The sequence below is a fragment of the Eumetopias jubatus genome, unplaced genomic scaffold, assembly GCF_037043125.1.
Source record: "Eumetopias jubatus isolate StellerSeaLion01/CBP00866 unplaced genomic scaffold, mEumJub1_p1.0 scaffold_15, whole genome shotgun sequence".
In the NCBI taxonomy this organism is placed as follows: Eukaryota; Metazoa; Chordata; class Mammalia; order Carnivora; family Otariidae; genus Eumetopias; species Eumetopias jubatus.
In genome coordinates this window covers 24,689,205-24,803,648 of record NW_028274821.1, presented here as the reverse complement: position 1 = coordinate 24,803,648, position 114,444 = coordinate 24,689,205, and the positions used below count along the sequence as shown (strand labels likewise).

Genomic DNA, 114,444 nt, shown 5'->3' with positions numbered 1-114,444 from the left:
TACAGTACATTCTTACAATAAGCTAGAGAAAATACTATTAAAATCATGAAGAAAAAATACATTTACAGAACTGTACTATATTGAAAAAATCCACATATATGTGGACCCATGCAGTTCAAACTGTGTTAAGGGTCAACTATACTTATCCTTACTTGGATATTTTAAGAGACATCTCAAAATTATTTTATCACCCCTCCAATTTATCCTCTCTCCACAATACGAATATCCATCCACATGCTTATGTTGTCATTGATCTTTGCCTCTCATCATGCCATCTCTTAGCAAGTGCTGTCAAGTTTTCTTCCAAATCTATCTCAAATGTACCCGTATCTCTCCAGCCTCATTGCCCACACCCTGTTTCCAGTCATCATCATCTCTGTTGGACTAGTGCAGAAGCCTCCTAATTGGTCTTCCTGCTTCTATTCATATGCCCACGCTATTCATTCACATACAACCAGGTCAACTTTTCAAAACTGTAGATCAGACTATGTCATTCCTTTGTCTAAAACCCCTCATTGCCTTTGCAATGCACAGAAAATAAAATTCAAACCGACCTCTGTGGCATACAAGACCCTGTATGCATGAGAAGGCTATATGCTTCAATAATAAAGTGATACAAACTGGTTACATTGCAGTTCAGAAAAACATGCTATCTTAGAAATATGAAAGTTGAGTGGCTTAACTGCACAGGGAGAGTCAAGCCACAAATATAGTAACTCTCATTAAGAGCCAGTAGTGCATCCAGTTAGCCTAAAATAGAGGGCCCTATAGTCCTCTTCTGGGCAGCTTGAATTAAGAAGGCCACATACCTTAGTATGTGTTAAATATGCTATAACTCAGTAGATAAACTGTTCCTCCCTGACTTCCTCAGAGGCATCTCCCCCACCCCAAGATGATGGAACAATTACTCTTTTTCAGCACTTCCCACCATCAGGGTACTGTGTCTGCCTGGAATGGCAAGAATTTCTCTTCTCTTTATCCTTGGCTAGAGAGCTTCATCTAGACTCCCCTCTGAGAAGACAGAAGGCAGCATTATTTCCTATGGATAATTTATACTCTCTATGAAATGGATCACTAGAAGAATAAAAGGGAACCTGCTTTCATGGGTGGAAGCAGGATATTATTTGTTTTTAATTAAAGGGTGATTTATACAAAGTCACCCAGTGACCAAATCATGGGGCCAGGAACTAGAATTCTGAATGCAGTTGCATTCCACTATAACTATTTCTCAAACTGGTCTGCAAATCATCTGCATTAAACTTACCTGGTGGTATTTGTTAAAAACATGTAATTTTGGTCTTCACTCCGGCTATGGGGAATCAATATTTCTGGAGGCAGGCCTGGGTATCTAAAATTCTAACAAACTCCCCCAGGAAAAGCTTACACATGTTAAAATTTGATAACCACCACATTACCTTTGCATTTTCTGATATACATATTAGAGTAGTCATTTCTATTGACAACTTTCAAAATACTTCCCAAGTATTTTAAGTTCACAAAACTTTAATTTCACCTGAAAATTCACTTTGATTTCTTTGTCTGTAAAATGAAAATTTTCTTAGGTGATATCTGAAATCCTTTTAAGATCTAAAGGTAAATGTGCAATTGCTAGATTGTAGGGTAGCTCTATTTTTAACTTTTTGAGGAACCTCCATACTGTTTTCCAGAGTGGCTGCACCAGCTTACATTCCCATCGACAGTGTAAGAGGGTTCCCCTTTCTCCGCATCCTCGCCAACATCTGTTGTTTCCTGTGTTGTTAATTTGAGCTATTCTGACAGATGTGTGGTGATATCTCATTGTAGTTTTGACTTGCATTTCCCTGATGCTGAGTGATGTTGAGCATCTTTTCATGTATCTGCAGGCCATCTGTCTGTTGTCTTTGGAAAAATGTCTATTCAGGTCCTCTGCCCGTTTTTTAATCAGATTGGTTTTTTTTTTTTTTTTTGGTGTTGGGTTGTAGGAGTTTTTTTATGTATATATTTTGTCTGTTAACTCCTTATTGGATATATCATTTGCAGTTATCTTCTCCCACTCAGTAGGTTATCTTTTTGTTTTGTTGATGGTTTCTTCCACTGTGCAGAAGCTTTTTATTTTGGTGTAGTCACAATTTTTGCTTTTGTTTCCCTTGCCTTAGAAGACATATCTAGAAAAATATTGCTATAGCTAGTGTCAGAGAAATTGCTGCCTATGTTCACTTCTAGGATTTTTATGGTTTTAAGTTTCACATTTAGGTCATTAATACATTTTGAGTTTATTTTTGTGTATGGTGTTAGAAAGGGGTCCAGTTTCATTCTTTCACATATAGCTGTCCAGTTTTCCTAGCACCATTTATTGAAAGAATTGTCTTTTCCCCATTGTATATTGTTGCCTCCTTTGTCATATATTAATTGGCCATATAAATGTGAGTTTATTTCTGTGTCTCTATCCTGTTCCACTGATTTATATGTCTATTTTTGTGCCAGTGCCATACTGTTTTGATTACACACAGCTTTGTAGTATATCTTGAAATCTAGAATTGTGATACCCCCAGCTTTGTTCTTCTTTCTCAGGATTGCTTTGGCTATTCAAAGTCTTCTGTGGTTCCACACAAATTTTAGTATTATTTGTTCTGGTTTTGCAAAAAAATGCTGTTGGTATTTTGATAGGAATTGCATTGAATCTGTAGATTGCTTTGGGTAATGGACATTTTGACAATATTAATTCTTCCAATCGATGAACATGGACTATCTTTCCATTTTTTTGTGTGTCATCTTCAATTTATTTCATAAGTGTTTTATAATTCTCGGAGAACAGGTCTTTTACCTTTTTGATTAAGTTTAATCCTAGGTATTTCATTCTTTTTGGTGCAATTATAAATGGTTTTGGTATTTTTTAAAATTTCTCTTTCTGCAACTTCCTTGTTAGTGTATAGAAACTACTAATTTCTTTTTGTATCTTGCCACTTTACTGAACTGGTTTATTACTTCTAGTAGTTTTTTTGGTGGAATCTTTAGGATTTTCTATGTATAGTATCATGTCATCTGCGAACAGTGACAGTTTAACTTCTTACCAATATGGATGTATTTTATTTCTTTTTCTTATTTGCTTGCTGTGGCTAGAACTTCTAGTACTATGTCGAATAAAAGTGGTAAGAGTGGACATCCTTGTTTTGTTCCTGACATTAGAAGGAAAGCTCTTAGTTTTTCATCATTGAGGATGATATTAACTGTGAGTTTTCATATATGGCCTTTATTATGTTGAGGTATATTCTCTATAGTCCCATTTTGTTGAGTTTTTTTTTATCATAAATGGATGTTGAATCTTGTCAAATGCTTTTGTGGCAACTACTGAGATGATCGTGATTTTATTGATTGATTTGTGTATATGGAACCATCCTTGCATCCCAGGAATAAATCCCATCCGATTGTGGTGAATGATCTTTTTAATGTATTGTTGTATGTAATTTGCTAAAGTAATTTTCCTGAATAAAGCAAGCCAAATATGAAAGATTACATATTGATTTAATTTATATGAAACTCTAAAAAAGACTATCTATAATGACAATCAACACATGAATAGTTTCCTGGGGCCATGGTCAGGGGGTAAGGATTAATTGGGAAAGGGCTCAGGGAGTTTTCCAGGGTGATGGTAATGTCCTATATCTTGGTTGTGGTAGTGGTTACACAGGTGTACACATATTGAGATTCACAGAACCATGCACTTAAAATTGAGTGTGTTTTATAGTGTGTAAATGATATCTCAAAAAAGTAGATTTAAAAATTCCTGCTGTATATGTTCCATTTAAAAAAAAATCTAGACAGGCAAAGAGAACAACTAAAATTCATCTTTAGCCAAACATACACACACACACACACACAAATTGTGTTTTATTCCTATATATCTCATTAAATAATTTTAAATAAAAAATTTAAGAGATATCATTTAAGATAACATAAAAATATATAACACTAATCCAAAAAAAGGTGTGCAAGACTGCTAAAAAGAAAAGTATAAAAGCTTATTGGAAGGCAATAAAGATCTGAATAAATACATGTATCTATGTTCTTGGAGTCGAAGTTCTATATTTTAAAGATCTTAATTATCTCCAAATGGATTTATAGACTTAACCTCAGTTATTCTCAACAGAATATTTGTTTTGTTTTGTGGTACTTGGCTGGCTGAAGGAAAGGGCCAAGGAAAACCAAGACATCCTTGAAGATAAAACATTATTTGAGGATTTGTTCTACCAGCTACCAAGAATTTTTATAACATCACAGTAACTCTGACTGTGAAATTGCCTCAGAAATAGACAGATTGAATAAAGAGCTTAGAGTACAGCTGTATCAGTACTTGGTTTCTGAGAATGGTCCTGCAGATCATTTCCTACAGGACAGGACTGTCTTTTCAATATATGGTCCTGGAACAATTGGACAAAAAACTTTTACCTCACGGGTGCACGGGTGGTTTAGTCGTTTAAGCTTCTGATTTGATGTTAGCTCAGGTCATAATCTCAGGGTCGTGCGATTGAGCCCTGTGTTAGGCTCCATGCTCAGCAGGGAGTCTGCTTGAGATTCTCTTCCTCTCCCTCTGCCCCTCTCTGCCCTCTAAAATAATAAATAAATAAATCTTTAAAAAAACCCTCTATCTCATACCATACACAGGAATACATTAATTATGGATAGATTGAAGAGCTATATGTGAATGGCAAAACCCTAAACTTTTAGGATGTAACTGTAGTGGCTTGAATAAGATGTTCATCTGGAACTTCAGAATGTGACCCTTCGGTATAAAGAGTCTTTGCAGATGTAATTAAATAAGGATCATGAGATGAGATTATCCCGAATTAAGGTGGACCCTAAATCCAACCGTGAGTGTCTGTATATGAGAAAGAAAAGACGCACAGGAGAAGCACAAGGGAGAAGGCCATGTGGACATGAGGCAGAGACTGGAGTTCTCCAACTATAAGCCAAAAGATGCCAAGAGTTGCTGACAGCAAGCAGAGCACCTGCTGGGATAGAAGCATGAAACAGATTCTCTTTTCAGAGCCTCCAGAAGGAACCAACGCTACCACCATGTTAATTTCAGACTTCTGGCCTCCGGAACTGTGGGAAAATGAATTTCTATTATTTAAAGCCTCCCAGCTTGTGGTAATTTGTTATGGCAGCCCTAGGAACTAATATAATAACATAGGAGAATATTTTCATGACCTCAGGGTCTGAAAAAGTATAAAAATGCTAGTCATAAAGGAAAAGATTAACTATCTTAAAAGTACCTCTTTTCATGAACAGGTACTATGAAGACTAAAAAAGCAAGCAACAGAGTGGGGAAAGCTATTTGCAATATATATATCCAACAAAAGACCAGAATTCCAAAATAGGCAAAAGGCTTGAATAGGCACTTTGCAGAAGAGGAAATCCAAATGGCCAGTAAACATATAAAAAGGTGATCAGCTTTATTAATAAGGGAAATAAAAATTGAAGTGACAATTATGTACCCAGCAGATTGTTAAAACCAAAGAAAAATATAGGCAAAAGAATATCAGGCTCTTTACATAAAGAGAAATCCAAATGACCAATAAAAATATGAAAATGTGTCCAACTGAATTTAAATTCCAACCACAAAGAGAAACCATTCATTCCACTACCAAAATGGTAGAAGCGTAAAGGTCTGATAATACCAATGGTTGGTGAAATTTGGGGTCAACTGAGGTTCTCATACAGAGCTGGTAGGAATGTAAATTGTCGTGACCACTTTGGAAAATGTTTTGGCATTATTTGGCAAAGCTAAAGACTCACAGACCCCATAACCCAACAGTTCCACCCATAAGGATATATACCTTGGAGAACCTGATGTTTTATATGTATAAGGATATTGACAATAGCATTGTTTGTAATAGGAAAATATGGGGGGGAAGTCCATCTCAGATAGGTTAACAAGCCCCATATGATGGGTGGATCATACAAATGTAATACTAAGTGAAAGAAGGAAGACAGAAAAAAAAACAAATAGTACGAGTTTGTGCAAAGGAAATTTGAAAGGCAAAATTAACTTCATTGCATATTATTTTAGGTGATAAAAACACAAAATCAAATAAATGATTATCCTGAAAGTCATTTTATTATCTCTAGTTGATGGGAGAGGATTATGATAGGAAGCCACATAGTTAATGGGGTCTTCTGGGGTGCTGAGAATATTCTATTTACTAATCTTGGATATAATTATATTTCTATATAAATATGTTTAAAATGTATATATGTATATATATAATGCACTTTCTATATGTACTATTATGTATCAGAAAATTAATTAGTAAAAAAGGGACACTGTTTGCAAATACCTCGTTTTAATACTCTCCACAAGGCAGTTCATGGTATGTTAGAAAATGAAAAGGATCCTAGATCCCAGCCCGTTAAATAAAAACAACTATTTAAATCCTTCTAGGAAGAAACCAGGCTTCTCTCTCTCTCTCTGATTTATAAATATGATTGGGGCTCTTGAAGATTCTAAATGTCCATTGCTCATTTTTGTGATTTAAAAAAATATTACCAGGGAATTTTTGAACACCACATAAGTTTTAAAAGTGCCCTTTAAAAAGCATACATGACTAAAATGGGAATACTGTATGTTGAGGAGTAATCTGTGACTTAAGATCACAGTCATGTGTTGGCCATGACTTGCACCGGCTCCTAAGAGTTGATTGTGCAAATCTCTTCCTAATCCGAAATCAGTGATATTCCAATCACACTGATAGTTTGAAATTGGCCAAGGTGGGAATATTTACAGCATGGATATTGGCAACTGATAAATGCTACAAATCAGCACCTGCACCTCCACCCAGAACTTTAGCAGCAGGCCTCTACTTAAAGACTACGCTTTCTGAATATAAACTTTCTTCATTAACTTTCTTTTCTTTAGAGAAGCCCTAATATGTTTGGAAAACAACTCTATCAAGACAGTCTAGTGCCTCCTGAGCCTTAAACAAGAAAGCAGCTCAAACAAGAGAACTTAACTGAATTAAAACTCAGAAAATAAGCAATCAAAGGGTGGAAAATAAAATAGAACAAACAGAACATGACATGCATTGGACCAAGCCCCTGCCACTTTCTGATAGCGTTGCTAATAGGAAAAAGAAAAATCATTGAAATAACACCCCCTTCTTCAGTTTTGTTTGCTCATCAGTTGATTCCTACCTCCAACTGCTCACCCAGGAGAGAATAAATCCATCCTCTGATCCTTGGATGTGAAATCATGGAGGCAGTTTCCCTATTTCGAATATCAGACTATTTGGGGCTAATGTCTTCAGTATTTAATATAAAGTTTTTCTCTTTGTCCTGGCTCCCTCGAGCTATTTAATAAAGGTTCCTACAGTTTTATTGCTCTTATATTAATCAGGGACTCAGAAGTATTACTTATCCAGTCTTTCGACTAAATGGAAAACTCTCTAACTTTTCTGAAGTGAGATGCAGATGACTGTGGGATGAGGTACCCTTCAGCGGGCAAGTGAGTGTCTGTCTAATAAGAATTCAGAAAACTCAGACGATGTGTCTTGGCTGTGTTGATGGTGTACCTGACGGTAGTCATTTAGCTGAGCATTGCCTTAGTCTCTGCAAAGTCTTAGGTTTTAAATGCTGATGATATGATTCAGAAGGGTTTGGATTTATCCTCTGGAGCCCTTTGGAATAAACGCAGTGTTGAAGAATAACGTGATAAAATAGATTTAATAGTCCAACTCCAAAGGACAAAAACACTTTTACATGTCAGTGATGCCTATGTTTCCTTCCCTTTTACTGGATTGCGATCTCTTTCTTTTCTCATGTGTGCTTAGCACTAATAGATCTAGTTTCCACTTTGAAGAGGAGCTACCCCTTTTGAAATATTTGTTTTTCCCCCAGTGGCCAGCAGCTCCCAAAGCACATTCGCCCTCCCTGCTTGCTTGCTTCTCTTTCTGTTTCTCTCCCTTGCTCTTATACTAGCTCTCACAACAGCGAATTTAAAGGTACAACATTCTAAAAACAACAGCTAGTTGTTATGTAAGTTATTTTAGAGTCTAAAGTCCTACAAAAATAGGTCTAGACCCAATCTACCTATCCTGTAAGTTTTCATTTAATTATCAAATTCAGCCTGTATTTACATAAAGATGTAATTACACTTAAGCTCCCTTTAAGATGCATTCTTCATACTTCAAAAAAAAATTCAGGATAGATATTACACAGGTACTAGGGTACAAATCAGCGTCTTTGGAAGTTGAAAAGCAGTATTTGCACTGAAAATTTTTAGCTGTGTTTTCTCCACTGAGTTCTTTTTAAAGATTGTGTTTATTTATTTGAGAGAGGGAGACAGAAAGAGCATGAGCAGTGGGGAGGTGCAGAGAGAGAGGGAGACGCAGACTCCTCGCTGATCAGGGAGCAGGCTCCATCCCAGGCCATGACCTGAGCCAAAGGCAGGTGCTTCACCTTAAGACTGAGCCACCCAGATGCCTCTCTCCAATGAATTTTAAAGTGAGCTGTGTATTGGAGATTAGTTACCAGGCCCAGCCACTGCATGAATCCTCTGTAACATCTGTAATACTTTCAGTTGGTATTTCCTTTTACATGAACATCACAAGTCAATTTGGTTGATTGTTAAGGACCTCTAATTATTAAAGGCTCTTCCTTTAGGTTGTACCCAGTCTACCTCCTTATCATTCCCACTCATTGGTCCTCACTCTGTGCTCAGGAACCACAAGACTACTCATCACCTATTTGAAAACAACTTCCATGTTCACACTGAGACTTCTCGTCCAGGTTGGACTTTCTCAGCTTATTCAAGGTAGTGTAGTAGAGTGGTTAGAAGCACAGGCTCAGATTTGGCTTATATCCTGGACCAGACAGCGCTGATCCTCTGTCTACAGCTACCGCTGTAAGGAATGAAGTCCTTTGTCTCTGACTTGGGACCCTTGTGTCTTCTGTGCACAGGTGCCCACAAAACGGCAGCACACTGACTTGTCAGCTTGCAAGTTGGCCAGGAGAAGCTAATACTAGATCTCCCTCAGCTTCACCCCATCGTGACAACTAGTACTAAGTTTTGCCCTCTTTCAGAAAGCAGTGACAGAGATGTGCAGTACATTAAACATGAAAGGGAAATTCACTACTGCTATGGGCAGAAACCCGGCAAATTTTTAGAACTTTGGCTGATTGGCTTGGGAGATGAGGGAGTGGGTGCATAATACTTCTTAAGAATGGCACCAGCTGGGGTGCTGACTAGTTCAGTTGAAAGAGCAGATGACGCTTGATCTTGGGGTTGTGAGTTGGAGCCCTGTGTTGGGCATAGAGATTACTAAGTAAATAAATAAACTTAAAAAAAAAGAAGAAGAAGAATGGCAACTGCTAAGCTGTCTTTCCCTTAAGTCTATCATGCTAATCTTAGATCCACCCAGACATGACAGTAAAGGGTCTCAGAGGTTTTGTTGTTGTTGATTTGTGTGTGTTTGTTTACAAGGCATCCGAACTGTTAGAAGGAGCTTTGCCACTCTCAGCTTCTTCTGAGGCCGACCAATTCTTGTGGGAAAGAATTTAGCTGTGTTTTCTCCGCCCCACATTGGGTTTATGATGCTGATGAGGTAACCCACTGAAGATTGAGAAACAGACCCAAAGAAATATAGATAAATTCTTACAGTCTGCCCTTGCATCATAGAAAACTTTCCCCTAGTATTGATGTTGAATTTAAGAGATGTTATTTTTTAAATTTTTTATTGTTATGTTAATCACCATATATTACATCATTTGTTTTGGTGTAGTGTTCCATGATTCATTGTTTGTTCATAACACCCAGTGCTCCATGCAGAATGTGCCCTCTTTAATACCCATCACCAGGCTAACCCATCCCCCTACGCTCCTCCCCTCTAGAACCCTCAGTTTGTTTTTCAGAGTCCATCATCTCTCCTGGTTCGTCGCCCCCTCTGACTTACTCCCCTTCATTCTTCCTCTCCTGCTATCTTCTTCTTTTTCTTTTTTCTTAAAATATGTTGCGTTATTTGTTTCAGAAGTACAGATCTGTGATTCAACACTCTTGCACAATTCACAGCGCTCACCGTAGCACATACCCTCCCCAATGTCTATCACCCAGCCACCCCATCCCTCCGAACCCCAACCACTCCAGTAACACTCAGTTTGTTCCTGAGATTAAGAATTCCTCATATCAGTGAGGTCATATGATACATGTCTTTCTCAGATTGACTTATTTCACTAAGCATAACACCCTCCAGTTCCATCCAAGTCATTGCAAATGGCAAGATCTCATTCCTTTTGATGGCTACATAATATTCCATTGTGTATATATACCACTTCTTCTACATCCATTCATCTGTCGATGGACATCTTGGCTCTTTCCACAGTTTGGCTATTGTGGACACTGCTGCTATAAACATTGGGGTGCACATACCCCTTCGGGTCCCTACATTTGTATCTTTGGGGTAAATACCCAGTAGTGCAATTGCTGGATCGAATGGTAGCTCTAATTTCAACTGTTTGAGGAACCTCCATACTGTTTTCCAGAGGGGTTGCACCAGCTTGTATTCCCACCAACAGTGTAGGAGGGTTCCCCTTTCTCCACATCCCCGCCAACATCTGTCGTTCCCTGACTTGTTAATTTTAGCCATTCCGACTGGTGTGAGGTGGTATCTCATTGAGGTTTTGATTTGGATTTCCCTGATGCCGAGCGATGTTGAGCACGTTTTCATGTGCCTGTTGGCCATTTGGATGTCTTCTTTGGAAAAATGTCTGTTCATGTCTTCTGCCCATTTCTTGATTGGATTATTTGTTCTTTGCGTGTTGAGTTTGATAAGTTCTTTATAGATTTTGGATACTAGCCCTTTATCTGATATGTCATTTGGAAATATTTTCTCCCATTCTGTCGGTTGTCTTTTGGTTTTGTGGACTGTTTCTTTTGTGTGCAAAAGCTTTTTATCTTGATGAAATCCCAATAGTTCATTTTTGCCCTGGCTTCCCGTGCCTTTGGTGATGTTTCTAGGAAGAAGTTGCTGCGGCTGAGGTCGAAGAGGTTGCTACCTGTGTCCTCCTTTAGGATTTTGATGGACTCCTGTCTCACGTTTAGGTCTTTCAACCATTTGGAGTCTATTTTTGTGTGTGCTGTAAGGAAATGGTCCAGTTTCATTCTTCTGCATGTGGCTGTCCAATTTTCCCAACACCATTTGTTGAAGAGACTGTCTTTTTCCCATTGGACATTCTTTCCTGCTTTGTCAAAGATAAGTTGACCATAGAGTTGAGGGTCCATTTCTGGGCTCTCGATTCTGTTCCATTGATCTATGTGTCTGTTTTTGTGCCAGTACCATACTGTCTTGATGATGACAGCTTTGTAACGGATCTGGAAGTCCGGAATTGTGGTGCCGCCAGCTTTGCTTTTCTTTTTCAATATTCCTCTGGCTATTCGGGGTCTCTTCTGTTTCCATACAAATTTTAGGATTATTTGTTCCATTTCTTTGAAAAAAGTGGATGGTATTTTGATGGGGATTGCATTGAATGTGTAGATTGCTCTAGGTAGCATTGACATCTTCACAATGTTGGTTCTCCCAATCCATGAGCATGGAACGTTTTTCCATTTCTTTGTGTCTTCTTCAGTTTCTTTCATGAGTATTTTATAGTTTTCTGAGTACAGATCCTTTGCCTCTTTGGTTAAATTTATTCCTAGGTATCTTATGGTTTTGGGTGCAATTGTGAATGGGATCGACTCCTTGATTTGTCTCTCTTCTGTCTTGTTGTTGGTGTATAGGAATGCCACTGATTTCTGTGCATTGATTTTATAGCCTGCTACTTGACTGAATTTCTGTATGAGTTCTAGCAGTTTTGGGGTGGAGTCTTTTGGGTTTTCCACATAAAGTATCATATCATCTGCAAAGAGTGAGAGTTTGACTTCCTCTTTGCCGATTTGGATGCCTTTGATTTCTTTTTGTTGTCTGATTGCTGTGGCTAGGACTTCCAATACTATGTTGAATAGCAGTGGTGAGAGTGGACATCCCTGCCGCGTTCCTGACCTTAGGGGAAAAGCTCTCAGCTTTTCCCCATTGAGAATGATATTCGCTATAGGTTTTTCGTAGATGGCTTTTATGATATTGAGGTATGTACCCTCTATCCCTATACTCTGAAGAGTTTTGATCAAGAAAGGATGCTGTACTTTGTCAAATGCTTTTTCTGCATCTATTGAGAGGATCATATGATTCTTGTTCTTTCTTTCGTTAATGTATTGTATCACGTTGATTGATTTGCGGATGTTGAACCAGCCTTGCAGCCCAGGGATAAATCCCACTTGGTCGTGGTGAATAATCCTTTTAATGTACTGTTGGATCCTATTGGCTAGTATTTTGGGGAGGATTTTTGCATCCATGTTCATCAAGGATATTGGTCTGTAATTCTCCTTTTTGATGGGATCTTTGTCTGGTTTTGGGATCAAGGTAATGGTGGCCTCATAAAATGAGTTTGGAAGTTTTCCTTCCATTTCTATTTTTTGGAACAGTTTCAGGAGAATAGGTATTAATTCTTCTTTAAATGTCTGATAGGATTCCCCTGGGAAGCCATCTGGCCCTGGGCTTTTGTTTCCTGGGAGATTTTGGATGACTGCTTCAATTTCCTTAGTGGTTATAGGTCTGTTCAGGTTTTCTATTTCTTCCTGGTTCAGTTTTGGTAGTTGATACATCTCTAGGAATGCAGCCATTTCTTCCAGGTTATCTAATTTGCTGGCATAGAGTTGCTCAGAATATGTTCTTAGAATTGTTTGTATTTCTTTGGTGTTGGTTGTGATCTCTCCTCTTTCATTCATGATTTTGTTGATTTGGGTCATTTCTCTTTTCTTTTTGATCAGTCTGGCCAGGGGTTTATCAATCTTGTTAATTCTTTCAAAGAACCAGCTCCTAGTTTCGTTGATCTGTTCTACTGTTCTTTTGGTTTCTAGTTCATTGATTTCTGCTCTGATCTTTATTATTTCTCTTCTCCTGCTGGGTTTAGGCTTCATTTGCTGTTCTTTCTCCAGCTCCTTTAGGTGTAGGGTTAGATTGTGTATTTGAGACCTTTCTTCTTTCTTGAGAAAGGCTTGTATTGGTATATACTTTCCTCTCAGGACTGCCTTTGCTGTATCCCAAAGATTTTGGACAGTTGTGTTTTCATTTTCATTGGTTTTCATGAATTTTTTTAATTCTTCTTTAATTTCCTGGTTGACCCATTCATTCTTTAGTAGGATGCTCTTTAGCCTCCATGTATTTGAGTTCTTTCCGACTTTCCTCTTGTGATTGAGTTCTAGTTTCAAAGCACTGTGGTCTGAAAATATGCAGGGAATGATCCCAGTCTTTTGGTACCGGTTGAGACCTGATTTGTGACCTAGGATGTGATCATTTCTGGAGAATGTTCCATGGGCACTCGAGAAGAATGTGTATTCCTTTGCTTTGGGATGGAACGTTCTGAATATGTCTGTGAAGTCCATTTGGTCTAGTGTGTCATTTAAAGTCTTTATTTCCTTGTTGATCTTTTGCTTAGAGGATCTGTCCATTTCAGTCAGAGGGGTGTTAAAGTCCCCCACTATTATTGTATTGTTGTCAATGTGTTTCTTTGCTTTTGTTATTAATTGCCTTATATAATTGGCTGCTCCCATATTCGGGGCATAGATATTTACAATTGTTAGATCTTCTTGTTGGATAGACCCTTTAAGTAGGATATAGTGTCCTTCCTCATCTCTTATTACAGTCTTTGTTTTGAAATCTAGTTTGTCTGATATAAGGATTGCCACCCCAGCTTTCTTTTGGTGTCCATTAGCATGGTAAATGGTTTTCCAACCCCTCACTTTCAATCTGGGGGTGTCTTTGGGTCTAAAACGAGTCTCTTGCAGACAGCATATGGATGGGTCTTGTTTTTTAATCCAATCTGATAGCCTGTGTCTTTTGATTGGGGCATTTAGCCCATTTACATTCAGGGTAACTATTGAAAGGTATGAATTTAGTGCCATTGTATTGCCTGTAATGTGACTGTTACTGTATGTTGTCTGTGTTCCTTTCTGATCTATGCTGCTTTTAGGCTCTCTCTTTGCTTAGAGGACCCCTTTCAATATTTCTTGGAGGGCTGGTTTCGTGTTTGCAAATTCCTTTAGTTTTTGTTTGTTCTGGAAGATTTTATCTCTCCTTCTATTTTCAATGATAGCCTAGCTGGATATAGTATTCTTGGCTGCATATTTTTCTCGTTTAGTGCTCTGAAGATATCTTGCCTGTCCTATCTGGCCTGCCAGGTCTCTGTGGATAGGTCTGTTGCCAATCTAATATTTTTACCATTGTAGGTTACATATCTCTTCTCCCGAGCTGCTTTCAGGATTTTCTCTTTGTCTCTGAGACTCATAAGTTTTACTATTAGATGTCGGGGTGTTGACCTATTATTATTGATTTTGAGAGGAGTTCTCTGTGCCTCCTGGATTTTGATGCCTGTTTCCTTCCTCACATTAGGGAAGTTCTCTGCTATTATTTGCTCCAATATACCTTCTGCCCCTCTCTCTCTTTCTTCTTCTTCTGGGATCCCAGTTATTCTAATGTTGTTTCGTCTTATCGTATCACTTATCTCTCGAATTCTGCCCTCGTGATCCTGTGGTTGTTTCTCCCTCTTTTTCTCAGCCTCTTTATTTTCCATCATTTGGTCTTCTATATCACTGATTCTCTCTTCTGCCTCATTTATCCTCGCAGTTAGTGTCCCCATTTTTGATTGCACCTCATCAATAGCCTTTTTGATTTCGACCTGGTTAGATTTTAGTTCTTTTATTTCTCCAGAAAGGGTTTCTCTAATAACTTCCACGCTTTTTTCAAGCCCAGCTAGTATCTTTAAAGTCATGATTCTGAACTCTAGGTCCGACATCGTACTAATGTCCGTATTGAGTAGGTCCCTGGCTGACGGTACTACCTATTGTTCTTTTTGCTGAGGTGATTTTTTTCGTCTTGTCATTTTGTCCAGAGGAGAATAGATATATGAGAGAACAAAATGCTAACAGGTTAACAACGTCCCCAGCAAATATACTGTACACAAATCAGAAAAGACCTGAAACCAGGAAAAAAGAAAGGGAAAGAAAGAGAAAAGAAATAGAAAAAAAATGAAAAAAAAAGGATAAAAACAAAAACAGAGCAATACAAAAAAAGCAGAATGTGATCAAATATGATCAGGCTAGTGCATAGATCAGTGCCACACACTAGATTTTGGGCGTATTTTGGTCTGTTAGAAAAAAGTGTCTCCTAAGATTTTAAAGGAAGAAAGACATATATGTACAAAATAAGGGTTGATACAATGAAGGGATAGAAGATGACTGTAAAGATGAAAATTATAAAAGATTTTATAAAAGGACTTGATAAGAAGTTGTTTGAAAAAAGAAAGAAGATTTAAAAAAATAAAAAGAAAAAAGGGAGAAAATGTGATCAGGCAGGAGACTAGAACAGAGCCATACACTAGTGATTTAGGGTATATTTTCATCTGTTAGAAGAAACTATCTCAAAATTTTAAAGAAAGAACAACTTATATATATATGCCAAAAATAAGGGTAACTAATATGAAGGGATAAAATATGACTGTAAAAATGAAAAATAAAAAATGTTTTTTCTTTTTAAAAAAGATTGATAAGATGTTGGTTGAAAAAGGGAAAAAAGAAAAAAAAACAGTTAAGAAAAATTAACTTTGATGAACTAATGAATCATGGTAAAAAAAAGCCATGAATTCTATGTGCAGTATTCCCCTAGCGCTGGAGTTCTCCCATTCTCCTTGATCGGTAAACTTGGTCTTGGCTTGCTGGCTGTTCCGGCTGATCTTCTGGGGGAGGGGCCTGTTGCTGTGGTTTCCAAATGTCTTTGCCGGAGGCTGAATTGCCCCGCCCTTGTCGGTCCGGGCTAAGCAAGCTGCTCGGGTTTGATCTCAGGAGCTTTTGTTCCCTGCAAGCTCTCCGTACAGCCTTGGAGGAGCAGGGCAAAAATGGTGGCCTCCCAATCTCCACCCGGAGGAGCTGAGAACTCGGGGCCCCGCTCCTCAGTGCGCCCCCAGAGAAAAGCAGTCACTCCCTTGTCCCCGGTCTCCGGCCGCACTCCGTGCTCACCCGGCCTGTGACCGAGCGTTGCTATCTGTGGCACCCGACCCCGTGTGGAGTCTCCAAACCCAGCAGATCCCTGCAGTGCGTTCCCGCGCCGCTCCTCCCCGGGAAGGAAGGGGAGTCTTCCTGGATCTGCCGCCTGTTGGGTCCCTGCTGTAGGAGCAGTGGCCCGACTGGGCCACGGATCACAGTTTATGGCAACCCCAAGCTGAGAGCCCGCGCCTCGGCTCCGTCTCTGTAGTCGGCTTCCCCGCTCCGATACCTGGGAGTTCTGGCGCACTCAGGCTCCCCCGGTCTTTCTGTGACCCCAAGGGTCCTGAGACCATACTGTCCCGGGAGGATTCCACCCCCTGCTTAGCCACTGCAGTGACGTCCCTCAGCGGAGCCAACTTCTAACAGTTCCGATTTTGTGCTCCGCGACTCTTTTACTTTCCAGAAGGGGCCGGCGGAGGCCCCTCCCCCGCCATCTATCCTCCCGAATATCTCCTCGGATTCACTTCTCCGCACGTCCTACCTTCCAGGAAGTGGTCGCTTCTCTGTTCAGATAGTTGTTGCTACTCTCCTCTTTGATCTCCTGTTGAGTTCGTAGGTGTTCAGAATGGTTTGATCCCTATTCAGCTGAATTCCTGAGACCAGACGAAATCTAGGTCTCCTACTCCTCCGCCATCTTGCTCAGCCCCCCTCAAGAGATGTTATTTTGATAACGGGCAGCAGATGCCTCAGATTAAGGAGGACTTCTCAGAAAAGGCCATCCGCCTTTTCTTCTGAAAAGAAGGGCACAAACCCCAGCCACAGCTGGGAAAGGTGGCTGTGGCCTGCCACAGTTCCTGAAGCTGGAATCGGGTGAGCGAATGATGACTCTGCTGCTTAAGACAGGGCTTTGGCTGCATGGATAACACTGGAAATCTGTTTGGTTAAGCTGCAGTCAACCACTGCACCACTTCCAACAAAGTCCAGGCGCTTCGCTTCCAGCGCGCAGTCATCCTCCTTCATGCCTCTTGGTCCCTCCCTCTTCCTCTGTCAGCCTTTGCTGCTTTAATGAAAAGATGATTAGGGGAGGGCCAAGGATGCCCTGTCACTGAGGGGAATCAAAGGTCTATGCACCTGGCAAGTATGCTGGGCAACTTTGGTAAGGAGAGGAGCTCACCCCTGTATGGCTGTGCTGGATACACATGCCCAAGTCACCGTTCTAACCCTTACATGGGGACCCGGCACCTGGATTCAGCTAACAGGATTTGGGCAGGCTTCATGGGGGGGGGGGGAGACTATCATGACCCTGTAGGTGGGGCCCTCCAGCCAGTTCAAAGTGTTATTGTTATTTTTACATCTGAATGTCTATGAGGAATTGTTGTGTTAGGTACTTGTGTTTCCTCTCCTGAAAGTGCCAGATGAGATTCTCCTGATTGCGGAGAGCTAGTATGTAGGGAAATGCTAGTACCTTTGAGGCGCCACAGTTTGAGCTACAAATCTGTGGGACTGATGATCTTGCCGATCGGAGCCTCCTCTTGTCAGAGGTGCCAGTTTGGGGTTTTGGGACCCAGCTACTGTGTACACCCCTTTTGAAGAGCAGCTATTGGCTTGCTGCTGCGCTCTTGTTGCAACTGAAGGCCTGACGGGTAAAGGGCTTGCAACTCACAGCATGAGACTCCTATTTTAGGGTGGGTCAACTTGGACTGAATAGACTGTCCAAGTGAGAAGGGCTCAATAAGCCTCGCTTGTCAAATGGAAATGGTATATCCAGGAATACTCCTGGCCCCAGGGGCATTTTATACAAACAACTGGGAGCTATCCTCCCGGAGAAGCTTTATCCTCGCCTTTTCCTTCCTCTGACTTTTCTGCCAGAAGCAAAATCCCTGGCTTAATGGAGCTCTCGATTCAGTTTCCCCTAAATGCCTGGGTTTGATTCACTGATGGTTTGGCTACATGGAAGCCTGGTAGGTTTCAGAACTGTAACAGCTGTTCAAGCTCAGTGTCATCATGTAGAACTTTTGGTTCTCAGTGGGCAGAATTCAAGGCCACTCTCTTTATCTCTGCCCAATAATGCTCTTGTTATATTTGTGTTGACTCTTCGGCTGTTGCCAACGGTCTGGCTCTTTGGTCTGAACTTGGAAAACTACAGACTGGCAGATGGAAAACATCTCTCTTCTTTGGCGACATGAATTATGGAAACAAATCACAGCTGTGGAGCCAACCACGTGGGTCTCTCATGAAGATGTCCCTGGAAGGGGCCATTCTGAGGAGACCGACTAGAGTCCAGCTGCTGACGGAGCTCTGTGCTGCCCTGACCATCACCACTGCCATCTGTGTCTGTCACTGTGCTGGACACAGTCCACACCAACCATAGAGTGGTCACAGAGTACAGGAATTGATGTGTCTCATGCAAAGAGAAACTACCCTACCACTGCCTGCCAGACTTGGACTCCTGACCAAAGGTGACACATTTGTTTCACAGCAAACAAGGCCACCCTGCATGACTTATGGCCACCACCTACTCCTGGTTTACATTAGACTTTTGATCCACTCTCAGGGCTATTGGCGGTGCCTCCCTGCTGTTGACACTGTTTTAGCTTTGGTGTTACTGCTCCAGTCCAATTGACTGACTCTAGTCACACCATGTGGCCCTTTTGAAGTTAATCTGTGTCACGTGTTAGGCTTTCTGGACCATTTGCAGTCCTACAATGGTGTACTTTTTATTGCAAAAGCCACTCAACAATGGGCTAATGGCAAATGTACTTAATAGACTTCTCATGTTTTCTGCTACCCACAGGCATCTGGTAGTGTTGAGTGTTGGGACAGTTCACTTCAGAAATCAACTCAAAAAGATCTCTTACTCAATATCCCTCACCTCCTCCTAGTTCATATACTTTAATTGGGATATTTTGGTCACTGGATGTAGCCATCCCCAGAAAGGAATCATCCCCTCTTAGCCACTTCCTGGATTATGATAAGGACAAATGGGTGGGGTGGGGAGTTTACACCCCTACTTTGAAAATCCAGCAATCTACCCAGGACATTCCTGGGCATGTTGCTTCTTTCTTTCCCCTAATGGCAACTGCAGCCTGGCCTGCTTGGTACTCCCTCTTGGTGGCAGCACAGTCAGAAGGGGGCCTAAGGGACTTAAACTTAATTCTAGGTCAGCTACTTGGATTTTTCTGCTGGACTGACATGGGCCTAGTGCATAAGGATAATAACTACGTAGCAGAGCACAGTCTTTCTGAGTTCCCTTATAAAGGCCCATGAGGGCCTACGTGGAGGACATAATGGGTCTCCATAAGTTTTAGAAAAATGTCCTCAACTCTTTTGCATCTTACCCTCTGGACACAAGGTGTAAGTGGGAGATGGTTGGGGAAAAGGTGAAAGGGAAAACACACTGGGGTTTGGTGGTAGAAGTAAGCAATCCCAACACCAGGGAAAGGAATGTCTTGGACCTTCCTTGGAGGCACAGGAGAGGGAGAGACAATAATCCTCCATACTTCCAAACTACCCCTGGACCTTTCTTCATAAAGGAAAGCACTCAGGTGAGGTTCCCCTGAACTAACATTAAATTTAACTGACTGTTAAATTGACTGGGGTCTGCTGTACCCCACCAGATAGCTCTGACCACAACTGATCCCCATTTTCCATAGATTTAATAAGAGGCCGATTGAAAATGGCAGGGGATGGCCCAGTTCTTGCACCTTTCATGCAAAACATCTGTCAACACCTCTGGATATCTTTCCCACTCCCATTCCTGGAGCCTTCACTAGTCCCGTGGACTGGATGAATGCCACCTGGACAAACAGGACAGTTTTGACTAGACTCCATAAATAAGGACTAGGCTCAATTCCAACAGATTGAGGAACCCAAAGGCCTACCAACCAGCTGAGAAGCCACAGTGAAGACACTGTCAACCCGTGCCCCCCAACTGATGTAGATCACACTTGGGGGGGTTCCAAGAATTACAAACAACATTTGCTTTCCAGTTGTACCATGTGAGCTCCCAGGACTGTGCTTCTTTTTTTTTTTTCAATTTTTTATTGTTATGTTAATCACCATACATTACATCATTAGTTTTTGATGTAGTGTTCCATGATTCATTGTTTGTGCATAACACCCAGTGCTCCACGCAGAACGTGCCCTCTTTAATACCCATCACCAGGCTAACCCATCCCCCCACCCCCTCCCCTCTAGAACCCTCAGTTTGTTTTTCAGAGTCCATCGTCTCTCATGGTTTGTCTCCCCCTCCGACTTACTCCCCTTCATTCTTCCCCTCCTGCTATCTTCTTCTTTTTCTTTTTTCTTAACATATATTGCATTATTTGTTTCAGAAGTACAGATCTGTGATTCAATAGTCTTGCACAATTCACACCGCTCACCATAGCACATACCCTACCCAATGTCTATCACCCAGCCACCCCATCCCTCCCACCCCCCACCACTCCAGCAACCCTCAGTTTGTTTCCTGAGATTAAGAATTCCTCATATCAGTAAGGTCATATGATACATGTCTTTCTCTGATTGACTTATTTCACTCAGCATAACACCCTCCAGTTCCATCCACATCGTTGCAAATGTCAAGATCTCAATCCTTTTGATGGCTGCATAATATTCCATTGTGTATATATGCCACATCTTCTTTAGCCATTCATCTGCAGGACTGGGCTTCTTATGTGGAAGTCTGGAGTTACCTTGCTTCCTCTTGAAAACAACAGTGGCTTGCACCTTGGGGGTGGTCATAAGAGAGCTTCAAGTGTTTAAGAAAATACCATTAGTAGGGGTGCCTAGGTGGCTCAGTCGTTAAGCATCTGCCTTCGGCTCAGGTCATGATCCCAGGATCCTGGGATCCAGCCCCACATCAGGCCCCCTGATTGGTGGGAAGCCTGATTCTCCCTCTCCCGCTCCCCCTGCTTGTGTTCCCTCTCTTGCTGTGTCTCTCTCTAAAATCTTAAAAAAAAAAAAAGAGGAAAATATCATTAGTAGATCCCAGAGCCCTCAGATAAGAGGGAGAACTCTCCAAAATGATGCTGCCCTTGATAACTTGGAGGAGTTTCTCTGAGGGATAACTTGCTTACTGTTTATATACAACCCATGTGCAGTTATTCGTATGATGAGAACCACCCAATTAGAAGCAGTGAAACAAAATTTATCCTGACTTTAGCTGAAGAGATCAATGTATCACACTGGCCTTGGAAGGCATTCAAATAAGCTTCAACTCACTGCTCAGGGTTGTTATCATTGATATAATTGCCCTAGATTTCCTCCTTGCGGGCCACGGCAAAGGACGTACAATTACTAATGCATCCTGCTGTACCTAGATTAATACCTTGGGCCAAGGGGAAAAGTCAATACAGAAAAATCTTTAGGAGCCTGCCAAAGTAGACCTTCTTGGTTTGTGGGATTCGTTCAGCTGATTGGGTCTGAACCCCTGAGGAGTACAATTACTAATACTAACAGTTGGCCTCTTCCTGCTACTTAGAATCCTGTTGATATTAGCTATATGAAAGAAATTGAATGGATTTTGCCCCAGCCTCTGGTGGGCAGTTTAATCAGAATGATGAACAGAGTGACATACTAATGGGAAAGTTTGCCAGAAGCCAACAAAGTGTAGAAACAATGGGTAGATATTCCTGGGAGACAATTCTTCATGGGTCTCTCCTAATTCTGCACATCTTGGGAATATAGGCGCTGACTGCCTGGGGTGGGCAGAATAATGGCTCTCCCAGGACGTCCACATCCTGGTCCACAGAACCTGTGATTCTGTCACTTAAAATAAAAAAGGGATTCTGCAGCTGTGATTAAGGGTCCTGAGATAGGGAGATTATCCTGGATTATATGGGAGGGCCCAATGTCCTCACAAGGGTCCTTATAAGTGTGTGTGGGGGGGGTACAGTAGGTCAGAGATTGACAATGGAAGCAGAGGTTGGAATGACTTGGCCCCAAGCCAAGGAATGTGGGCAGTCTCTACAGGCTGAAAAAGGCAAGGAACAGATTCTCCTCTAGAGGCTCCAGAAGGAACACAGCCTCTGATTTTCGCCCTTTAAGATCCATTTTGAAGGGGACGGGGGTGGGAGGGTGGGGAATGGGGTAATTGGATGAAGGGCATTAAGGATGGCGCTTGATGTAATGAGAAGTGGGTGTTATATGCAACTGATGAATCACTAAATTCTACCCTGAAATTAATAATACACAATATGTTAACTAACTTGAATTTAAATAAAACAACAACAAAAAATGAAAACAAAAAGGTATAAACTTTCAGGTATAAGATAAATAAGCTCTGGGGATGTAATACAGCATCATCACTATAGTTAACAATATTATATTGAATATTTGAAGGTTACTAAGGGAGTATATCTTAAAAGTTCGAATCACAAAGAAAAAATGTAACTGTGAGATGATGGATGTTAATCTTATTGTGGTATCATTTTGCAATATATGCATATATCAAATCGTGTTGCACACCTTAAAATTTATACAATGTTATATGTCAGTTATATCTCAATAAAACTGGGGAGAAAAAGAAAAAGAAAGATCCACTTTGGACTTCTGACCACCAGAATTGTAAAATAATAAATCTCTGTTGTTTTTAGCCACTGAATTTGTGGTTATTTGTCACAGCTGCAATAGAAAACTAATACACTGCCTTTATTCTGGACTCCTTTTTCAAGGATATTTGTATAGTGAACAGTCTTTAAGGATATCATATCTCCCCCCAGAGCAAAGGGCTGCAGGTTTACTGCCCACTTAAAAGATCCAAGTTCCCCCTGCTTGGGGTTCCTCTCTTAGAATGCAACCCACTGCATGCACAAGTGTCATTGGCCCTCTCTGCATCATTCTGTGGAAGTTAGGGCTTGGGGAACTGGGGCAAGAAAATGCTCATACACTGCCTACTGCTATTGCTGTTAGTAAGAGTACTTTGTTTCTGACCTAGGAGTCTTGTATCTTCTGCCAGCAGTCACAAAACTGTTAGTTTGTAATAGGGAAAAAATCTCAGACTGTTCACAATTCTTGATAGATTATAGAACAACTCAGATAACCCACAGTGTTGTTCTTTGGTGAGAGCTCATGAAAATTTTCTAGGCGTCATAACCAAAGCTTAGTTATAGAAGGATAAGATGGCACCAAGAGGAGACAGTTTCGAGGATGGAGACATTACCCCGAGGCAGAAGAACCTCTGTAGGACGCTATTGCTGTTATCTAGGCCAGAGTTAATAAGGATGTGACCTAGACTGGTGGCAGAAGAATAGTTTTAGATAATAGAAGCTATGTTACAAGCGATGAATTGTTAAGTAAATTGTTCTATTATGATGGAGGATCAGAGAAAAAAATTGATTCCGTAGGTGGCTGTTCAAGGTAGGTGTTAGAGAGGAGGCAGCAATAATGGGCACAGTGTGGGGGAAAGGGATGTAATGAATTGAAGGAATGACCAGAGGTGAGGAGAAAATAATGTTATGTACAAGTGCTTCTACAGATGGTGATAAATATGTATGACCGCAGTGGAGTCTATCTATAGGTTAATGGGAATGAAACTTGAAAGCCAGACTAGGAGTTAGTAGAAGGCCTTGAATTTCTAGTTAAAAAGCTTGGGCTTTATTTTCCAGGCAGCACGGAACTTCTGATGGATTTTGAATAGGGGAGTAATACCACTTATTTGACATGACATGTGTACTACCTTGTGTTGAAGTTATGTAAATTCTCGGACACAGCATTAAAATGTGCTCAATAAATTCGTGTTGGTTGAATTAATTGCCTCATTTTGTCAAGGAAGAATTCTTCTACCATGTGAACAATAACCTTTTGTCATTGTAGTTGAAGTTTGGGTATCTGGCTCACATTGGCTTGTGAGAACTGACTGGTAAAATTTCAGGAATCTTGTGAGCAAGTTGACGTCAAATTGGTAGCTTGAGATTGGCAATTCTGCAAATATTTACATCAAGGAAATTGGCAAACGCTATAAATCAAAGCTTGTTTTCTGAAGACTTGGTCATTAAACATTTACCAGCTTGTCACTGCTATCTCCCTCACTTCTCCTACTCCCCATCCAACCAGCCTCTAGGTTTTCTGAGGACATGGACTGAGTCTTATTTGTCTTGTATTCTCAACATAGTACTTGGACATTGGTCATGCTCAATGGATGTTTGTAGAATGAATGAAATATATGCTCCTGTAATTTTTCTCCAACTGACCATTTAATGAAAAAATCATTTAGAAGAAAATGCCTCAAGTAGACATGTAGACCCTGGGGTTCCAATCAGATCCTAGGCCTGTTTTTTAAGTGGTTTTGGAACACAGCCACTAATTCATAGACTACTATGTCTACTGGTTGTCTATGAATTGCTTTGTGCTGCAAGGGCAGAGCTGATTATTTGAGATAGAGGATGTATGCCCTGCAAAGCCTAACATATTTACCATCTAGTCTTCACTGGAAATTTGTTGATCCTTAACTAGACCCCCACTACCAATGGTTCCTTAAAAGGTAGGATTATTTCTAAAAAGTGGCATATATACTATATATTCTTAGAGATAAATTGTTATTATTCCATAAACTGTGCACATACATTTTTTTAAAAGAAATTAGACACAGGTAATTACAGAGCAATTTCATAAGAACAGGGTTAGAGACAATGACTGGTTGTCTGATGGTGTAATTTTCTACCTTGAGAAGTAGTGATTTACCTCACATCTAAACACATGCAAGTAGTCACCCTTTAGCAGTGTGCATCCTTCAGCAGAGAGCCTTGTGTAATCTCTTCACCTTATTGAGCAATGCTGCCAGAAATCTAGCTGATGTCAAATGATGTCTATATTGCAATTTATTCTTTCAAACTCTTAACACCCAGATTCCCAAGGGGTTCTGCTAAAAAGTGGTCTTCATGGGACTGTATTTTTTGCCACAACAGAGCTGGATTGTTTAAAAACAGAAATACAGAATGTGTCTTTGCATATTTGAGTCATAGTGGGCTGTCAGTTTCCATTTGCGCAATACTATTTAATAAAGTTAATGTCCTGAGTTCTATATTCCTTGCAAGTCATCTTTAAAGGCAAATGATGACGTCATTTCAAATTCAGGATTGTCAGGGGAAAAATAATTAAGTAACTTATTTCTTATTTGTACCCATACTGTACTGAAAATGATTTTTGAACAACTACTGAAGTCTGAACTGCAGCAATAAATTAATTTGATAGACTATAAAATGAACACCTCAGCTACATTAACTGCCCCAGGAGGGTGGGCTGTCCTTGGGCACCCTGTTTCTGCTCCACATATTTTGAGGGCCAGTGTTCAGAGAACTCAGGGCGCTTGCGCAGGGCTGTCAGAGCGGAAGGAGAGGCCACGGTCAACAGAGGTGGCCTGATCGCCAGACCAAACCGGGCTGGCCCGAGGGCGGGACACCGTGGCCATGGAGCAATGACTCCGCGGGATTGCGCAGGGTGGCTGCGGCCCATTTTCCTTTCGTTATGATGAACTTGTTCCCCCATTAACTTAGCTTCCAACTCCCGCGCACCGAGCAGTAAGATCAAGCATTTAAAATCCTACAAGTAGGCAAATGGAAGGATGTTAAAACGATAGCACAACTCGCCAGCATTTTCACAGCCCTCCCGTCGAGGTCCTGGTTGCGCGCAGAAGCCACGCGAGGAGGGCCTGACTGCACGGAGGGCCTGAGCACCGCCAACGCGGGGTCTGCAGGGGGCGGGGGACGCGACCCGGACAACCAGCGCGCAGGCGCATTCGCGGCTGCAGCGCCCAGTGGTCGAGCCCCCTTTCTAGTAATTTCGCTAGCCGTGAGGTCATCACAGCGCGCCGTTATAGCGCCTCCCAGAACCCCCTAATTTATTTTTTGGTTGGGGGATGAAATGAACTGATCTCTCCCACCCCGTTTTGCTTTTAGTCCTCCACTCTGGCTGTGCCTACCCTCCGAGGAATGGAGCGGGACAGGGAAAGAAAGGCAGCCGGAGGTGGCAGCGGGGCCGGCCGGGGATGACTCGGCGACGCCGCCAGCCGAGTTACCCGGCGTGCCCTGCGCGGCGCCGGCCGAGAGACGTGGGGGGAGGGGCGGGGAGGAGGAAGAGCGGCGGCGGCTGCGGATGTCGCTGCGACCGAGCGGCGTCTGAACACACGGCGGCTGCCGAACGCCCGACGCGGGCCTGCGCCGGAGCCCACACCGAGCTCCGCGGCCCCTCGCCTGCCAGGGCGGCCTTGCACCCGCTGTCACTGAGGCGGCGTGCCCCGCATTCTCCGCTGCCCGGGCCGGCCGGCTCTGCCGTCTGCTGGCTCCCCCTCGCTCGCCCGCTCCCTCCTGCGCGCCTGAGTCACCGCCGCCGCCGCCATGGCCGAGAGTGGTGAAAGCGGCGGCCCTCCGAGCTCCCAGGACAGCGCCGCCGCGGCCGAGGGTGCCGGCGCCCCCGCGGCCGCTGCCTCTGCGGAGCCCAAGATCATGAAAGTCACCGTGAAGACCCCGAAGGAGAAGGAGGAGTTCGCTGTGCCCGAGAATAGCTCCGTCCAGCAGGTGAGGGCCGCCCTGGCCTCGGGCCCGGGGTGGGGGTGGCGGCAGGACCTCCGCCCGCGGCAGGAGGAGACGGTTTTGGAAGGGTCTGGGAGGGGATCGTCCCCCGAGGTGCCCTGGGCACTTCTCGCGGGTCTCTTCTCGAGTTAGATCACACCCAAGTTCCTGGGTGTGCTCCTTGGGACACCGCAGAGGCTCCTGACGGGGCCCCGCGGCCTGTTTGTGGGACGCGCCGACGCCGCTTCCCTCCGCGCCCTCCTCCTGCTCCCGCGTCGGCCGACCACCAGCCTCCTCCCCCAGCTCCCCGCCCCTCGCCGCCTCCCTCCGGCTGCTCACAAAGGAAAGGGACCACCGCCGCGCTCCGGGCGGGGTGGGCTGGGGCGAGGGTTCGCTATAGCCTCCTCTGCGGTTTTGTCTCATGAATTAAAAAAAAAGGGGGGGGAGGTGGTGCTCATTTTTTTACCTGCCTGCGGATTAAGGTAGATTTTGGGGCGAGGAGCACGTGTACATTTAGTTTTGCGTTTTGATTGCTGAAATTTGTCCAACCTTCCAGTCTTCAAGAAAAAATTAACCATGACGTAGAAATTGTTTTCAGCCACATGTTAATACTACTAGGCTTAAGGAGAAAGGTGGATGACTTTCATTGATGACTTGCTCTTTTCTTTTCAGTATATTTATCTCTCATCCCTTCCTTAGGTGCCAGTCATTGGGAAGGTTTTTGTTTGATTTTAGAGGGATGGTAGCCACGTTTTGCAGATTGCAATCGAATAAAAGAAAACAAAATTGGAATTAATGGAGAATATTACCAAATGATTTACTACTTAAAATCTCTTCAGGTATAGAAGCTTGGCTGTTAAGAATCTTGAGGAATTCAACAAATTTGCTTTAGCTTATTGTTAAATGTACATCCCAGGATATTTTTCATAATTGTTGAATTGATCTCTCACGATCTAAAATAATGCGAAGTCTATGAGGAAACAGTTCCTGAGACGTACCTGTGAGTTTCCTCAGGAACAGTACATGGAGTATTGATTTATATAGTTCTGAAAGGTGGTGTGTTTTGTGAAGCATTAAATAGTGTACCATCAAGTGAGAAACTTTTACCACTTACTGAATCACCTTTTGGTGGGGGGGGGGTGTCCTCAATTAAATAAAAATTTCCTTTAACATTTTTATGTTTTCCAACATACAGGAAAGTTGAAAGAATGGTACAGTGAATATTCACATGTGCATCACCTACAATTGACATTTTGCTGTATTTGCTCTATCACACAACTAATCACGTATTGGTTCCTTTTGTTTTTTGGAGGCATTTCAGAGTAAGTTGCAAATACCATTAAATGTTTTTCACAAATACATGCACCTGTATGATCCAAAAGCTTTATCAAGATGTAGAACTTTATAGTTGACTAGAAAGTTCCCTCTTGGCCTTTCCTAGTTCGTTCAGTCCCACTCCCCTCCATCCACCATTGATATGATTTTTTTTCACCATCAGTTTTGCCTGTTCTAGAACTTCACATAAGTGGGGTTATATAGTATGTTCTCTCTTCGGTAAGGTTTTTTTCACTCAGCATAATGTTTTTGAGATTCTTTCTTGTGTATACCAGTAATTTCTTCTTATTGCTGTGTTTTCCAGTGTATGACTATGCCATAATAAATGCACTCTCCTGTTGAGGGCCACCTGGTCTTCTTGCAGTTGGTTGCTATGAACCCTTTTGTACAAATTTTTTTTGTTGGACAGATGTGTTTCTCCTGTTAAATACTTGGAAGTGGAATGACTGGATGATAGGATAGCTGTAGGCTTAGTTTTATAAGAAACTATGTTTTTAAAGAGTTCTAATGTCCTACAGTTCCACCAAAGGTGCTTGGGAGTTCCTGTTGCTCCATATCCCTGCTAGCATTTGATAGTGTCAGTCTTTTTCATTTTAGCTCTTCTAGTGTGTGTGTAGCCATATTAGCTTTTGAAGCCCTTGGGTCTTCTTTCTAGGATTCCTAGTTCAGGTCTCTACTTTCCTACCTGCTTTTCAGCACTTTATTGTAAAAGATTAGGAAGAAAGAGTCAATATTTTATAAATAGAAAAATTCACTTAAGTCATTTTATGGTGTTCTGTGAGGGTTTGTTTTTACTTTTTGTGATGGTGACGTTAGAATTTTAAAGTCTGTGGAAGTTTTAATCTTACTCTTCTGTAACCAAAGTAAATTGGTTAAATTAAAGCTTTTCCAAAGCAGCTTATTCTGATGGCAGTTGAATTTTTATTCTGAAAAGTGCTTTCTATTGAAGCAGAAAACATGATTTAAAAAACATGTAACACTGCACCAAGAACCTGAGAACTATCTGTGGGGTCTGTTAAGGGAAACATACATGAAAAATGTGTGAGTACAAGAAAAGCAGTTTTCAGATGATTTGTAAATTCTACTTGAAGCACAAGAAAGTATGTCATTTTGTAACGTAAATTTTTCTTAAAGGGTTTGATAGATTTAAACTATTTGTTACCAAGTAAAATTTGTCATTAAAATATATTTAATGACATTAAGATTTCATGTTCTGTAAAAATGCTTAGTAAAAAATTGGAAAGTATTTGGTCCTGAAAATTTTTATCTAATTTTAGAGATAAAGAGGGTATGGTAGGCAAAAGACTTAGAAAAAGAAAATATTGAAGGCTTAGGCTTTCTATCAGGCAAGTTCCATATTCTACAGTTTAGAATCTCTTTCAGTAAATGTTTCTGTATAATGTAAATTCTCTTATATACTGAAACAGTATTTATATGAACAAATTATATTAAACTTTCTGGGTCAGTTCTAAAATATGTTGTAAGGTGTTAACTAATTTATTTTATCCTCAGGTTCTGTTTGAGTGTATATAACTAATAGGCAGAAACAGGATACCTTAATACAGTTGGTATTAGTGTTACTTCTTTGGGGTTGATAATAATAACACTTTTTTTGAAGTTAAAGTGAAATTTACTTTTCATTGAGCAGTCAATTGAGTAATGTTTAAATTTCTAGTTAAGGGTAGTTAGAATATAAACTTAACCATGTGTGTTTCGAGGTGGTTTTGTAAATAGGGGTTTTCGTAATATAAGTAAGTACATTAAAAAAATAGATAAGTTGTGTGTATTGGCACAGGGTCCCTGTGTAGGAGACTTTTTTTTCCTATTAATTATTCATTATCTACTATGGGAAACAGTTTGAGGACTTCCAAGTGTCAACAAGGGAGATGAAATCCAAAGTGGGGTGGGGGTGTAGTGTGTCAGTCACTCATTAAAATTAGTGCAGAGAATGGAAGGGAGCTTTCAGGTAACATCTAACTAGCTTGTTCTGGGATTTTATAGCTCTCTAGGTTATAGTGTAAAATTTGGATTACAGTTACCTGAAATATTCAGGCAACATATAATCTAATTTTAGAAAACATTTTCATTACTTGAAACTTTTAGAAAAGTATTAATATACTTAGACCTAACATGAATACTGTATTGCATAGATTTGAGCCTTTTCTTGCTAAGGGAAATTGCTGTGTGTCAGGATCATTAACACAAACACCATTTAACATTATATTTTAGGATAGATCTAGAAAAGCACTGTCCACTTTGGTACTACCGGCCACATCTGAACTATTGAATACTTAAAATGTGGTTGGATTGATTTTTTTTTTTTTAAGATTTTATTTATTTGACAGAGATACAGCAAGAGAGGGAACACAAGCGGGGGGAGTGGGAGAGGGAGAAGCTGACTCCCCGCTGAGCAGGGAGCCCGAGGTGGGGCTCGATCCCAGGACCGTGGGATCATGACCTGAGCGAAAGGCAGATGCCTAATGACTGAGCCACCCAGGAGCCCCGGTTGGATTGATTTGAAATGTGCTGAAAGTGTAAAGATTTTGAAAACCTGTGACTGGGTTCTTTCACTTAGTGTAATGTTTTCAAGGTTCATCTGTGTTGTTGTAGTATGGATCAGTTCTTTTTATTGCTGAATAATATCCCATTGAATGGATGTATTTCTCATTTTATTTCTCTATTCATCAGCTATTAATCCTTTGGATCGTTTCTTTTTGACCAGTCTGAATAATGTCTCTGTGAATAACTCAAAAATTTTTGTGTGGACATAGGCTTTGGTATTTCTTTTGAGTGTGTACCTGTAAGTGGAAATGTTGGGTCATGTGGTAGCTCTGTGTTTAACTTTTTGAGGAACTGCCAAACTATTTTCCAAAGTGACTGCACCATTTTATATTCCCACTAGCAGTGCAAGAGGATTCCAATTACTCTGCATTCCCCGGAACACTTGTTATTGTCTGTCTTTGATTATTGCCATCCTAGGTACTGTGAAGTGCATCTCATTGTGATTACATGACTCAGTGTGGTCGGTGGGGGGGGGGTCCCCAAACCCCTTCTAGGAGGACCGTGAGATCAAAACTATTTTCACAATAATTCTGTTGTGTTTTTCACTCTAATTCTTTCAAAAATCAACAGCACACTTGGACGTTGTAAGATGTGGGATATCGCAACAGATGTGAAAATCCAGCTGTCTTCTACTAGACTAAAGTGATTTGCAAAAGTTTAAAACAATGCTACTCTTCACACTGGGGAAATATAGTTACTTTTCATAAGAATGTTATTTATATTAATGTATGAGTTTATTGTTACTTTTAAATGAATTTTTTAAAGATGCCTCAGTTTTAATTTTTAATATAGCAAACATCGGTAGATATAAATATGTTCATAAGCAAAAACTCGGGCTTCAAATTTGTAAGAGTGGTGTCCTAAGACCAAAAATTGCACAAGTATTTAATAGATTAAATAGGTACTTCTTAGATTGAGGATTGATTCCATTAAGTTGCCATTGTCTCTTGCCTGAAAACTGTAGGAGCTTGCTGGTGAGTCTCCCCACCTCACTGCCCCCCGCAACATTCATTCCTACAGCAATCTCTGAAAAATGTTAATCAGATCATGTTATCCTCTACTTATAATAGCTCCCCACAGATCTTAGATTTACTTAGTGCTTACAGCTCCTGCCTGCCTCTCCATTCTGATGTGTTCTTTCCTCCTCGGTCACTTACTCTTGCCATATTGACTTTTTAGTTCCTTGACCTGTTGTTACATTGTTTTTTCCTGCCTCAGACTTCTTTGCAATTTGTTCTTGCTACCTGGAATGGCTCCTACTCTGCCTGTTCCCACCCATACCGTAAATCTCAGTGAAAAGGTCACTTTCTCAGAAAAGTATCCCTGATTGTCTAGACTAGGTTGGGATTCCCTGTTGTATTTTCTCACAGCATTCTGTTTTTTGGTCATAATTCATCACAATTTAAATTCAGTGTTTGGTTATTTGATTAATGCTTATTTCTTCTGCTAGAGACGATCTCTGTCACCTTTGTGTTACTAAAGCATAGCACACAGTATGGGTTCAGTAAATATTTGTTTACAGGTGAATCTAAACCATTATGCACAATAATATGTATTTAATAATAACTGCCAGTTATTAAACCTTCATTGGGTGCAGGATATACATAATCTCATGGCTTCCTGCCCTTCTCACAGCTTGTCTTAAATTGCTCTCCCCTTAGGTTATTATTCTCCACAGCTCTTGAGTGCTTCAGATGTTCACTTTTGTTTCTGGTTGCTAGAACATAATTCTCCTAGAACAGCCATTCTTAGCTGGTCGTCTTCGTTTGAACCACAGAACACAGAATGACTGTTGAATGACTATCCATTTTTCTCAAAGACAGTTCACGACTACTATAATTTTATTTTTTATTTTTTTAAGATTTTATATATTTGAGAGAAGGAGCATGCATGTGAGTGGGGAGAGGGGACAGAAGTGGGGGGGAGAGGAAAGGGGAGACAATCTCAAGCAGACTCCACGCTGAGCACAGAGCCTGTGGCAGGGCTGGATCTCAGGACCCCGAGATCAGGACCTGAGCCGTCATCAAGAGTGGGATGCTTAACTGACTGAGCCACCCAGGTGCCCTGACAGCTAATGAAATGCATTGGAAGGAAGTATATACAGTCGGTGGTGTGTTGGTAAATGTTTGTCAACCACTTCTTCAGGAAAAACAGCACTGATTTGTAGTGTTTGCTTATTTTCATGGTGTACACTTACCATGCCAGATATTAAGCTACCAATATTAAACTGGCTGACAGAATTCCTGAAAATTTAGCAGTCTTAGCTGGTAGGAGTCATTGATTACAGTGCCTTAACGCAGGGGTCAGCCAGTGATAGTGGGCTGAATCCACCATGTCCATTCACTTACATTATTATCTATGACTGCTTTCAGAATAGCCATATGGCCCAGAGAACTGAAAATACTTACTCTTCAGCCCTTTACAGAAAGTTTGGTGACTTCTGCCTTAGGGCATTAGAGCTTACTGTTCTGGATCTTGTCACATGGGTGCTCAAAACCCTTCTCACTGGAAAATTTTATCGTGGCTTAAATACAGTGCTATATAGTAGAAATTTAATGCAAGCCGTACGTAATTTAAATTTTCTCATATTCACTTAAAAGTGAAAATTTTTAATGGTAAAATACACATAAAATTTACCGTCTTAACCATTCTTAAGGGTACAGTTCAGTGGCATTAAATACATTTGCATTGTTGTGCAACCATTACCACCATCCATCTCTAGATTTCTTTTCATCTTGCAAAACTGAGGTACTGTACCTATTAAACAATAACCCCATTCCCCTCCCACCAGCCCCTGGCAACAAGCATTCTACTTTCTCTCTCTGAATTTGACTAATCTGTGTATCTCATAAAAGTGGAATCATAAGTATTTGTCCTTTTATGACTGATTTCACTTAATATAATGTCCTCATGTTTCATCCATGTTGTAGCAGATGTCAGAATTTTCTTCCTTTTTAAGGCTGAATAATACTCTATTGTATGTATTTGCCACATTTTGTTTATCCATTCATCGGATGATGGACACTGCATTGTTCTACCTTTTGGGTATTGTAATTTTAATAGTATGTTTTATTGAACCCAGGATGTCCTAAATGTTATTTCAACATGTAAATAGACATAAAAAGTTGAGATATATTTCCTTTTTTTAAAATACGAAGTCTTCAAAATCTGGAGTGTATTTTATACTTACAACACATCTCAACTTGGACTAACCATGTGTGGCTACAGACTCTGAATTACATAGCACAGTTAATAGAGTCTTCATGTCTTGCTCCTTACTTATCTCTCCTCTATTCACTGCATTTCAGCCATTTGTATGTCTTCTTTTCCCTTAGATATCACTCACTAGCTTTCCCTTCCTGGGCCTTTGCAAATGCTGCTAATGACAGTAACAGAATAGCTAGTACTTATTCTAGACTTATCAAGGTGTAATACATTATTTTTTTAAGTTTCACAGCTTTATGATGAAAGCATTATTAACCCCCCTTTTTTTTTAATGAAGACACAGAGGCATCTGGGTGGCTCACTCAGTTAAGCGACTGACTCTTGGTTTCAGCTCAGCCAGTGATCTCAGGGTCATGAGATCAAGCCCTGCATAGGGCTCTGTGCCTAGTGTAGAGTCTGCTTGGGAGACTCCCTCTCTCTCTCAAATAAACAAATAAATCTTTTAAAAAAAGAAAAAAATTTAAAAAAGTGAAGAAACAGACTTAGGTTAACAATGTGATCAAATTCAGATACCCATTAAATAGTGGAGCCTAGGTTCAAATCGAGTGACTAACTTTGGAGCCCACATCTAACCACTACTCCAGGCTGCCTTGACTTTTCTCTGGCTGGGTTTTTCAGCCTTAAAGTTTGTTTATATTTTTTAAAGTTTTTATTTAAATTCCAGTTAGCATATAGTACAATATTTTAGGTGTACAGTATAGTGATTAAAGTTTATTTAAATGTTTATCAGAGTTTGCGCTCACCAGTCTAAATGAGTTCAACAATTCTAATTTGTGATACCATTTTGTGATTATATGTACTTTATCTTTCCCATCCCATATTGAATTTGCAAGACTGTTTTGCTTACCTCCTAATCCCATGGTGCTTGGCACCTATTGTGTAATGCAGGTATTTATTGAGTGAGCAAATAGTGTTTTAAAGATTTATTTGCAATATTTTGTACTTATTTGGGGGATATTTTTAACTGTGATTTACTTAGAAAAATGTGATGTTTGTTTTTAGTTTAATTGTTTAATGGCATTATTTCTGTTGTTTTTCTGTAAGAGCAGCTTCCACTGTTTAAAAAAAATTTTCATTAAATTAGGAGTGGAATTTATTTAGAGACTAAAGTTGATATCTTCTGTAAATCTGTTTGATGCAAAAAGTTTTGGGTTAGCATTCCACTCATTATAAGTATGATAAAGTGTATATATGTGTGCTTGTACTTTGCAAAATATTTTCATTACCCCAGAAGATCTGAACTCTGGTCTTTACAGGTAAACTTACGCCATCATGAGGTAGTTTGATTTCTTACTGATACAACCTGGACTGCTTGGTTTATTTATTACTGGTTAAGCGGCTGCTTTAGATTTCTAGGGTTGAGACTTGGGTATAATCATTTTTGGTAAAAAAATTTTTATAGCCTTTAAAACTCTTCTGGTGATTCTGTTCAGAAAAGTATTTATCTGTATACCCATATGTAATTTTCTGTTTATTCTTGTTAAGCAGATGGATCATTACGCTTTGCTTTACTCTCTTTTCACTTGTTTGTTTGTGATCTTTCCATATTGACATATGTGGAACTGACTTACTCCACTATTATTTATTTATTATTCATAAAAGTTTTGTTAGGATTTTGAGAAAGGGGGAAGTGTGTATTGGCATATTAATTTAAGTATGTTGAAATGTGGTTTGCATTTTGGAGAGAACATGAACATTGGAATTAGAGACATCTTTGAGAAAGGTGCTTTACTTCTTTGAGCCTCACTGGCAGCATTTTTAACATGTGATACAATACTTGATTCACTAGATTGTATGGAGGATTTCATGAGATAATATGTATGTAAGTACTTGGCTCAGGGTTTGTATGCTGTACTCGTATTGGTTTCTTTCCTCCTGCACCCTTTTAATTGCCAGTGAATTGAGTCTTAATTTTTTTGTAGTAGAAGGAAGCTTGGATAGTATCCTAGCATGTGAATAATTAAACATTTAGTTGGTTATTCTTTGTCAGATTTAGATCGTAGAAAGTCTTTTTCAAAATAGTACATTTAATGGCTAATGCAGTATAACATTTATGGCTGAGTGTTCAATTTTATATTTATAAGAAGGTGCCCTTTTCCCATATAACTGCTCATGTCTCTAGTTATGTCTTATACTCTACATCTTTGTGTTAGATTTATGCGGTGTTTTTTAATGAGGGTACTAATTAAGTTTACTTGGACAGCAGGTATTTGGAGAGTGATAACTGGATGAAGTTATGCTATTACATAGGATGATGTACTGAGTATGGATTTTTTTCAAGATTAGCAATATTGAATGAGGAACTGATTAAAAGACTTGTGACTTAAAATACTAAAATAGCAAATGTTTGAATGTAGTATATTATTCAGACAACTATTTAGAAAATTCTTGCTAAGTGCTATTAATATGAGGTTCTGCAAGGAATACAATTAATATGTATGTTTTAATATTCAGAGCTTTTTTTAAAAAAGTTGCAAAATTTATTTTTTTCTGAGGATAGTAAGAGCAGAGACAGCTAAAGGCAGGTTTGGATTGTGGGTTAGTTGTAAAGGGTGACAGTATTTCTTTTAGCTGACTTAAAAGTCAGATTAACTTAATTTTATTTATTTATTATTTTAGGTTAACTTAATTTTAAAAAGTGGTTATATTTCAAAGTTTATCTTCACATAATTTGGGTAGAATATTTGAGTGTTTGCATGAGTGTGAGTATTCTGCCCCCAGGTACTTTACATACTTCTCTTAATTCTCCCATCAGCCCTGCAGAATAAATATTATCTCCATTTTACTGATGAGGGAACCTAGGGTCAGAGATCCTTAGGTAACATCCTCAAGGTCACAACTGGAAAGTGGCAAAACCAAGATTTGAATTCAGGTCTAAATGTTTCAGAAACATTCTTTTTTTCTTACCATTTTGTTCCGTCTCCTCACTCCACTTGTATGTGTGTCTCTTTATTCCCCCAGTCAGTCAAGCACAGGAAATAAGTGAAGTGGGCCCTGAACAGCTGAGATTGGTGTCATAACATTTGAAATACTAGATCACACGTTTTCATGTCAGGAGAGCATTTCAAAGTATCTCAGCATTCTATTTTATGGCTTTCTAATTCTTGATTACTTATTTGCCTCTTCCTCCTGATTAAAAATAGCAAATTTAGGGGGAAGGGGGGATATGCTGTCAAGGTACGAACTCACAGTCTGGCAAAAAAGCAGATACAGGACACCTCGAGAGTCTGGAACAGTAAGTATAGTTGTATTGCAGAACAGCAGTTGATATGTGCAACAGTAACCCAGCATTTAAAAAAAGTTACATTATATTCAGTAGAACAGAAAATAATTTTGGTGATCACACAGGGGTAAACTTTTTTTTTTTTAAAGATTTTATTTATTTATTTGAGAGAGAGAAACAGCATGAGAGGGGAGAAGGTCAGAGGGAGAAGCAGGCTCCCTGCTGAGCCGGGAGCCCGATGTGGGGACTCGATCCCAAGACTCCGGGATCACGACCCGAGCCGAAGGCAGTCGCCCAACCAACTGAGCCACCCAGGGGTAAACTTAAATTAGCTGGAGAATCTGTTGATGTGAAACACCTGACTTTGGATGATGTTGAAAGAAGTGGCTAGTGACGGTTGTTTTATACATGCTGGGTTGATTTCAAATTATTTGAAGTATGTTAGAATTTTGATTCTTCTGGTTATTGGGAAAATGTCTAGTACTTCTAAGTTTTCAACTGTTTGGCTTGTTGGTTATTACTGTAGGTTGTCAGTGCAAGAGCAGAGTAGGAAACATACATTTATAGGAAACATGGATCGTTAGAGGCCCATTCTAGCATATATTTTTCATTTTTGAGTTATTGGTGGCCACATGGGCCTCAGGACAAAAATAAGAGTATCTATTTGGATAGTCCAGAAATAAGTAAAGGAAATTACAAAAATCTTGCTCTTATGGTTAAGATTCTTCCCTAGATAGATGGAAACATTTTATATAATTTGTTGCATAAGTTTTATGTTTCTGAGGAGAAATAGTATCTGTAGACTGCCTCTGTGTTAAACAGCTTTGACAGTTTTCAAGATTGCTAATTGTTCTTTTTTGTTGTTGTTAATACTACTTAGCCTCTAATTTTTTCTTGTGTTCAAAAAAAGTGTAGTAAATAAAACAGACATCAGACATGGAAGTAAAGTTCAGATGTTAGAAAATTTTGATATTTTGAAACCACTACAAGCTGAAACGATTTTCCTCTACCTAAATAGTGCAGAATAGGAGTTTAAGGAAATCTGAAATATGCAGAGTTTTGGCATTCCATAAAAGCATAACATTGGTGGGTACTAAATGAGAAAAATATGCAGCCAAGAATATTTTATCCACCTAGACTGTCATTGAAAATAAGGAGTAAATAAAAGCTTCCTGAACAAACAGAAACTAAAAGAATTTGTCACCACCAAACCAGCCCTACGAGAAATATTGAAAGGGGTCCTCTAAGCACAGAGAGAGCCCAAAAGTTACATAGACCAGAAAGGAACAGAGACAGTATACTGTAACAGTCACCTTACAGGCAATACAATGGCATTAAATTCATATTCAATAGTTACCCTGATTGTAAATGGGCTGAATGCCCCAATCAAAAGACACAGGGCATCAGATTGGATAAAAAAAGCAAGACCTATCGATATGCTGTCTGCAAGACACTCATTTTAGACCCAAAGACACCCCCAGATTGAAAGGGAGGGGGTGGAAAACCATGTATCATGCTAATGGACATCAAAAGAAAGGTGGGGTGGCAATCCTTATATCAGACAAATTAGATTTTAAACCAAAGACTGTAATAAGAGATGAGGAAGGGGGACACCTGGGGGCTCAGTTGTTAAGGGTCTGCCTTTGGCTCAGGTCATGATCCCAGGGTCCTGGGATCAAGCCCCGCATCCGGCTCCCTGCTCGCCTGCTTCTCCCTCTCTCACTCCCTCTGCTTGTGTTCCCTCTCTCGCTATGTCTCTCTCTGTCAAATAAATAAAATCTTAAAGAGAGATGAGGAAGGACACTGTATCATAAAGGGTGTATCCAATAAGAAGATCTAACAGTTGTAAATATTTATGCCCCTAACATGGGAGCAGACAATTATATAAGCCAATTAATAACAAAATCAAAGAAACACATCGACAATAATACAATAATAGTAGGGGACTTTAACACCCCCCTCACTGAAATGGACAGATCATCTAAACAAAAGATCAACAAGGAAATAAGGGCTTTAAATGACACACTGGACCAGATGGACTTAACAGATATATTCAGAACATTCCACCCCAAAGCAACAGCATACACATTCTTCTCTAGTGCACATGGAACATTCTCCAGAATAGATCACATCCTGGGTCACAAATTAGGTCTCAACCAATACCAAAAGATTGGGATCATTCCCAGCATATTTTCGGACCACAATGCTTTGAAACTTGAACTCAATCACAAGAGGAAAGTTGGAAAGAACTCAAATACACAGAGGCTAAAGAGCATCCTACTAAGGAATGAATGGGTCAACTGGGAAATTAAACAAGAATTTAAAAAATTCATGGAAACAAAAACACAACTGTTCAAAACCTTTGGGATGCAGCAGAGGTGGTCCTAAGAGGGAAGTATATAGCAATACAAGCCTTTCTCAAGAAACAAGAAAGGTCTCAAGTACACCACCTAACCCTACACCTAAAGGACCTGGAGAAAGAACAGCAAATAAAGCCTAAACCGGGCAGGAGAAGAGGAATAATAAAGATCAGAGCAGAAATCAGTAAAATAGAAACCAAAAGAACAGATCAGTGAAACTAGGAGCTGGTTCTTGGAAAGAATTAACAAGATTGATAAACCCCTGGCCAGACTTAACAAAAAAGAGAAATGACCCAAATAAATAAAATCATGAATGAAAGAGGAGAGATCACAACCAACACCAAAGAAATACAAACAATTATAAGAACATATTATGAGCAACTTATGCCAACAAATTAGACAATCTGGAAGAAATGGATGCATTCCTAGAGATGTATAAACTACCGAAAGTGAACCAGGAAGAAATAGAAAACCTAAAGAGACCCATAATGAGCAAGGAAATTGAAGGCAGTAATCAAAAATCTCCCAACAAACAAGAGCCCAGGGCCAGAAGGCTTCCCAGGGGAATTCTACCAAACAAAGAAGAATTAGTAACTATTCTTCTGAAGCTGTTCCAAAAAATAGAAGTGGGAGGAAAACTTCCAAACTCATTTTATGAGGTCAGCATTACCTTGATCTCAAAACCAGACAAAGACCCCACCAAAAAGGAGAATTACAGACCAATATTCCTGATGAACATGGATGCAAAAATTCTCACCAAAATACTAGCCAATAGGATCCAACAGTACATTAAAAGGATTATTCAACAGGACCAAGTGGGATTTATTCCTGGGCTGCAAGGTTGGTTCAACATCCGCAAAGGAATCAATGTGATATACTACATTGAAAGAGGACAAGAACCATATGATCCTCTCAATAGATGCAGGAAAAAACGTGATAAAGTACAACATCCGTTTTTGGTTAAAACTCTTCACAGTGTAGGGTTAGAGGGTACATACCTCAATGTTATAAAAGCCATCTATGGAAAACGCACAGCAAGTATCCATTCTCCATGGGGAAAAACTGAGAACTTTTCCCCTAAGGTCAGGAACACGGCAGGGATGTCCATGTCCACTATCACCACTGCTGTTCAGCATAGTACTAGAAGTCATAGCCTCAGCAATCAGACAACAAACAGAAATAAAAGGCATCTGAATTGGCAGAGAAGTTAAACTTTAACTCTTTGCAGATGACATGATACTTTATGTGGAAAACCCAAAAGACTCTGCTCCCAAAACTGCTAGAACTCTTACAGGAATTCAATAAAGTGGCAGGATATAAAATCAGTGCACAGAAATCAGTTGCATTTCTGTATACCAGCAATGAGACAGAAGAAAGAAATTGAGTCAATCCCATTTACAGTTGCACCCCAAACCATAAGATACCTAGGAATAAATCTAACCAAAGAGGCAAAGGATCTATACTCAGAAAACTATAGAACACTCATGAAAGAAATTGAGGGAAGACACAAAGAAATGGAAAAACATTCCATGGTCATGGATTGGAAGAACAAATATTGTTAAAACGTCTATGTTAGGGGCACCTGGGTGGCTCAGTTGGTTAAGCGATTGCCTTCTGCTCAGGTCATGATCCTGGGGTCCTGGGATCGAGTCCCATGTCGGGCTCCCCCTGCTCTGCGGGGAGCCTGCTACTCCCTCTTCCTCTGCCTGTGCTCACTTACTCTGTCTCTCTCTGTCAAATGTTAAAAAAAATGTCTGTGAGAAGATGTGGTATATATACACAATGGAATATTATGCAGCCATCAAAAGGAATGAGATCTTGCCATTTGCAACGACGTGGATGGAACTGGAGGGTGTTATGCTGAGTGAAATAAGTCAATCAGAGAAAGACATGTATCATATGACCTTGCTGATATGAGGAATTTTTAACCTCAGGAAACAAACTGAGGGTTGCTGGAGTGGTGGGGGGTGGGAGGGATGGGGTGGCTGGGTGACAGACATTGGGGAGGGTATGTGCTATGGTGAGCGTTGTGAATTGTGCAAGACTGTTGAATCACAGACCTGTACCTCTGAAACAAATAATGCAGTATATGTTAAGGAAAAGAAAAAGAAGAAGATAGCAGGAGGGGAAGAATGAAGGGGAATAAGTCAGAGGGGGAGACGAACCATGAGAGACGATGGACTCTGAAAAACAAACTGAGGTTTCTAGAGGGGAGGGGGGTGGGGGGATGGGTTAGCCTGGTGATGGGTATTAAGGAGGGCACGTTCTGCGTGGAGCACTGGGTGTTATGCACAAACAATGAATCATGGAACACTACAAAGAACTAATGATGTAATCTATGGTGATTAACATAACAATAAAAAATTTAAAAAATGTCTCCGCTACCTAGAGCAATCTACATATTTAATGCAATCCCTGTCAAAATACCATCAACTTTTTTCAAAGAAATGGAACAAATAATCCTAAAATTTGTATGGAACCGGAAAAGACCCCGAATAGCCAGAGGAATATTGAAAAAGAAAAGCAAAGCTGGTGGCATCACAATTCCAGACTTCAAGCTCTATTACAAAGGTGCCACCATCAAGACAGTATGGTACTGGCACAAAAACAGACACATAGATCAGTGGAACAGAATAGCAAGCCCAGACATGGACCCTCAACTCTATGGTCAACTAATCTTTGACAAAGCAGGAAAGAATATCCGATGGAAAAAAGACAGTCTTTTCAACGAATGGTGCTGCAAAAATTGGACAGCCACATGCAGAAGAATGAAACCGGACCGTTTCTGTACACCACACACAAAAATAGACTCAAAATGGATGAAAGACCTAAATGGGAGACAGGAATCATCAGACTCCTAAAGGAGAGCACAGGCAGCAATCTCTTTGACCTCAGCCGCAGCAACTTCTTCCTAGAAACATCACCAAAGGCAGGAAGCAAGGGCAAAAATGAACTGTTGGGACTTAAAGATAAAAAGCTTTTGCACAGCAAAGGAAATAGTCAACAAAACCAAAAAACAACCAACAGGATGGGAGAAGATATTTGCAAATGACATATCAGATAAAGGGCTAGTATCCAAAATCTACAAAGAACTTATCAGACTCAACACCCAGGGAACAAATGATCCAATCAAGAAATGGGCAGAAGACATGAACAGAATTTTCTGCAAAGACGACATCCAAGTGGCCAACAGACACATGAAAAAGTGCTCAACATCGCTCAGCATCAGGGAAATCCAAATCAAAACCTCAATGAGATACCACCTCACACCCGTCAGAATGGCTAAAATTAACAAGTCAGGAAACGACAGATGTTGAGGATGTGGAGAAAGGGGAACCCTCCTACACTGTTGGTGGGAATGCAAGCTGGTGCAACCACTCTGGAAAACAGTATGGAGGTTCCTCAAAAAGTTGAAAATAGAGTTACCCTACAACCGAGCAATTGCACTACTGGGTATTTACCCCAAAGATACAAGTCTAGTAATCCAAAGGGGCACCTGCACCTCCACAATAGCCAAACTCTGAGAAGAGCCCAGATGTCCACGGACAGATGAATGGATCAAGAAGATGTGGTATATATACGCAGTGGAATATTATGCAGCCATCAAAAAACGAAATCTTGCCATTTGCAATGACATGGTGGAATTAGAGGGTATTATGCTAAGCGAAATAAGTCAGTCAGAGAAAGACAATTATCATATGATCTCACTGATATGTGGAATTTGAGAAACAAGGCAGAGGATCATAGGGGAAGAGAGGAAAAAGTGAAACAAGATGAAACCAGAGAGGGAGACAAACAATAACAGACTCTTAATCTCAGGAAACAAACTGAAGTTTGCTGGAGTGGAGGTGGGTGGGAGAGATGGGGTGGCTGGGTGATGGACATTGGGGAGGGTATGTGTTGTGGTGAGCACTGTGTATTGTTTAAGACTGATGAATCACAGACCTGTACCCCTGAAACAAGCAATACATTAAAAATCACAACATTGTTTACATTGATCATATTTGGATCATACTTTTCTAAAATACAGCATATTTGGAAAAGCATCATATCTGTTTGATATGGTACGATTAAAAGTAAGGTTTATGGAGTAGCAGGCAGCTGAATTGAGTAGTTAATCCTTTGTTTTTTGCTAGTTTGTTCCAGGCTTTGGATAATTAAACAGAATACTCATGTTAGTCTTCTACAGGATTACATTAGTCTTCTGTTTGGGAGTGGTTCTAATATCTAAATGTTTTGAGATTGCTTGAAATTTAAAATTTATTTTTAGTAAGGACTGAGTTAAAATTGGCCATCAGATGATACAGTTTTCCTCTCTCTAGTACAAGAGCTATAGCTGAAGTCTATCACCGTCTCTAACATAATGCTCTCCAACTTGTCTGTGAGTTCATACTTGAATTGCTTTAGGTGCCCCTGAGAACCAAGAGTTCCACCCTTGTCATCACCTCCTCCTCCCAAAGGTAACCACTATTTTCGCTTTGACACTATGGATTTTGCCCCTCTTTTCTTGAACTTTATATAAATGAAATCACAGATTATCTTCATTTGTGATTGGCTTTTGCTCTGCATTGAGAGATCCATGATGACATGTGGCTATAGTTCATTTGTTATCGTCATGTGTAATGTCATATTAAGTAAATATACCACAATTTCTTCTACAGTTAAAGAACAGTTGGGGAAAAAAAAAAAGAACAGTTGGGTTGTTTAAAGTTTTTGGCTAATAACAAAGAATTCTGGCTTGAACTCCCTTGAACATGTCTTTTGGTGTACCTATGGATACGTAATTTGTTAGATAAAATCCCGTAAGTGGAATTGTTGGGTCAGTAGAGTAAGCATCAATTCAGCTTCTGCCTCAAAATACTTTTCCAGGGGTGCCTGGGTGGCTCGGTTGGTTAAGTGACTGCCTTTGGCTCAGGTCATGATCCTGGAGTCCCAGGACGAGTCCTGCATTGGGCTCCCTGCTCAGCAGGGAGTCTGCTTCTCCCTCTGGCCTTCACCCTTCTCATGCTCTCTCTCTCTCATTCTCTCTCTCAAAATAAATAAAATCTTTAAAAATATATTTTTCTAGAATATACCAACCTATACTTCTATCTGTAATGTACGTGGATTCTGGTTGCTCCACATCTTCTAGAACACTCTGTACTAGTCTTTTAAGTTGAACCATTCTGTCAGTGTATCACTGGTTTTAATTGGAAGTTACCTGTTTGATAATTAGGAAAAGCAGCACTTTTCGTTTGTGTTAGCCATTTAACTTAATTTTGTGAAGGTCTTATTTTAGTCTCTTGACCATTTTTTATTTGGGTTTTGTTTTTGATATTTGTACATGTCCTGTGTAAAATCTGGATTCAGGCTCTCTTGGTTGTTGGTATTTTAGATGTTTTCTCTCTGTTGCTTACCTCTGTTAATGATAGTTCAATTTATTGTGCCTTTTTTGTTTAAAGATTTTATTTGAGAGAGCACGTGGGAGCATGCCTGTGAGCACTAGGGGGGAGGGGCATAGGAAAAGGGACAAGCAGACTCCCCGCTGAACAGGGAGCCCAATTGGGGCATGATCCCAGGACCCCGAGATCATGACCTGATGGAAGGTAGATGCTTAACCAACTGTGCCACCCAGGCGCCCCTGTTGTGCCTTTTTTTTTAAATGGTTGCATCTTTTTGTGTTCCGCTTAGGATATCATTTCCAGTTGTATAGAATTTTATTGATTTTCTTTTTGGTACTGTTTAATTTGCATGTGGTCATAGTTCATGCTTGGTAGGATTTTCACTTGAAATATGTTGCCGTGCTTAATGGCACAGCATATGGTCTAATTTTATAAATGTACTTTAACAGGAATGTTTATTCTGCAGTTTTCTATACTTTCCAATTAGGACATTTGTTAATTATGTTCAAGTCTTGTGTGTGTGTGTGTGTGTGTGTGTGTGTGTGTGTATTCCTTTTCTTTCTTTTTCTTTTTTTTTTTTTTTTGGCCTGTTTCAGGTACTGAGTTAAATAAGCTAAAATCTTACTGTACTTTTGGATTTGTCTGTTTTTTGTTGTGGTTATGTTTAGTTTTTGTTTTATGTATTTTGAAGCTGTTTTATTATGTATGTATAATTTTAAAGTTTTATCTTGTGAATTTAACACTTTAAAACGTTTAAATGTTCTAGTTGCTTTTGTATTAAAGTCTATTTTGTTGACTAGAATAGCCTCACTCACTTGTTTGGTCCCACCCATTCTTTTTATTTTCAACCTTTCTTTTTCTTTACAGTTTAGGAATATCATTTTTAAGCAGCATGAAGTTGAGTTTTTAAATCCAGTCTAGTTGTCTTTGTCTTTTTAACATACAGTCTGTTATGTAATTGCTGCTAAATTTGGTTTACGTTTACCATTATACTATTTGATTTTTAAAATTTTTCCTGTTTATTCTGTACTGCCTTTTCTGTTCTAGATTATTTTGTATTATTTCATTTATCCCCTTTATTAGGTTGGTAGATGTATGCTGTTTTTACTATTCTTTTAGTAGTTATTCTAGAGATTACCATATACATCTTAATTTATAAAATGTCTAAATTAATAAGTACTTGTACTTCTTCCCAGTTAGTTCAAGGACCTTAGAACAGTTGAATTCCCATGTACCTGCCTCTGGACTAGACTTTCTTTCATATATCACAAGGCATTATTTTTAATGCTATTTTATACAATCAGTTTTCATTTTGATTTACCCATGTATATATCCTTTCCATTTTTTATTCCTTAATTTAGGGTCATTTTCTTCTGAGGAACACATTAACATTTCCTATAGTCTGTATATGCCAGGTAACAAAATCTGTTTTTGTATGTCTGGAAATGTTTTCATGTTGAGGGATTTTTTACTGTATGTAAAATTTTATGCCTTTAAATTTTTTTGTAATTTTTTTATTATGGGTAATTTCAATTACACAGGGAGTAGATATAATAAGTTAAACTGTCAGGAATCCTGTACCGAGTTTTGACAGCTAATCTTAAAGCCAGTCTTGTTTCAGGTATACTTTCCCTTAAGGTGCCTCCCTCTTCCTCATTATTTTTTAAAAAGATTTTATTTATTTATTTAAGAGCAGGGGAGTGGGTGAGGGGACAGGAGAGAGAGCGCAAACAGGGGGAGGAGCAGAGGGAAAGGGAAAAGCAGGCTCCATGTGGGGCTTGGTCCCAGGACCCTGGGATCATGACCTGAACTGAAGGCACACGTCTAACCAACTGAGCCACCCGGGTGCCCCACCCGTCCTTCCTCATCATTTTGATAATCTCTCATGCATTATATCATTTCAGTTTCATCCCTTAGTACTTCAGCGTGTATCTCTAAAAAAATAAGGACGTGTTTTTTTTTTTTTAGTGTTCCATGATTCATTGTTTGTGCATAACACCCAGTGCTCCACACAGAACGTGTCCTCTTTAATACTCATCACCAGGCTAACCCATCCCCCCACCCACTCCCCTCTAGAACCCCCAGTCCATTTCTCAGAGTCCATCGTTTCTCATGGTTCGTCTCCCCCTCCTATTTACCCCCCTTCATTCTTCCCCTCCTGCTGTCTTCTTCTTTTTTTTTTTTCTTAACATATATTGCATTATTTGGTTCAGAGGTACAGATCTGTGATTCAACAGTCCTGCACAATTTACAGCACTCACCATAGTACATACCCTCCCCAATGTCTATCACCCAGCCACCCCATCTCTCCCACCCCACCCCCACTCCAGCAACCCTCAGTTTGTTTCCTGAGATTAAGAATTCCTCATATCAGTGAGGTCATATGATACATGTCTTTCTCTGATTGACTTATTTCACTCAGCATAACACCCTCCAGTTCCATCCATGTCGTTGCAAATGGCAAGATCTCATTCCTTTTGATGGCTGCATAATATTCCATTGTGTATATATACCACAACTCCTTTATCCATTCATCTGTCGATGGACATCTTGGCTCTTTCCACAGTTTGGCTATTGTGGACCTTGCTGCTATAAACATTGGGGTGCACGTACCCCTTCGGATCCCTACATTTGTATCTTTGGGGTAAATACCCAGTAGTGCAATTGCTGGATCGTATGGTAGCTCTAAAAAATAAGGACCTTTTTAAAAAGCAATACAGTATCCTGCCTTTGCAGTGAATAATTCCTTAATTTCATCAGTTGAAAATTTCCCTGTTATCTCAAAATGATTTTTTAGCATAATGATAGTATGAATTTATTTTATCTTTTTGTTTTCAAAAAAGACTTGTATTTTTTTTTTTAGAGCAGTTTTAGATTCACAGCAAATTGAGTGGTGAGTACAGGGTTCCCATACCCCCTGCTCCACATCCCTCCCACCCCATAGTAGTACATTTGTTATAATTGACGGACATCATCACCTAAAGTCCATAATTTAAGATTCACTCTTTTTCACTTTTTTAAAGTTTTTTTTAAATTTATTGGAGAGACAGCACGAGTGGGGGGAGGGGCAGAGGGAGAGGGACAAGCAGACTCTCTGCCCACCCTGGGATCATGACCTGAGACAAAGTCAGATGCCCAACCGACTGAGCCACCCAAGTCCCCCCCCCACCCATAGTTTAAGACACACTCTTGATGTTTTTACATTCTTTGGGTTTTGACTTAAATTTAATGACATGTACCTGCCTATTCATCAGCCTTTCCTAATCCCTAGCAACCACTGATCCTCATAGTTTTGCCTTTTCCAGAATGTCATATAGGTCATATAGTTGTAATTATAAAATATGTGGACTCTTCAGATTGGCTTCTCTGACTTAGTAATAATATATATTTAAGGTTCCTTGATGTGTTTTCATGGTTTTATTTATGTATGTGTATACACACATGCACACGGTTTTATATACATATATGAGTAGTATTCCATTGTCTGGATGTTCCACAGTTTATTCATTCATCTACTAAAGAATATCTTGGTAGCTTCTGAGTCTTGACAGTAATGAATAAAACTGCTATAAACATCTGTGTGCAGGTTTTTGTGTGGACATAAGTTTGCAACTTTTATCATTTGTTAATACTACTTAGCTCCTGATTTTCTCCTTTTGTGTGGACATAAGTTTTTAACTTCTTTGGGTAAATACCAAGGAGTGTGATTGCTGGATCAAATGGTAAGAGCTTTATAAAAAACTGCCAAAATGTCTTCCAAAGTATACCAAATGGTACCTCATCAGCAATGAATGAGAGTTCCTGTTCTACATCCTTTCTGGCATCTAGTGTTATTTTTGGATTTGGACATCTTTAAGAGTATATAGTGTGATCTCCTAGTTTTATTTTTCAGTTCTCTAATGATACAGGACGTGGAGAATCTTTTCATGTGCTTGTTTGCATTTTGTATTGTAATTTTTGGTGAGGTGTCTGTTAAAGTCTTTTGCCCATTTTTTAAAAAATTTTATTTTATTATTATGTTAATCACCATACACTACATCATTAGTTTTTGATGCAGTGTTCCATGATGCATTGTTTGTCTATAACACCCAGTGCTCCATGCGGAATGTTCCCTCTTTAATACCCATCACCACATTTTTAAAATCAGGTTGTTTAATTGGTTATTGTTGGGTTTTAGTTCTTTGTGTGTGTGTGTATGTATATATATATTTTAAGTTTTTTTATTTATTTGACAGAGAGAGAGACAGCGAGAGAGGGAACACAAGCAGAGGGAGTGGGAGAGGGAGAAGCAGGCTTCCTGCAGGGCGGGGAGCCTGATGCAGGGCTTGATCCCAGGACCCTGAGATCGTGACCTGAGCCGAAGGCAGACGCTTAACGACTGAGCCACCCAGGCGCCCCTCGTCTATATATATATTTTTAAATATATTATTTATTTGAGAGCAAGAGAGAGGGCATGAGCAGAGGGAAGGGGCAGAGGGCGAGGGAGAAACAGACTCCCCTCTGAGCAGGGAGCCTGACGTGGGGCCTCGATCCTAAGACCTGGAGATCCTGACCTGAGCCGAAGGCAGATGCTTAACCAACTGAGCCACCGAGGTGCCCCAGTCCTTTGTATATTTTGGATAATAGTCCTTTATCACACATGTCTTTTGCAAATATTTTCACTCAGTCTGGCTTCTCATTTGCTTAAAAAGATTAATTTTTGAAGTGGAATGTAGATAAGGCATTGCAAATGACCAGTAGGTTTCTTTTTTTCTTTTGTTTTTCTTTTCCAGTATCTGTGCCTTTATTTCTTTTCCTGCCTTGTCGCATTGACTGGGATTTTGAGTACCATGTTGAGTAGAGTGGGGTGGTGGTGGTGTATTGGGGGTAATATCTTTGCTTTGTTCCTGTTATTAGTGGGAAAGCATTCACCATTAAGTATGATGTTAACTGCACATATATCCTTGATGCACTTTATCAGGTCTAAGTAGTTCCCTTTTATTCCTAATTTGCTGAGACTTTCATCATGAATGAATGTTGTCACATGCTTTTTTACTATTGACTCATAAGATTGTATGGTTTTTCTTCCTTTGTGTGTTGATATAAAATTACATTAATTTTCAAATGTTGGCTTAGTCTCTTGTTTCTCTGTATAGTGCTGGATTTGATTTCCTGGTATTTTTATGGAGGATTTCTACATCTGTGTTCCTGAGGGATATTGGTCTGTAGTTTTCTTCTACTTTGTTTTCTTGCTTTGGTTATCAGGGTAGTATTGGCCTCATGAAACGAGTTGAGAATTGTTCCCACTTGTATTTTCAAAAGAGATTGAATGAGTTCTGATAGCTAGACTCAAGAAATTGACTCATTTCATCAAAGTTGTCACATATATATGTGTGGAGTATCCCTCATCCTTTTACTGTTCATGAAGTCTATAGTCTTTCCTCCCTTGTTCCTGACATTGTTAATATATGTCTTGCTGTTTTTTCTTGTTCAGTCTAGCTAGAGGTTTATCAATTTTACTGATGTTTGAAAAGATTTTCTCTTTATTTTGTTGATTTTTGCTTTTTTTAATACTAATTCCTTGTTTGGGTTTCGTTTGCTCCTCGAGTTTCTAAAGGTTAAAACAGATTGTGATCTTTCTTCTTAGATATAAGCCTTCAATACTATAAATTTCCCTAGGCATTGCTTTAGCCGAATCTCACAAATTTTGACATATTGTAGCTTCATTTTCATTTAGTTGGAAATACTTTCTAATTTATACTCAAGACTTCCTTTTTGATCCATGAATTATTTAAAAGTATTTGTTTAACTTGGAGATTTTCCTGATACCTTCTCTTACTGATTTTTAGTATAATTCCAAATTGTCAGGGAATATATTTATATGATTTCTGTTATTTTAAGTTTCCAAGGTTTTTCTCTTCTCCAATTTATGGTTTGTCTTGGTGATGGCTCCATGTGTACTTAAAAAGTTTCAATTTCAGGGCACCTGGGTGGCTCAGTTGGTTAAGCATCTGACTCTTGATCTCAGCTCAGGTCTTGATTTCAGGGTCATGAGTTGAAGCCCTGCCTTGGGCTCCATGCTGGGCATGGAGCTACTTAAAAAAAGTTTCACTTTCATCTACAGGTCCTTCTCTACTTTTTTCCTCCTTAGCAACTTGTTTGTTCAGGACACTGAGTGTGTGTGTGTGTGTGTGTGTGTGTGTGTGTGTGTATGCGGTTGTATTCTTTTGATGACCTTTAATATGTTCCTTTATCATCTTCATTTTTGGGGAATATTTGTTATACTTAGAGCAGGCAGTGGTCCTTAAATTTTAGTGTGCATCAGGATTACCTGGGAGGCTTGTTAAACCATAGATTACTAGGCCGCATCCCTGGGGTTTCTGATTTGGCTGGTCTGGGGTGGGGATTGAGAATTTGCATTTACCAAGTTAACCTAGTAATGGTGAGTGCTGCTCATCTGGGGACAGTACTTTAAGAAGTACAGGTCTAGGGCAGTTTTGCAACCTTGTCATTATTGACACTTTGAATTGGATAGTTCTTTGTTGTTGGGACTATCCTGTGCATTGTAGGAGGTATAGCAGCATGTCTGGTCTCTACCCACCAGATGACAGTGGTTGTGACAAGCAGAAATGTCTTCAGACTTTGCCAGATGCTTCCTGGGGTGGATAGAGGGAGGCACCCATCCCCGTTGGGTATCACTGTTCTAGGGTGCCTGGGAAAAACTCTTACATCCATATCTTTAAGTATTTTTCTTTTAGGATGGTTAGATTCTCCTTGGAGACACATTTATAATATTACAGTCTTCCTGCCTGATGGTGAAGGCCCCCTGCCAGTGTTCTGTTTGATAGATGTGGGGTGAAGGGGTAAGGGATCAGCATCTAGTATGTCTGTGTTTTCTTAATTTTCTTCATTTTAGTATTATACTCTTGCTTTCATTGTGCCTTGTGTGTTTAGTCGAGACTCTCTGTTCCCTTTCTTTCTTTTTTTTTTTTTAAGATTTTTTAATTTATGTATTTGACAGAGAGAGACACAGTGAGAGAGGAAACACAAGCAGGGGAAGTGGAAGAGGGAGAAGCAGGCTTCCTGAGGAGCAGGGATCCCAGTGTGGGGCTCAATCCCAGGACCCTGGGATCATGACCTCAGCTGAAGGCAGACGCCTAATGGCTGAGCCACCCAGGTGCCCCTCTGTGTTCCTTTTCAAGAGAAGAAAAAATTCTCTAGTCTTTTGTCGGGTTTGAGGAGGGGCAACTGCTTAGTGTGAAGTGAGGATATGTCTGTTTCTGAGACTTTGAAGTAGTCCTCTTTGTTTTAGACCTTAAGCATCTCTCATCTCATGACCCCCTGCCCTCAGCCTTACAGTATTGCGTCTTCTGGGAACTCTGCAGATTCTGGGGATTTAATTAGCGATTAGCTTTCTGCATTGAGAGTTTAGGATTCGGTTCTCTTGGGTCTGCTAAATCAATTGATCAGGTGTCCATGTGATGTCCAGCTTTAAAATTTTGTTCCAGTTGAGATTAAAAGGTCTCAGTTTGTTCTGTCATCTCTTTTTGCTAATCCTATCCCCGAAAGAGATTTGTATCTGGAATATATAAAGAATTTTTGAGGGGTGCCTGGCTGGCTCAGAAGAGCACACAACTCTTGATCTTGAGGTTTTAGTCAAGCCCCACCTTGGGTGTAGAGATTACTTAAATAAATGAAACTTAAAGAATTGTTGTAACTCAATAATAAAAAGACAAACCAATATAAAACAGGGTGAAGAATCTGAATAAATAGTTCTCCAAAGAAGATATACAAATAAGCACATGAACAGATATTCAGTGTCATTAACTATCAGGGGAATGCAAATCAAAACCACTAGAATGTTATAATTAAAAAGTTGGACAATAAATATTGGTGAGGATATGGAGAGATTGGAACCCTTACGTACTGCTGGTGCGAATGTACAATGGTACAGCCGCTTAGAATAACACTTTGGTGATTCCTCAAGTGGTTAAATGAAGAGATACATATGACCCAGTAATTCTACATCTAGATACATACCAAAGAGAAATGAAAACCTATGTCCATACCAAAACTTGTATATGAATATTTATGGCAACATAATTTATAAGAGCCCAAAGGTGGAAACAACACAGATGTCCATCAGTTGATGAATGGCTAAACAAAATGTTGTATATCCTTGCAATAGAATAGTTTTTGGCGATAAAAAGTAAGGAAGTACTGATACATGCTACAACATGGGTGAACCATTATGCTAAATAAAAGAAGCCAGTTACAAAGACCACATATTATATAATTGCATTTATGTGAAATGTCAAGCATAGGGAAATCTGTAGAGATAGAAGGTAGATTAGTGGTTTCTTAAGGGTTGCAGTGATGGGGGAATAGGGAGGTAATAGCTAAAGGGTGTTAGTTTCTTTTAGAGAAGAAAGAGAAGAAAATTTCTAAAATTGACTTGTGATTGCACATATCTGTGAATATACTGAAAACCATTGAACTGTACACCTTAAATGGGCAAATTATATGTGAGTTGTACTTCCATAAAGCATTGAAAAATCCTTTACTATTTTAGTAGGGATTTAACAGGATATAAGAGTAGATGTATTTCTTTGGCATTTTACCTTCAGATCTTAAAATACGCTAAAATGCGATATAATTACAGGTTAGACAAATCATGGGATATTAAGGATTCTGAAAATGTTTTCTTTAAGGTTAGGAAAACACATTTAGATTTAAATTAATCTCATTTTACATATGAAACAGATTATAGTTTATCTGGGTGGATTGGTCCTTGATGTTAGACTTAGATTTGAGTCCTAACCGGGGAGTTTGTTAGCATGTCATGGAGAGGGACATATTGAACCTATCTTTGTTTCTGTATCTGAAATAGGATTGAAACCCATCTACCTCAGAGTTATTGAGGATTAAAAGAGCTGGCATTGTATTAGCTCCAATTTATTGAACACCATCAATGTGTTTGATATTTGCATTTTACATACATGTCATTCAGTCCTTAGAAAGCCATGTGTTCTGGGGCACCTGGGTGGCTCAGTCAGTTAAGCGTCTGCCTTTGGCTCAGGTCATGATATCAGGGTTGTGGGATAGAGTCCCGAGTTGGGCTCTCTGCTCAGCAGGGAGTCTGCTTCTCCCTCTGCCTCTCCCCTGATCGTTCTTGCTTGCTTTCTTTCTTTCTCAAATAAAATCTTTTAAAAAAAAGAAAACAGAAAAATAGAAAACCATGTATTCTGCTGCTCATTACATTGTTACTCTTTCTGGTAGCTACCAAAGGGAGAAATGACATGTCAGTAATAGGAGAATGGTTAAATTATTGATTGGCCTCTCTTTATAGGGTATTATCAAATGGTGTTTTACAAAGATTTTGTAGTTATTTGGAAATTGTTATCTTAGATAAAAAGGTTATATATATTTTTAGATGAAGGAGAGCTCAGGTGGAAAAGCTCCAAAATATTTACTGTAGCATTATTTTGCATTATCGTTTTTTTTTTTGTTTTTAAGATTTTATTTATTTATTTGACAGAAAGAGACACAGCCAGAGAGGGAACACAAGCAGGGGGAGTGGGAGAGTGAGAAGCAGACTTCCCCCCGAGCAGGGAGCCCAATGCGGGGCTCGATCCCAGGACCCTGGGATCTTGACCCAAGCCAAAGGCAGACGATTAATGACTCATATTTTGCATTGTCTTTATGATTAAAAAACAACAAACAGTTGCTTACACTGAGTGTTGTAACTTGATTATGGAAAATTTCATTCATACGCAAAGGTAGAGTGTGATGAACTTTCATGCACTTCTCATTTTCAACAATGATTGACATATAGTCTGTCTTGTTTTATTTATATCCCTCTACACTTCCCCTTCCCTGCTTTCTGCAAGATTTTATAAAATCTCAGGTATTACTTAATGTGTCTTCCTACTTATTTTGACAACCAAACATATCCCCTTTCTATTTCCAAAACATTCCCTTGGTGATAGCGCCTTCATCTTTTGAGACCCATTTCTGTAGGGCATTAGGAGTGGTTTAAGATGCGATACTTTTCTTAATTTGGACTGATTCTCTGAGGTAGTCTGTTAACATAGATTCCTTGGCCTACTCTGAGATTTCCTGATTTGGAGGGTGGGATAGGCCTAAGCATACAGGTGCTTGTGAAAGAAAACACTGATCTAACATGGAATAAATAAGGTTTTTTTAATAGTATGAAGATCTTTTCTCTGTGTTTGCATGTTATTCTTGTCCCTGGAAAGCCTTTCTTCAGGTTTTCTTGGCTACTTCCTAATCTGCCGTAGTTTTCATTGGAAAGCTTTCTTTAATTGCCCTTGTGCTTCCTCTGTACTTTGTGGTTTACCTAACTCTTTCATTGCTGTCCTTCAAGGAAAGATTTTTGCTCTGTATCTCTGCATGTGGACAATAGTGTGTGTGTGTGTGTGTGTGTGTGTGTGTGTGTGTGTGTGTGTGTGTGTAGATAGTACTTCTTGTTAATGAATGTTGAATGAAAACCGTGGGGAAGAAAGTAAGTATAATAGGCCAAGAATATGAGGTTGGCTGTATATGTATTCAACTAGAACGGAGCAGGACTGGAGATGGAAAGCTGAGGCATAGATTATTGTAAACATGGTAGCAGCTATGTATGGCTTGAACTATTGTTAGCACCATTGATACAAAAAGAACAAGGATATTGGGAAGAAATGAGTTGTCAGGCCTTAGCAGAAAGTTGAATATATAGGACATGTGTACTTACAATACAACCTTAGTGTTGGAGATGAGTGAAATGTTAATACTCATTTCACACTATGATTAAGATACTGACACAGAAAAGATGTTTCTTTATATTGTTTGAATTGTAATATCTGTAGTAGGGGCCTTTTTGAAGTACTAGTAGAAACTAGACTAGATGGTGTTATGCAAACACCTGTAATAATTATTTTATTTTTATGTTACTTAGTTCAAGGAAGAAATTTCTAAACGTTTCAAATCACATACTGACCAACTTGTGTTGATATTTGCTGGAAAAATTTTAAAAGATCAAGATACTTTGAGTCAGCATGGAATTCATGATGGACTTACTGTTCACCTTGTCATCAAAACACAAAACAGGTATGTTTTTAGAAGACCTAGAACTTTAAACTGTGAATAAATGTTTATACAGTTAACCCTTGAATAATGCAAGTGTTCGGGGCACCAATCCCCATGTAGTCAAAAATCTGAGTATACCTTTTGACTCCCCCAAAACTGAACTACTCTAGCCTGCTGTTGAGTGGAAGCCTTGCTGGTAATGTAAACAGTTGATTAATACATATTTTGTATGTTATACATATTATATACTGTTTTCATACTATAAGCTAGAGAAAAATGTTATTAAGAAAATCATAGGAGGGTGCCTGGGTGGCTCAGTTGGTTAAGCGACTGCCTTCAGCTCAGGTCATGATCCCGGAGTTCCAGGATCGAGTGGCGCATCGGGCTCCCGGCTCAGCGGGGAGTCTGCTTCTCCCTCTGACACTCACCCCTCTCATACTTTCTCTCTCTCTCTCTCAAATAAATAAAATCTTTAAAAAAAAAAAGAAATCATAAGGAAAATACATTTATAGTACTGTCCTATCTTTATTGAAAAAAAAAACTCCAAGTATAATTGGACCTCTGTAGTTCAAACCTTTGTTCTAGAGTCAACTGTATTTCTTTAAAAAAAAAAAAAAAACAGTCTTGGGGCGCCTGGGTGGCTCAGTTGGTTAAGTGTCTGCCTTCTGCTCAGGTCATGATCTCAGGGTTGTGGGATTGAGCCCCACGTTGGGCTTCCTTGCTTAGTGGGGAGTCTGCTTCTCCCTCTCCCTTTGCCCCTACCCCTGCTTGTGCTCACATGTGTGCGCACACTCTCTCTCAAATAAATAAATAAAATCTTTAAAAAAAATAGCAAAAAATAACCAGTCTTGGCTTTACATGGCTTTCTCTGCCATTAATATGTAAATAGATTAAAATTCATTTATTTGTTGTTGATAACAAGTTAAAAAAACGAATGATTCAGTAATGCTGATGCTTACACATTTGATATTTTAGGGAATTCATCAGTATCGAGTCATATTTCTAAATTAAGTCAATTCTAAATTATTTGCATTATAGAATAAGCAAATTAGTATGTTTTTAGCGATGTTTTTTGTTTTAGGGAGATTTTTGGACAAGATCAAAGGTGACTCATCTCCTTGACAAACCACAAATGAGTAGCCATTTTTCATTATCAATTTTTTTAAGGTTTTATTTATTAGAGAGCATGAGCGAGCACAAGTGGGGTGGGGCAGAGGTAGAGGGAGAAGCAGGCTCCCCGCTGAGCAGGGAGCCAGGTGCAGGGCTCTATCCCAGAACCCTGGGATCATGACCTGAGCCGAAGGCAGATGCTTAACCGGCTGAGCCACTCAGGTGCCCTTCATTATCAGTTTTTAAGAGACACCTTCATATTGTGTATCACTAATAAAAAATACTGCCGAACTGTTATGTTTTCTTTTCACTTGAAATTTTTATTCTATATTTAGTGAAAGAGCTCCTTTAGACTCATTTTTGGATATAACTCTAATGCATGCATACAAAGAAAATATACATGAAATAAATTGGTTAAAGTCTTCCTAACACTACTTCATATTGAGTGATTCTTTTGAATCACGTTTTGACGTCGTCATAAGTATTCATGTTTTTGCATATGTGATGAAACTCTACTGTTGAGAGGTTGTGGTGCAGCATTTCATAAAAGAGTGCTACGATATTTTCTCCAGGAGTTTCTTCCAAGCCACTGACACCCATTCTGCAAAGTTTTATGCTGGTTTTCCCCCAACAGCAAGTAGTTGTTTCCCTGACAAAAAATTCATTCCTTCTGTTCTGTTCTTACGCTTTTCTGTATACATAGTAACTTTATTAGTACCAATTAATGGTGAAATTTTCCTGAAGACTTTTTTTTTTAATTTTATTTATTTATTTGAGAGAGAGCGGGCATAAGCAGGGGGAACGGCGGAGGGAGAGGCAGAAGCAGACTCCCCACTGAGCAGAAAGCCTGATGTGGGGCTCAATCCCAGGACCCCAGGATCATGACCTGAGCCGAAGACAGATATTTAACTGACTGAGTCACCCAGGTGCCCCTCCTGAAGACATTTTATGTGCTATTAAATAACACAGCATGTCTGGTATAATCACTTAGTTGAAGTCCTACAGAATACCTCTGCATAGGCATGACAATTGGTGCCTGGTTGTCAGCAATTGTAAGACAGATCTTGATTTCAGAAATGTTAATAATGAAAAAATGTACATCTTAGAATCAATGAAAGAAGCAGTGAGATTCAGAGCTCTTAACTGGTATCAGATGGAAGGGGTTTCCAATAACGTATCTCTGTTTTTTTTACCTAAAGATAATATTAAGTAATTAAAACAATACAAGTTATTACTGGTATTGATTTCTCAGTTTGCTTTTGGTGATCTCTTTTTATATTTTACTTTTAACAATTTCAAGAGGCTGAGTAGAACTGCCCCCAATCCTCAAGAACTTAGAAGGGAGTAGATAAAAAAATTGCTTATATAGTCAAGCTTTGTGGGTGTGACTAGTCATTGATTTCTCTTCTCTGGGGTGACCCATCTCCATATCTTACATATTATGCTTGAAAGTAGTGAAATATTTATGTACCTATACTGGAGGTGGGGAGCAGTTGAAGTATAGTTTAACTTGTATAGGGTTTTGCTGTGCTTCTTCATATTTATGTTCTTAATGCTTAGTTATCTCAGGGTATTTACCTTATGACAATTTGAATTGGTCTGAAAACTTACACTTTTATTTCTGAGAATTCTGGAATTTCAGAGGTTCTTTTAAAAATAATTAGCTCCACTGTTTATACCAGGATTTGGTTATTTTTCCTAGGCCTCAGGATCATTCAGCTCAGCAAACAAATACCAGTGGGAGCAACGTTACCACATCCACAGCTCCTAGTACTAACTCCACATCTGGTTCTGCCACTAGCAACCCTTTTGGTTTAGGTAAGTGTCTTTAATTATTTTACAGGGATAGGAAAAAAACTCCTTTTCACCCAGGGTGGTTTTGGATAAAATGATAGAATTAAACATTAAGTCACTTCCACAACAATAACAATTATTATGTTTGTAGCTTACTTCTTCAATTGTAGGTGTTAAGGAAGTATTTGGGAATACAGATGTGCTTGGTTAGCTTACATTTACATTTAATAAGTGATAAATTAGCGGCACTTTTTTTTTTTTAAATAATCAAAGAGATGTAGCATATGTGTACCTGATCTGACTTACCACATCATTGAATCTGAGGAAGATTAGCTAATTGTTGATCATAAGCTAAGCTAACCTCCTGAATATAATTTTCTGATTTGTAAAACGAAGGACTTTAGGGCCTAGGGGCAAGTCCATTGGCTAAGGAGCTCCTGCATCAGCCCAAACCACTTTTCTTATATCAGTTTTATAGTGAGGTTCTGTGGAAGGTTTTGTTGAGGAAAAAGAGTATTCTGAAACTAACAGACACTTCAATTAGAAAGCTAAATGGTTTGGTGCTTCTTTCAGTTCTTAAGTTGTATAGTAGTACCTTGAAAAGACATTTAAAAAAAATATGTATAGTTTGCACATCAAGGATCATATCTTATATCTTCCCTTTCTTCCAGAAAAAGTTTTTTAGTAATTTAGTTCCACTGTGCCAGCTATGTTGGAAACCTTTTAGGGTATGGCAGGGATTCACATTTCCTTTTTTTTTTTTTTTTTTTTTTTTTAGTTTTTACATTTTTGCTGCTCTTGTTTTCTAGAATGATCTTAGGGTAAATGTATCTCTTTTGGTAAATTTTAGATGGCAGAATTATTGACATGAACAATCTGGAGAGATTAGGATGAAATGATTTAATGTTCAGAGTCATGAAAGGTATTGTTGAAGTAAATCTCTTCCCTCTTCCTTCATTTTATAGGCAATTCTCTTCTCTCATTTTATAGGCAAAGAAATTGAAGCCCAGAAAAGCTTTTAGTTAATTTGTCTGAGGCCACACATCTCCCCCATTTCCTTCCATTTCCAGTCTCATTCCTATCCCCTCCTGTCTCAGTTGCTTTTCTTCATCATTTATTCCATTTACCCTATATAGTTAGCTTTTCTTTTTTGGTGCCTCTTTTCATGAAGACCCAGCCCATGTATAAAAGCTACAGAATCGCACCATCACCCTTTCCTTTGCTTCTCTTCTTAGCTGTCTTTGGAAGAGGCATTTTCCTTTTTCTGTCTGTATTTCCCTTTCACTAAGTTTGCTGTGCTCTGTTGTTTTCCCCCATCACTTCATTGAAAATTCATTTGGTAAGGTCACTATTGACCTCTTGGCTTGCCAAATTTAGTGGACACGTTTTTGTTTTTGTTTTTGTTTTTTTTAAAGATTTTATTTATTTATTTGAAAGAGAGAGAGGGCACGTGAGAGGGGGGAGGGCCAGAGGGAGAAGCAGGCTCCCCACTGAGCAGGGAGCCCGATGTGGGACTCGATCCCGGGACTCCAGGATCATGACCTGAGCCAAAGGCAGTCGCCCAACCAACTGAGCCACCCAGGCGCCCACGTTTTTGTTTTAATTCAGTTTCTCTCAGTGCTTACCAGTCTGTCCTTGAAATTTTCTTCCTGTTAACTCCTGTTACTGTTTTTCCCTGGTTAATTTTCTGGCTTTTTCTTTCTGTCTCATTTATGGGTTTCTTTTCTTTTGATTGGTATTGTTCCCCAGAGTACTGCCTTGTCTTTCTTCTTGTTATGACATTATCTTCCTCCTGTATCTTGGTGATTCTCAAATCTGTTCCTCAGCCCATAGCACTTGTGAACTCTGTGTCTTTATTCAGCTCTCCTCTTTGATATTACTTGATGTTCTCTAGTACTTTAGCCTGTGTGTGTCTCCTCAGAAAGCAAAGGAAAACAAATGCAGAAACTCTTACCTTGCCCCTCAAACTACTGCCTCTTCCCCACTAATTCTCTCCATACCTCTTCTCTATCCCATCCCTTGCAAATATTCCCTGTTGTTACTTCCTTGATGCAGTTCCTTGACTTTTTAAAAAATCTGTAATGTTTACTCTGAGTCATTCTACACTTACTAGAATAAGAACATCTGAAGTGACTGTTGTGCTTAAAATCTATCAAGACTTTAAGATTTAGCTTTTGCCTATCTCTCCATTCTCATTTCTTAACACAGCTCAGCAGTTTTATTAGGTTATTTATCTTTTGGTAATAGATAACCTCAAACTCAGTAGCTTCTTACCACAAAGCTTAATTTCTTGCTCCAGAGCTTTCCTTCATTCTGCAGTGAAGCCCCCATCTACATGGTCAGTCCTCAGGGACTCAGGCTAATGGAATCCTGCCATCTTGTAGCTACATCACTTGGGACATGGCAGAAGAGATAGCTAAGAGTCTCAAGCTGGACATTCTGTACTTTGGCCAGAAGTGATGCATTTTTTGCAGTCCTTTGGTCGTAACTGGTCACATGGGTCTGTCCAACTGCAAAAGAAATAAAAGACTGCACATGGAATGTTTGGTGAGCACTGCTGTCTGCCATTCTAGTCAGACTGAATTTTTTGTGATTTCAGGAACACATCAGTAGTCATATTTATCTCTATGCTTTTTGTATATAATGTTTGTTGTGCTTAGTATTAAATCTTTCTTCCAATCCTTCCCATTTCTTGCCATCCTATTCATTCCCTGTATTCATTAAGTGTCATCTTAGGAAAGTTGCCATCCCACTTAGGTACTATATCACCATAGTATCATATGACTATTTCTGTTAAAGTACTTACTCTGTATTTGTTTTCCTTGTCTGCCTTCCCACTACATTGAGTTCTGTATGTTGTACTTGTTTCTTATCATGTTATTCCCTATGTGGGTAGCATAGTCCTTGGCCTATTAGAAAGTGCTCAGTAAATAAAACAAATACAAAAACTCTTCTCTTGCCCCTTAAACTACAACTTCTTCCCTGCTAAATCTCTTTCCATACCTCTTCTCTATGCAGTTATTCCCTCTTGTTACTTGAATGAATGCATTTGGTTGGTTACGTAATTTTGACAGTTAACATTTTATGATAATCACTCAGTCATCTTGGATCTGTTAGGTTTTTCCATGACTTAATTCCTCTAAAGAGACATCTGTTTCCATTGTATGTCCTGGCCTTTTCTCTCCTTGATGAGCAGCAGCTCTGTTCTAACTAGAGTTCATAGGTGAATTCTACTAGCTCGTCTGGAAAAAGATTTTAGAAGTATAATCCAGTTCATATTTTTCATCTTTTCTTTGAGAGGGCATGTTCTAGGTTATCTCTTTGACACCAACCAACCCTCCAACACCATCTGGGTGTCTTTTAGTTCAGTTCTGACAGTACCTACCTTGAGTTAGTGTCCGATCCCATAGTTTAAAAGTGTGTCATTCAGTCCCCCAAGACTGCCTCTCCTTCAGATACCAGTCTAGGTACTAGAGCCTGTGTTTTGACCTGCAGGCTATAAATTGGGGGGGTCCCACAGTTCCCCTCCTCATTTGATAATTTGCTAGAACAACTCACAAAATTCAGGAAAACACTACTTATGTTTACCAGTTTATTAGAAATAAACAAATGGAAGAGAAGCATAGGGCAAGAAATGGGGGTGTAGGAGAGTGCAGAGTTCCCATGCCCTAGAAGTGTTCACCAACAGGAAAGTTTTCTGAATCTCATTGCTCAAGAGTTTTTACAGAGCTCAATCTCTAATCTAGCTCTTTTCCCTTCCCTTCCTGGAGGTTGGTGGGTGGGACTAGAAGTACCAACTCTTGTCACTTGGTCTTTTTGGTGATCACCCATCCAGAAGCTATCTAGGTGCCCCACACTAAGAAAGTAATTGGCATAAATGAAGTGTGATCTAAAGGGGCTTGTAATGTAGAACAGAAGACACTCCCTTTACTCGGGAAATTCTAAGGCTTTTAGGAGCTCTGTGCCCGGAATCTGGGACAAAGACCAAAAATATATTGTATTATATCACACGTAGGAAATACATATTTAAAGTATATATTTTTAAAGATTTTATTTATGTATTTGTCAGCACAAGCAGGGGGAGTGGCAGGCAGAGGGAGAGGGAGAAGCAGACTCCCTGCTGAGCAAAGAGCCCCATGTGGGACTCGATTCCAGGACCCTGGGATCATGACCTGAGCCAAAGGCAGACATTTAACCAACTGAGCCACACAGCAAATACATATTTTAGTTTGTTTTATTATTTAAAATTAAATAACAAAGTGAGTGGATTTTTGGCTAGTATTAATTACAGAAATCAAACATGTATTTTTAAAAGTAATAGGAATTCTGTGTGCTTTAAAATGGTTTCCTAGGGCGCCTGGGTGGCTCAGCTGGTTAAGCATCTGTTTTTGGCTCAGGTCATGATCCCAGGGTCCTAAGATCGAGTCCCACATCGGGCTCCCTGTTCAGTGGGAAGCCTGCTTCTCCCTCTCCCTCTACCCCTCCCACCCCCACCCCCAACCCCTTGCTCGCTCTCAAATAAAATCTTTAAAAACAAGTGGTTTTCCATAATGGGACTATTGAGTCAGTATTTTTGCATTTTCATATTTTAGCACAGTCATATTAATGATAAAATTTCTGACTTTTATTTATGTGTCTTTTTCCCTTTATCTTAGGTGGCCTTGGAGGGCTTGCAGGTCTGAGTAGCTTGGGTTTGAATACTACTAACTTCTCTGAACTACAAAGCCAGATGCAGCGGCAACTTATGTCCAATCCTGAAATGATGGTCCAGATTATGGAGAATCCCTTTGTCCAGAGCATGCTCTCAAATCCTGACCTGATGAGGCAGTTAATTATGGCCAATCCACAAATGCAGCAGTTGATTCAGAGAAATCCAGAAATTAGTCATATGCTGAATAATCCAGATATTATGAGACAAGTATGTGGAAAGTTCTTTCAGCTCACTTAGCTAAAGAATTATATACTTAGTTCTTAATTTTTTATGCTTAAGGAGCTTGCCTTTTGTAGATGGCTAAGCTACAAAAAGAAATCCTGGTATTCGTTTAAGAAAATTCAACAACACACTAATTTGGACTATTTGAAATTTGAATTTTCTGCTATATTTTAAAGATCACTGTAAACAGTTATTTTGCAGATTTAAGAAACAAAAAGAATCCGATTCAGGAGATGGGCATTCATTCACAACAGAGTGCTTCTTTCTTGGTGTTATTTGAATGTTAGATTGAGGTGACGACATCCAGCAGGAATTATTGGAAATAAGTTTCTGATTTAATTTTTGAAGACTGCTAATTCATAGTTAGAAAACTTGTAAACAAATCAGCTCTGCTGGTTAGTAGCTAAATTAATTCATGTGTATTTCAGTGCCTTTTTATATGGATATCTTTTTCGTAGACATTGGAACTTGCCAGGAATCCGGCAATGATGCAGGAAATGATGAGAAACCAGGACCGAGCCTTGAGCAACCTAGAAAGCATCCCAGGGGGATACAATGCTTTACGGCGCATGTACACAGATATTCAGGAACCAATGCTGAGTGCTGCACAAGAACAGGTGATAATGCAGGCCCCTAAGGCGTAGGCCAAAGGGCAGCTCCTGTTTTAACAAATATGTGTGTGATTGAAGGGTACCTTTATATGGGGAGTACAGTTTTCATTCAAAAAAGAGTTTCATATCTGTAATTTAAAACAAAAGCTTATTCTTTATGATTTTTGTGTCTTTTATTACAGTTTGGTGGTAATCCATTTGCTTCCCTAGTGAGCAATACATCCTCAGGTGAAGGTAGTCAACCTTCCCGTACAGAAAATAGAGATCCATTACCCAATCCATGGGCTCCACAGGCTTCCCAGAGTTCATCGGCTTCCAGTGGGACCACCAGTGCTGTGGGGGGCACTGCTGGTAGTGCTGCCAGTGGCACTTCTGGGCAGAGTTCATCTGCGCCAAATTTGGGGCCTGGATTAGGAGGTAGGCTCATAACAGCTCACACTGTTTTTCTTTGTTATCCTCACTTATTGGAATAATGAAAACATTTTTTATACTGTTATTCTTTATGCTTTGTGTGTGTGTGTGTGTGTGAAGTAACTTTTATGAATTATCTTTTCGTGTTGCAAGTTTTTCAATGGAATTTTTAAATATGTAGTGATTAGTATTAATCACTTGTGTGCATTATAGTGGAAAGGGTTACTGATGAGATGACCACCCACTTCTCCCAAAACTATCTTATGGATGGTTTTGGGAGAAGTGGGTGGTCGTCTTGTTTCAACAGTAGGAAAACAAGTGCAGAGAGAATACAGTTATCTGTGGACTCCCTACTGGAGCATGTGTTTTCTTGGCTTTAGTCTAGTTTCTATGGTAGATTGGTGGATTCTCACACTCCAGTCCTAAAACCAGGGCTAAATGGGCTGGATCAGAGCACCTGCCTGCTTTGTTACAAGTCCGATTCCCGGGTCCTAACCTCAGACCTCATGGATTGGAATCATCTACAGCGGCTTTAAGATCTGTGGATAAAGCTGCTGGAGATTCTGATATGTGAACAGGTTAGGAATTTACTTTTGATCATTTCTCCATAGACTACACTCAATAAATGGAAGTCCTTTTGTCAGCTATTCAGATGATAAGCATTAGGTCTAAAATCTGTAGCTAGAGTGATGATTTTAGTTCTAGTGCTTGGCATGGAAATGAGAAGAGATGAAAGCATGGGGCCACTTCCCTCAGGTGAGGAGGACCTGGATATGCTTTCAGAGATGGCTGGTGTTTGGCAGAGGGAGTGGAAAGGTGAGGTGCTGGATGAGGAATTTTTCAAAAGGTCATTACTGAGAGAAGTCATAATGGAGAGTCATTGGTGGTCAGTGTAGTAGATATTCTTTATAGACCGTAGTGGGTATCATGAAGTTTTTGAGTATAATAAAGAGTTGTTAAAAACTGAAGTATTGGCCATTTTTGAAAACTGAACTATATTTGACATAGTGTTAGTTATTCATGATCACCGGAGTAAGTGGTGATCATTTGGGAATGATCTAAGTCTAGTTCACATTGAAGTAATGCCATTTTTAAATCAGGAAAAAAATTACCCCGTTCTGTTACTTAAGCTATGTTAAACTGTGTTTTTTGATTCTTAAACTATGTTTTGAGAGAGATACTTTATTCACATTACAAAGATCTTAGAGCAGACAGAGCTAAGATTTAATCAGATTTCCTAACTGATAGGTGAATTGCTTTTTTTTTTTTTTTTTAAGATTTTTATTTGAGAGAGAAAGAGAGCATGGGGGGGGGGACAAGGGAGAAGCAGACTCCCCGCTGAGCAGGGAGCTAAAGCGGGACTCAATCCCGGGATTCCAGGATCATGACCTGAGCTGTAACCAACTGAGCCACCCAGGCACCCATGAATTGCTTTTTTTAACTATAGCATGGTTATCTGCAGTAACAGCTTTTGTCAAAAAATCAGTTTTGTGACTTTTTATTCAGATTTTTTATTTAATGGCTTGATACTTTAAGATTTCATGTTATTGTTTCCATCAAAGGAAAACAAAAAACAGCAAAAGGAAATGGATTCTGCTGGCCTAACAATTTGGGTTTTTTTTTTTTAAGATTTTTTTTTTTTTTATTTTGGCCTAACAATTTGTTAGCATAGTGTACATTATTGTGATTTTTTACTCAACTCTTTGCAGTTACATACACACATATATACACACGTACCTGTAAAGATAAAACTCTTGACTCTTCTTTTGCCCTGTAAGCACTTACTCTAGAGGGTGAGGAAATCTTAGAGCAGGAGTCGGCAAATTTCTCCTGCAAGGGGCCAGGTAATACTTTAGGCCTTGCATATCAAGAGCAAAGTGAGAATATTATGAGAGAAAACACATTACGATAAGTAAAAATTGAGTGTAATACTTTTTCATATGTACCTACTAATGATAGGAATGGAATTCTTTTTTAGGGATGACATTTGCTAATTGATGTTCACAGTGTTTCCTGTTGTCAAAATCAAATTGCATGTTCATCTGTTAGTGTGATGTGTAATGAGATTTTACTTAAATATGTACTTATTCCAAAAGTATATGATTTTAATAGCATAGTCGTCATTTGGAAGCATTTATAGGATTCTGTTAGATTCTTCTTTGCTTTTTACGTGTCATTGCCGATTAATCACTTCCAATTGAAGGTTAGGTGGTAGGACCTCAGTTACACAGTTAAATGAATTTTGAAATGTGGAGATTTTCTTTGCACTTGTATTGAGGCCCAAAAAATGCTGCTGAACAGTAGTATGATCTAAAAAAAAAATCTATAAATTTGTGGGAATGGAGATCTCATTTTAACTTTTGACAGCAAGAGAATGTATAAAGCACCTTGACGTCGTTTAAACAGTTTCTGCTGTTGTCAAAATCACTTTACCACAGTATGAGTTTCACATGTGTGCATGCCGTTTGCCTTATAATTATGGGTAGAATTCATTGGGAAACATTACCAAGTCTCTAGCAAAAGATAATTTCCAGAGTCATTTGGTGTTTGGTAATGGTGGTTAAGTGGTTCAGAATTTCAGTCTTAGCCTTTAGCTAAAAAAAATTTTGAAGTAAAACTTTACCTCTTACAAAACAAAAACTTTATCTCTGGTAAGCCATCAAACTGCTGCTGTGTGGTTGGACAAGTCAGGATATTTCTGGCAAAAATTCACGGAATTGAGTATCACGAAGTTCACAAGAGTGAAATGGTGTTCACCATTGATACTCCTACTGGTTGACTAACATGACAGTTCAAAATATTTTCCGGAGTACCTGCTGATGAATAAGACAATGAATAACCATAGTTTTTAAATACCTTATTTTTTTAATAAGCTTTCTGTATTTAATCCTTTTAGTCCTCCACATATGTTTTCATCATCATCAGATATGCACATCTTAGCTGATTCTATTTCAGTGGTTGCATTGAATTAATATTTTCTCGATTTTGAAAGTAGTTTTTTGCTTGTAGTTCTTTGCAGACTGTTTATAAAAGCTAATTTTTCAGTCACTTTAAATTTGGCATTGACTTCTCAAACAACTGAGCTGTAACATCTGTCAACTCATTAAAAACAAAGGAATACCACTCAATAATTTGCATTGTTTTTTAATTGAATATTGATGCTGTGAGCCCAATGTCCTTAACTTTTGAGAAATTGTTCTCCTTGGAAGACTAATGGATTTAAATGAGTTTATTTTCTCTGGACACATTTATATTTGGCTGCTGCAATCAAGATTTCATTAAGCATGCCAATTAATCACTACTAGTATACTTACTGCTTTCCTTTTTGGCTAACAAATAAGCCACTTGCCAACTTAACTGGTTATAGGCTTATTTTCATTTTTTATTTCTGTAAAGAAATCTATGATGAGATGGCTACATTTTAAATTTTGTATTTTCCTGACTGTTGCTTACCTCTGAGTTGGGAATACTGTACTGTGATGAGTGCTTAGTCTAGCAATGTTGAAGTATATCATATTCCTTCAGCATCATTGCATAAAAATACAGTGCTTTACCATCTCATTTGATAAAATAATCCATGCTCCATTGTGCCTTAAAAGCACAATATTTGTAGTCCAACTTTCTTTTTCTTCTTGTTCTTATGTGATTGGTATGTATTGGTAGTTAAAAAATAACAACATGCTACAGCAATAGTGTGGTGCACTGAGCCACAGTAGGAGAGGGCCGTTCACAAGCCTCTGTCAGACTACTTGGTCTTGGTTGTACACAAGCAGCCATAGACTGTGAACGCCTTAGCAGGACTGTGTTCCAAGAAAAATGTTATTTAGGGACACTGAAGTTTGAATTGCATATAGTTTTTACTTTTCACAAAATATTTTTGTTTCTTTAGCCATTTGAAAATGTAAAACCATTTTCAGTTTGTGGGTTGTATAGAAACAGGTCATGGGCCATATTTGCTCTGCAGGCTGTTTGTCAACACTTTTGTTAGAATATTCTTAGACTCCAGGATGTCGAAAATAACCTAATTGAAACAACTTGAGAAAATAGGGGAAAAAAAATGATTACCAAAAAACCCCCAGCAAAATTAAAATAAACTAGAAAAATAAATGGGAAGTGTCAGTGTTTTTAAGCCTGATCAGATTACACTGGATGGAATGAGAGCAGATGGGAAATGAAAAAAATGATGAGTTAAGTTTGCGTATGAGTTTGAGAATATTTGAGGTTGAGTATATCTAGTCATCAAGTGAAAATCTGGTTATGTGTTGAGCAAATTAGCTTTTAAAGAAAGTTAAATTTGCATAAATTTAGCTATAGCTCTTAGCAAAAAAAATAATAAAAATAAGTAACAAGCACTTTTTGTGCATTAACTAATTGTCACAACCTGCCCTGTGCAGTAGATACTCTGTTCCATTTGACAGATGGGGAAACTGGAAGTATGAAGAAGCCAAATAACTTGCCCAGGGTTACGTAGTTAGATTAAATTTGAACCCAAGTAATCCGGCTCTGGTCACTGTTCTTAGTCTGTGCTCTGAAATGTTAAATGTGCCTGCTATTTTGCTGAGTGAGTGTCAGTACTGAGTTAAAATGGGATGGAGGCTGTATCTGTGGCTTCCTGGATATGAGAGGGCTTACTTTCTTTTAAGTATGAGCATATCAAATGCTGGACGTGATTCTTCTAATTAAGCAGTCCTAGAGGAAATGTTGGCTTACTCTCTATATGGGATTTTCAGTAGTAATTTCGACTATATCTAATTTTTGCTTCTTAAATTGACTTTAGAACCTAGCCTTTCCATGAGATTTGATTTTACTATAAATGTAACCAGAATGTTTAATATCATAAACCCTCCTTTACAGGTATATGTTGAGTGTGTAGTTTTGGAGATCTTAGTTTTAAAATTCTTTCTTGGTTCAATTGGTTAATAAAATGTATGCTCATCTGCATTTCCTAATTACACATGGTATATATTGTATTTTAAAGCTTTCACTTTTATGTGTCTTTTTCTTGATACAATGTCTTTTTTTTTTTTTAACAAACTTTCAGCTAGTATGTTCAACACACCAGGAATGCAGAGCTTGTTGCAACAAATAACTGAAAACCCACAACTTATGCAAAACATGTTGTCTGCCCCCTACATGAGAAGCATGATGCAGTCCCTAAGTCAGAACCCTGACCTTGCTGCACAGGTGAGTTTGTAATTGTATTAAAAAGGACTGTGCAGTATGAATTGAAATAGCCTAATCAAATAATTGTGATTTAGGCACATTTGGGTTGTGTTGTGTTACCTACTAGGTAAACTGCATCTCCAATATTTTGGACATTACATTTCTTTGCAGTAAACTAATTCTTCATATATAATTAAAACAGTTTCACCTCTGCTATTTATTGGCTAGAAGGAAGTGTAGGTTTACTTTGTGTCTACATATGTTGATTTAGAAGATGAATACAAAGTTTTGGATTACTCTCCATTTGGAAGATATATTCTTTAGTGAAATGTAAATCTTGAAAGTGATTAAGTGCAGTGTTAATACGTTTCTTGGAATACTTGTATTTATTAGGTCACATAGATTTTGAGTAATGGTCATGTTTAAAATAGCCTGAAATCATTTATTAAAGGCAGAGGGAGATTTGTGGGAACAGTATTCTCATTTTTTCCATTATAGATCCCCCCAAAGATAGTATAATGGTATTTTATTAATTTATTCATTTTCTAACTTGATTTGAAGAGACCATAACTAAGGGAATTAGTGGATCTCAACCCGGGCTGAACATTTAGGATCCCTTTGGGAACTTTAAAGTTAAAAAAAAATCTCTCCAGCCTGAGAGATTTTGGTGTAAGTACATTACATTTCCCCCTCTCCCTGAAGTTCCCTGGGCAATTCTGATGTGCCCCTAGGTTAAGAACAACTGGGCTTGAAAAACCTTGGAGACTATTAAATAACCTTGATCATGTGTAGTTTATATTTGCTGGGTATTAAAAATGTCTTCTATAAAGTGTTAGGGATTATAAATATTTTCCTTTATTTTTTATTATTATTTTTTAAAGATTTTATTTATTTATTTGACACAGATTGACAACCAGAGAGGGGAACACAAGCAGGGGGAGCGGGAGAGGGAGAAGCAGGCTCCTGACCGAGCAGGGAGCCCGATGCTGGGCTTGATCCCAGGACCCCTGCTTAATGGGGGAGGGGGATGAAGGCAGACGCTTAATGACTGAGCCACCCAGGCACTTCTGTTTTCCTTTATAGTGTATTCTCATTTCCAAAATTCTAAAAGCTTTTAAAGTTAATCACTTTTCTTTCTTCATTATGTCAAACGAAATGGTTTTTATTTTCTAAAGTCTGGAACCATATTGATTCACGTATATAGCGTATATCTTTGCATTATAATCCTCAGCAATAACTTCTGCCCTCTTGATATTTGTGGAATTGGAAACAAAACAAGTTTTTAGGTGAATTTTTGTATACTCTTGTTTTAGTCATATAAAATTATCTGAGTTATTAGTATTAAATGCTCATCTTATTGTGATCATAGCACTTTTGTTTAAAATGTGGAAAATATGTTGTGATGGTATTTGTATGTTTTTGAATGTCTATTTGATTAATTAGCACTGAATGTGCATCTCATTTAAAAATTTTGACTTTAATAAGCACATTCCCAGCCATTTAATTAGAACAACAACACTGTGAAGTGACTTGAGCACTTTGATACATTGTTTTTTCACTCTAAAGCAAAATGTTAACAAAGAGGGCTAGATATGGATGTCTTTTGTTGTAGACAGTTTAGAAATGTTTACAGTGTACTCTGGTTATCAGAAAATTAAAGTTTTTTAGTTTATTCTGATTTTGATTTTTAGATATTCAAAAAGGTCTTAACATATAAAATGTATTGTTGTATAGTCAGGTAAGTTAGGAAAAATATCTTAAACGAGATAATGCTTTTCTGAGAAAGAATGAATCAGTTTAAGATGCCATGCTGTCTCAAATGACATGAGTCCTGAAAGATAAATGTGATAACTTTATTATCTGTTCATAATAAAAAGTATTTTACTGGAGCCAATAAAGAAGCGTGTTTATCTCAAGTTCGTATTTTATTTACTGTGAATTTTATTGGTCACTTTGAAACAAATACTGTATATCCATAAAACACTGACTTCCTCCTACTTCTGTTATTTTGTTGAAATTAACTAAATAATCCACTTTGTAACCATAGACAAAGGGAAAGTGGAATTCTCTCTACTTCTAGTGTGTACATATAATTAATTGCTCTCAAATGTGGTTAACTACTTGAGGGCAAGGATCATTTCACTTTACCCTCCAGACTTTGGACGGGTAAATAGGTGATCAGTAAATCATTATCAGTTGACTTTTCACTCCTTCTGGGGAAAGTGATAAAACTCTCTTTTCAAAGCTATGAGAATAGTTTCTGGTTATGCTGATCGTGTATCGTAATCTTATTTTCAGATTTTAACGTTAATATTGACCTTGACTTTAATTCTTAACACCTGTGTGAACGTTAGGAGGCATGCCAGTTTCCTCATCTCTGGTGGTAGTGAGGTGAAATCCAGAGGCTAATCTTGGTGTTCTCAAACGGATTTACATCTTTCAGGTCTTAACACATTTTAATACTTGCCCCGGAGATCTGTTGGTGCTAGTCCTGGGCCGTTTTCACCTAAGCAGCTCCATTTCTCTGGCAGGGTGGTTGCTGTTCTGCGGTGTTATTTTTCTGGACCTAATACTAGCTGTTTTGCAGTAGGCAGGTAGATAGATATAGTGGTTCCAGATCTGGATTTTTCTCTGTGCTTGCCACTTGTGTGTTGAGGAGTCTGAGCAAGCCATGTATCGTTTCATGTATTGATGCTTATGTTTATTCTGTCAGTGTAGCAGCAAATGTATCCCCCTGAATGCCAGTTACCCCCATTTTTTTTTCAAGAGCAAATACTCATCTTTGCTCAAGGAAAATCCTAAGAAAATGATTGTTTTTACTTTTTAGGATATTGCATGTCATTATCATAATCATCATTCTCATTGAGAGAGAAGATGCCTCTTTTTTTTTTTTTTTTTTTTTTCCCCCTGGAGATCCTTCTTGTGGACAGTATCTTCCCTTCTCCTTTTTTATTCATGTTCTACCTTCCTCCCTGTAAGTGCCAGGTTAGGCACTTGGGGGAAGATAGACTATTAAACAAGGTACATTACTTGTTTCAGATATTTCCAGTTAAAATTGTTTGAACACTTGCCCCATAGATGATGCTGAATAACCCCCTATTTGCTGGAAATCCTCAGCTTCAAGAACAAATGAGACAACAGCTCCCAACTTTCCTCCAACAAGTGAGTAAGAAAAGATGCTAGCTACCTTCGGTAATGATTTGCTTGAAAAAGTTTGATGATAAACATTTTCCGTGCTCTTCTCTGGCTGATAGCAAACCATAGAAGTTAGTTTGATAATGCTGTCAATTTGCAGAGAATTCAGCTTGATCTTAACTGAGCCCCATTTCACTGCTGACCTTTTGCTTATATTTCTTAAACATAAGTTCTCAGGAAGAGGACCATTTTGTTTTTGCTTTTGAGGATTTAGGATTTTGAATGCTTCGTTAATACCATAAACCATTTCCTTTCACTTTACTAACTTTGAAGTGCATCATTGTGTCATGTTATGCTTTATGGTTTAACTAATCTCGAGTAATAGGAAGGAGCTACCCTGTTGTGTTTTATAGGTTTGGTTTCTTTGTAATGTCTTAATTCCTACAAATTAATGGAATGTCTCTTTTTTGAGGGGTAGATCTCATTTCCTCAGACTCGGAATTAGCATGATTAAAATTGACAGTGTTGTCCTACAAGAAAGGTTTTATTATTAAAAAAAAAAACAACTTGAGATTGGAATGGTATTTTACTATTTAAAAAGACAAGAGAAGTCAGTCTTGGTGTTTTGAAACTGGTAGTTCTAGGGCTTTTAAATATTATACAAAAGATTCTTGGGCTTGTAAACCATTATCCAAGGTTAGGTATTGTCCTTGACCTCTTGTAATGAAGTTAATGTCAGCCTATCTTTTTTGGTCAGTCAGATGCTGTATATTTGGAAGTAGTGAAGCTGAATTCAGGAGACACATATTAACTTCAAATTTGGAACTACTCTTTTAGAGTGTATCTTACTGGTCAAATTGTTTAATCAGTAACAGATAACGGTCGGGAGGAATATGTGGCTTTTACCATATGTTGACCACGTTACATAAATTGTGCAGTTGGAAGTTGTCTCTTAGAAATAACACTTCTATCTTCTGTTGGAGAACGGGAACAGTTGTGGCTTCCACAGTAGCTCTTGATTGTCTTTCATTATGAAAAATGGCTTTCATGATGGACTTGGGAGGAGGTCAGTTAACGGTTTGCACACTAGGTTTGCTGTTGAGGAGGAGGTGCTTGTGTTTATCTGGGGAAAGAAATTCTGGATTACCAGTGTCTGGGAGTAAGGTTTTAGATTTTCTCCAGAAACATAGCAAAGAAACATTTAAATTTTACTTTCACTGATTTTAATTCCCTTGTTAACCACCTATTTTCTTTCTTCCTTAGATGCAGAATCCTGATACATTATCGGCAATGTCAAATCCTAGAGCAATGCAGGCCTTGTTACAGATTCAGCAGGGTTTACAGACATTAGCAACGGAAGCCCCCGGCCTCATCCCAGGGTAGGCTTATTTGAGGATGACTATGAAAGTGCATATTGGTTACTTCTCTCTTAAATATCATTCTGCCTATTTTTTGTTGAGATTGTTTTCAAGACTGAGTTTTCAAAATTAGAAATGTTCATTTTAAGAAGATAACTGCTAACACTGTGTTAAATTGTAACTGATTTACCATCAGGGGCCTGGTCTGGCCTCCTATTGCAGTAGCTTAGGTTTATTACCAATTCATGCTTTCCTAGGTTTACTCCTGGCCTGGGGGCATTAGGAAGCACTGGAGGCTCTTCAGGAGGCAACGGTTCTAACTCTGCACCTAGTGACAACCCAAGTCCCACGACAGGAACCACTGAACCGGGACACCAGCAGTTTATCCAACAAATGCTGCAGGCTCTTGCTGGAGTAAATCCTCAGGTAAAGATTCTTTTCTGCTCACATTTGGTATTCCTTGTTGGAAATTTAGAAATTTCCACAAACAACCAAAAAAAGAAAGAAAAGAAGAAGGCAGTCCTTCAGGGTTTAGAGTATAATGAAAAGCAAAATCTTATAAAACAGGCATTACAAAAATTACTGACTTTGGTGTACTATTAGACACTGAAGGAAACAGTTGTAGGGAAGAAATACTACAACTTTGCCTTATTTGGAAGTTGCCATTTAAAATGCGTTTTTTAGAGTCCCTCTTTGGAAATTACTTGAAATACGTTGTATTTTATAAAAGTTTGTCAAGGAGGAATAGAAACTTAAATATCCCAAATACCTCCTGAACAACTATAACTACAGTTCTATCTAGTCCTTGTATTTTGACTTAAAGAAAAAATCCTATCTCTCCCTGCCCACTAATACTTCCTGTGGTAACTTGTGTTACATATATAAACCTCACAAATATGGCTTAAAAATGTGGACTTCTAATAATGTTCTTACATCTGGAAACATTTATTAGCTTTACTAAGAATCTGCCCCTGTAATTCTGCATGGCAGAAAATAGAGCATGCTTTCTGATTTTAAGCCTTATTAAATGTAATAAACGGGCAGGGTTTTATCCTATACAAGTATTTGTAGTCCCAAATCTAACATAGCTTCTGGATCAGTATAATAGTCATGGAATTAATAAGAAAAAAAGATTTTAGGTATTGGACAGAATTGTTACATAAGTTGAGCAATCTATAGACCTCCTTATCAGATTGGGCAGGATTGATTGATCATTTATGTATTTTTGTCTTAACTTCATTTCTGAAGAAAGACTTGATGCAGCTGAATTGTCAGGAGTATATTCTCTGGGCCTGGAACTGGAACTCTCCTGAAGACTTGACTGGCCAGTGCAGAAATTGAATGCACATTCTTTTTTTTTTTTTTTTTAACATTGATTTATTTATGAGAGAGAGCGAGCATGAGTGGGGGAGGTCAGAGGGAGAAGCAGACTCCCTGCTCAGCAGGGAGCCCGATACAGGACTCAGTCCTGGGACTCCAGGATCATGACCTGAGCTGAAGGCAGTCGCTTAACCAACTGAGCCAGCCAGGTACCCCTGAATGCACATTCTAAGCCTCATTCGAACTTTAGAATTTTGTACATGAGGACACTGGCTTTTATATTTACCCAATTGGTCGATAACTACAAAATAAATCATTAGTTCTGAACTATTTGCATATATACTTTTAAGTTCTGCATTTTCATCAGCTTCTTAATGTATCTAATGTAACGGATGAGGTTTATTACGTGATTTTTTTCCAAAGATTTTATTTATTTATTTTTGAGAGAGAGAGTGCGTGTGCAAGTGGGGCGGCAGGCAGAGGTAGATGGGGAGAGAGAATTTCAAGCAGACTCCCTGATGCAACGCTGGGCTTGATCTCATGACCCTGAGATTGTGACCTGAGCCGAAATCAAGAGTCGGACGTTTAACTGACTGAATCACCCAGGGATCACCCCAAAAGCGATTTTTTTTTTTAAAGCAGAGTTTTGTGTTGTTTGACAGGGTTAAGTATAAATTAGATTATTTAAAAACAAAATTAAGTGCTAATGGACTTTCAAATATGTTGACTATGTTTCAAGAGAGGCCAGTGCTTTTATAGCTTGTAGACCAGCACATATTTGTAAAAGAGCATTTAAAACTTTTTAGAGGTTATCCAGGTGTGACACAGACTGATTATCCTTAGAGTTTTGGTTAGTGTTTTTTTTTTTCTTTCTTTAACAGCTACAGAATCCAGAAGTCAGATTTCAGCAACAACTGGAACAGCTCAGTGCAATGGGATTTTTGAACCGTGAAGCAAACTTGCAAGCGCTAATAGCAACAGGAGGTGATATCAATGCCGCTATTGAAAGGTTACTGGGCTCCCAGCCATCATAGCAGCATTTCTGTATCTTGAAAAAATGTAATTTATTTTTGATAACGGCTCTTAAATCTTTAAAATACCCGCTTTATTTCATTTTGACTCTTGGAATTCTGTGCTGTTATAAACAAACCCAGTATGATGCATTTTAAGGTGGAGTGCAGTAAGATGTGTGGGTTTCTCTGTGTGTTTTTTTTTTTTTTTTTTTTTTTTTTTTTTTTTTTAACAGTGGGAATCAATGCTTTTTCATTTAAGGCTACTGCATGCATCAAACACTTCTGCATTTATTGTAATTTTTAAAAAAATATCACCTTTTATAGTTGGGTGAACAGATTTTTGTCCTGCATCTGTCCAGTTTATTTGCTTTTTAAACATTAGCCTATGGTAGTAATTTATGTAGAATAAAAGCATTAAAAAGAAGCGAATCATTTGCGCTCTATAATTTGTGGTACAGTACTGCTTATTGTGACTTTGGCATGTATTTTTGCAAACAAAATGCTGTAAGATTTATACTACTGACGGTTTTTGCTTTATTCGTATACAATGTAGTATGCACAGTTGGGATTGCATTTCTAGAAAAAACTGCAATAGATTGAGCAAAGCACCTGTAACCAAAAAAGTGAAGATAAGGAAATATTTTAAAGCTGAGTATTTCCTAATTGTGTAGAATCTTACAGCATCTTTGATAAACATCTCTCAGCAAAAGTGCCGGTTAGTCAGGTTTGTTGAAAATATAGTAGAAAACTGATTCTGGTTATCTCTTAAGGACATTTAATTGTACAGACAACATAATGTAACATTGTCTCAACATTCACAGATTGACTGTAACTTACCTTCATCTTTGTGCAGACTGAAGGAGCACTGTAGTATAACCCAAAAGTGCATTTGCCTAGGACTTTTCAGCTTCTCCCATAGGTAGTTCAACAGGCATTACAATTTGTAATTGAAATGTTGCTTTCACTGAAAGTGTCTTGATGTTTCAGTTATTTTTAATTGCCATATAAAAATAGAACTATCTTTTGGGTTTATCAGTTTTCTCATGCACAGGCAATACATGAATTTAAAATGATTTGTGAGCCACTTGTTTCTGAAGTGTTTTGGTAGTTCTATTAAATAGTTAAATATTGTGCTTTTCAGAGCCTCAGAGAAGGGGAACTGGGGGCGGGGGGTGGGGATCTCTCCTGGATTGGGCCAGCCTAAATAATACTGGCAACCAAGATTCTGTTAGGATTTCTGTGCATATAGTGTAGTAAAGAGGTATCATTCAGGGGTGAAAAACAAAGAGCCGTTTTAACAATGTTGAGTACATTTGGCTGTTCTGCAGCCTTTTTCTTCCCTCCCCAAAGAAGTTCTGTTTGCCTAACTCTCAAACTGTTGGGGTATGGTACATTCCTTTAGGACCAATTAAAACATAACTTTGGGGTCAGTATAACTTTGGGGTCAGTAATATATTTGGCTGACTCTGGTTCAGTATTCTCTTAGGTCGTTATATTCTCTCATGTACAGTTACAGGAAATTAAAATGTTAAAGTAACCTATAATGAGTTCAGACCAATAAAATCAAGGGAAATACAAGTTGAATTCCATTACTTCTGTAAGTTGCTTGCTATTAAAAAAGGTCAAGAGGCCAGGTTGCCCATCAGCCCATGCACTGTTCTGACACTTTCCCCAGGAGGAAAACATGAATGATGGTCAAGGTGGAGGCATGACTAGAGGAGGTTGTTAAGGATGATATCCATGTGTCTTTGCTCTCTCTGCCTTATGCCTCAGTCTGGTTCAAAAACTTTTGTACTGGCGAATGGTAATGGTGGTATACAGTGTGGGATAGTGTCATAACCAATTTGACAGTTTATTAATCACAAAATAACAATAAATCTCTAGCTTTTACACTTGGTTTGTCTTGCCTCTTTTGTAGAAAGAAAAGGATGTTTTCAGTTTACTTTCTCTCATCATGTCCTTTGAAGACCACTGGAGTTGATTTACCCCAGATTTTATCACAATTCAGATCATTCTTCATCAGTTTTTAAGTTTCCCCAGTTAAAATCTGTGTATTCACTGTTATCGTGTATTAAAAAGATAACCAACTGGCATGTCAGCTGACCTGAGCTCTGCTTGCTGTTTTTGGTACCTAACTTGTTATTTGACTTTGAGTAAAGACATCATGATTTCTTGTAACAAGGCTGCCGAGGCCTCTTTCAGCACACTAGATTGGGTGGCCTCTTGAGTACCTACCAGCTTCTGTAGTGGTACTGTTTTGTTGTTGTTGTTGTTTGGCTCTAGTATGTTTATCTTAAATCTAAATATCTTTTTAGGAGTTCAAAATACTTAAAATTCTCAAAGGCATTAAAAAGGCATTTAAAATATTATAGGCTTAAATTGTCCTCATGTTGGGTTATTTATTGCAAATTGAATCAAGAATGGAGTGGTGAAAATAACATTTCAGGATTTTATTTCCCAAGTGGAAGATTTGTGATAACTAAACAGTGTGTAGTGAATATTGAGCACGATCTTATTAAAAATGACAGCTGGCCTCTGGGCATGTTCAGAATTGGAGTTGCAGACTTGGTTTAATGAAAGGAGTCTTTCGTTTGAGGACACATTACTATGTTAGTTTAGTAGGCAAAGTACAGCAAAATGAGGTGGGTAAAAATGTCACTAACATTAGTAATAGAAGTTAAGCTTGGCTGCATGTCTGTGTGCTTGTGCAAAACAAGAAAAGATTGTGTGGTTAAGGCAGGGAAATACTGCGTACTCTACTTTCTCTCTTAGAGATTGACATTAAACATGTTAACCAAGAAGCCCTGCATTAAAGAAATCTGTTAAAGGTGTCTCATCCAACATGTTCCACCATCCTTTTCACCAGACTGTTCCTCAGGGTAATGCTGTATGAACACACCTTGGGAAGATTGCCCTCAGCAAGCCTCCACTTGTCTGGTAGTGCACATGGTCCTCTTGTCTCTGTAATTTCATCTGTCGTCCTTGGTTTACAGAAGGCCGACCATTCCTTCTGGGCTCAGTTCTGAAGTCTTCCTAAACTTCGCTGAGCAGTGTAATTTGCTCTGAACTCCTTAGCCTTTACTGTCAGCTGCTGCATCTGTCCCTCTCAGTCACCTTACAGCTCTGGGTTTGGGGTTTGTTTGTTTTAATGTTTTGGTTTTTTTTTTTTTCCCTGCCCTGAAATTTTCTTGGTATTTTTTTAAGTAACATTAAATATTCTTGATTTCTTTGTATCGTTCCTCTAATGGACCACAGGCAGCCATTGCCTCAGAAAGTTAATACTTATTGAACATCTGTTAAGTATAGGGTTCTTTTCTAGTTGTTCAAAGTATAACAGGAAATAAAACATGTCCATATGGGGTTTACATAGTAGAATGTAGGGAGACAATAGTAAACAAAACAGACACATAGCCTGGTTAGGTAGTAACAGAGGGCTTTGGTGAAAAATTAAGCAGAGTAAGGAGGCTAGTTCAGGAAGAAGGTGTTTCTTATTTTATGTAGGCTAGTCCAAGAAGTACTCGTTGAAACGGGGACATTATTTAAATAGAGACTTGAAGATTATCTGTGAGGGTGAATAACTTTCCAGGAAGAGAGACAACTATTGAAAAAGCTCAGTAGTGGGAGTGCTCTGAGTGCTTATAGAACACAGGAAGTTCACTGTGACTGAGCAAGGTGAGCTAGGGAGAAAGTGGTATAGGGAATATGATTGGAGAGATGGGGGCAGGGGAGTGGCCTCAGATATGGAGGACTTAATTACCCCAGTTTTTGTGTCCCATCCCCAGAGTTTCTAATTTACTAGGTTTGGAGGAGAATTTGCATTTCTAAAAAGTTCCTAGGTGAGAACCACTGGACTAGGGGAACCAAGGTGGAAGCACGGAAACTGTTAGGAGGTAATAATTTTAGTGAGGGGTCATATGGGCTTGGGCTTAGTAGCAGTGGAGGTATTAAGTAGTAGTCAGATTTGGGATATATTTTGAGAGCAGAGCCAGTAGGATTTACTGATGGATAAAACTGAGGTTAAGAGCAAGAGAGGTGTCAAACAGGGTGACAAGGTACAGACATATATGGGGCAGAGTATAAATCAGAATTTTAGTTTTGACGTATTAAGTAGGATATACTTGATAGGACATGTAAGTGGATATAACGAGAAGGCAGTTGGAGAGGGTTCAAGCTATAGCCAGTGCATATGGTGTATATACAGCAGCTGCCAAGTGTATATATCTGGTATTGAAAGCCAAAGAACTAGGCCAGTGGTTCTCAGCCAGAAGCCATTCCCCCCCCCCCCCCCCGCCAGGGGCTGTTGGCAATGTCTAGAGACACATTCTTTTTTAAGATATTATTTACTCATTTGAGAGAGAGAGAGCACAAGCAGGAGTAGCAGAGGGAGAGGGAGAAGCAGACTACCTACTGAACTAAGAGCCTGACGCGGGGCTCCATCCCAGGACCTGGAGAGCATGACCCAAGCCGAAGGCAGACGCCCTAATGTCTGAGCCACCTAGGCACCCATGGAGACACATTCTTGACATCATGATTGGGGCTGCTATGGGCATTTAGTGAGTAGAGGTCAAGGATGCTACTAAACATTCTGAGAAGCACAGGACAGCTCCCACAACAAAGATTTATCTGCTCCAGAATGTTACAGTGCTATGGTTGAGAAATCGTTGATAAACACACTTTGTGAGAATTGAGGCCTGGTTTGCTCTAACTTCACATTCAGGGAGAGGAGAGGAAACCAACGAAGTAGACTGGAGAGGCCCTGAGAGCAAGCAAGGCACTTTTTTACAAGGAGAAAGATGGTAAATGAACTGTTAAATGCTCTTACTTTGTATACCCATCATGGTTTGAATATTAATCTCCGTATCCGTTAAGGGAGCTACCCCCCTCATAACTGTGATAGAGGTTTTATAGAGTGATGAGGGTAAAATTCTGGTGAGAGCGGACTGTAGATACCAGGAGACACAGAGTTTTGAAGCAAAGAGAATCAGAGAAATGGGGGCTAAATAAGGAGATGGGAGTGGTGGTGTAGAGGAAGTTTTACCTTTTGTATTTTTTTAAGATGGGAAGTACTACAACATATTTGTCTTCTAATGTGGGTGATTGTGTGCACGTGCACAGGGGAAGGGGGAGCTGATTTAGGAAGAGAATATGGGAAATTGTTTTCTACCAAAAAGTAAAAAGAGAAAAGAGTTACTAGCTTTTGATCCCCGGAATAGATTTTATAAATTAAATAAACAAGCACGTACCCCTCTGTTACACAGGCTGAAGTGTGAGGGAAAGGGTTCTTGGTCTCTCCAGCCATTTTCCTCAGAGCTGCCTTTCCTTGCCTGCAGGAGGAGTATTACCTTCCCAGCCCATCTGAAATATTTTTTATAGGCAACCGTTCAGAAATGGAGCAAAAGCACCCCCCTCCCCCCATTCTTGCTTTGGTGAGATTGAGGAGAATGAGGTTGAGGTTTCTTTCAGAACTGGACAGTGATGAAGCACATGGCTCAGACCATGATTCCAATTTGAACATGTTAACATTTGTTGTATTTCAGACCCCCTGTTGTAATGTAACCTGCCCCAGATCACAGCACCAGTGTGTCGTGCTTGCCCCACTCTATGCTTAAAACAGCTAGGCACATACTAGAGCTCCCAGTATAGTTTTTCCTCAAAAGACCAGAGCTGAAATACTTGCTTTGTGTTGAAGCTAGATTTTTTTTTTTTGTAAGCTGTTTAGACACATTATCTGCTCCAAGAGAGGGAAGGGAATTTCCACTGTGCTGTGTTATCTGATGCTTCATAACAAGCTATCCTGCAGTATTGGCAGGGCTTGGTGAATACTGCTGGAGGACTTGACTGGGTCTGGAGTATTTACTTCCGAGAGAACTTACTCACATGGCTCTGGAATTGCTACATGCACCTGGGAGTGTGGTTGGGGTTTCAGTTCCTCTGCAACATGGGCCTTTCCACAGGGCTGTTTGTGCTTCTTTACAACATGGTGGGTAGGTTTCAAGATCATGGAACATGACACATGAAAGCTGTCATTTTTTTAAACATCTGGGCCCCAAATTGGTCCAGTGTCATTTCTCCCATATTTTAATGGTCATTCTTAGCTTGGCCAGATTTAAGGGTCATAGGCCCCACTTCTTGATGGGTAGAATGTCAGATAATTTGTAATTATCTTAATCTACCATACACTTACAATCTCAGGAGGGGAAAAATGTTAGAGGAGCATATTTTTCTTCTCCAATGTTTATTCTTTTCCCAGGAAGAAGTAGTAACTTACCTACTTGTAGAATACTGTGGAAGGAACTGTGTACACTTGCCTGAGTCTCTCTTCTAGTCTGGATGTCCTAGCATATAGTAATAAGGTTAGTGAGATAGGCTCTGCTTTGTGGGGAGGGCCTGTGGATTGTTTTTTTTTTGTTGTTTTTTGTAAAAATTGTGGTAATGTAGACAATAAAATGTTACAGTTTTAAAGTGTATAGTTCTCTGGTATTAAGTACATTCAGTATTGTGCAACCGTCACAATCATCTAGAACTTCATCACCCCAAAAGGAAACCCTGTAGCCATTAAGCAGTCACTTAGCATTTCCCCCATAACCCTGGCAACCACTAGTCTGCTTTCTGCCCAGATTTGTCTGTTCTGGGTATTTTATTTAAATGGGTTTATATAAAATGTGGGCTTTTGTGTCTGGCTTCTTTCACTTAGTATGTGTTCCAGGTTTATCCAGCTTGTAGCATGTATCAGTACTTGATTTCATCATGGCCAAATAATACTCCATTGTATGGGGAGACCACATTTTATTCATCTGTTGATGGACACTTCCACCATATGGATGTTGCGAATAATGCTTCTAACATTGGCATGTAAGTATCCATTTGTGTCTCGATTCTTTCAGATACATACCTAGAGTGGAATTGCTGGGTCATATATAGTAGTTTTAATTGTTAACTTTTTCAGAAACTGCTTGTTTTCCACAGCTGCACCATCTTTCATTCCCACCAGCAGTGAACGGGCTCCAGTTTTCTCTCCATCCTTGCCAACACGAGTTCTTTTCCGTTTTTAAATTACAGCCATTCTACTGGTGTGAAATGCTATCTCTTTGTGGTTTTGACTTCCATTTCCCTAAGGACTAATGAAGAGGAGTATTTTTTTCTTGTGCGCTTTAAGATTTTATTTTTTTATTAGCGAGAGAGAGCACAAGCAGGGGGAGTAGCAGGCAGAGGGAGAAGCAGGCTCCTCACTGAGCAGGGAGCCTGATGCGGAACTCAATCCTGGGACCCTGGGATCATGACCCGAGTCGAAGGCAGATGGCTTAACCGATTGAGCCACCCAGGCGTCCCTTTCTTGTGCTTTTTTTATTGGCCATTGGTGTGTTGTCTTTGTATAAATGTTTAAGTCCTTTGTCTATTTTTATTTACTTATTTATTATTTGAATGAGAGCAAGTGGGGGGAGGGGCACAGGGAGAGAGAGGGAATCTTTTTTTTTTAAGATTTATTATTTATTTGAGAGAGAAAGTGTGGGGGTGAGGGGTAGAGGGAGAGAGAATCTCAAGCAGACTCCCTACTGAGTGTGGAGCACGAGGGGCTCAATCTCAGAACATGATTTGCATATATTTTCCCCCTTTTCTGTAGGTTGTCTTTCACTTTCTTGATAATGTTTTTTGCACCAAAGTGTTTCATTTTTGATGAAGTCCAGTTTATCCGTTTTATGTATTTATTTTTGTTGCTTTTGGTGGCATATTTAAGAATCCATTGCCAAATCCAAGGTCATGAAGATTTTTCTCCTGTGTTTTTCTTCCAAGAGTTTTACCAGTTTAGCTCTTACGCATAGGTCATTGACCTGTCTGAATCGGTTCTGCAGTCCTAGACCTGCAAAGGAAAGACAAGAGGTCAACCCATTTCCATTCCTCTCTTTCAAGAAAAAAAAGAGAAAGAACGAGGACAAATAACGGTTCAAACAGAACATGGTAACTAGAGGTTAAAGTACAGCTAGCTGCAGACCATGCTCTTGGCCCACCTGACCTACCTGCATATACTACCGTTCAGTCTGACCTCCATCTTCCAGTGACTGAAGGGTGATTTGTGTCCTATCCAAACACTAAGCCTGCAATCTCATGTACTGTAGTCGCCGTGAACACCGATCCCAATCTTACTGTGGCTTTGCTGGAAATCCAAATATCACATATTAGGCAGGCAATACCTGCAAACTAGCCTAGCAAAGGCATGTGGATGAAATCCATGCAGAATTTGTGAAGAGGTGGTAGTTCTCAACCCTGGCTTCACATCAGAATCAACTGAAGAGATTAAAAAATAAGCCCACCACAGACTCAGTGGAACTGTTTGAGTAAAGTCAGGCATGATTTTGTAAAGCTGAAGTGATTGTGATATGCTGCCAAGGTTAGAACCACGGATTTTAAGGGAAATGGGAATTGATTAGTCATTTAAGGCAGTGCTTCTCAACTTCATTGTGCGTGCACATAACCTGGGATCTTGTTGCAATTCATATTCTTATTCAAAAACTAACTCAGAATGGATCCAGGACATAAATGTAATAGCCAAAACTATAAAACTCTCAGAAGAAACAAAGGTGCAAATCTTAACTTTGGACTGGGCAGTAGTTTCTCAGATATGACACGAAAAACATAGGTAACCAATGAAAAATAAGTTGGACTTTAGCAAACTTTAACTTCTGTGCTTCAAAGTTGAACAAGTAAACAAACCCCACAGAATTGGCAGATGATGTATCTGTTAAGCATCTAGTATCCAGGATATATAAAGAACTCTTACAACATAACAATAAAAAGAGGAAAAAACAACCCAATTTAAAAAGGCACAAAGGATTTGAATAGACATTTCTCCAAAGATAAGCAAATGGCCAAATAAGCACATGAGAAGATGTGCACCATCATTAGGGAAATGCCCATCAAAACCTTAATGAAATGCCACTTCACACCTGCTAGGATGGCTGTAGTCACGACAAAGAGAAAGTGACAAGTGTTGGTAGGATTGCTGGTGGGAATGTAAAATGGTGCAGCTACTTGGAAACCAGTTCAGTAGTCTTTTAAAAGGTTAACCACAGGAGCCCCAACTACAGAAGGAAGTGGTATAGATCCTCAGAGATTAATCTACTAGTTCTCTGTTATTCAACCCTCTGACCTCAGAGTGTAACCAACTACTGCAACCTGACCCTTTACTTAAGATGGAAAGCCTACTAATTTCTCACTTCTTGAGAATGGAAGTTCAGGTTAAACCCTCTGAGCTCTGCTTTGTGTCCTAAAGATAAATGTGTCAAATCTAGGCCTAAAAGACCTTGGTGACAATGATACCTGACAAGTAGAGGGAAGAAAAGCAGTGCCTGGCATCCAGGAGCTGGCCTACTACTAAAAGTGAGGTGTCTTTGTCCTTCTAAATAATTTCGCAGAATACCTACATGGCTACAAGACTGCTCTGTGACCAAAGTCAAAAGATCCATTTTGTAATTGTGCCTGCACACAGAGAAAAACAAGAACGTCATCCGTTCCACAAAAATGACCAAATACCTCCCTGTCCTAGACATGTCTTGATGAATGATCGCTTTTAGCCTCACTCAGTTCATTTCTCTCACCCTACTAAGATACCCAATCATTCCCTACTTCCTCCACAGCTTCCTTGAATCCCCCCCTCAAATCACCTAATGTGTCCAAAATACAAGTCCTTTTGTGGGGCGCCTGGGTGGCTCAGTTGGTTAAGCAACTGCCTTTGGCTCAGGTCATGATCCTGGAGTCTTGGGATCGAGTCCCACGTCGGGCTCCCTGCTCAGCGGGGAGTCTGCTTCTCCCCCTGACCCTCTTCCCTCTCATGCTCTCTATCTCTCATTCTCTCTCTCTCAAATAAATAAATAAAATCTTTAAAAAAAAAAAAAAACTATAAGTCCTTTTGTGACATCTTACTGAGATTCCCCCCATGGTTCTGAAGGTCTGTTCTCTGTTACAATGAGCAATAAACCCAACCTGTATAATGCAGGTATGTTCCTGCATCATCTGGAGCTGAGTAGTGCTGCCCTTTTTAGATAATGCATGCATTTTCTATTGTGCCATAGTCCTCACCATTCCCTAATGTCTGCTACATCCCACCATTATTGTTTTTGCTTAGGTCTCCTGGGCATTCAAATGTGCAGGTCCTACCATTGACTGTCATGATTTTGGGGCATTTCCCCCACACCATCTGACTGGATCCTTAGTTGAGCTATGTGTTAGATATTCAACGTTAGGTCTTGGGTCCTCCTGAGTGATGGATGGCCCATGACTTTCCATCTGTAACCCAGAAAGTGAAATTCAGTTTCTATAGCATCTAAGGCCACTGGGGGAAACTCCACTGGAGGGATTGAAGATTGTCTGGAAATCGGCACTAGGCTGTATTTTACACCTGGATTCTGTTGAGGGTTGAAAACACCTCCCTACATTGAGGTCCAACACAACCTGTAGGCTGGATGTCTAATATTCTACTCCTTGGTAATTGTTGGCATTCATAATGCCCATAATACAGTTAATACTTTAATTTCAATCATTTTGAACATACAGATTTGCTATTCAGTGAAGGGAGAATAAACTTGCATGGTAGTTTCAGAAATTAAAATCTGGTTGATGGTATCTTTGGTTAGGGCCAGCCTGTTTTAATTTTTCCCTTCTTGCAGTCCCATCCACTGAAAGATAGTTTGCTCATCAGAGCAGTCTCCGGAGAGGCCTGGCCTGACAGTTCTGGAACTTTGAGGCAGCTGGTGGGGACACCACTAGCCCTGCCCGTGGTTACCCAGTGACTGTGTAGCAGTGTTGTGCCTGGAGCTCAGTCTCTTCCGGCTCCTGATTGCAGCGCTGGTAGACGGCAGATGTCCGAGTCTGGTCAGGCCCCCGGGCTGGCGTGGAAGCAGCTGGCAGCGGTTAAGAAGGAAGACCTGTTAGAGCCTAAAGACTTAAGATTCACCTACTTAGCAGGGGTTCATAAGCTCCTCCACAGCTGGGAAAGCAGAGTGGGAGTTTGTCCTGTGGCCATGCAGCCTCGGATGCCAAGGGTGACAAGCGTAACGAGCTAGCATTCGTTGTGTTGGTTGTGGTCTCCACACCGTGCGTGTACTCTCAGTTGTCACAACTTTATGAGGCAGGTGATGTCTTAGAGGAAAGGGAAACGTCGAACCTGCACTTGCTCCCGTGGAGTAGGGGGCAAGATGGAGAATTCCTGCCAGAGGGGGTGGTTAAGTGGTATTTGCAGGGTGGAGAAAATCATTGGCATCTATTTGAGCCACAGCAAACAGGTCTCAGCTGCCTCTTCTTCACAGGTCAGAGAGCCTGAGCAAGGGTATGGTCAGGGCTGGGTGGGGAGCTGCCTTCCACTGCCCCCAACCGAGGGACAGGACCCATGGCTGCCTGCAAGTGGTGGTCTCAAGGGTTGGGAGAGCGGTTTGTGCTTGCGGTGTTCCTCGGGACCGCCAGAGGGCAGTACTGGTGCACGCGTTGGCCTCCCTGTGTCCATCTTGGGAAGATTTAAGCAGTAGTTCTCAACCCCAGGAGATCCAATGCCTCTCTTCATTTTTAACAACTATTTTCTGATGTCCCACTTCCAGAAGTGAAATTGATGTCTAATAAAACCCCAGCAAATAGTAAATATGATACCTTCCCTCTAAAGGAGAAAAAGGGAGAGTAACTTCTGATACACTATGAGTTTCAGTATGTAACACTTGGACACAGTTGCCCTAGACCAACACAGTGGAGCAGCTGGGTGCTTGTGCCTATGGGCTGATCACTGTGAATGAAGAATTACAAACACAGGTTGATGTAGGTGTGTTACATTCGTGACAGAAAAAAACACTTGATTTTTCTGACATGGTGAACAACTCCAGGTTAAATTTAAAAAGAATACAATTGTTCCTTTTTGGTACTCTTGGGAATTTCAGTGTATATTACAACTGCAAAAACATTTTCATTTATGCATATAATAGCTTCTGTGCTCTTATAAGCAGTCTTTCTCACCAGGTCCTACGTGACAGTCCAGTGGAAAATCAGTTATTTTTTGTGAGCAACGGCCTTCGCTGAGAACTCTAGCCTCTGCCAGAGGATGTGAGATGCCCTGTCCTTCCACCCTGATGGAAGCCACCTGAGAACCAGAGCTTTGTGTTGCATTACAGGTCCACAGACCCTGCAGAGTGCCCATCACAGTATCCAGTCCAGACTCACTGAGGAGAGTGGACTGATTGAGTCCTTCCTCTGTGTCTGGGGGTGACTCTCAGCCAGCCTGAGTCTGTGGACTGGCCAACCTGAGGGCTTGGACCCCGAGTACTGAGCGGTGATGCAGACTGAAGCCAGGCAGGAGATGCCTCTCAAATCGCCTGGCAGAGAGGAAGATCTGAGGCTTCATGTTTTAAGCAAGGTCTGCCTACCCAAGAAGGGCCCTTTCACTCCCCTGACACCCCGGCACATATTCTATCTGTAGTTCCCAAGACAGGCTGCATGCCCTTGTGGGAAAAAAAACGGGTGATTGGTTCCAAAGCTCACTTTCTGGGCAGGGCTAATCAGTGCCGCTGCAGAATAGCTGCATTCTGGGGCTAGGACAGAGGTTAGGATAGGTGGGTAAGAATGCTTCTTTCTGGAGCCTCTGGGGGCAGGGCGGAAACGCAGGCGGTGCTGGCCCAGAACGCACCAGGGCCTCCAGCCTCCCGCACAGCCTCACCCAGCCCAGTTGCCCCTGGACCATTGCTGCCCCGGGGGGAGGTTCGTTTCATGTCAGGCCATAGCGGCTCTGGTGCTCCTTGTCTAGAGTCCTCTGCTGACAACTTTAGCAGCAGGAGGGCAGGTGGCTGCCACCAGCCTAGTCTCACGGGTCTCCGTGAAATGAGTGGGGACAGTTGGGTGAGTCCCATTCTTCATCCACTGAAGTTCCACCTCTGCAGTGTTTTATATCCATGAACTATATGTGCTTTTTACATATTTGTCTTGAGATGATCCAAAGAAAGAGGATTAGGAAGCGTGTGGTGTGACGTGACGCATCAGTGAGCGGTCGATTCTGTACGAGTTTCTGCTCCTGGGACCAATTTCCAGGGGATGCCAAGGATAGCCAGGTTTCATTTATTTGTTCAAATACAGACATGATCAGGGATGTTCTGAATAAGGTTGTGATTTACAGCATCGATTATAGAATTCCCTCTGGTCATCTGTTTAGATAACAGGAATTTGGATTTCTGTTGAAGCTTTACTTTCAAAGCTCCCTCCCGTCTCCTCCCCAGGTGCCAGAGCACAAATTCCTAAAAATACACCCAGACAAGTATAGCTCAGTACACTAGGGCTTGTTCACCCCAAGAATTTAGAATATGGTATTGGCAAAGACACTGGAACATAGTTTGGGATGGGACAGAGGTGTCTGCTTGATTGTTCTGGACCCCCGAGCTGAAACAGTATATTCTCATTTTAGAGTTTCCATGACTGTAGCAATTATCTCTGAAAGGTTTTTGTCCACACTGATTTGGATGAAATTTTCTGGAGCCGATGGGGGCTCCAAAGTATCGAACTGGGACTGCAATAACTCAGGGGGCATAAAATGTCCTTTTCTTTTGAGTAAACGTCTAGAGATGACCTCAAATGACCCACTCAGATGGACCACAAGGAGCTTCACCTCAGCCGGCTGTTTGTCCTTCCCCGTCTCATCACACTGCAGGGGTGCACATTCTTTTCCTCGTATTAAGACGTCTCTGTACGCTTTCTTCAGAGCTGAACAGGCTAGAACCACATGCTGTCCAGAGGCTATATCTCTGTTAAAAAAGGGGGGAGAGGGACTAAAGAGTGAGGACCTTTGAAGTAACTGGTGTCGATTCTAGGTTGAAGGCTCTGGTCCTTCTCTGCTGGTGGAAGGCATTACAAAATGGTGGTCGAGCGTCAGGCAGTCCTGGCTTTAAGGTAAAGATCCTCCTTCCACTAGTGAACCGAGCTGTCTTGGGCAAGGTATATACCTCCCTGACCATCAGTTCATCATCTGTTAAATGGGCTACTTAGAGCACCTGTCCATAGAGTTGTGAGGAACAGTTTATCAAGGTGCCCAGTGCACAGGAAGTGCTTGGAAGGTGTCAGCTCTGCCCCTCAGCCACCGAGTATGGACACGGCTGCTGGCGGGTGCCTGTGCCACACACACCTCAGCTCAGGTTTTCCACAGGTGTTCAGTGATTTAAATCTCACAACTGGCTTCTCCCCGTTCCTACTCTACACTATGCTGGGAGTCTGGTGAAGTTACCAGTGCACAGCTGGAGAAAGCAGGAGAAAGGGGAGTATCAGACTCTCTTGTGGTCAAGGTGAGCAAGATAAGAGAAGCATCCAGGGATGTGCTGAGAAAAAAACCTGAGCCAGAAGTAGAGGCAGAGTGACAAGGCACCACGAAGCGAAGCCAGTGTGCTCGAGACTGCCCACGTAAGTGAGCCCCCTCTGTGCCCCCATCCGTGGTCAGGAGAGGCAGCCATCTTCTGGCTGGGAAGGGACTCAAGTAAAGAGGTGAAGGGTGAAGGGTAAACCCTGGCTTGGGTACTTGGTAGAATGTTTGCTTCAGAACTGAGAATTCTGAAGGCGCCTGCCTTGGATCTACGGCCAATGTACACTTGAGATCCAGTGGATGGAGTGTATCATCAGCAACGAACGTAGGTACCTGAGCCTTCTGGCTCTTCCTAGAGGCCATGGGTGAGAACTTGTTTATTCTGGGTCTGAATGTCTGATTGCTGCTCTCCTGAGCATCTTCATTTCTCCTTACATCACAGGTCAGTGTATTTGATCTCTCATGAGTCTACTTATGTTAGAGACCCAGTTGGGTAGGAGTTTTCAAACCCTAAAACCCTAAACCCCTAAACTCTAAGCCTATGCAAAGACAGGGTTGCCAGCTATGTCAGTGAGGTGTGAAAAAGTAAACTGAATCTTTAATCTTAAGTATATTCTAATTGCATATGGTACAGATGGTTTTAGATTTATAAAATATGAAATGTCATCTTCATTTTAGAAAGCAAGATTTATAAGCCATTCCCTGCCTTTTCTTTACCCTTCTCCACATCCCAACCAGGATTCCCAGGGTTCAGGTCGCCAGATGGGTGAAGGGGACCTCATTTGCTCAGAGGCATGATACAGAGCAGACAAACTGGGACTCCCAATTCTGGTGACCAGTTAATCTGTTCACTTACAAATGACCCCAGGTCTTCCCCGGTTGCCCCAGCTTGAAGTGGGGGGAAGAGGTGGAGACAAAGATGTGACTAGAACAGTCACTGGTGGCTTCAGTTACCACCTTCCCAGCACTTACGATGTTTTAGAGACCGTTCTGAGTGCCCCCCAGGCCCCATCTCACTAATTCTCACAGTGATCTGTGAGTAGGAACCATATCCCTATTTTCAAATGAAGAAACAGGCTTATGGAGGCCAATTGGCTGACCAGGATTCCCAGATGATAACTGTGGAGCTGTCTAGAAGGTTCATTTCCAGAACTCAGCTAAATTACACGTGGGTTCTGGCTGATGTAAATCACTGTTGATTACTTGACAGAAGTGCCCTCCATTTCTGGGATCCTTTATCATCAGCCAGTTGTGATTTCAAGAATGTTTTTTTTTTTTTTGCCTCTACTTTCTGAAGTTTTCTTTACTCACTGGCTTATGCCAAGGTCTCTTACCTTAGTAAAATGTCATGTAAGTTGCAGAGCCATGGAATCCTGTCCTGAAATTAAAGCAGACACAAAGTTACTTTCCCAGGTCTTGTTTATTTATGAAGAAACACAGTTAATCATGTTCATCGTGTTGAAGTCCAGAGAAATCTTAGTGGTTTTGAGAAGTAGGCCATGACAGGGCTGCGGGGTCAAGTCTCTGGGCAATTAAGCACAGTGACATTATGATGGGGTTAGCGCCCTCTGAAGAGACCAGGCAGCTATCGTGTGCTCGCCCTCCAGTGCTGTGGTCTCTCCTCTCCCACACACCTGCAAGCCAGGGAGAGGGCCCTCACCAAGACCCCGCCCATGCTGGCATCCTGATCTGGTACTTACAGCCTCTAGGACTGTGAGAACTGAATGTCTCTTAGTTAAGCCCCCAGTCTGTGGTATTTTGTTACCAGCGGTCCAAGCTGACCAAAACTCATCTGAAAAACCATCTGGGCCTGGGGCCTTTTTTGAGGGGAGAGCTTGGATTACAGATGCAATTTTTTTAATGAGCATTATGTTATGTTCAGGTTTTCTATTCTTGATTCAGTTTTGGTATCTGAGATAGCAGGAAGAGACCACACATAAAGTTAGATCTTTGGACCCTCCTGATTCTTAAGCCAGCTGCAGCATCAGCAAGGTCTTAGTTCCATATGGGGGGAAAACGCAGAATAGGCTCTGCCACCAGATCACTGCCATCCAAGCCCATTTTCCCACAGTAATTTATATTTTTCTAAGAAATTGTCCAATTTAAGTCTTTAAATAATACAAACATCAGTTTGTTCACAGCCTTCTTTTCATTCCTACTCTTAATTGTGCTTTTTTCCCACTCTTGATCAGTCTTGTTAGAGATTTGTCTTTTTTTTTTTTTTTTAAACAGCACTGCTCATCACCTACATAGTTTCTTTGGCTTATATTCCATTAATTTCAGCATTCATTTCTGTTTTTTTCCTACATTCTTCCTTTTTGTTTATTGTTTTTTCCTGCTTGAACACTTAGCTCATTACTCTCTATTCTTGTTATTTTTCCAGAAATGCTTCCAGAGCCCATAGATTTCCTTCTAAGTAATGTTTCAAAGGCATCCCATAAGTTTTGGTTGACAGCACTTTTGTTGTACAAAAGTAGAGGGAAGGGCATAATCCAAGACTGGGAGTATTAAAGATAGTGTACAGACACTCTTGAGTAAATGGCTGAAGCAGATGCTTCTTAGCCCTGGTGAGCAGGAGGTGTGGGAGTTGGCGGTGAGGAAGATCGGGAGAAACCGTCTTGACTGGTGGTCAAGAACTTGAGTGACTGATAAGAAGGTTGGGCTTTACTGTAAGGGTATTAAGTAGGACTTGGAGGCATGAGCTCAAATTTTGTGTTCACATTTGTGGTGAAAGGGAGTGATTTGAGATCCCCTCTTCACAAAAGCAGAAATTGGAAAGAAAAGGAGATATTAGAGCCAATTCACTCAACTCTGAGTAGTTACTATGAAAGTCAAACACACAGAGTCTTAGGGGAAAGAGAAGAGGAAACAGCATAACCCAAATGAGCATCTCTGCCTGCTGGGTCTGACATTCAAGGTCATCTCGTTTCTGATGGTGTCCCCTGCCCCCAGCCCAGTGCTTGGAGGTAGTGGGCACAACATCTGCTAGAATGTTCTAGCAGGAGTTCAATCCGAACATCAAGAGGACAGGGAAAGATTCCTGGGCCTGTGGTTTTGGTGATGTGATGGAAACATCTAGAGACATGAGGTGTCTCCTGGAAGGAGATGGTGGTTAAAGGGAGAAGGGGAGTTGGAGCTCAGAGGAACAACTCAGGAGCCTGATTAGGCCCAGCGCTACTGGGGGAGGTGGACGGAGCGGAAGGAAGGAGCGGGTGGGGAAGAGCAGCGGCCAGGGACCGGTGTTTACCAGGGACGAAAATGAACTTGAGACCACAGAGAAAATAACACATGTGAAAAGTATACATACCCCAAAAAAGATAGGAAAAAAACTCCAAAATTCAAACTCCAAAATTCGTAGGTATTTTTTGAAAGATAAAACTAAGAGTGGGGCGCCTGGGTGGCTCAGTTGGTTAAGCGACTGCCTTCGGCTCAGGCCATGATCCTGGAGTCCCGGGATCGAGTCCCACATCGGGCTCCCTGCTCAGCAGGGAGTCTGCTTCTCCCTCTGACCCTGTTCCCTCTCGTGCTCTCTCTCTCTCATTTTCTCTCTCTCAAATAAATAATAAATAAAATCTTTAAAAAAAAAAACAAAAAACCAAGAGTGATATATTCTGTAAAAACATTTTCCAGTACTTTACTTTCCAAATTTTCTATACAGGGCAAGTGTTACATTTATAATCAGGAAAATTTTTCTCAAAAATCCCCTCATTTAACAGACTTTGAACTCTGCTTCAGTGTCACTGCAGACTGCTGGGAAAGCATGGACCTGGGGGGGGGGGGGCGGCACTGGCAGCTTGCAGCTCCTTTATCAGCACCAGCATCATCACACTAATAACATCCTGTCACAGCCTGGGGGGCATGTCTGTCTAGGCCAGCGCTGTCCACTAGAGCTTTCTGTCATGAGGGAAGTGTTCTCTGCGCCATCTGGGTGGTAGCCCCGGGCCGCGTGTGGCTACTGAACACTTGGGCAGTGTAACCCCGAGAACTGGAGTTTACAGTTTATTTTGTATTCATTTCCATTTAAATAGCCTGAAGGAGCCCTTGGAATATTCAACACAGATTCTCTCTCTTCAAACCTCAGCCCGAGCACAGAACCCTCCCCAAGCCTTCCCCAGAGGAGAGGGGACCTCTGCTCAGGCTTTCCCATGGGTCCTCCTCACAGGGTCACGGGGGCGGGACTGGTTGCTAGGGTGGCCAGGAGCCGCTCTCCACCCTCCCCACCCTCCCACCCCCGCCAGCCCAGCTGTGACCCACACCTTCACTCTTAGCTGAGCTCTCAGGAATGTCAACCATCTGCCATTCTAGCTCTTTCTCTCCCTGGAAGAGAGAAAGTCTAAAGCGTGGCTAACTTGTACAGTTTCTCCTAAATATATTTAGTGACTCATTGTGTTTCTTCCAGTAACCAATAACCTTTTCCTCCGTACAATAAATTCCTCTTCTGAACTCTACTCCTCCCCCCATCCAGGCTGCCCACTTAGCAAGCCTCGCTTGTGAACAGGAGGATGTTTAAATACCATTTTAAAAAAATCCATCCATTTGGATTGCTGTACTTAGTTCTTTAACTTTTATTTGCACTCACCAAGGAGAAAAATAACACTGGCATGGTCACATTTTACACACTCGGTAGAAATGGTTTATGTTATGCATAACATGAACATATAGATACATTAGCAACAATAATAAGTGATATTTACAGAATGCTTTGGGTGCTTCACTGTGCATATTTTTAGTGGTATCTCATTTAATCCTCCCAAGAACCCAATGAAATGGGTCCTGTTACCATCCCTACTTCACAGGAGGAAAATGAGGCATGGAGAGACTAAGCCATTTGCCAAAGGCCACACAAGCTTAGTGGTGGAGCCAGGTTATCTGCACTATGTCTTTATCACTAGTATAATGTCATTATTATGCTCCACTTACTATTCTGTATCTCTTTTATGGTTCCCTCCTCCTATCTTCTAAAGTCAAATGTCGCAAACTTAATTTTGATGGTTCAAAGTCTGAATCTTGGCCACCTCAAGCCATACTCCCTGAAACAGAAGTGTACACTCAGAGTCCCTAGAATTAGACCTAGTGACGGTGAGGGACTCCAGTCCCTTGGGGCAGGACAAAGGGAAGAGAGTGAGCTAGCGGCAGCACAGCTGGGGCCAAGGTCTCTGGAAGTGGAAACCACAGCGTTGGTCTTTGGCCAGTTCCACTCTGTTCCTGCCCTTTGGACACCCTGGCCTGTGAGCCTGGCTGGGGTCCCAGCCCTCACATTTCTCCTGGGCTACAGTGAGTTACACCAGCGAGTCCAGTTTGCACCTCTGCTTTGGGAGGGACCCTTAGGAAATGGCCTCATGACGTTGCATAAAGGAATGAGGTGCTATTCATTCCTTCCCTTACCACTGAGTCACAGGTATCTTCCAACATTTACTGTGTGGCCAGCCCTGGGGGTATATAATGGTCAAGAGAAAGGCCACAGTCCTAGCCCTTTCAGAAGTAAAATCTAGTTGCAGAGATAAATAGTGCCAACTTGCAACCGGGCCCCGGGCCGGGTGGGCCGTGGTACTATGAGAGTTTATTACAGGAGGTTTTACTTCAGTAGATCCAGGAGGGCTTCCCTGAAGAAGTGGCACGAGAGCTGAGCTGTGAACAGGAGCAGGGTTAACGAAGAGGGACAGAAGTGCATTTCAGACAGTGGGAACAGCAGGTGCAAAGGTCCTGTGGGGCAGAGCAAGGTAGCAGGAGTGACTGACAGGGGCCAGGGGGGCTCTGGTGGAGAGGGAGAGCGGGCACAGCACCCGAAGAGACTGGAGCGGGGCATGTTGAGGCGCACAGCTGTTTGGTCTTGACCCTGAGATGGATGGGAAGCTTCCAGAGGGCGCGATTTGAATTTGTAACAATCCCTCTGGCTTCGGGGTGGTTGCAAGTCTGGTGCCAGTGGAGCTCAAAGGCCTGGGGAGGAGATGAAGGTAGAACCTGGGGAATTAACATCCTGCAGCTTAAAAGCCTGTAACAAAGTGTCCTGGCAGACCCTGCCCAAGCAGGGGTGGGGTGGGATCCTGCCTAGCTCTGCGTTCAGAGAGAAGTTCAGGGCCAGAGCTGACCACGTGCAGGACCCCGGGCACCTGGCTTTGGAGGCATAGTCCCTCCTGGCCCGAACTCTCCTCCACCACGTGCTGCGAGAGCTCCGCCTGCGGCTCCTGGCTGGAGCGTACGGCAAATGTTACCTGGTCCTTCAGCGGGATCCCTTTTCCCATCTTCATTCGGTTTTCCTCTGGGTGATAGTCGTCCGCATCGTAGAATTTCCATCCCAGCTTTAAGAACAAAGGAAAGGGTGTATGTGACAACCACCATTACTGATACTACCAGGCAGGTGTGGAAATGGGCAGCCCGAGGACCACCCCCGCCTTCCCCTCCCCCGGTGGCCCCCCTTCCCCCACTCCCACCCCCCACCCCCCACGAAGAAGTAGGGAGGCTGTGATGCCACATCACTATCCCTGCTCACTGGGTTGCTGCTCCTTTCATTCATCACTCTTGGTGATCACCAAGGAGAAAACCAAGATTGCTCCATTGGGCTTCACAAGCCACGTCCGTGGTGAGTTTTACAAACCACGATGGGCCAGAGGAAGGGGTGCCGAAGGGGGAGAAGCAAAGAGACAGCGCAATAGGTCTCACCATTGGGAGGCATTAGAACAGGTTACCTCAGATGCCAGCAGGGCGCCCACGGTCGATCTGTGGAGAGGACACAGAGGTTCAAGTGAGTGCCCTTCCCAACCTGTGCGTGCCTCCTACCATGCGGGGTGCCCTGGGAGACAGACAGCCATCCTGCCATGGTGAAACCCAGTAATTTCATGATATTGAAGCAGTGACAGTAATGCTCTCGGCCCTGGAGTCCAGAGCATGATGTTAGCGTTCTCCAGGAATTTAAACAGTTACCAAGTTCCACTAATTTTCTTTTCCAAAAAGCAATATATAAGATCTCATTAAACTCCTGAAGTTCTTTCTGAAGTTTTTTGTTCCCCATTCTAGAGATAATTATATTTTGCAAAAAAAATGCTGAATAGAGATGAGCTTTTATGGAGGGTACTGGAAGGAGGGGTCCAACAGGGGGTTTAACCTCCCAGCGCAAGGCTCAAGGAGCTCATAAAAGCATTGACACCTTGTTTGGGGTTTAACAGAGACATACTCTTAAAGAATAAAATAAGATTCGGAATGAGAAGTCAGTCTGGGAGGGAAATGCCCTCTGTGCGGTGCGTGTGGTAAGGACCTTCTGCTCCCCTAGCAAGCAGCACTCTTGGGAAGAAGGGCTTGGGTCTCAGCACCTAACAGCTGGCCACGTGCTTCCATGCAAGTCACCTTTCTCTCTACCCCTGTTTTCTCACCTGCAAAATGGGGGAACTGAGCGACATGTATCCACTCCCTACTTATTTCACTCAGCCAATACTGAGCACCTGCTAGTCCCCAGGATATGAAAATAATGAAAATAAAACCCTGCTTACATTCTAGCTGGATTCAAGGGTCCTCTCTTTTGTGAAGAAGGTCTCAGGGAGCTAGCCATTAAAGACACACGTGTACCCAACTGAGACCTGCTCCCTGATGTAACCAAAGGATTGCAGAGGACTGTAACTTCTCCCATTAGGTTCACTGTGCTGAAGTTTGCAAAGGGAGACATACTGCAGCCTACTGGTGATGAACTCCACGGCTGGGGAAGCCAGAGTTGTGCATGACAGAAAGTACACTGAAGACAGATGAGCCAGGGATGGACACATCAGGCACCACTCACAATTTAAAAGAGCTATAGAATACTCATGAAAGAAATTGAGGAAGACACAAAAAGATGGAAAAACGTTCCATGCTCATGAATTGGAAGAACAAATATTGTGAAAATGTCTATGCTACCTAGAGCAATCTACACATTTAAGGCAATCCCTATCAAAATACCATCCACTTTTTTCAAAGAAATGGAACAACTTATCCTAAAATTTGTGTGGAAACAGAAAAGACCCCGAATAGCCAGAAGAATGTTGAAAAAGAAAAGCAAAGCTGGTGGCATCACAATCCCGGACTTCCAGCTCTATTACAAAGCCGTCATCATCAAGACAGTATGGTACTGGCACAAAAACAGACACCTGGATCAATGGAACAGAATCGAGAGCCCAGAAGTGGACCCTCAACTCTATGGTCCACTAATCTTCGACAAAGCAGGAAAGAACGTCCAATGGAAAAAAGACAGTCTCTTCAACAAATGGTGCTGGGAAAATTGGACAGCCACATGCAGAAGAATGAAACTGGACCATTTCCTTACACCACACACAAAAATAGACTCAAAATGGATGAAAGACCTAAATGGGAGACAGGAATCCATCAAAATCCTAGAGAGACGTGGGGACCATGTTCCAACTCAAGCTGTCGGCCCTCGACTACCACAACCTGGCTGGCTTCAACTGCAAAGATGAAACAGAATTTAGAAACAGAATTTAGAAACTTTATTGTTTCTGGCTTGAAGACCAGAAAATCAGACACCACAAGATTGAAGACAGAGGTAATTTAAGAAACATCCACAGCAGTGACTGGCCCAAGTTCTTTGAAAAGTATCTCAAAGGTGTTAACTGTTCTTTCAAGATTCAAGATTGACAAGAAGGAATTGACTGGCTTCTTGGTTTAGCTGTTAGACTTGAATATGGAGATAAAGCTGAAAAATACAAGGACTTGGTACCTGATAATACAAAAAATGCTGACAGTGCAGCTAAAAATGCAGAGTCATTGATCAACTTGGATGTAAATAATCTTGATTTTAAGGCTAGTGTAATGGCTTTGACTAACCTTCTTCAGATTCAGCGTCATGATGATTACCTGGTAATGCTTAAGGCAATTTGCATTTTGGTCCAGGAGGACCTGACCTAGGATGCAGTTGCTAAAGCAAATCAAACGAAAGAGGGCTTGCCTGTTGCTTTAGACAAACATATTCTTGGTTTTGACACAGGAGATGCAGTTCTTAATGAAGGTGCTCAAATTCTGCGATCGCTGCATATAGAAGAGCTCAGAGAGCTACAGACAAAAATTAATGAAGCCATAGTAGCTGTTGAGGCAATTATTGCTGATCCAAAGACAGACCACAGACTGGGGAAAGTTGGAAGATGAACATCTTAGGATTTCAGCTTCTCACCTACTTAGTACAACTGGGAACCATGTACGCTCTGGCATGTGTTTGGAAATCAAATGTCACATTTTCAAAGGAAGAATCCTAGAAAATTGACTATGTTCTCGAGATTTACCATCATTGCTTTTTCTTTAATCAAGTTCAGGAAAGTGGATTTTTTTTTACTGTTATGTTTATGTATCTATAATGCCGACCCCCAGCTTTGTTACAGAGACAATACAGATACTCAAATCATAGGAAAACTTAAAATATTTTATTGGAGTAATCTAGAAAATTTGAGAAGTGTTACATCTCTGGTATTTATAAATGTACTAACTTCTGTACCTAACTACAGAGGGACTTGCAGAATCAGAAGATACAAATTGAAACATTCTAGCACCTGTTAATATAAATAGAAATGCAGTGATGCAGAGATTAAAAAAACAAAAACAAAATTTAGAACTTTCGCTGGAAAACTATAAGTTGTTTTTCCCCCACCAGCTGTGCATAGCCTTCTCTAGGTCAAGGCTTAGGGTCTGTAGGATTGTGTCTTTATACAGACAACCTTGCTGTAATTTCTTGGCCAGAAAATTAGATTTAAAAAATTAGATTTAGGGTTGTCACATATTCTAATTGGTTCTTAGTTGAATGAACTTGACTTTTTAAATATGATAGAAATGTTTATAAAAATTGCTTTAATAAGCAGCAATTAAAATTGTTACTTTAAAAAAAAATCCTAGAGGAGAACACAGGAGCAACCTCTTCGACCTCAGCCGCAGTAACTTCTTCCTAGAAACATCACCAAAGGCAAGGGAAGCAAGGGCAAAAATGAACCGTTGGGACTTCATCAAGATAAAAAGCTTTTGCACAGCAAAGGAAACAGTTAACAAAACCAAAGACAACCGACAGAATGGGAGAAGATATTTGCAAATGACCTATCACATAAAGGGCTAGTATCCAAAATCTATAAAAAACTTATCAAACTCAACACCCAGAGAACAAGTAATTCAATCAAGAAATGGGCAGAAGACACAAACAGACATTTCTGCAAAGACATCCAAATGGCCAACAGACACATGAAAAAGTCCTCAACATCGCTCGGCATCAGGGAAATCCAAATCAAAACCTCAATGAGATACCACCTCACACCAGTCAGAATGGCTAAAATTAACAAGTCAGGAAATGACAGATGTTGGAGGGGATGCGGAGAAAGGGGAAGCCTCCTACACTGTTGGTGGGAATGCAAGCTGGTGCAGCCACTCTGGAAAACAGTATGGAGGTTCCTCAAACAGTTGAAAATAGAGCTACCATACAATCCAGCAATTGCACTACTGGGTATTTACCCCAAAGATACAAATGTAGTGATCTGAAGGGGTACATGCACCCCAATGTTTATAGCAGCAATGTCCACAATCGCCAAACTATGGAAAGAGCCAAGATGTCCATCAACAGATGAATGGATAAAGATGTGGTGTATATATATACAATGGAATATTATGCAGCCATCAAAAAGAAAGAAATCTTGCCATTTGCAACGACGTGGATGGAACTAGAGGGTCTTATGCTAAGCGAAATAAGTCAATCAGAGAAGGACAATTATCATATGATCTCACTGATATGAGGAATTTGAGAAACAAAACAAAGGATCATAGGGGAAGGGACGGAAAAATGAAACAAGACGAAACCAGAAAGGGAGACAAACAATGAGACACCCTTAATCTCAGGAAACAAACTGAGGGTTGCTGGAGTGGAGGGTGGTGGGAGGGATGGGGTGGCTGGGTGATGGACATTGGGGAGGGTATGTGCTATGGTGAGCACTGTGAATTGTATGAGGCTGATGAATCACAGACCTGTACCCCTAAAACAAATACATTATATGTTAATACCAAAAAAATAAAAAATAATAAAAAGTACTGATAAAACAAAAGAAAAAAAAGAGCTAACCAAATTTGGGTGTAGACTGGCAGGGAGGAGACTGAAGGAAAAGGAAAAGCCCCTGTCTGCTGCTTATCCAAAGCTCCTGAACTAGAGAACAGCAGGACCTGACATGGACACAGACAGGGACCCCAGGCACAGTGCTCGGCTCAGAGGAGACTGGTTGGAGCAAGCATTACAAGCCAGTCTGGAGCCCAAAGGTCTCTAAGCAGGTTGGTCTAAATCAGGATCAAGGAGACTGAAATAGACTGTAGGACGGTGGTGGTTGGCTGGGGCACAGATTAAATGCAAAAGATATTCAAAAGGCCAGAAGCTGAGGGTGTATTCATGAAGGCTGTTAAAACATAAAGAAAACTAACATTGCCACCTATTCAAACAGCTCTGTTCATTCATTTGTTCATTCATCCATTAAGGCAGCAAATATTTTTTGAGCATCTACTACATGCCAGGCATTGTTCTAGACATGGCAGTAAACAAAAAGATCCCTTGCATTCAGGTAGGAGAGGGGGAGGCAATAAACAGTAAATGAGTAAATGCTTGACATTGTTGTTCTAACAGTGGTTTAACTACATTCTTTCTGGTTTGAGACTGTTGTTTTCTTGAGACATTTTTTTTCTCTCAATGTTATGGAGTATAATTTAAAATCCTGCAAGGCCCTAACAAGAGCTCACAAAAGTCACCAAAGAACTCAATGTTGCTACATCTTTTGATCGATATAATCATTCTCATTTTATTACTCAGTCTGTCAGCGATGGTCAGAGGGCCCAGGGCTCAGTCCTTGGCCAGCTTCTTGATCTTTACTCACCCCCTCAGTGATGTCAACATCTTATGTCTTTAAATATATCTGCGCACCAAGGATTCCTACATTTGTATCTAAAGTTCCTCTCCTGAACTCTGACTTGGATATCCAATCAACCACTTGACCAACCCACTCAGATGACTGATAGGCAATTCACCACATCCCACCACATGAGCTCCTGCTATTTTTTTTCCCCAAACTTGCCCTGCCTACTGCTTCCCCATCAGTCAGTAGTAACTCCCTTCTTTTAGTTACCCAAGCCAAAAATCCCGAAGTCATCCTTGACAACTTTGTCCCTCTCTCATGCCCCACATCCAGTCCATCAAGGCATCTTTCTGGTTCTGCCTTCAGAGTATCTCCAGCATATGACTTCTCCTTGCCTTCATTGTTTCCCTGACCTCATCTCCCATTACTCAGCACAATAGCTTCCCTGGTAATCCACAATGAAACAAAGCCTCCGGGCCTTTGCACTTGCTATATTACCTTTGCCTATACTGCCCTTTCCCTAGCTAGCCACCAGGCATAGTCCCTCACTTCTTGTGGGTCTTGCTCAGATACCACTGCCTCAGAGTAACCTTCCCTCACCATCCTGCCTGCTCTTCTTTGTTCTACTTACTCTCCTTTATTTTCCACTTGGAGCACCTCCCACTGTCTACCACACTATGTACATGTTATTTATTCACTTCCCGTCTGTTTCCCATACTAGAATGTAAACTCTTTTGAGGGCAGGGATTTTATCTGTCCTATTCATTATATATCAGTGACATGGAGTCAGGATCAAGCTCTATAAATAATTACTGAACGCATGAATATCATAACCATATAAAGAATATGGTTCAGACCCCCCCCCCATCTGATCCAAGGCGCAGAGGGGTACATGAATTGTCCAAGCTCACACAAGCAGGCAACAGCAGCAGAACCAAGACCCTGGGCTCTTGACATCCACTACATCACACCATAGAAGCAGTCTTACACTCAACTTCTTCAACTCATGCAACAGCTAAGGATTTTCAGGCTCCATGTTTTATGTTACTTTTATTCCAAGACTCCCCAAATTATTTTAATTTCTCAAGAGGTGAGGCTAAAAATGCCACAATTTTGAAAACCTAAACTTTCCTACCTGGAGCAAGAAAGAGTCTTTAATATATACTTGACCACACAAGCAGTTCGTGGTTCAGAAAATTCTAGAAGGGTACTATAGGCCTTTGAAGTTATGATATTTCACTTGATTCAGATCTGTCTTTTGCCGCCTGTGGCGGAATGCTGCCGTAGCTGCCTTTTCCGGTAAAGAGCACAGTTAGTTTGGTCTAATCAGGAAGCCAAAGTCTAGCTCCCAGCCCCCAAGTTGGCCAGACTGGGCTGGGCAGAGGCTTTGTGGCATCCGTTGTTCCTCCTTGCAAATCCTTAGGGGGTTTTGTGACTCCTTATTAACACTGACTCGTTCCAGGTAAAGCTGATAAACCCTGATCGCAGCCCAGAGAAAACAGACCAGCAGGTGAACTCATCACGAAAGTCCGGCACCTCGCAGGAGGGAGCTGCCGCTCTGCCCAGCCTGACAGGTCTGTGGGAGACTGGGACGAGGTTTGCCCCTGTGCTTTGGGCCTCGCACCCTGCCACCGCGTTCTGACAAGAGACTCCCAAACACCGGCCCTAGTGACCGCCGGAGCCACCGCGGGCGGCGCCCCAGCAGGCGCCTCTTCACAAAGGGCTTTCGCTAGAGCCTCTCGGGGTATCGATGGAGAACCCGGGTCTCGGCGCCCCGGGGCGGGCAGGTGCCCCGGGCCTCAGCTTCCTCATCTGCAAAGGGAAGCTGGAGGTTCCCCAGAACCCTGCGTACCCCGCGGGCCCGGAACGGTGACGGCTCCGGCCTTCGCCGCGCGCGCCGCCTCCTCCAGTGTGCCCCCCGCGACCCTCCGCCCTCCCAGACCTACTTCCCCGAGCCGCTCACGCCCATCACCAGCAGCGCGCCCGGCGCCGCCATGACACAGAGTCCGGCTCCTTCCCGCCGCCTTCCCCGCCACGGACTACCGAGGGGCGGGAGAGCTGCACAGCTCCGCCCCCGCTGCGCTGCGCTGCCCCGCCCACGCGCGCGCGCCCCGCCCCCCCGCTCCGCGCCCCGCCCCCCCGCCCCCCCCGCTCCGCGCCCCGCCCCCCCCGCCCCCCCCGCTCCGCGCCCCGCCCCCCCGCCCCCCCCGCTCCGCGCCCCGCCCCCCCGCCCCCCCCCGCTCCGCGCCCCGCCCCCCCGCCCCCCCCCCCCCCCGCTCCGCGCCCCGCCCCGTTCCCTGCAGTGGCGGGGAAGTGCAGCCAGCCCTCAGCTCTTCTCCGCCTACTGTCCTCTTCCCCCAGACCCGTGCAGGGGAGCCTCGCCCTCGTCCTCCTCCACCAACGAAAGTAGCTCTTATTCTTTTTTTAAGATATCATTTATTTATTTGAGAGAGAGAGAATGAGAGATAGACAGCAGGAGAAGGGGGAGGGTCAGAGGGAGAAACAGACTCCCTGCTGAGCAGGGAGCCCGATGTGGGACTCGGTCCCGGGACTCCAGGATCATGACCTGAGCCGAAGGCAGTCGCTTAACCAACTGAGCCACCCAGGCGCCCGCTCTTATTTTTTTTTAATTGTAGAAAGAATAAGCAGAAAATAAATTCACACGCCATGCAGCAAAAAACATCCATTCCTTTTTAAAAGAATCATTTTATTATTTGGTTTTCATCATAATAAGTGTAAACATCCATTCTTAAAATGATCCCTCCTCCCGTATAGACAGGTGGGTATGAATACTTTATGAAATTGGGATCATGATGTAGACAGCCTATCGTAACCTGGCGTTTTGTTACAAGAATAGGAGGCGGACATCTTTTGGTGTCCCATATGGATTGGACCATAGTGGCACATGTTGTGGCTGTATGGCTCTGCTATTTAATCTGGCTCCTGTTCTCCGGTAAATTACTTAAGGGGAACGACTATCCCTTTGAAGGGCCCATTTACTTTAGAACAGTGTGTTAATTATGTGTCATTTAAAATATTTGATTAAAAGCACTTCCAATGACATTCTGCCCAACCTCCCTTGTTACCCAAGTTCATACTAATTACTGTGTCCTCGAAAACAATAAAGCTGACATAAAGCACTTATCTAATGAGTATTTCAATTAGCCCTGTACTAACTTTGTTTTATTCCTGCTTAGCCGGAGTGGGTGTTCCTGGTTATGCATTTACAGATGAAGAAGTTGAGACCTGGAGAGGAGGTGACCTGCCTAAGGTCTTACAATTCAGTTATGGCTGATGAACGTATCTTGAACATCTACCGTCCCCAGGACTCCAAATATGAATACTACCCTCCGGATGCTGCCAGGTAGGTGGGGAATAGATGCAAGCAAATGCTGTAACTTGTGCTCTGCTTTTTGGCTTGGGCAAAATAATAATAATAATAATAATAATAATAATAATAATAATAGTAATAATAATAATAAAGTTCACATTTCTTTCAAAGTTCAAAACACAATGAGTAGCAGAAAGTATGGTTTTTCTCCCCAGATTTCCCTCTCAAGATATGTTCAAGAACCTCAAATTTGCTTTACCTGTCAGGGTGGTAGCAGGAATCAGTACACTCAAGTTAGGTTGTTTGAAAAGGGTTTAACAAAGGGACTGTTTACAGAGATGCGGGTAGGGTCAGTTAAAGCATCAAGGGGCAGTATCGTTTCCAGTAACTGACAGGAAAAAAAGCCTTAGGAAGAGAAAGACAGAGATGCCTCTTGTTGGCCCAAAGGAGGAAACCAGGAGAATAAAGGACCTCCCCTCCCCTTCTCTTGCCTTCTGGTCTTCTGCTAGTGACAAAACCCCACTGTCCAAACCTAATTGGAAGGCAGAGTTAGGGAGTCTGTTGAGTTGGCTCATTCATGGGCTCTGTGCCCATCTCCCAGGCACAGAGCAGGGAAGAGAAAGGTGTAGAGTTATCTGCTGGGGCAAAGGAAAGATACCCAGCATTTCTGCTCTCAAGTCAGTGAAATAATCCTGCGCTTGCTTCCAGGGCAGAACTCAGAGGGGCCTTGAGAGCTGAATTTCACCTTTTTGTTGGGTAGATATTCCCATAAAAGATGCCTTACAAATCCAACATATCTCATTAAGAGGTGACATCTGTATCTCTTCTGTTCTAGAAGAGTCCTTGATACTGATTCAATTTTGGGAATTCAAATAGATGCATGTCAGGGGCGCCTGGGTGGCTCAGCCGGTTAAGCATCTGCCTTTGGCTCAGGTCATGATCCCAGGGTCCTGGGATCAAGCCCCTTGTCAGTCGGTGGGGAGCCTGCTTCTCTCTCTCCCTCTGCCCCTTACCACCCCCCCAGCATGTTCTCTCTCTCTCCTTCAAATAAATAAATAAAATATTTAAAACAAACAAAAAACAAATAGATGCATGGGAGAACTCCACAGACCAAATCCAGGATCATGGCTAATCCCCCAAAGAGCTTGTTACATGCCCTCCTGGAGATAATGCCGTGTACTTGCTTCACATCTTCATAACTAAGAAGGGTCACTTGACAGGCCCAGAACAAGGTTTACACAAAGGCAAAATGATTTCTGTTATCTCAGTAGATGCAGTAAAAACCTTCGGACAAAATTTGACATGTCTTCACAATCAAAATACTCCACGAACTAGGAATACAAAATTCTCAACCTGACAAAGAGCATTTATGGAGCCCCATGGCTAACATCCTACTGAATGTTTCCCCTAGGATGAGGAACAGGCAAGGATGTCTGCTTTCACTACTGTCATTCAACATTCTACTAGAGGTTCTAGACATCACAGTAGGACAAGAAAAACAAAGGCATACAGATTGGAAAGGAATTAGTAAAACTATAATTCCAGATGATATGATTTTGTAATAGAGAAAATCTAAAGAATGCATGATGAATCTATTAAAGTTAATAAATTTGTTCAGCAAGGTCAAAGGCTATAAGATCAACATACAAAAATCAATTGTATTTCTATACCCTTAGCAATAAACAATCTGAAAGTGAAATTAAAATTTAAAATAGCATCAAAAACAGCAAAATAATGAGGGGAAATTTTAAATAAAATAAGTATAGAACTTGTACTCTGAAAACTATAAGACATTATTTAAAAAATTAAAGACCTAAGTAAATGGAAAGGCATCTCCTTTTCATGGTTTGGAAGACATAATATTTTTGAGATAGAAATACCCCCACATTGATTTACAGATTCAGTGCAATCTCCATCAAAATCCCAGCTGGCTTCTTTACAGAAAATGACAAACTGATACTAAAATTCTTATGGAAATTCAAAGGATATAGAAACAATCTTTTTTTTTTTTTAGAAGCAATCTTGAAAAAGAACAGAGTTGGAGGACTTACATTTTTCAAATACAAAACATGCTATACCTGTATATTCATAAAGAACGATGTGGTGCTGGCATAAGGATACACATACAGACCAATGGAATAGATCTGATGGTCTAGGAATAAATCCATACATTCATGGGAAATTGATTTTCAACAAGGGTGCCAGGAAAATGCAATGTGGAAAGAATGGTCTTTTCAACAGATGATGCTAGGACAACTGGATATCTGCATGAATAAGAATGAAGTTGAACCCCTACCTAAATCATAGACAAAATTTACTCAAAATGGATCAAAGACTTAAATGTAAGAGCCAAAACTTCAAAGCAGTTAGAAGGAAACATGAGCATAAATCTTTTTTTTTATAATTTTTTATTGTTATGTTAATCACCATACATTACATCATTAGTTTTTGATGTAGTGTTCCATGATTCATTGTTCATGCATAACACCCAGTGCTCCAAGTAGAATGTGCCCTCTTTAATACTATTCACCAGGCTAACCCATCCCCCCACCCCCCTCCCCTCTAGAACCCTCAGTTTGTTTTTCAGAATCCATCGTCACTCATGGTTCATCTCCCCCTCTGACTTGCTCCCCTACATTCTTCCCCTCCTGCTATCTTCTTCTTCTTCTTTTTTTTCCCTTAACATATACTGCATTATTTGTTTCAGAAGTACAGATCTGTGATTCAAGTCTTGCACAATTCACACCGCTCACCATAGCACATACCCTACCCAATGTCTATCACCCAGCCTCCCCATCCCTCCCACCCCCCCAACTCCAGCAACCCTCAGTTTGTTTCCTGAGATTAAGAATTCCTCATATCAGTGAGGTCATATGATACATGTCTTTCTCGGATTGACTTATTTCACTCAGCATAACACCCTCCAGTTCCATCCACATCATTGCAAATGGCAAGATCTCATTCCTTTTGATGGCTGCATAATATTCCTTGTGTATATATACCACTACTTCTTTAACCATTCATCTGTCGTTGGACATCTTGGCTCTTTCCACAGTTTGGCTATTGTGAATATTGCTGCTATAAAAATCGGGGTGCACATACCCCTTTGGAACCCTACATTTGTATCTTTGGGGTAAATACCCAGTAGTGCAATTGCTGGATCGTATAGTAGCTCTATTTTCAATTTTTTGAGGAACCTCCATACTGTTTTCCAGAGTGGCTGCACCAGTTTGCATTCCCACCAACAGTGGAGGAGGGTTCCCCTTTCTCCACATCCCCTCCAACATCTGTCGTTTCCTGACTTGTTAATTTTAGCCATTCTGACTGGTGTGAGGTGGTATCTCATTGAAGTTTTGATTTGGATTTCCCTGATGCCGAGCAATGTTGAGCACTTTTTCATGTGTCTGCTGGCCATTTGGATGTCTTCTTTGGAAAAATATCTATTCATGTCTTCTGACCATTTCTTGATTGGATTATTTGTTCTTTGGGTGTTGAGTTTGATAAGTTCTTTATAGATTTTGGATACTAGCCCTTTATCTGATATGTCATTTGGAAATATTTTCTCCCATCCTGTCGGTTGTCTTTTGGTGTTGTGGACTGTTTCTTTTGTGTGCAAAAGCTTTTTATCTTGATGAAATCCCAATAGTTCATTTTTGCCTTTGCTTCCCTTGCCTTTGGCGATGTTTCTAGGAAGAAGTTGCTGCGGCTGAGGTTGAAGAGGTTGCTGCCTGTGTTCTCCTTTAGGATTTTGATGGACTCCTGTCTCACGTTTAGGTCTTTCAACCATTTGGAGTCTATTTTTGTGTGTGGTGTAAGGAAATGGTCCAGTTTCATTCTTCTGCATGTGGCTGTCCAATTTTCCCAACACCATTTGTGGAAGAGACTGTCTCTTTTCCATTGGACATTCTTTCCTGCTTTGTCAAAGATTAGTTGACCATAGAGTTGAGGGTCCATTTCTGGGCTCTCTATTCTGTTCCATTGATCTAGGTGTCCATTTTTGTGCCAGAACCATACTGTCTTGATGATGACAGTTTTGTAATAGAGCTGGAAGCCCGGAATTGTGATGCCGCCAGCTTTGCTTTTCTTTTTCAATATTCCTCTGGCTATTCGGGGTCTCTTCTGTTTCCATACAAATTTTAGGATTATTTGTTCCATTTCTTTGAAAAAAGTGGATGGTATTTTGATGGGGATTGCATTAAATGTGTAGATTGCTCTAGGTAGCATTGACATCTTCACAGTGTTCTTCCAATCCATGAGCATGGAACGTTTTTCCATTTCTTTGTGTCTTCTTCAATTTCTTTCATGAGTATTTCATAGTTTTCTGAGTAAAGAGCCTTTGCCTCTTTGGTTAAATTTATTCCTAGGCATCTTATGGTTTTGGGTGCAATTGTAAATGGGATCGACTCCTTGATTTGTCTCTCTTCTGTCTTATTGTTGGTGTATAGGAATGCCACTGATTTCTGTGCACTGATTTTATATCCTGCTACTTTACTGAATTCCTGTATGAGTTCTAGCAGTTTTGGGGTGGAGTCCTTTGGGTTTTCCACATAAAGTATCATATCATCTGCAAAGAGTGAGAGTTTGACTTCCTCTTTGCCGATTTGGATGCCTTTGATTTCTTTTTGTTGTCTGGTTGCTGTGGCTAGGACTTCTAATACTATGTTGAATAGCAGTGGTGAGAGTGGACATCCCTGCCGTGTTCCTGACCTTAGGGGAAAGCTCTCAGTTTTTCCCCATTGAGAATGATATTCGCTGTAGGTTTTTCATAGATGGCTTTTATGATATTCAGGTATGTACCCTCTATCCCTATACTCTGAAGAGTTATGATCAAGAAAGGATGGTGTACTTTGTCAGATGCTTTTTCTGCATCTATTGAGAGGATCATATGACTCTTGTTCTTTCTTTTGTTAATGTATTGTATCACGTTGATTGATTTGCGGATGTTGAACCAATCTTGCAGCCCAGGGATAAATTCCACTTGGTCCTGGTGAATAATCCTTTTAATGTACTGTTGGATCCTATTGGCTAGTATTTTGGTGAGAATTTTTGCATCCGTGTTCATCAAGGATATTGGTCTGTAATTCTCCTTTTTGATGGGGTCTTTGTCTGGTTTTGGGATCAAGGTAATGCTGGCCTCATAAAATGAGTTTGGAAGTTTTCCTTCCATTTCTATTTTTTGGAACAGTTTCAGGAGAATAGGTATTAATTCTTCTTTAAATGTTTGATAGAATTCCCCTGGGAAGCCATCTGGCCCTGGGCTTTTGTTTGTTGGGAGATTTTTGATGACTGCTTCAATTTCCTTAGTGGTTATAGGTCTATTCAGGTTTTCTATTTCGTCCTGGTTCAATTTTGGTAGTTGATACATCTCAAGGAATGCACCCATTTCTTTCAGGTTATCTAATTTGCTGGCATAGAGTTGCTCATAATATGTTCTTATAATTGTTTGTATTTCTTTGGCGTTGGTTGTGATCTCTCCTCTTTCATTCATGATTTTGTTGATTTGGGTCATTTCTCTTTTCTTTTTGATAAGTCTGGCCAGGGGTTTATCAATCTTGTTAATTCTTTCAAAGAACCAGCTCCTAGTTTCGTTGCTCTGTTCTACTGTTCTTTTGGTTTCTAGTTCATTGATTTCTGCTCTGATCTTTATTATTTCTCTTCTCCTGCTGGGTTTAGGCTTCATTTTCTGTTTTTTCTCTAGGTCCTTTAGGTGTAGGGTTAGGTTGTGTATTTGAGACCTTTCTTGTTTCTTGAGAAAGGCTTGTATTGCTATATACTTTCCTCTTAGGACTGCCTTTGCTGTATCCCAAAGATTTTGAACAGTTGTGTTTTCATTTTCATTGGTTTCCATGAATTTTTTTAATTCTTCTTTAATTTCCTGGTTGACCCATTCATTCTTTAGTAGGATGCTCTTTAGCCTCCATGTATTTGAGTTCTTTCCGACTTTCCTCTTGTGATTGAGTTCTAGTTTCAAAGCATTGTGGTCTGAAAATATGCAGGGAATTATCCCGGTCTTTTAGTACCAGTTGAGACCTGATTTGTGACCTCGGATGTGATCAATTCTAGAGAATGTTCCATGGGCACTAGAGAAGAATGTGTATTCTGTTGCTTTGAGGTGGAATGTTCTGAATATGTCTGTGAAGTCCATTTGGTCCAGTGTGTCATTTAAAGTCTTTATTTCCTTGTTGATCTTTTGTTTAGATGATCTGTCCATTTCAGTCAGGGGGGTGTTAAAGTCCCCCACTATTATTGTATTGTTGTCAATGTGTTTCTTCGCCTTTGTTATTTATTTCCTTATATAATTGGCTGCTCCCATGTTAGGGGCATAGATATTTACAATTGTTAGATCTTCTTGTTGGAATGACCCTTTAAGTAGGATATAGTGTCCTTCTTCATCTCTTATCACAGTCTTTGTTTTAAAATCTAATTTGTCTGATAAAAGGATTGCCACCCCAGCTTTCTTTTGGTGTCCATTAGCATGGTAAATGGTTTTCCAACCCCTCACTTTCAATCTGGGGGTGTCTTTGGGTCTAAAATGAGTCTCTTGCAGACAGCATATTGATGGGTCTTGTTTTTTAATCCAATCTGATAGCCTGTGTCTTTTGATTGGGGCATTGAGCCCATTTACATTCAGGGTAACTATTGAAAGGTATGAATTTAGTGTCATTGTATTCCCTGTAAGGTGAATGTTACTGTATATTGTCTGTGTTCCTTTCTTATCTATGCTGCTTTTAAGCTCCTCTTTGCTTAGAGGAGCCCTTTCAGTATTTCTTGGAGGGCTGGTTTCGTGTTTGCAAATTCCTTTAGTTTTTGTTTGTCCTGGAAGCTTTTTATCTCTCCTTCTATTTTCCATGACAGCCTAGCTGGATATAGTATTCTTGGCTGCATATTTTTCTCATTTAGTGCTCTGAAGATATCATGCCAGTCCTTTCTGGCCTCCCAGGTCTCTGTGGATAGGTCTGTTGCCAGTCTAATGTTTCTACCATTGTAGGTTACATATCTCTTCTCCCGAGCTGCTTTCAGGATTTTCTCTTTGTCTCTGAGACTTGTACGTTTTACTATTAGATGTCAGGGTGTTGACCTATTTTTATTGATTTTGAGAGGGGTTCTCTGTGCCTCCTGGATTTTGATGCCTGTTTCCTTCCCCACATTAGGGAAGTTCTCTGCTATAATTTGCTCCAATATACCTTCTGCCCCTCTCTCTCTTTCTTCTTTTTCTGGGATCCCAAGTATTCTAATGTTGTTTTGTCTTATCTTATCGTTTATCTCTCGAATTCTGCCCTCGTGATTCTGTAGTTGTTTATCTCTCTTTTTCTCAGCCTCTTTATTTTCCATCATTTGGTCTTCTATATCGCTGATTTTCTCTTCTGCCTTATTTATCCTAGCAGTTAGTGCCCCCATTTTTGATTGCACCTCATTAATAGCCTTTTTGATTTTGACTTGGTTAGATTTTAGTTCTTTTATTTCTCCAGAAAGGGTTTCTCTAATAACTTCCACGCTTTTTTCAAGCCCAGCTAGTATCTTTAAAGTCATGATTCTGAACTCTAGGTCTGACATTGTAGTAATGTCCGTATTGAGTAGATCCCTGGCAGACGGTACTACCTCTTGTTCTTTTTGCTGAGGTGATTTTTTTTGTCTTGTCATTTTGTCCAGAGGAGAATAGATGAATGAGAGAACAAAATGCTAACAGTTAACAACGTCCCCGGCAAATATACTCTATACAAATCAGAAAAGACCTGAAACCAGGGGAAAAGAAAGGGAAAGAAAGAAAAAAGAAAGAGAGAAAAAAAAAAGAAAAAGATAAAAACAAACAAAAACAGAATAAAACAAAAAAAACAGAATATGATCAAATATGATCAGGCTAGTGCATAGATCAGTCCCACACACTAGATTTTGGGCGTATTTTGGTCTGTTAGAAGAAAGTGCCTCCTAAAATTTTAAAGGAAGAAAGACTTATATATGTACAAAATAAGGGTTGATACAATGAAGGGATGGAAGATGACTGTAAAGATGAAAATTATAAAAGTTTTTATAAGAGGAATTGATAAGTTGTTTGAAGAAAGAAAGAAGATTTAAAAAAAAAAAGAAAGAAAAGAAAAAAAGGGAGAGAATGTGATCAGGCAGGAGACTCGAACAAAGCCATACACTAGTGATTTAGGGTATATGTTGATCTGTTAGAAGAAACTGTATCTCAAAATTTTAAAGAGAGAACTATTTATATATATATATATATATACATATATATATATATATATATGCCAAAGATAAGGGTAACTACTATGAAGGGATAAAATATGACTCTAAAAATGAAAAATAAAAAATGTTTTTATAAAAAAACGATTGATAAGATGTTGGTTGAAAAGGGGAAAAAGAAAAATTAAAAGAAAACAGTTAAAAAATTAACTTTGAAA

The 114,444-nt window shown here is 40.4% G+C and overlaps 2 protein-coding genes and 1 pseudogene across 6 annotated transcripts; 2 read left to right on the top strand and 1 right to left on the bottom strand.

The window, feature by feature from the left end:
- The first annotated feature begins 26,125 nt into the window (after positions 1 to 26,125).
- On the top strand, positions 26,126 to 78,441 carry UBQLN1 (ubiquilin 1). 2 transcript variants are annotated; one of them, XM_028122256.2, is made up of 11 exons: positions 26,126 to 26,556; positions 55,573 to 55,724; positions 58,516 to 58,631; positions 63,263 to 63,525; positions 63,999 to 64,157; positions 64,334 to 64,568; positions 69,604 to 69,746; positions 72,804 to 72,887; positions 74,124 to 74,239; positions 74,476 to 74,644; positions 76,420 to 78,441. In XM_028122256.2, exons 1-11 carry the CDS (start codon positions 26,377 to 26,379, stop codon positions 76,570 to 76,572), a joined length of 1,770 nt encoding a protein of 589 aa, XP_027978057.1. In that variant the 5' UTR covers positions 26,126 to 26,376; the 3' UTR covers positions 76,573 to 78,441. The 2 variants fall into 2 exon arrangements, with proteins under 2 accessions (XP_027978057.1, XP_027978058.1); XM_028122257.2 differs by lacking the exon at positions 72,804 to 72,887.
- A 4,886-nt stretch (positions 78,442 to 83,327) lies between these two features.
- On the bottom strand, positions 83,328 to 104,776 carry IDNK (IDNK gluconokinase). 4 transcript variants are annotated; one of them, XM_028122270.2, is made up of 6 exons: positions 104,652 to 104,776; positions 97,549 to 97,579; positions 97,075 to 97,161; positions 92,197 to 92,240; positions 90,179 to 90,314; positions 83,328 to 84,409 (listed from the first exon to the last, which is right to left on the bottom strand). In XM_028122270.2, the coding sequence occupies exons 1-6, from the start codon at positions 104,699 to 104,701 to the stop codon at positions 84,404 to 84,406; spliced, it is 354 nt and encodes a 117-aa protein (XP_027978071.1). In that variant the 5' UTR covers positions 104,702 to 104,776; the 3' UTR covers positions 83,328 to 84,403. The 4 variants fall into 4 exon arrangements, with proteins under 4 accessions (XP_027978071.1, XP_027978068.1, XP_027978070.1 ...); XM_088019129.1 differs by lacking the exon at positions 83,328 to 84,409 and adding an exon at positions 96,698 to 96,799 and having other exon boundaries at positions 89,631 to 90,314; XM_028122267.2 differs by lacking the exon at positions 83,328 to 84,409 and having other exon boundaries at positions 89,621 to 90,314.
- On the top strand, positions 99,239 to 99,988 carry LOC114223343 (tRNA-splicing ligase complex subunit RTRAF pseudogene; annotated as a pseudogene).
- Positions 104,777 to 114,444: the final 9,668 nt, after the last annotated feature.

Excerpts from the sequence above, each read along its gene's own strand:
- UBQLN1 (XM_028122256.2), top strand. The coding sequence starts at position 26,377 with ATGGCCGAGAGTGGTGAAAGCGGCGGCCCTCCGAGCTCCCAGGACAGC. Across the intron at positions 72,888-74,123 it reads TCCCAACTTTCCTCCAACAA|ATGCAGAATCCTGATACATT; the intron begins GTGAGTAAGAAA and ends TTTCTTCCTTAG. Across the intron at positions 74,645-76,419 it reads TTGCTGGAGTAAATCCTCAG|CTACAGAATCCAGAAGTCAG; the intron begins GTAAAGATTCTT and ends TTTCTTTAACAG.
- IDNK (XM_088019129.1), bottom strand. The coding sequence starts at position 104,701 with ATGGCGGCGCCGGGCGCGCTGCTGGTGATGGGCGTGAGCGGCTCGGGG. Across the intron at positions 97,580-104,651 it reads GGCGTGAGCGGCTCGGGGAA|ATCGACCGTGGGCGCCCTGC; the intron begins GTAGGTCTGGGA and ends TCCTCTCCACAG. Across the intron at positions 97,162-97,548 it reads GCGCCCTGCTGGCATCTGAG|CTGGGATGGAAATTCTACGA; the intron begins GTAACCTGTTCT and ends TTGTTCTTAAAG.